Below are 144,179 nucleotides of genomic sequence, written 5' to 3' on the forward strand. Positions count from 1 at the left end.
ATTGTATAAATGTATTTTTGGCTGTTCAAAGGTTATTTTCCTATATTAAGAAGTTTATTAAAACCTTTTATTGCAACTCAGGTTTTGTGTCTCTTAGACACACATTTTTCTTTGCTAGTTTGTTTTGCACAGCTTAAGTTTTGAGGTGGAATAATGCCTGGGCGTAGCAGTCAACTGAACTGCTTGATAGCTAGACTATGGAAGGTACTTGACACATGGGCAAACCACATTGTTTCATAGCTCTCTAAGCCGGGAAATATCAGATGACTTTGTTTTTGAAAAGTCTCTGGAAAAACCAAGATGAGTCTCTCAGGCAGATAAAGAACTTCCCATATTTGCCTAAACATACTATTGGAAAAAATATTATTTTTCAATGCTTGTTTTTCCACTCAGAGGGCACACACTGGTCTCAAACCAGGGAAAGGACAGCTGGCTTAGATCATGACTGCTGAGTGCTGTGAAACTCTTAGGAAACTTTGTTTTGATGTCAGTGTCAACAGATTGCAAGAAATGTATCATATTCCTGCTCCCAAAATTAGATATCTCCTTTGCTTCCCTCCTTTGAAGAGCAAACCTTACTGTGATATGTTTGGAGTAAAGACAAAGGTAATTGACAGGCAAACCGCACTTTTATTGGAAGAGTCAGTTAAGTTCTTTTTGTATTCAGTGAATGCAAGGGAAGGCAGATTGAGAATGTGAAACTGCTTACACGTGAATGAAAGGACACTGTCCAGGGTTGGCAGGAAGAAAGAGTTAGGTCTATTGAATTTCAAAAGGGTAAGGTAAGGTCATTGCAAGGTCACTATAGGTTAGAGCAAAAACCAGAATTTTCTTTTCTACTTAACAGTCATGCAAGAGCACCTTACTGTTGACTGTGTATGAGAAATTCAACTGCAGTCTCATTCTTTTCAGGAAAGAAATATTAAGCATCAGAAAAGTAATTCTGATGGAAGACAGTGGTGGGGTTCCAAGAGGTTTGTAAAGAATTATACAAACACACTACAGACTGGTTTTTTTGAATATTCATGAAATTTATTTTTCACTTTCAAAACTATCAGAATGATGATTTTGTCCTCAGTAATTTATGAGAGATGAAATCTATTTCATTATTTGGTAAATGTTATATGTGTCAAACACATAAGAATTTCTGAGGTCATATTAGCCAGTTAATGAAATATTTCATTCTCATAAATGTCATAAGACAAATTCCTAAGTGGTGACGCAGCTTTGGGTCTATTGACCATACTCTCTGATGGGATCTGGCTTCACTACCATAAGTGCAGTACCTGGGTAACATATCTGCAGTAACCATAGTAATCCTCCCTCAGAACCAGAACTGGGATCTCGTTGCTAAATCTCCAACCTAGCTGATGACAGGTGGCAGGTGAGTGTTCCTTCTGTCCATCCTTTGCTGTCTATGTAGACATTCTGATGTGTGTCAGTGAGCTGAATTCTACACGCTGTATATATTGCATGCATTTCACTGCAATCTACGGACATGCCCTTTGTAGAGCTTTTATGGAAGAATCAAGAAGCCAAGGCAGTTTAGCAAACGAGGCTCAATATTTATAAACCGGGGCCTTTTCTGTCTCTTTGCTAGCCTAGTGGCTGTATACAAACTGGGTGGGAGGGGCAGCAAACACCTCACACATCACATTTAGATTTTCTACTTGGGTGTACTCTAGCCAATTCAAAACAAATTGCTTACTTTAATAATAAAGTTTACCATTTTATATTTAAAAAATCAAACCATGACATGTTTAATTGAACTGGCTGTATTGTAATTAATATTTTGAGATAATTGTGATTTTCAGCTTAAAATTATATATAAAAATTGTCATTTTTGTATGTGTTAAAAAAAAAACCAATGTACCATGATTAACAGTACTTTTTAGTTAAACTACGTATTGGTGTAAATAAAACTGAATGAAGAAACACTTACTACTTTACTAACTTAGATTGTGAATGTACTTCATGGTTTTTTGCCATATGAGACCATAACAACCTTGAAAGCTGTTTAATTTTATGTGCAAAGTCCCACTAACCTGTATTTCAACTTTGCCAAGCCAGTGACTTTGCAAGTGTGATCTGTACTCTCCAGCTGTGTCTTATGTTCTGACACTATGGGTGAAGGGTAGGGTGTGGTCTGGAAGCATCTGCAGATGCGCTTTGTACAGATAATAGCGCTGTGTGGTGTATAGCAGAGCCATTTTTAGGTTCTGTTGTACTCAATTTTTTCAGAATTTAAAAAAGTGTTTTGAATAACATAAAAGTCTATTGTATAAATAATAAAATGTCACCTTATTACATGATGTCTGGTTTACTATAGAAGCAGATTCTGAGCTTAGGAACTGTGACATGGTAAAGATGTGTTTCTTTTTAAAACAAAAACACTGTACCAATAACCAATACCTTAAAAATGTAACTTTTATTATGAACATGAAGCATGTATCTCTATTAGCTCTGATTTTTCCTAATATCCACAAACTCAACCACCTATAAGTTCTCTACCTCCACCCTCTGCACGCTGATACATGCTTTTACTGAACTGGCTACTTTTGACCCAATCACATGACGAACCAGGATGACTGAAAAAGCTGCATTTGATAATTTCAGTGTAAACAACAATGTTAATATTTGGATTTTTATTAAATCAAGCTTGCCTATATCTAACTCCTTTTTAGAAAACTATTGTAAAACTAACAGTCTACTTTTAATCAGACTGTAAGCTGATTTCAGAACCTAGGTTTTGGAAATAATAAGATGTACCATGTTGGAATAAAGGACACTCAAAACATTAAAAAAGTTTTTAAAGTCAAAACCAAAATCCTAAACATAAACATGCACTGACACTGACGACATAGCAAGTCCTATTCTGTACAATGAAAAGTCTGATTTTCTTTTAAATGCCAAAGAATAATATTCTTAGTAAAAGTGTGCTGACTTTACACCTTATATAGTCTTGTTCAGTTCATATTATATGGAAAATAAAAAGATACAAGGGGGGACTCAGATCTATAAAGATGGTTGCTTTATCATTATAAAAGTTCTTACAGTGTCATAAGGGAATGAATTTATTAAACCTTTAAAATCTGTTGCAGTTGATATTATAAATGTTCACATCACTTCACAAGCTGCAGACATTTAGTAGGAATGAATATAATCCAAACACTGACTGTCTAGTTGACACCTGGAATGCAGCAGTCATTGGAGACTGGCTCTGTCCTATCCCAAGTGGCCATGCCCAGAATAAGAAGCCAGCTATACTCAGGCAGGGATTCGATCTCTCAAATACTCCAGCACAGCAGCTGTGCCTTTCATTAATATGGCCGCTCGAGGAACTCGGAATGGATTTCCATCTAGCAGTAGTGTCCTAAACAAAAGAAACAAGAAAATCAAACATTTCCCATTAGTCATTCTTTTTTCATGAAATAAAACTAATGTTTGCAATTTTATAAATAAAATGTATATTTTCTTATGTGTCTTTTACAAGTCCAACTAAGCATCCAAACAGCTGGAATTATGACAATGCCCAAGAGCACAGGCTAACTATCACATGAAAGGCACATTATGGTATTTATATTCATTAGACTTATGGTGTAGGTATCATTAGTATTTCTAATTTAAAGAGAAATACAAATCTGGAGAGACAAAGGCCTATTCAGAATAAACAGCTGCTAAATGGTGAAGCTGTGATTTGAGTCTCCTCTCAATGTGAAACAAATACACACTAGGTAATACAACAGATTTAAGCAAGAGAGTGAACAAACTGACCTCAACCCATGCCAAGAACACTGCAATCATAGCTCACTCCACACCCCAGAAGGTCCTTTCTTTTTAACTTTTTTTTTTCGGTGGATTTATTTTATTTTATTTTTCATTATTTACTTATATTTCAAATGTTGTCCCCCTTCCTGACTCCCTCCACAAGCCCCCACCCCCTCCCCTGTCCTTCCCCTCTAAGAGGGTACTCCCCCATCCACCTGCCTAACCACTCTAGCATATCCCTTCTCTGGGACATCAAGCATTCACAGGACCAAGTATATCCCCTCCCCCCTTTACTGATGCCAGATAAGGCAATCCTCTGCTATATATGTAGTAAGGAGTACTGACTAGCCCATGTATGCTCTTTGATTGGTGGCTTAGTACCTGGGAGTTCTGAGGGGTCCTATTAGTTTATAGCTGTTGTTCTTCCTATGGGGTTGTGATCCCCTTTAACTCCTTCAATCCTTCCCCAAACTTTTCCATTGGAGTTTCTATGCTCAGTCTAATGGTTGGTTTTAAGTATCTGCCCCAGAAGGGCTATTCACACATGTCTGCCCTCCCTCTGTGGACCAGAGGAGACACATACTAAGTCCATTTCCATATTTGGAAATAAGACTCAATTTACAAGTTAAGGCCTGGTTCTTTTGTTTCTATATGGAATTAATTAAATATCTTCAGTCAAAAGGTTTTAATAAGCCAGGCGGTGGTGGTGCACGCCTGTAATCCCAGCACTCTGGGAGGCAGCCTGGTCTACAGAGTGAGTTCCAGGACAGCCAGGGCTATACAGAGAAACCCTGTCTCGAAAAAAACCAAATCCAAAAAACAAACAAACAAATAAAAAAGGCTTTAATAATCTAAATATTTATGTAAAAAAAAATCAAAAGGCTCACAATATTATATGGTTCCCCTATTTCTTCAACTATTCCCATGTTACTTGGGAACTCTTTTATACATTTAACTTTCGTAGCTTCTAGAAAAAAGAAAAAATTACAGTTGACTCTAACTGTACCAAGTTCTGTTATCTGTTAATCTACCCACTCCAAATCTGTCTGTAATCCCAAATCACTGGATTTGCAGTTATGCTGAGAATAGAGAAAAATTGATGTCACTCAAGACTTCATTCCTGTGAAGTCTGATGGAGCATTTGCAACCACATAGCAACCCGGTGTCCTTCCTACAGCTCACTCAGTACATAGTTTACAAGTATTTGTACTTTTTGTTTATAATTTCACTGTTCAAAATGGATCCAAATAGCCAGGGATGAGAGTTTACAATTATAACCGCACTGAGACAAACACTCAAAAAATAACATGCTGCTTTCAAGAATAAAGCATCATTCAGCTGAAATCTCAAGCCTTCACCCCTCTTTCTGTTTAACCAGCACTTGATTTGGTGCTTAGGATGACTGAAGCTTTAGTATAACTTATTTCTGGATTAATAAAAAAAAGTAGAACAGATGTGTCCAAAAGAACAATAGGAGTAATTCCGTATGAAGAAAAGGAAGGCTTCTAAGCTTCCTCTAAGCTGTTCACTACTGAGAGTAGGGTAAGGGCTGAGGGAGAAGCAAGTGGGGAAAGACCACAAGGACTGGGTTTCCAAAGCTGGTGCTCTGTAGTCTGACCTCAGAAATCCCAGACAAAGCTAAGGGTCAGGCCTTCCTGTTCCTCTCCCCAGTGCAATTCTGGATAAGCATATACCAGGAGAAAAATATATGAGAAATGGTGTTTATGCATACTTAATGCTATATAAAGTCAGAAAACATCTAGTGAAAATTAAAAAGAAAAATTAGACGTTTGCTTAACTATTACTGTTACAAGGTATTAAGTCTGTTATTTCAATTTCCTATGTGAAAAAAAGCAATTGACATATCAATTGGAAGCCCCCCAGTAAGGAAGTTACCGTAGCTGCACACAATTTCCAAGCTCTGGGGGAATCTGCAAAAGGTCGTTGTTTTGAAGGTCTAGAGTATTCAGATTTTCCATCAGTTTCATCTTCTGAGGGTCCACAGAGCCAACCTGATTGTTGCTGATCAGAACAGCTTCCAGTGTGGAGATGTGATAAAGAACCGCAGGAAATACTTTGAACCTGTTAAGATGTGAACACAACAACTCCATGTAATGGGCAAGAGTCACACCACTCTTAAAAATGGATAATTTTACTTAAGGGTGCTTTCAGTTCTATATTCAAATTTTCCAAAAAATAAGATACTAATTTTGGAGCACATACTCAGCAGACATAGAAGACACTATTGATTTTAAGAATCAAAATGAGCAAAAGCCGAGGCATAGCTCCTCACTGATGGGCAATACATCCTGGGGTCTCTACAGGCCACCCTCAGGAAGTTACTCTTTCTTGATCTAATTTTGTTTAGGCTTCTAGAACAAGGGCATTTTGTGTTCTTTCAAAGATGCCTGACTATCACAGGCAGGCTTCATTATCCAAACCAACCCATCAGGTGCCGAAGACAGGTGTGCCTGGCTAACATCTGTTTAACTCAAGGCATCTCTTTCTACAACAATCACAACTGGTCAGATGTTTATCTTTCTTCTAGACTATGGGTTTCTTGTAGTGGTAAAACAAACAAATCAGCTAAGCATCAATTATGAGAATTCTAAGCAACACTACATTCAAGTAGAATTTAAATGAAAATAAAAATCTGCTAGTAAAATATGGTAAAAATAAAGGCTTCTAATCTATCTGGCTCCCAGATGTTTCCTTACCTGTTAAAGGAAAGATTGATCATTTGTAGTTTTGTCAGTGATGACATCTCTTCAGGCAAAGAACTTAAAAAATTATTCCTAAGTTGAAAATCAAAACGCAAGTTTGAAAACCTTTACTAGTTAAATCCCGGGAAGAATAAAAAACACACAAATATGTTTGTCAATTCTTATTAATCTAATCTCCTTAGGATGACCCTAGGAAGTGGGGTTGGTAGTAGTTAATAACTCAAGTCTCCTGCAGCCTTTTTCTTGTATGCTCTGTTGTATAATTACTGACTGTACACACTATGCTGCACAATGGCTGGCTGTACACACTATGTTGCACAATGACTATTACACGCTCTGTTGCAGAACTCCCATCTGAACTACTCTTTTTCTTCAGTCTTTCTTCTGTAACACATGAAAGCAGATTTAATCCTTCTATTATAGGTTTCAGGGACAGTTACAGAGAGACATATGCACAAAGCCTAGGGCAAAAAGCAGCAAGCAACAGCCATGGGGTCCTCCCTTCTTTCTGTTCCATCAGCTTTGTGTTCTGCTACCCCAGAAGAAAAAGCTCCATAATCGGAGCAGGCTGATCCTCCTGCCTCATTATACTTTATGCCAACTAAAAGTACCCTAGCTACAACAGGAAGCACTAGGAAAAATTCAGGCACTAGAAAGTTTACAAGTACAATGTTAATGCTGTGACCCTGAGATATATGGTATCACCCTATGAGCTGCTAGCGTCCCACTGCATTTGTTTAATCCTAGCTTGCTAGGATTTCCACACAGCATAGGGCAGGTTCTATCTCTCTGCTCCAGTGAGGGCTCTTGTGCTTAACCTATCTATTGTCCTGGCTGGGAGGCAGCTGTAGAGCTGCTCAGGGGGATAGCTGTGCTGCTTCCTCATTATCCACTTCAGGACAAATGAGATGAAGGAGACAGTTCACATGTACTAACTGTCAGTTTACTTAAGAGCTAAAGAATATGTCGATTAACAACATTTTAGATAATTTTATCTCATCACTTAAATTATAGGCTACTTACAACTGACAGTTAAAATGCCTAAATAATTTTACATTTCCATTAATAGTACATTAAAGACCAAGTTTCATACTCACCAAGAAAATACAACATTAAAAACTCAAAAGACAAATCATAACATTTAAGATGCCAAGTAACTATTATTAAGTACCTTAGATCTAAAAATGTCAATTTCTGAAGCAAGCATAACTCGTGAGATATAAACGAAAGCTTGTTAAAACTTAGGTTGACATCCGACACCATTTCCTTCAGCTCAACAATCCTGAAACAAAAACAATTTTAAATATCAGTACTGACTCAAAATGGTGAGAGGAAGAGCAGCGCCCTTCTGCATGCCATGGCTCCCAGGACCTCACTTCCTCACAACATTTTCAGAAACTGGCTGTGCAACAAAGCTAAACATTTTTTTAAAACAACCTTACCATGATCTGACCAAGGCTTCAATCTGACAATAAATGGATAGTGAAGTTTAATTTTAAAATTCACTGATTATACATTTAATGGAATTATGACACAAAAAAGAAAAATCAGACCTAGGTGGCTACTATAGTATTTCATTTTGGCAGTGAGCTAAATTCACAAAATGCATTGTCAGAATCTGATTATCACAGCATTTTAAACAGCATAATGGAGAGATAGCTAAGATATTAAGAGTACTGGCAAGCGGGTTTTGTCTGCCAGCCCACCGGGCTCAGGCCCGGGTCCTGCCCAGGGAGCTGTGGAAGGAGAGAAGCCCCACGGCCATATTTGCTGCCTGCCTGGACAGAAAAGGATGACTAAGTACTGTATCACCCCAAGCTTTAGATTTCTGGTGGTGCAAACTGCCAGGGGTCTGCCTGCACTCAGGAACTGAGCACATAGGCGGGTTTTATCTGCCAGCCCACCGGGCTCAGGGGCCCATGTCCTGCCCAGGAAGCTGTGGAAGGAGAGAAGCCCCACGGCCATATTTGCTGCCTGCCTGGACAAAAAAGGATCACTAGGTACTGTACCACCCTGAGCTTTAGATGTCTGGTGGTGCAAACCGCCAGGGGTCTGCCTGCACTCAGGAACTGAGCACATAGGCGGTTCATCTGCAAGCCAGTCCATCGCAGAACCTGTGTCCTATGTGAGAATCAACAGAGGGAGTGACCACCCACCACAACATCTTCGCTCCATAATAGAGCAGACAGAGAACACCTGGTTGACCTTGACAACCAAAGTATAACATTGCTTGAGGCAAGACTGAGAAGGGTTCCAAAGGCACAAAAGAGGAAGGCAGCATAACAGTAATCTGTGCCAGAAGAAACCCAGTCATCCAGTGTTGCAGAGATAACCTTAAAGGTCCACAGTAGGGTGAAGCACCTGCCAGTGACAATAAGACCATCTAACACCTGGGAGAACCAGATGGCTAAAGGCAAATGTAGGAACGTTACTACCAGAAACCAAGGCATTATGGCAGCATCTGAACCCAATTCTCCAACATTAGCAAGTCCTGGATACCCCAACACACCAAAAAACAAGATTTGGATTTAAAATCACTGGTCATGATGCTGGTACAGGAACACATGAAGGACATACTTAAAGAAATTCGGGAGAAAATGGATCAAAAATTAGAAGCCCTTACAAGGGAAACACAAAAATCATTGAAAGAAATTCAGGAGAATACAAAAGCCAATAAGGAGGAAACACAAAAATCACTTAAAGAAATACAAGAGAACCTTGATCAACAGGCAGAAGTCATGAAAGAGGAAACACAAAAATCTCTTAAAGAATTAGAGGAAAACACAAACAAGCAAATGACAAAACTGAGCAAAAACTTCCAGGATCCAAAAACAGAAGTAGAAACAACTAAGAAAGCACAAAGGGAGACAACTTTGGAGATAGAAAACCTTGGGAAGAAATCAGGGACCATAGACACAAATATCAACAACAGAATACAAGAGATAGAAGAAAGAATCTCAGATGCCGAAGATACCATAGAAACCATGGACTCAACAGTTAAAGAAAATGCAAAATGCAAAAAGCTTGTAACCCAAAATATCCAGGAAATCCAGGACACAATGAGAAATCCAAATCGAAGGATTATAGGCATTGATGAGAGTGAAGATTTACAACTTAAAGGGCCAGCAAATATCTTCAACAAAATTATGGAAGAAAACTTCCCTAACCTAAAGAGAGAGATGCTCATGAATATACAAGAAGCCTACAGAACTCCAAACAGACTGGATCATAACAGAAATACCTCCCGTCACATAATAATCAAAACCCCAAATGTACTAAACAAAGAAAGAATACTTAGGGCAGTAAGAGAAAAAGGGCAAGTAACATATAAAGGAAGACCTATCAGAATTACACCAGATTTCTCACCAGAGACCATGAAAGCTAGAAGATCCTGGGCGGAGCTCATGCAGACTCTAAGAGAACACAAATGCCAACCGAGACTACTATATCCAGTGAAACTCTCAATTACTATAGATGGAGAAACCAAGATATTCCATGACAAAACCAAATTTACACAATATCTTTCTACAAACCCAGCCCTACAAAGGATAATAGGGGGAAAACACCATTACAACGAGGGAAACTATACCCTGGAAAGAGCAGGATATTAAGCTTCTTTCATCAAACCCAAAGAAGATAACCACACACGTATAAAATTAAAATCAAAAATGATAGGAAGCAATAACCACTACTCATTGATATCTCTTAACATCAATGGACTCAATTCCACAATAAAAAGACATAGACTAACAGACTGGTTACGTAAACAGGACCCTACATTTTGCTGCATACAGGAAACACACCTCAGTGTCAAAGACAAAAACTACCTTAGAGTAAAAGGCTGGAAGACAATTCTACAAGCAAATGGTCCCAGGAAACAAGCCGGAGTTGCCATTCTAATTTCAGATAAAATTGACTTTCAACCTAATGTCATCAAAAAAGTCATGGAAGGTCACTACTTGCTGGTCAAAGGAAAAATCCAACAAGAAGAACTCTCAATCCTGAACATCTATGCCCCAAATACAAGGGCGCCCTCATTCATAAAAGAAACTTTACTAAAGCTCAAAGTCCACATTGCACCTAACACAATAATGGTGGGTGATTTCAACACTCCACTCTCTTCAATGGACTGATCAGGAAAACAGAAACTAAACAGGGAGACAATGAAACTAATTGAAGCTTTGAACCAATTGGAGTTAACAGATATATATAGAACTTTTCATCCCAAAGCAAAAGAATATACCTTTTTCTCAGCACCTCATGGTACCTTCTCCAAAATAGATCATATAGTTGGTCACAAGACAGACCTCAACAAATATAAGATTGAAATAATCCCATGCCTCCTATCAGATCACTGTGGAGTAAAAGTGGTCTTTAGTAACAGTAAAAACAACAGAAAGCCCACATACACATGGAAACTGAACAATACTCTACTCAATGATACCTTGGTCAAGGAAGAAATAAAGAAAGAAATCAAAGATTTCTTAGAATTTAATGAAAATGAAGGCACAACATACACAAATCTATGGGACACAATGAAAGCAGTGCTAAGAGGAAAACTCACAGCTTTGAGTGCCTCCAAAAAGAAATTCGAGAGAGCATACACTAGAAGATTAACGGAACAACTGAAAGCCCTGGAACAAGAAGAAGCTAATTCACCCAGGAGGAGAAGAAGACAGGAAATCATCAAACTCAGGGCTGAAATCAATCAAGTAGAAACCAAGAGAACCATACAAAGGATCAACAAGACCAAAAGCTGGTTCTTTGAAAAAAATCAACAAGATAGATAAACCCTTAGCCAGACTAACCAAAGGGCACAGAGAAAGTATCCAAATTAACAAAATTAGAAATGAAAACGGAGATATTAAAACGGAAACAGAGGAAATTCAAAAAATCATCAGATCCTACTACAAAAACCTGTACTCAACACAACTGGAGAATCTGGAGGAAATAGACATTTTCTTAAACAGATACCAATTACCAAAATTAAACCAGGATTAAATAGACCATCTAAACAGACCCATAACCCCTAAAGAAATAGAAGCGGTCATAGATAGGCTTCCGAGTAAAAAAAGCACAGGACCAGATGGTTTCAGTGCAGAATTCTATCAGACCTTCAAAGAAGACTTAACACCAATACTCTTCAAACTTTTCCACCAAATAGAAACAGAAGGAACACTACCCAACTCCTTCTTCGAAGCCACTATTACGCTGATACCAAAACCACACAAAGATCCAACTAAGAAAGAGAATTTCAGGCCAATTTCCCTTATGAATATCGATGCAAAAATACTCAATAAAATTCTAGCCCACCAAATCCAAGAACACATCAAAATGATCATCCACCATGATCAAGTAGGCTTCATCCCAGGGATGCAGGGATGGTTCAATATAAGGAAATCCATAAATGCTATCCACTACATAAACAAACTGAAAAAAACCACATGATCATTTCATTAGATGCTGAAAAAGCATTTGACAAAATTCAGCATCCTTCCATGCTAAAAGTCTTGGAAAGGACAGGAATTCAAGGCCCATATCTAAACATAGTAAAAGTAATATACAGCAAACCGGTAGCCAACATCAAACTAAATGGAGAGAAACTTGAAGCAATCCCACTAAAATCAGGGACTAGACGAGGCTGCCCCCTCTCTCCATATCTTTTCAATATAGTTCTTGAAGTCCTAGCTAGAGCAATTAGACAACAGAAGGAAGTCAAAGGGATACAAATTGGAAAGGAAGAAGTCAAACTATCACTATTTGCAGATGATATGATCGTATACTTAAGTGACCCTAAAAATTCTACTAGAGAACTCCTACAGCTGATGAACAACTTCAGCAAAGTAGCTGGCTACAAAATCAATGCAAGCAAATCAGTAGCCTTTATATATTCAAAGGATAAGCAGACTGAGAAAGAAATTAGGGAAATGACCCCTTTCACAATAGCTACAAACAGCATAAAGTATCTTGGGGTGACTCTAACCAAACAAGTGAAAGACCTATATGACAAGAACTTCAGATCTCTGAAGAAGGAAATCGAAGAAGATCTCAGAAAATGGAAAAATCTTCCATGCTCATTGATTGGCAGGCTTAATATAGTTAAAATGGCCATCTTGCCAAAGGCAATCTACAGATTCAATGCTATCCCCATAAAAATCCCAACCCAGTTCTTCATAGAGCTAGAAAGAGCAATTCTCAAATTCATCTGGAATAACAAAAAACCCTGGATAGCTAAAACTATTCTCAACAGTAAAAGAACTTCAGGGGGATTCAGTATCCCAGACTTTAAACTCTACTACAGAGCAATAGTGATAAAAACTGCATGGTATTGGTACAATATCAGGCAAGCGGATCAATGGAATAGGATTGAAGACCCAGAAATGAACCAACACACCTATGGTCACTTGGTCTTCGACAAAGGAGCTGAAAGCATCCAGTGGAAAAAAGATAGTCTTTTCAACAAATGGTGCTGGTTCAATTGGAGGTCAGCATGCAGAAGAATGCACATCAATCCATTCTTATCTCCTTGTACCAATCTCAACTCCAAATGGATTAAGGACCTCCACATAAAACCTGACACACTGAAACTAATCGAAAAGAAACTGGGGAAGACTCTGGAAGACATGGGCACAGGGGAAAAGTTCCTGAATAGAACACCAATAGCTTATGCTCTAAGTTCAAGAATTAACAAATGGGACCTCATAAAACTACAAAGTTTCTGTAAGGCAAAGGACACCGTCAAAAGGACAAAACGTCAACCAACAGACTGGGAAAGGATCTTCACCAACCCTAAATCCGACAGGGGGCTAATATCTAATATATAAAAAGAACTCAAGAAAGTAGAACCCAGAGAAACAAATAACCCCATTAAAAAGTGGGGTATGGAGCTAAACAAAGAATTTTCACATGAAGAACTTCGGAGAGCTGAGAAACACCTTAAGAAATGTTCAACATCATTAATCATTAGGGAAATGCAAATCAAAACAACCCTGAGATTTCACCTCACACCAGTCAGAATGGCTAAGGTCAAAAACTCAGGAGACAGCAGGTATTGGCGAGGATGTGGAGAAAGAGGAACACTCCTCCACTGCTGGTGGGATTGCAAGATGGTGCAACCACTTTGGAAATCAGTCTGGCGGTTCCTCAGAAAACGGGGCATGTCGCTCCCTGAGGACCCTGTTATACCACTCCTGGGCATATATCCAGAGGATTCTTCAGCAAGCAATAAGGACACATGCTCCACTATGTTCATAGCAGCCCTATTTGTAGTAGCCAGAAGCTGGAAAGAACCTAGGTGTCCTTCAGCAGAGGAATGGATACAAAAAATGTGGTATATTTATACAATGGAATACTATTCAGCCATTAGAAACAATGAATTCATGAAATTCATAGACAAATGGATGGAGCTGGAGAACATCATACTAAGTGAGGTAACCCAGTCTCAAAAGATCAATCATGGTATGCACTCACTGATAAGTGGATATTAGCCTAGAAACTTTGAATACCCAGGACATAATCCACAAATTAAATGATGTCCAAAAAGAATGGAGGAGTGGTCCCTGGTTCTGGAAAGACTCAGTGCAAGAGTATAGGGGAATTCCAGAACAGGGAAGTGGGAAGGGGTGGATGGAAGAACAGTGGGATGGAAGAGGGCTTATGGGACTTGCGGGGAGTGGGGACCCAGAAAAGGGGAAATCATTTGAAATGTAAATAAAAAATATATCAATTAAAAAAAAAGGAAAAAAAAAAAAGAGTACTGGCTACTGTTCTAGAGGACCCACCCCACTTTTGATTCCCAGTACCCATGTGGCAGCTCACAGCCATCTATAACTCTAGTTTCCAAGACTCCCACACCCTCTTCTGTCCTCCACAATCATCGGACATTTAAGTGATTCACAGATGTATATGCAGACAAACATCCATAACATAAAATACTTTGTAATTTGTATGTATATGTAATACATACAAATATTGTAATTATGTTACATATATAATATATATGTATGTACTGGCTGGTTTTGTGTGTCAACTTGACATAAGCTGGAGTTATCAGAGAAAGGAGCTTCAAATGAGAAAATGCCTTCATGAGATCATTCTCTCAATTAGTGATCAAGGCATTTTCTTAATTAGCGATCAAGGGGGGAGAGCCCATTGAGGGTGGTGCCATCCCTGGGCTGGTAGTCTTGGGTTCTATAAAAAAGCAAGCTAAGCAAGCCAGGAGAAGGACCAGAAAGTAATACCCCTCCATAGCCTCTGCATCAGCTCCTGCTTCCTGCCCTGTGTGAATTCCAGTCCTGACTTCCTTTGATGATGAACAGCAATGTGAATGTGTAAGCTGAATAAACCCTTTCCTCCCCAACTTGCTTCTTGGTCATGTTTGTGCAGGTATAGAAACCCTGACTAAGATAATATATCAGTGATAAGAGTGCGTGCAATGTCCTTGCATTTCATTCAGTCCTTTATGAATACTCACTATGAATTACAAATTTTAGATGTAAGAAAAAGAACATGCTTAGAAATACTCTAAAGCAAAATAATCTGTGCTGTCTTCTTTGACTTTATAAGCTGCTTCTGAAAAACACTGAGCACTGCTGGTAAGAGAATTGCATACTGTGTAAGAATGAGACTGTAGAATAAAATAGTAAGTACACCCTACGTACACAGGAGTTTCCCCTGCAGCTCTCCACCTTGATTCCATTAGTTGGCATGATCCAGGTCTGCCCAAACATACCATGTGCATCTGGGATCAAATCAGACATCTTCCTAGTCCTTCAACAATAGGAACCAAAAGATGGACAGGTCTGTTCTTGTAATGGGCTATCTTGCTTCAAGACCTACGTCCCAAGTGTTCTCTATAAATTTTATAGTTTTATAGTATAGTGACATATTTTATAGTTTGTTCTTTTCAACATTTGAAAATCTGGGCAGTTCTATGAATCAATTCTTTTTTTTTTCTTTTTTCTTTCTGATATAGCAGCCTTTATCACTTCATCAGTTTCCTTGTCTTTTTCTGTCTGCGTTCCTTAGGTGTCCATGTTAAGAAGTATGTCATAGGCGAGGAAGCTAAGAACAGCCTGTCACAGACAAAGAAACAGCACAGTCAGCTGTACTGCTGCGATCCCTCAGCAAGACACGTCCTGTCCTGTAGTCTGTGAATAGTAAGAGGTCATTCATTTGTTAGCATCATTTGGGTGCAGACAGTCAACAAACTCTGTTGAAGTTCAACAATATACTAATTTTCTCCTATAACTTTAAGATATTGCTAGTTAATGCCAACAATGACATACTAAACAGAAGAAAGCACAACATAAATAGCAACTAGTGGCTAGAGTGGAGGGTCATCTGCCGAGAAGATGACACTAGCAGTTCATGTGGCTTTAGTTCTAAACAAGAAAGATCAATCACTCAAGTTTCCCTAGCCTGAGCCCAAAAGTGAAACCACTCTTACCCACTGTGGGCCTGGTACTGGGTGGCCACTCAAAACTCTCCCTGCCATGCTGCGTTACACAAGACGAATAATTTTAGATTTAATAATTCTAACACCCACTTCCCAAGTTCACACATAAAGTTGGAAGTTTTAAGATCCTGTGCATCTCTCAGAACAGTAGGACCACAGTGTGCAGCACCCTCTCACATTAAGAGTTCAGGAAACTAGCATTCAGTTGCCAAAACACAAATGGCAAAAAGAAGGCCCACCTCAACAGTGGATCACTGGCCGATCCTACCTTTGCGGAATCTCACACAGCTGATTTTTGCTGAAGTTGATGGAAGTGACGAGGGTGTTTTTTGTGGCATCAAATATATCATCAGGAATCAAGGTTGCTTGTTTATCACTAAGAGTGGTTAAAAATAAAAGCATTCTCAACATTCCAAAAAGATGTAATCACCATTCTCCACATCTAAAGGCTTTTACAGATTTTACAAAAATGTTCAAGGTGGCTGATAAAGTTATGTGAGATCAGGATGTTCATCCTCAGAAGCAGAAACAAAAACAAGCACTTTGGAAACCCAGAAACTTACAAGAATGCATGGTCCATTTCTCTACCTGCGCTTGGAGCTTAATCTGATTTTATAACTAAGCTTTCCTTAAAATGTGTTCAACCTGTGAGCTTTGGTGACTAAAGAATGGCAGGTACACCATGATACTAAGTTCGTGTAATCACCTATGCTACTTCTCATTCTTCTATTATGTAGAGGTGGAGGACACGCAGTAGGAAAAAGGCTAAACTAACTGTTGGTGCTGCCACACTCTGAGCTTTGTAGCTCTGTAGCTTTGTAGCTTACTTTGGGATTAGAAGCTCAAGAGCAGTCTTTAATAAGTTATTTCATGGCTTTTGCAAATGTAAACATATATAATAATGCCCTATAATTAGAGGATTGAAGAACAGGTACGGAGAATTCAAGCTGTTACTGTGGCTTAGTAACTGTCACACACATTACAGGGTGGCAGCAGGAGGTGAGAACAATGGCAATGGAGATCTTCGCTGCTGAGAGGGTATGTACCAACACTTATGGATGACAGTTTATAGATTCTTTATAGTTATCTTCCTGTAGTCTATATCCCGTCATCTCTCTAACACCATACAGGAAGGAGCATGAGCAAAAATGTTGGCAGCATTGCTCATCCTCACTGTTGCTGCTTCACACATCACTACTGAAGCACCTGACAAATACCTCTGCCTCTGCAGGGTTATCCAACTTCTTTCCCTAATATGATATACGTCCACAATGCATAGTCTTTAGTGCTTTCCCTTATTCTGTACACAGACATTGTCAGTGCTTTAGTGTCACTGTGTTCCCATAATACAGTGTAACTATGAGACACCTCGGTTCTATCACAAACATAATCACTTCTCAAGCTTCCTGTTAGTCAAGTTTTCCACTAACTAAACAACAGTTTCTTATTTAACATACCCTCAAACATGAAATGTTCTCTAAATGCTAGTTAGTGAAATTAAGAGCTTAAAATACCAAACTCTCATTCATAATTCTTATGAATGACTAATTCATTCATTCATTCTTATGACTTAATTACCATAAAAATGTTACCATTAATCCATCTATCTGTTTCTCGCCTATTTTACAATTGATATCGCTTTGTGTCAAATATCCTTGATAAGGGAGGCTAGGCAGGAAGAGAGTGAAAGGACCTATGCAGCCACCTGCTTCCTAGACACTATCCAGATAGATGGAGCACTGCCTTATACCAAAGCCCACCTCATTCCCAAAAGGGTAACTATGTGTCCTTTAATAAAAACCACACAGAACATAGGGCTGAAGAAATGGCTAAGTAGTTAAAGGCGTTGACTGTTCTTCCAGAGGACCCAGGAGTGATTCCCAGAACCCACATGGCGGTTCACAACCTTCTATACCTCCAGTTCTCAAAGCTCTGACATTCTTTTGGCCTCCTCAGGTACTAGACACATATGTGGTACATAGACATACAAGCAGCTAAAACATCCACAAACACAGGAAATAAAGTAGATTCTATTTAAAAAAAAAAAATGCCCAGAGCACAAGTTCTTCCCAATCCTTAATTTCACTGCATTAGTACACCACTCTCTCCTTCCTTCCCATCTTCTATCTCCTTCCAGCAGTACCCCACCCCTCCCCAAATGCCCAGATACTCAGGCACCTCCTTCCCACAACACTTCTCCCTGGATACTCAGGAACTCCACCTCTTTGACTAAGTTCTCTTTTGAGCCCACTTTTAAATTCTGTGACCTGAGGAACCTACAAAGGGGAAATCTGCTCCAATGACTGCCTTTTCCTTACTAGCTATCCTTTATCTGAAGAACTCTTTCTCAAAAGTTTCCCATGGCCCTTGCAATACTGTACAGATGGACTATATATCTGTAGCTAGTAGCTTTAATGTGACTGGCATGAACACTGACTGAATCTTCAATGTCATGCTGTTGGGGTAACTTTTTTACTTTGTAAGATGTATCTCTTTATTTACAATTAATTCTGTACAAGCAGAGAGCTAAATGATGGTGGGATTTTGGTACTGTCATTTCTATGGCCATCACTGGGTTTTCTATTTTGTAAATATTCATCCTTCTTCACCTTCCTAAAGACAATCTAGTGATGTATCAGAGGTTGTCTTGCTGATGATTAGTTGTAATAAATATACGATAGCCAATAGCTAAGGCAGGAAGTTCTAAGGCAGAACTTCCTGGCAAAGGAGGTCATAGGGAGAAGAAAGTAAAAGCAGGAGATTCAGAGAGTGGACAATGGAAAGGACAGACCAAAGCAGAGAAGTATAGAGCTAGCTATGTGGTGGGTTGAAGGCTAGTTGGTGGTTTAAGCTAGATGAGCTAGCTGGAATACGGCCCAAGCAAAAGGCCTAAGCTTCAAACTTCATTAGCAGTCTCTGTCTCATCATACTGCTGGAAAGCCCAAGAAAGTCCTGCTGTACTGTGTAGATGGACAATGTGATGGTTTGAATGAGACTAGCCTCCACAAAGTCACATATTTGAATACTTGGGCCACAGTTGGTGGAACTGTTTGGGGAAGGATTAGGAGGTGTGACCTTGTTGGAAAAAGTATGTTACTGGGGATGTGCTTTGAGGTTTCATAAGCCCACACCACTCTAGCTAGCTGAACAGCATTATGCCTGACTGCTTGCTGGCCTGCTCCCTGCCATGATGGTCATGGACTCTAACTCTCTAAAACCATGAATGTAACTGTCAGCCCCAAATTAAATGCTCTGTTTTAAAAATGTGCTGTTTGGTTACAGCAACAGAACAACTAAAAGACACTGCATACCTATAATCTAGCAGCTTTAGTGTGACTATGGCATGGATATTGACTCTGGCTTCACTTGGTAGTGTCATGGCAGTCTCAGAAGCAGAATCATCTTGATTGGTTCTATCATCTGGAAAAGAAAAGTTATATAAAGTGAATATTAAAATTACACAGCTATCTTTAAATTTTTAATGATATATAAAAGTAATCATGATTTCTAGACAGTACTGATAATACCCAGTCATACATTTTATTCCTAATAACAGAGACATCATTTAAGAAACACAGTAACAGAAAAAAACACCCTGTGATATGGCATATGTGCACATACACACATGTAAGCAGAATACCCATATACATAAAAGAAAAAGAAGAAAAAAAAATTAAACTTTGAGATGATACTTTATAACTGATAGATTTCAACACAAATCTGAAGGACTGTGACATAACATCCACAATCATGAATTCAAGAACTTTTAAAAGAAAGATTCATTTTGTTGTTATATATATATATATATATATATATATATATATATATATATATATATATATATATATATGAGTGTTTTGCCTGCATGAATGCATATGTACCATGTGCCTGCCTGGGGCTGGCAGAAGAAAGCACTGGTTCCCCTAGTGAGCTGCCATGTAGGTGCTGGGAAACAAATCTTTTATAAGAGCAGCAAGTGCTCTTAATCACTGAACCATCTCTTCAGCACTTTTATAAGTGAGAGTCTGCAGGAATATAGAATTAGAACCATAAATGCTAGGCATTCTATCTCTAATAAGCCTATCAAAAGAACATTTAAATTGATGTCCTGTTAACATCGCCACTTTTCATATATTCCTTCAAAATACAGAAGACAACAGAAGTACCTTTGATCTTGCTGCGCAGGTATTTTAGGACTTCTTGAGTTCCTTTCTAAAAGAATAGAGACAGAGCACATTGTTAGCAAGGCACACTTGGAAGTTTTGTGCATCAGCATACATATCTGAATTTTAATTTAAAAATAAGTTGCTAAATACTAATAGTACGTACAGCTATAATTTCTCTTCGAATGGTTCTTAGAGGATTTCCTTCTAGTGCCAGGAATTTCAAATGAAGATTTCCCAATGAACAAGGCAGACTACAGAACAAATTGATTTCAAGGAAACATTACATGTAAGTCTAATTCAATCAAAAGCATGACTACAAAGTAACAAATGAAAACAACATATCAGGCAATAATCTCAAGGAAGAGGCATGAATGTCCTTAAAATATTTTCCTTCTAATGCTAAACATACAAAGATTTCCAACCTCACACTAAAGCTGCTAAAGAACATGCAATATAAAGCTTCTGCTCTATCTGCCTAGTGATCACACTGAAACACTAAAGCCAGCAGCCGTGAACAATCAATCTGCAGTCCTGTAACAAATAAGTTTCACCTTATCACAGAAGGGGACCTCCAAAAACTAGAACAAATTCCGAGCTCTCACTGTGCAAGATTCTAATTCAGTGGTGTCTCACCTTCACTGCTTCTTAAGTGATCCCAAACCCACCTAGGAAACAGCTACCAACCCATTGGTAAATAACATGGAGTTTCAGGCAGGAAAAGTCTCTGGACAAGTGGCTCCAGCAGCAATGAAGAGTCACACAGGAAAGTCTGGAGGACACAAGCAGCTGTAACAGCTGGGAACAGCATCCCCTTTTCCATGCAGCTCAGAGCCTCATGCATGCCCTTATTGTGTAAACCCCAAAGTCTCATCTCCTCAGGACCTGTAGGCAAATCCTTTCTTAACACCGTGCTCTGTAGCTTTCACCAGTCTTTGCTTATCACTCTGCTCTGTCCAACTCTAACAGACAGTTGTCAGCTACTAGAAATTTATCCTGGTTCACCTCTTCACTTCATCCCCTTCTCCCCAACTGCGGCCACATCACCCACTATCAACAAACTCGACAAAGAAATGTTTCTTAGTGACAATTATTACTGAACTAAACTAATAGGTCATTTTTAAAGCCTGCCACCCAAAGCACCATATTTACTGCCATCGAGTGGCTCTTTAATGAACTTACACTCAGGATAGTGACTTTGTAAAATAAAAACTGATTATTTGGCCAAAATTCTTGGACTTTCCTCCTTGAACCCTATTTAGAATTCCCAAAGCTATGTGTGTATTATTTCCTCCTGACATATGGATCCTATATACCAACTTTCACATGGAATTAAACATCCTGGTTCATATATCATATTAGCTGGTTAGACTCAGACTGGGTCCTGAGCACAAGTGTGCTATTAGGTGTGTGTATATCAGGCACTAACCTGATAACTAACTTAATAACTAACTAATCTCAGTCCTGTCTAAGTTCTCTAATCATAAATCTTTTAGTCACTCAAGAACTTCATATTTCAACACAATGTTCATTATCCAAGTCCAATAAATGCCCATGAAGCACTTGCTTTGCCACGGCATGGACAGTAAGAATCTGGAACTGTAGTCATGCATGAAAAAGACACAAAGCAACCCTTAAAGAGTTCTGAAATGTGACTACACATTTGCTTTCATTAATGTATTAACTTGGCAGCCAAGGAGGAAAACTAATTCTTATCCATATACAACATGAGTTCAATATATAATTAATAGTTTTTTAAAAGGACTTACAAAACTAATTCTAATCCAATGCAGACTAAACTCTAATTTCTACCATTTAATCTTTAAACATACCTACTAATATCATTGTTGCTCAGGTCAAGCCTTTCCAAAGACTGCAGCAGCGCCATTTCCTTAGGAACAGACCTCAGCTTGTTGCCCTTTAGGTCCAGCACAAGGATGGCCTGCAGGTGCTGAAGATGCTCTGCCCCTAACTCCTCGATCTGGTTTTCAGCTAGGTGCAATTCCTATGACACCAGGTACAATATATTTCATTCAACTATATACTAAACAATGAAAACAAGTGTGGATACTTTTAGATTTAAATCATTGCAACATATAGAAAAAAAACATTATAATTATGTTATTTAGACACAACCTTTTGTAAAGCTAAAATATGATTAAAATATTTTTCTGACAATCTCAAAATAGTTATTGTTTAACCTTGCAGAAAGTTTTACAAAGCTAAATCAGTGAAACAATTTATTATTTATATTTACAGAAGTAAAAGTATAAATCTACACACAATAGTGATGAAAAACTAGTTTCTTTTTTTTTTTTTTTCCAGAGACAGGGTTTCTCTGTGTAGCCCTGGCTGTCCCTGGAACTCACTCTGTAGACCAGGCTGGCCTCGAACTCAGAAATTCGTCTGCCTCTGCCTCCCATGTGCTGGGATTAAAGGCGTGCGCCACTACTGCCTGGCGAAAAACTAGTTAGTTTCAAAACAAACCCATTCAAAACTATTTTCTGGGAAACAAATATTACATAATACTATTACATACACCAACTTCTTAACAGAATCTATAACCAATAAAAATTTACCATAGTGAATGGAATTTCCTAGCATTTTTAAAAAATCACCGCCACAATTTTATTTAAAAGAAGCTTGCCTGACCCCCCTACCCCCCTCCCAAAAAAAGAAAAACTAAAGCACAGCAAATCTAGGAGGCAGCACTAATGTTACACCTAGAACCATAAGATTAGCTCTGGAAATGTGACGGCAGTCAGGTAATCCTGAGAGGTGGCAACCTAACAAGTCCCCTTCCCCCAGCTGCTAGAGGCCAGACACAGTACAGCTCAGCAGAGCATCTCACCTCACTATAAGGCCCTTCTTTATGGAAAAACTGCTCACTACACAAAATACACAAAACCTATTGCTGAAATGATTATTCCTTTCCATTACCAAGAAAACATCAGTACTCTTAGTAGACTGAAGTTTTGAAAGATATCAACAGAGAAAAATACCATTCATAGATTATACCCAAAAGATTGGCTAGTTTTTAAAAACTTCAATTTCAAAAAAAAAAAAAAAAAAAAAAAAACTTTTAGAAAACATACAGTGGTATAATTATTAACTAAATAGTACCTTTAGTTGCCTACAAGAAGGAAACTCAGGTAAAACACGTAATTTATTCCTCCGCAAATAAAGCAATTCCAGTGATTCCATGCTACCCACATCAAGAGGCACAGTCTCCAGGAGATTGGCATCACAATCCAAATGCTTTAGTCCTACAATACATATTCAGAGACAATTAAAGAATACTTAATTTTTTTATTGTCTAGAAAGACAGAATAATTTATTGCACAAATAAATACAGAAAAATATTAAATCATAATAAACATGTCACAACAAAGACTTCTTAATCTGTTCCTATGAATATGACAATCAAAAATATGCAAACATACACGAACTGAACAAATAAAAATTGACTTTTATATTTAAATAAAGAAATGGTAATCAATATTGAATAATACAAGGCCATCTTTGAAATACAGTTAAGAATAAGTTTTTAGGTACTTTGCTAAACTACTCTGAAGTATATTAACTGTATGAACTGTATAGCTCTCATTTACTCCTCTTTAAAAGAGCTTAGTGTAATTCAAGCATCTGAATGGATGTTATCTGTTAGATGAGGGAATGTGATAGTGGCTTACACATACTATAACACAAGCCTTGGGTTTGTGTGTACTCCTTCCCATTCTTTAATCCATCCATTTTGCCTCTTCCTTTCCTCTCCCTATCTTCTTTTCTATGGTGAATTTTATATATGATATGTATGTGTATGCTTGCATATAGGCACATATGCTTGTGCATGTGAAGAAAAGATGTTGCTGTTCAATATCTTCTTCTATCTTTTCTACCTTGTTTTTTGAAACAGGGTCTCTAAATGACCCAGGACCTCAATGATTAGGCTAGTGAGCGCTGAGACTTTACATGTGTGCCAGGGATCCAAACTCAGATCCTCATACCTGTATATCAGAATTTTACCAACTGAGCCATTTCTCTAGCTCCAACATGCTTTCCTGACACCTAATCTGCTCAACAATGACTTTCATTACAGGATCTTCATCTCCCGGAAATTTCTTCTTCACTTGTTTGGTTCCGGAGACAAAGTATCCCACCCCCTGAGGCCTAAACTGGCCTCAGATCTAGATTCCCGAACCTCTTGCCTCATCCTCTTGGCTGCTGGGATTCCAAAGTATACCACCACTTTTGTCTGATGTGTGCCTTTTCCAGAAAAACAAAACTTGTCTAAATAAAGGTATTCTTTAAGGAGTTAACAAGCAATTTTCTCCCTTAACCATAAAATAGATTCAGATGACTAAAAACATAATTCAAAACTTTCATCCTCAGCCCTCCAATAAACTGGAATAAGAAATATACATTTTGCAGCTTATTTTCCTAACTTCAAGCCTATCAAGTTTAACATAATCCAAAATTGCACTGATATGCCACCTTCAGCTTGATCCTTCTAATACGTAGAGAAACTAGCCACTTTTTTAAAACACATAGTCCTAAGCCAGGCAGTGGTGGCGTATGCCTTTAATCCCAGTACTTGGGAGGCAGAAGCAGACATATTTCTGAGTTTGAGGTCAGCCTGGTCTACAGAGTGAGTTCCAGGACAGTCAAGGCTTACACAGAGAAACCCAGTCTCAGAAAACCAAAAAAAAGAAAAAAGAAAAAAGAAAAAAAAGAAGAAAGAAAGAAAGAAAGAAAGAAAGAAAGAAAGAAAGAAAGAAAGAAAGAAAGAAAGAAAGAAAGAAAGAAAGAAAGAAGTACTAGTTTTAACTTCTAATAAAAGTTTATTTTAGCCGGGCGGTGGTGGCGCACGCCTGTAATCCCAGCACTTGGGAGGCAGAGGCAGGCGGATTTCTGAGTTCGAGGCCAGCCTGGTCTACAGAGTGAGTTCTGGGACAGCCAGGGCTATACAGAGAAACCCTGTCTCGAAAAAACCAAAAAATCCAAAAAACCATAAATAAATAAAAGTTTATTTTTTTAAGTTTAATATTTATTTATTTTATATTGAGTGTTCTGCCTTCCCCAAAGTTTAGATATTACTTGACTAGAATAATGAAGGGGAGAGGGAAGGTGATGAATTGATCCACTCAAATCTGTAAAATTCTATAAACAAAAGCTCATTGTAGGAGCTGGATACCTAACAGGTAATGGCAATGACTGACTGCCCTTTCAGAAGATCCAGCACCCACATAATGACTAGTGATGTACAGCCACCCATAATTCCAGTTCCAGGGGATCTCTCTTCTGATCTCTGCAAATGTGATACACATAAATACATGCAGGCAAAACACACATACATATAAAATAAATAAAGTTTAAAGAAAAAGGCTATTGTAAACTCAGGGGTCGAATCAGGATCATTAGCTGAGGAACAAAGCAGTGGAATATGTGTTCTGGAGTGGGGAGGATAAAAACTCAGCTCTAAATCTGATTTCTAATCCCATAACTATCTATCTTTAAAGTGCGGGGAAATAAATCACTGAATAGAACCACTGTGACTAATACAACAGCAAACTCTCAAGAGAAAGAGCATTCTAGTTACGTAGCATCACTCAAAACAAAAAAAAAAAAGACTAGGCTATGCTCACTAGTAACAAATAACTAGCAAATATTGTATGTGAAGTAGAGGGAAGACGCTGCAGCATGGCTAAGAACAGAGACTCGCATGGTCAAGGAGTCATCAGGCTGCTGTGTGAGCTCAGATGCCCTCTGCTGTTTCAGCATGCTCCAGTTAGGAAAAACAAAAGTCAACCAACCAAATCAAGCCATGCTTCTGGCTGATTCAACTGTACCACTACCTAGCACACACAAGGTTCTAAGTTTGATCTTGGCAGGAAAGGAAGGAAGGAAGACCATGTGCCATACACTGTCCTGATTATATATTATGTTAGTTAAGGGATGTGACATTGAAAATGGTAAAGTCAAGGCCTGCCCAAAATAATTTCATTTAAAGAAGAGTTACAGTAAAAAATAAAAAATTTACAACTTAATTGAAAGTTACCTACAATCAACTATAGAAAAATCATATCTATGACTTCTAAAACTATGAACAGGAGTTGGGAATGGTAACTCAAATGTGTAATCCCAGCACTAGGCAGGTAGAGGCAGAAGACCAAGGCTATCTTCAACTACATAGCAAGTCTGAGGCCAGCCTGAGTGATAGGAAATAGCATAGTTCAAAACTTTTAATTTCTTCGTATATAATTTTAATGTAATTTGTAATTATATTTTTATAAGAAATTATATATTACTAGCCAAAAAAAACTAGCTATGGTAAACAGTATACAACAGGTAGTAGTATAGTCATGAACCCAGAAATACTAAGCATGTTTTCTGCCTTTAAACAAGAAAACCGTTTTACATGCTAAATTTCTTAAGAGCTCTGAGATAGTCATGAGTACAAATACAGACTCACTAGAATGTACCCGTGTCCCTTAGTATTACCTCTGTAAACAATGAACTACTACTGTTCATTATTTCATTATTTTAAAAAACAATTGACAATCTGGGCACTCAGGCAAAACAGGACTCTCACTAGACATCATTACTTCCAAACCAAAGGAAGCTACAGCTGTATCCCCAAGCAAGTGGAGTCAACTGAGAAGGATAGGATGGTGAAAAACTCATGAAGATAGCATGAAACAGAATCTTCATCAACTTCCTGCATGTTTTTTCTACTACTCACCAGTTACAATTTCATTTTGTCATAAGCTAAATGTCTTTTGATAGTCATTTAGGCAGACCCTAGATACAATCGTCTGAAGAAAATCTTACTAAGAAGCATTTGAATTTACAATTTAAGAAATGTATTTTCTTTCTCTATAATTATCTTAACAATTGTTTTCCCAAAAGAAAGTTGCATTAACCTCAAATTCATACAGTATTTACTATTGCAATTTACTTTTCATTCTGCTTATTTCTGCTGGCAAATTCTTCAGCTGGTTATTGGAAAGATTGAGTCGCAGCAGACTGGACAGCAAAGCAAAATCAGCAGGCACAGTTGCAAGACGATTGCTTGAAAGATCCTTTAAAAAGAAAGGACAGAATGAATCTGTAAGTGAGGAAATAACAGTAAACAGATACCCATGAAAGGAATTTCAGAATTATGAAGGAATTTTAAAATAAGAGATGACTTCAGAGGAACAGATATTTTCAACTTCACCCGCTGTCTCACAGACCAGGATTCACTCCTCTTCAACACCTGCAGGTCCACTATCTGTCCATCAAAGTAATGGGCAGAAATTAAAATCAGTTCCTACACTGAAAGTATTTTACATGATGGTGTTTACTAGTCTCAAGTAATACCTCTGCAGTAGAACATGTAATTCAAAAGGAGATAAAAGAATTCTGGAGGTTAAAGGGTTACATGGGAATAGGGCAGAGGGATGGAGAACCAAAGGAAGAGTGTGTGTGTGTGTGTGTGTGTGTGTGTATTTGGGGGGGAAGGGAGGCGGGTAGTAAAAAAATCTATGGTGTATGAAAGTCCTTACAAAAACTCAGTACTAGGTAAGCTAAGTAAAAAATATATAGATAATTAAAGAGGCTGGAGAGATGGTTCAGTGGTTAAGAGTTCATATTCCTCTTGCAGGGGACCTGAGTTTGGTTCCCAGTACCCATGTTAAGCAGCTCACAATCATCTATAATAAAAAAAAATCCAGGGAATCCAAATGTCCTTTTCTGGCCTCTACCATGGGCAACTGTACTTACATGCACATACTCGGGCACACACACATACATATATATACATATAATTAAGAATAAAGCCAGTTGTCTATGAGTGGTGTGTGTGTGTGTGTGTGTGTGTGTGTGTGTAAAGCTTAAAGAAAAAGGAGTTTTAGTACAGGTGCCATTCATTAGTAGACAGCACTGCTTCCAGAAGACATGGGTCATTAAATAAAACTCTCTGTGCCAGGTATAGCTTACCTCCCTATGAGGTATTGGTCAGGGAGTTCCCAACGGCCCCCCAAAGCAACACAAGCTATTTCCATTGCTTTTGGCTGTTGACCATAACTAGATGATAAGACCCTATTGTTGAAGACACCACATACTTTGGTTGCAGGGTAAAGATAATCTGGAATTGAATAGGAAACTTCCTCCATGCTGGCTAGCTTTCAGAATGCCAGAAGTTGCAGCCACTGGGGAAAAAAGATACAATGAGCTTAATACTAGATGCTGCATGCTGTGATACTATCTGCTAAGTAAGATGTACTAACAGTAGTGGCTTGACTGTCACGAGGATGACAACAGTTTTACACTTGGATATGAGGAATGTTCCATGGAAGAGAATTCAAGCTGTCTCTCTAAACTTGGTCAAAAGACCAAGGCTGGAGAGGTCAGGTCATAGGCTATGGGGGTAAGGTAAAGGGATTTACTACTGTTATTCTGCTAAGTGGACAGGCTAATAAACTGCCTTCTAAATGTTTACAATCAAAAATAACTGCTACTCTCAATCTTGACTAGAAAAGCCTCTTAGAGTTGGCAGCAATTACTAGAAAGACAACTGGTCAAAGTGCTGAGAAAACTGAGTGTTTAGGCAGGTGCTGGCAGTACATGCCTTTAATCCCAGCACTTGGGAGGCATAGGCAGGCGGATCTCTGTGAGTTCAAAACCAGCCTACCTAGTCTAGTCTACAGAGCAAGTTCCAAGACAGCCAGTGATACTCAAAGAGAAACCCTGTGTCAAAAAAATAAAATAAAATAAAATAAAATAAAATAAAATAAAATAAAATAAAATAAAATAAAAAACTAAAAATAAAAAACAATAATAATAAATAATAATAACTTTAAAAAATTAATTCTAAACCCTAAATGACACACATATAGCACTCCCCTCAAAGCTCAGGGAACACTGAGGAAGAAGGGGTAGAAAAACTTAAGAGCTGGGAGATGGGCAGGAGTGCTGTGAGATGCTGTTTTCTGGACATAAGATTGACTCATAGAAGCTGTGGCACCAGCACACAATCAAGCCAACAAGGCAAACCAACACGCCAACAAGCAGCACCAATTGGACTCACTGAGTTACAAGAAAACAAACAAAAACAAAAAAAAGGGAAAGAAAGTTAAAATGTGGGGACCTGTGATAGGAGAATCTGGGAAGGAAAAACTGGAGCAGGTATGATCAAGATACAACATACAAAAATTTCAAAGAATAAGTAAGTTATTCTAAAAAATAAAATTAAGTTAATTGAAAGTCAGGATGAAGGGCATTTGGGAGCTCTTTACTGTGTTTTTAAAGCTTTTAGCACAGTCCCAAAATTATTCCAAAATCAACTAATACTGACAATGAAGAGTTCCTAACAAAGAAATTCTGAAACCACATGAAAAGGTCAAATTATTTTAATAAAATCCCTAACTTCTAAACAGTATCAAGACAGTCAAATATTTAATTATGACATCAAATATTTGGGGTTGGAGATATGGCTCGGCAGTTAAGAGCACTTGTTGCTCTTGCAGAGGACACAGGTTCTATTCCTAGCATGGCAGCTCAAATGCCTGGGTTACAGAACCCACTTCTGGTTTCTACAAGGCACCAGGCATACACAAGGTACAAAAACACACATACAGGCAAAACACTATATACATATAACAAAATTTTAAAGCAAATATGATACATAAACTAATCCATATTTATGACATGTCATTCTTTCAATAAACATTTACTTGGTACTCTTGGGCTAAACAAGTTCTATATAATGTCAGGAAATATTAGCATAAATGATTACAAGTATTTATATTTTAATCTGTTTTGATGTATTTTCTACATATATTTTTATTTAGCATTAATTGAATGCTATTGAACTAAAGCATATTGAATCTTTAAGAAAAATTCTTGAGCCAGGCAGTGGTGAAGAACATCTTTAGCCCCAGCATTTGTGAAGCAAAGGAGTTTAAAGTCAGCTTCGTCTACAGAGAGAGTTCCAAGAAAGCCACAACTAAACAGTTCTTTTGGGGGAGGGGGAGCAGAAAGAAGGAAAGGAAGGATGAAAACATCTGAGAACCTGTGAAGAAAGAGAAAACTTCATTTATTGTAAGGCTTAACTTTCACCTCTACATGAAGCTCTTTTCTAGAGAAAAACAAAACAGAAAACAACTTTTGGAACTGGAGAGACAGTTCCACAGTTAAGAGGGCTAGCTGCTCTTCAGAGGACTTAATTTAGTTTCCAAATTCATTTCCATCGCCCACCCACACCAGGCTGCTCACAACCACCTGTAATGTCAGCTTCAAGGGCTCCAATATCATCTTTCAGCACTTGAATGAACATGCCATATAATCAAACAAACATATACTCATAAAACTATACTTAAAGTTTTTTAAATCAATTTTAATATTAACTTACAAAATTAACTTTTTTTAAAAAAAGATTTATTTATTTATAATATGTAAATATACTGTAGCGCTTTTCGGGCACCCCAGAAGAGGGCATCCAATCTTATTACAGATGGTTGTGGTTGCTGGGATTTGAACTCAGAAACTCTGAAAGAGCAATCAAAGCTCTTAACCACTGAGCCAACTCTCCAGCTCTTGAACCTGCAGCCTCTCCAGCCCTGCTCACTGTAGCTGTCTTCAGAAATCCCAGAAGGGGGTATCAAATCTCATTATAGATGGCTGTGAGCCAGCATGTGGTTACTGGAATTTGAACTCTGGACCTTCAGAAGAGCAGTCAGTGCTCTTAGCTGCTGAGCCATCTCACCAGCCCCCAAAATTAACTTTTTTCTATGAAAATCTAATAGCTCCCTCCTTTCTTTTATTTACAATTGCCTTTTACTTTTCAAACCTTACTTCTAATATGATCAGGTTGAAAGACAATTTTTCATTTTAAACACTAGCACAAATGGTAGACATATGAAGGAAGTAGTATATACAGAATAAATACTTAAAACACTCAGAAATAACTTTTCCATTAGTAAGAAATAAAACGTAAGGCTAAAATGAGAAATCAGTTTTCTAAAACATGCCAAGGCCAAAGACAGGGCACAGTATGAAATGGCAGGGCATACTATGTATGAGCTGGAGCCTCTGAGTCAGAGGACTGAAGCCTTTCAGCTGAAACATCTTATGGCAGACTCTCATCCTGTTACAATGGAGAGAACAGGAATGTGCTTTGGAGGCAAACTGACATCTTCAAATGTCTTTTTGTATTTTTTCCCTGAGACAGGGTTTTCTCTGTGTAGCCCTGGCTGTCCTGGAACTCACTCTGTAGACCAGGCTGGCCTCGAACTCAGAAATCCACCTGCCTCTGCCTCCCAAGTGCTGGGATTACTGGCATGTATCACCACTGCCGGCTTTGGTTTTGTTTGGTTTTGGTTTTGGTTTTTGGGGTATTTTTTGTTGTTTTGTTTTTTTATCTTCAAATCTTAATTTCATTTTTTGTCAGCTGTATAACTTAGGACAAATTTCCTGCTGTATAAGCTTCTGTTTCTTACTTCAGTAAGTAAGAGTCAGACATACTTATACTTACCTTGCTATATTATAAAGCCAATGCAAGGTGTCTATGGCTTTTATTCTTAAAATTATTAAAACAATACTGTGCTGATTTATGATTGATTCTGGTTAAGGAAAATAACAGGCAGCATGAAAGTTTTGCCAAAAAAAAGTGTTAAATTTGAAAACCGGGGTAAAGTAACCACTAAGAAATTGGATATGTTGGGCAGTAAGGCCATTGGGTAGAACAGACTATAAAATACAGAGAGGATAGAAAAAAGAACAGATGTACTTTCAAGACCACTTCCCTCTACTCAACTAAGATATAAAAACCTATCAGATAAGAGCTGGACAGATCGCTCAACAGTTCAGAGCACTAGCTCCTCTTAGAGAAGGCCCAGGTTTAATTCCCAGCACCTACATGATGACTCATAATTGTCTATAAGTCCAGTTACACCCTGCTATCCAGAAGAGAGCACTGGACGCTCTGAAACTGAAAGTATGAAAATCTGACGTGCTTTTTAAAAGAAAATAAGAAAAAGAAAAAAGCCTCTGAATAACAAAGGCATGTCCACTGTTTTCTTCTAAACTTTATTCCTGAAGTATAACTTAAAGTTCATTTGATAACATAGAAAAGCCATTTTTACAGTTACTAATTTAGCAATCTAATTAAAATAATTTCTGGTAAGCTCCTCAAAAAATCCTGTGCAAGCACAGTCCCTGCACTGTCCACGTATTGTCCCATCAATGTCTCCTCAATGTCCCGCACGGTTCCCCGCTCTGGAACTGCACTGTCCCCACACTGTCCCGGCACTGTCTCTGCAATGTCCCTGCACAGTCCCCACACTGTGACAGCACAGTCCCCGCACTGTCTTCTCACTGTCCCACTATTGTCTCTGCAATAACCCCGTATTGTCCTGGCACTGTCCCTGCACTGTCCACCACACTGTTCCCACACTGTCCTGGCACTGTGCCCATTCTGTCCCCGCACAGTCCCTGCACTTTCCTAGGACTGTCCCAGCACAGTTCCAGCACTGTCCCCTCATTGCCACACACTGTCCCATATTGTGCCCATACTGTCCTGGCACTGTCCCTGCAATGTCCCAGGAAAATACCCGCACTGTCCCCACACTATCCTGGCACAGTCCGGCACTGACTTGGCACTGCTACAGCAATGTCTCCACAATGTCCCCGGCACTGTCCCTGCACTGTCCTAGCACTGTTGCAGCAATGTCTCCGCAATGTACCTGCACTGTCCCAACACTGTCCTGGAACTGTGCCCATTCTATCCCCGCACTGTCACTGCACTGTCCTAGGATTGTGCCAGCACAGTCCCAGCACTGTCCCCTCACTGTCGCACACTGTTCCATATTGTGCCCATACTGTCCCTGCACTGTCCCTGCAATGTCCCGGGAAAATACCCACACTGACCCTGCACTGTCGTGGCACAGTCCAGCACTGTCCATGCACCGTCCCAGCAATGTCTCCGCAATGTCCCAGCACTGTCCCTGCACTCTTCAGGCACTGTCTCTGCAATGTCCTTGTACAGTCTCCACACTGTCCTCACACTGTCCTGGCACTGTCCCTGCACTGTCCCCGCACTGTTCCAGCACAGTCCCTGCACTGTCTTCGCACCGCCCCAGCAATGTCTCTGCCATATCCCCGTACTGTCCACACAATGTTCCCACACTGTCTCCGCTTTGTCCCCGCACTGTCCAGGCACTGTCTCAAAAATGTCTCCGCACTGTCTTGGCACTGTCCCAGCAATGTCTCAGCAATGTCCCTGCACTGTCCTCACACTGTCCCCACAGTGTCCAGGCACTGTCTCTGAAATATCACTGCACATTCCCCTCACTGTCCCCGCACTGTCCTGGCACTATACTGGCACTGGCCCAGCTATGTACCCTTACTGCCACTGCATTGTCCCCGCACCGTGCCAGCACAGTCCCCACACTGTCCACACACTGTCCCCGCACTGTCCATGCACTGTCCCAGCAATGTCTCCTCAATGTCCCTGCACTGTCCCAACACTGTCTCCGCAATGTCCTTGAACAGTCCCCACACTGTCCTTGTTCTGTTCCCTTGTTAAATTGCAATGTAACTGCAAATTCCACAAATTTCTTCGCGCTGTCCTGCCACAGTCCCCGCACTGTCCCGTCAATGTCCCTACATTGTTCCTATACTGTCCCCGCACAGTATCTGCAAGGTCCAGGTACTGTCCGTGCACTGTCCCGGTACAGCTCCCACACTGTCCCATCACTGTCCTTGCACTGTCCCTGCACTGTGCAAGCACAGTCCCCTCACTGTCCACGCATTGTCCCAGCAATAGGTCCTCAATGTCACACACTGTCCCCGCCCTGTCCCCCCACTGTCCGGGCACTTTCTCCACAATGTCCCTGCACAGTCTCCACACTGTCCTTAGACTGCCTGGTCACTGTCCTGGAACTGTCCCCGCACTGTCCCCTCACTGTCCTCTCACTGTCCCTGCATTGTGGAAGCAAAGTCCCCGCACTGTCCTCACACTTTCCCAGCAATGTCTCCGCAATTACCCCACACTGTCCTGGCACTGTCCCCACACTGTTCCCTCACTGTCCTGGCACTGTGCCCGTTCTGTCCTCGCACTGTCCCTGAACTGTCCTAAGACTGTGCCATCATAGTCCCAGCATTGTCCCCTCCCTGCCACAATCTGTCCCATATTGTGCCCATACTGTCCTGGCACTGTCCACGCAATGTCCTGGGAAAATATCCACACTATACCTGCACTGTCCTGGCACAGTCTGGCACTGCCCACGCACTGTCCCAGCAATGTCTGAGCAATGTCCCCGCACTGTCCCTGCACTGTTCTGGCACTGTCTCCACAATGTCACTGCACAGTCCCCACACTGTCCTCGCACTGTCTTTGCACTGTCCCTGCACTGTCCCGGCACTGTCCCTGCACTGTTCTGGCACTGTCTCCACAATGTCACTGCACAGTCCCCACACTGTCCTCGCACTGTCTTTGCACTGTCCCTGCACTGTCCCCGTACTGTCCTCGCACTGTGCCAGCACATTCCCATCACTGTTCAAGCATTGTCCCAGCAATGTCTCTGCAATGTACCAGCACTGTCCTGACGCTGTCCCGGCACTGTCCACACACTGTCCCAACAATGTCTCCGCAATGTCCTCGTACTTTCCAGGCACTGTCCCACCACTGTTCCGGAACTGTCCCCGTACTGAGCAAGTACAATTCCTGCACTGCCCTCGTACTGTCCCAGCAATGTCTCCGCAATGTCCCTGCACTGTCCACGCACTCTCACCACACTGTCCCTGCTTTTTCCCTGCTCTGTCCCAGCACTGTCTCATCAATGTCAGTACACTATCCTGGCACTGTTCTGCCACTGTCCACGCACTGTCACATCAATGTCTCCACTATGTCCCCGCACTGTCCCTACACATTCCCGGCACTGACTGAAATATACCTGCACAGTCCCCACACTGTCTTTGCACTGTCCTGTCACTGTCCTGTCACTGTCCTGGAACTTTCCCCACACTGTCCCTGCACTGTGCAAACACAGTCCCCTCACTGTACACGCACTGTCCCAGCAATGTCTCCTCAATGTCTCATACTGTCCCCGCTCTGTACATGCACTGTCTCCTCACTGTTTGGGCACTTTCTCTGCAATGTCCCTGAACAGTCCCCACACTGTCCTTGCACTGTCCCATCCCTGTCCCGTCACTATCCTGGAACTGTCCCCGCACTGTCCCCTCACTGCCCCCACACTGTGCAAGCACAGTCCCCACACTGTTCATGCATTGTCCCATCAATGTCTCCTCAATGTCCCACTAGGTCACTGCTCTGTCCCTGCACTGTCCCCACACTGTGCCTGCACTGATCCGGCACTGTCTCCACAATGTCCCTGCACAGTACCCACACTGTCCCTGCACTGTCCCTGTACCGTCTCAGCACTGTCCTAGCACTGTCCCCTCACTGTCCCTTCACTATTCCCGCACTGTGCCAGCACAGTCCCTGCAATGTTCTCGCACTGTCACAGCAATGTCTCCCCAATTACCCCGCACTGCCCTGGCACTGTGCCTGCACTGTCCCCACACTGTCCCCTCACTTTCCTGACACAGTGCCTGTTCTGTCCTCGAACTATACCTGCACTGTCCTAGGAGTATGCCAGCACAGTCCCAGCATTGTCCCCTCCCTGCCACACTGTCCCATATTGCGCCCGTACAGTCCCGGCACTGTCCACGCAATGTCCCTGGAAAAATACCTGCACTGTCTCTGCACTGTCCTGGCACAATCTAGCACTGCCCACGCACTGTCCCAGTAATGTCTCAGCAATGTCCCCATACTGTCCCTGCACTGTTCTGGCACTGTATCCACAATGTCCCTGCACAGTCCCCACACTGTCCTCACACTGTCTTTGCACTGTTCCTGCATTGTCCCCTCACTGTCTCCTCACTGTCCCTGCACTGTCCTCACACTGTGCCAGCACATTCCCATCACTGTTCACGCAGTCCCAGCAATGTGCCTGCACTGATCCCCGCAATGTACTGGTGCTGTCCCGGCATTGTCCATGCACTGTCTCATCAATGTCTCCTCAATGTCTCCGTACTGTCCCGCCACTGTCCTGACACTGTTCTGGAACTGTCCATATGTCCCCCCCCCACTGTCTCCACACTGTCTCCGCACTGAGCCAGCTCACTCCCGGCACTGTCCTCGCCCTGTCCCAGCAATGTCTCTGCAATGTCCCCGCACTGTCAATGCACTGTCACCACACTGTTCCCGCTTTTTCCCCTGCCCTGTCCTGGCACTGTCTCATTAATGTCCGTGCACTGTCCTGGCACTGTCCACGCACTGTCCCAGCAATGTCTCCACACTGTCCCCACACTGTACTCACACTGTCTTTTCACTGTCCTGGCACTGTCCCGGCACTGTCCTGGAACTATCCGCGCACTGTCCCCTCACTGTACTTGCACTGTCCCCGCACTGTGGAAGCAAAGTCCCTGCACTGTCCACTCACTGTCACACACTGTTCCATATTGTGCCCTTACTGTCCCGGCAATGTCCCTGCAATGTCCCAGGAAAATAGGCGCACTGTCCCCACACTGTCCTGGCACAGTCCGGCACTGTCCACGCACTGTCCCAGCAACGTCTCCGCAATGTCCCCGCACTGTCCCTGCACTCTTCTGGCACTGTCTCTGCAATGTCCTTGCACAGTCCCCACACTGTACTCACACTGTCCTGGCACTGTCCCTCCACTGTCCCCACACTGTCCTGGCACTGTCCCGCACTGTTCCAGCACAGTCCCCACACTGTCCCCGCACTGTCCCTGCAATGTCTCTGCAATATCCCCGTACTGTCCACGCACTGTCCCCACTTTGCCCCCGCACTGTCTGGGCACTGTCTCATCAAAGTCTCCACACTGTCCTGGCACTCTCCCAGCACTGTCCCAGCAATGTCCTACATGTCCTACAGTTTAAATCATACATTCAGTTCTCCAGCTAGTGAAAATTCCCAACAGCCCCAAATGGTGCAAAAACCAAAAGTCGTAACTTACTAAATCTTCTAAGCTGGAAAGGTGCTCAAATCCCTCAGGTATGCAAGTCAGTTCATTGTGCTGGAGGTGCAGCGCCTTCAGGTTTTTTAAGCTCGTAATTTCTTCAGGCAGCATTTTCAGTTTGTTATGGCTATTAGTTAATAAAATAAAAGCTGAGTGACTTAGTAGGCTAAGAAGTTGGTTACCAAAGGCTTTTGTCAACCAACCACACAGACGCACCATAACTATCGAATGGTCCCATCCATTCAAGTGTTTATCAAGACCCACATCTCCAAAATATACACCCATTAGCAGAAATTTAAACCAAGTTAGGGTTTGAAAGAAAACCATCTATGAAAATCTTAAGTAGACATAAATAATTTGTAAACTTTTGATTGTTTAACATGTAATATGAAAAGGACTTACTGGACTCTTATTAAATATTTACATTATCCTGAAAAAACTATGTTCACATACACATTTCAATGGTGCTATATATTTTTTATAATATTTATTTTTATGTGTATAGCTGTTTTGCCATATATATGTCTGTCTGGTACACATCAAGGCCAGAAGAGAGCGTTGGATACTCCAAATCTGGAGTTGTAGGGAGATGTGAGCTGCTGTGTAGATTTGGAACTTGAACCCAGATCTTCTGGAAGAGTACACAGTGCTCTTAAATGTTAACCCATCTCTCCTGCCCCTAAAGCTGTGTCTGATATGGAGGCTAGGTTTTCAATTTCATGTTCAAAACAAAAGCATTTATTTCTAGTTTCAGATCTAATAGGTCTGGCAATACTCAATTTGATTCTATACTTGGCCTTATCAACATACTGACATATACTTCCTAGTAATTAAGAGAGGAATGAAGCTTTGGCACCACGGCTTACTTGGTCAAAGCACCTGTCTTATAAACATGAAACCTTTGGTTTGAATCCCACAGGTACTTTTTGTACAGACTGAAGGGTAGTGCACTTTCGTCTGTTTTGAATTGTAGTTAACCTTTACAAATTGCTGGATGTGGTGGCACACAATTTAGTCCTATCATTCAGGGGGCAGAGGGTATCTCTGGAATTTGAGGCCAGCCTGGTCTACAAAGGGAGTTTCAGGAAGTTCAGTTCCAAAGCTGTTATACAGAGAAACCTTGTCTTGGAAAAAAAAAAGTAGTGGTGGTGGGGGTATAAATAAGTTTCAAATGCATCATAACTTAAATATTCAACTATGAAATTTATCCCATTTTTTATTTTAGTTTACATATAAAAGGGGAAAGGAAAGTCAGAGGCTTTTGACTAATATTACATTAAACTAGTGGACCCCAAAGGTGCTTGGACATGTTTAACTACTACTAATACTTAAAAGTCATGCTTCGGCTCAGCTGCTGAACATACAAGGGGTCCTGACCTCCACTAAGCACCACAAAACCCAAAACTCAAGCCAAAAGCAGCAAAAGGGCACAAAACTCTTCTCCATTAATGAAATAATTAGTATTTCTAATCTACTATGTAATAACTAGATTTTCAGGCTAAAAGTGTAAATTAAAACCTGAGATTCTGAGAAAGTTTTCTAAAACAAGAGCCAAAAGTATCTCATAAACAAAATATATTAAAAAAAAAACATCAATTGGCTTTAAATCTATAGAATCAAAGAGGATGTAATAAATTCTAAAAACAAAACACATAGACAAAGTTGCTGTGAAGAGCCCCACAGACTTGTGTGACTAAGGCAAAAGTCCCAAAGCACTTTGGTGTTACACTGGGCCAAACAGCAAGATTTCTCTAAAGAGAAAAAATAAGGAGCTGGAGAGATGGCTCAGAGGTTAAGAGCACTGACTGCTCTTCCGGAGGTCCTGAGTTCAAATCCCAGCAACCACATGGTGGCTCACAACCATCTGTAATGAGACCTGATGCCCTCTTCTGGTGTGTCTGAAGATAGCTATGGTGTATGCACATATAATAATAAATAAATCTTTTAAAAAAAAAAAAAAGAAAGAAAAGAAAAAATAAGCTGGGCAGTGGTGGCGCATGCCCATAATCCCAGCACTCTGGAAGGCAGAGGCAGGTGGATTTCTGAGTTCGAGGCTAGCCTCATCGACAGAGTGAGTTCCAGGACAGCCAGAGCTATACAGTGAAACCCTATCTCGAAAAAACAAAAAAACAAAAAAACAAAACAAAACAAAAAAAACCAAATAACTGAATCATTACATTCTTGTTCTCCCTTAGCCAGTTTCTGGGATGATGCAAAGATCTGGTCCTGTTTTCTCCTCTTGGGGAGAATCCAGCATCTGGCAGGTATTTAACCAACCCTGCTTCCTACTGGGCCACACTGTAGTTCAAGGTTATATTCTATGTGAAGAAAAGAGATTTCAGGTTCATACCACTGTAACTGCAGTCTTAGAAATAGGTTCACACTTTACCTGACATTAAGTTTCTGAAGATTGTCTAGCTCTCTTATAGCTGAAGGGAGAGATGTCAGCTGATTATCATGTATCTAAAATGAATACAAGACAAAGTCAATATTCTTAGACTTATAATTAGCAATATTTGAGCTTTGCCATTGAAAAAATAATTTACTAAACCCCTGTTCTTCATATTAAATGGTAATGTGATGGGTGATTAGTAATTTATTATGTATATACTGGCAAAACTGTTGTTCAAAATTGTAAACAAATAAGTTATTACTAAAATGAAAAGAGACAAACACAGACTTGACCTAAGGAAGATCAGCAGGGTTCTGGTGGTCTCTTAATATCACACACAGAACAGATATGAGCTGGGAGAACAGCTTTACAGTCTCACAAAATCATACTGTCTTAACAGTAGAAAGAACCTTAGAATATGCCAGACTATTGTGTTGTTATTTTACAGACACAAAACAAAACTTCCTCCAAGAATAGCACTGTTTACATCCACCATTTCCACACACGAGTTGAAAGGTTTGGACATTTCCAATTTCACTAAAAGTCTGTAGATTCTAAAAAGTACACTTTTCACACTTATCTCATGGGGCAGATCAACTTTCACTATAATAACAACCCAATTAAAAACACAAAAATTCAGGTAAATAGTTACAGCCAACGAGTCTAAGGGCAAGTTATAAAACAACAGGAACACAAAAGACTCCTAAGTCCTATATTTGCTTTCATGTCTAAAACAAAAGTTAACAAGGGGGAATAAAAAAACAAAAACAAGAAGCCAAGTGCCAGTTCTGTCTACACACACGACTCACTTAATCACAGCATCTACACCTGGTGTGTGGACATTAGAGACATAGAGTCGATCTTCCAAGTCAGTTTCTTATTATCTTGCATTCTGTAAGCTGAGCAAGGAAGGCTTCCTGTTTAGCAAAATCTAAACTTAGCTCTTCAATTTACCTAAATTCAGTCTTTTTTAACTAAGATTCCATAATTATAGTCAACTTACATCAAGAACGGTGAGGGCAGGCAAGAGTCGGAGGTCATCAGAGAGAGACTGAAGTTTATTGCTGGAGAGGATGAGTTTGGTCAGATCTGTCTGTTCCCACCATCGTTCAGTAGAACTGAATGAAAGATTCTGATTAGCCTCTTCAGGAATGTCCACATTTATTCTCCAAACACACTGAGGGACTATCTCCATCACCACCACATCAAAAAGAAAAGGGAAAAAGAAGAATAAAAATGAAGTGAAGACTAAGAGACACGCACTGAATACTTAGCTTACAACGGACCCAAATAACTCCAAGGCCTGAGGGACAGCATGGTGGGTGTATTAGTTACTTTTCTATTGCTGTAATAAAACACCATGACCAAAATAATTTATAAAAGAAAGTGTTTAATTTGGATAATGATTCCGGGGGGATAGAGTTCATGATGGTGTAGTAAATGATCTGCTGAGAGCTTGCACCCTGAGCCACCATGAAGCAGAGAAAGGTACACTGGGGATATATTAGTCTTTTGAAACCTCAAAGCTCACCCTCAGTGACATACCTTTTCTAACAAGGTGATGTCTCCTAATCCTTTCCAAATAGTTCCACCAACTGGAGACCAACTATTCAAACATATGAGCCTACAGAGAGCATGCTCATTTAAACCATCAGTGGGTGAGTGCACTTGCTGTCAAGCCTGGTCACATGAGTTTGTTTGAACCTCAGAACAACACTGGTGGAGAAAACCAACTCCTGCAAGTTGTCCCCTGACTTGCTCATGGGCAGGAAAATAAATGTTTAAAAAGTATTTAAATGCCAATAAACCAAACATCAATAAATTACAACACAATGCATTTTATTGGGGGGAAAAAAACAGACTGTAATGCAAATTTTACATGAGACCCTAAGTTTGATCCCTAGCACTGAAAACACAAAACACAACATTAAACTCTCCTAATAACTGTGAGATGGGTGGTTTTACTATGGCTGTTTTATAGGTGAAAAAAATGAGGCATCAAGAAAATGTATGTCATTCAAATTTACCAGGTTTCTTACCCACCACACAAAACTGTGCTATTCTACTGTAGCAACATCTACAACACAATAGAACAATCACTATGAAGTGGACGCTCCACTAGACTGCTTGCTTCCAGGCAAGGTCCTAGGTTCCATCTCTAATACAGCTCTGAGATAAGCAAAAGTTTGAATCTCTAGGAAGAAGCTTGTCAACAAGCTGAATCAAAACTTCTTCTGTAGCCAACTATGTAAAGAAGAGCCCTTCGCTCCCTGACAAAGGTGTGGCTACAGGAGGGTGACACAGAAATTGGAATGTGACATAAGCCAATCAATCACTAGTTATGCCCTACTCTCATAGTCATTCAAATTCACCAGATACTTCCCAATCGAATGCTGGAATGGAGGCTTGCCACTGTATGAGCCAGTAAAGAAGAGTCAGAATAAGGAAAACAGATTTTAATCCCAAAGAGACAAATAGAAAAAAAGCTTTAGAAATTTAAAAGGGGAAGAAATATAGGAAAAGTGCAGAAAATCAGCTCCTCCTTCTAGGTTCCTGCCCTGACTTACTTCAATGATGCCAAATAAACCCTTCCCTCCCCAACTTGCTTTTGGTCATGGTGTTTCCTCACAGCAATGATAACCCTTACTACAACAACTAGTAATGGTATGTTAGTAAGCAATAAATTATTTTCAATTTATATATTTCTTTATAGTTTGGTGGGTTTGGAGTCACAACAATCTGTTTCTTCCTTGATGGGTGGTATTGGAGACTGAACCTTCAAGAATAGTCTACTCAATATGAAGACACCCTTCAAAATTCTAGACTAGATATACAAACCAACAGATGTGCAAACTGCAACACAGAGCTATAAAAAAAAAATGAAGAAGGAAATATGATCCCTCAAAAATCACAACTAATCTTCACAGAAATAAACAAAATGCCACATGAAACTTTCGAATTTTCAGGTAAGAAATTATTAATACATTAAAAGAGGATACAAACAAGAAGATGGTTTCAACCTAAGCCTCAGAGAAGAAAGTCAGCAAAATGGATGAAAACATCCACAATATGGATGAAAATGTTAAGAATATGGTAGAAAAATTCAGAAACTGAGATCGAGGGAAAAAAAAAATCTTCCTACATCAATTAGCACAGCCAAGACAATTCCCCACAGACCCACCCATAAGCTTATTTGTGCTGACCCTAAAAAAAAAAAAAACACTTTCATATTGTCCCAGTGCTGTGCAAGAGGCTTCTCTACAATGGCGGTTTTATCAATTATAGCTGTCTTTTCAGTACCAGCCTGAATACTCTCCTCCTGAAATTGCCCCTGCCAAATAAACCAGTACATCGTCTTCTCTCAGGTACTCAGGACATGGGTAGAATGAAGCCACTTCTTGGCCACAATAGAATCCAAATGGCTGCTAACCCAGTTCCCAACACAGCCCTTGTTTCCCTGTAAAACTTCAAGAGTCAGGCTTCCAATGTCTATATTTCTGTCAGCATTCTTATTTTCAAACTTCCCATATTAAAAACAAAACAAAACAAACAAACAAACAAAAAAAAAAACGCAGCCCATTATGCTCTGCCCATAACATTCAGTGTTTTTCCTAGACCTACATTCCAGAGTCTTCCACAGTCTAGCCACATAAAATAGTTCAAATTGTCATAGGAACTACTTAGTCAGATTTACCCACTTCCTGGGTACCAATTCCTGTCGTAATCTTCTTTCCGGATGCTGTGGTAAAATACCATAACAAAGCACCTTAGAGAAAAAGTTTATTTTAGCTCATAATTTCATTTGTAGGCCATCAGTCAAGGTGGCAGGAACTTGTAACAGCACTCACAACACAACTACAACCAAGAGCAGAGGGAGAAATGAATCAAGACATGCACACTTTTTTATACAGCTCACCCTTGGATTCAAGACCCAAATCAGGGAATGGTGCAACCCACAGTGGGCTAGATCTTCCTACTTCAATTATCAATCAAGACAGGTCTTCATAGACATGCAAGAGAACATGATCTAGATAATCCCTCATTGAGTGTGTCAACTTGACACAAGTAATCATTACATTCAGTAAGCATACACATAATGTCTTTACTTAGTCAACCTTATAGATAAACAAGTTCACTATTAGAAGTGGAAGATTTTAATCAATGCAAGTAGAGAAAAATATTACAGAAAGAATGCTTCTCAATCCTCTCTTTGTCTCTGTCCTCTCCTATCAAACACATACACTACAAAGGTATTCATTTATACTTAGTAACACGTAGATTTGTCCTTGTTGGTCATTCACAGTTTTCTTAGGATGTCCTCAAATTCATACACTCTGCAGCATTTACTCTGAATTACTACTTAAGATAAGTAGTATGTTTATCATTGGGGTTTTTCTCAACTGGAAAAAAAAAAAAGGTCGTGAAAGAGAAGTATTCTAAGCTCACAGAGGGGAGCTGGTAAAACCAAAATAAAAGGAAGGCGATGGTCAAATCAAATACCTGCCTATCATCTATCTCATAGCTAGTTTACTCCCAAACTACGATGTTTATCCCGCATTCTGTGGACATCTCAGTGAACACTCCGAGTAAGTCATGGCTACAGTCCTAGCAGGGCCACAGAGCTGGCGCGGGTGAGTGCACCGAGGACCAAGAGGCGCGCTGCCTCACCTTCCCCGAGGTTCCTTCCCGCCAAGTTGAGCTGGCCGCTGCTCCTCGCTGCTTTCAGCAGGCCCTGGGGAACAGAGGGGCCTCTGTCCTTGTTCTCCGTGTGGAAACCTGCACGAGGGTCAAACCTAGAGCCTCTCCGCTGGCGCGACATGTTCAAATGCTCAGGCCGGATGCCCCGACCACGGCTGTGACGTTTCAAGATGCCACAGTGGAATAACCCCGCCCCTTCCGCCTCGCAGTAATCCGGGCCTTGCCCTAGCTGCGCGCGCTGATGTCGTCACCGCCAGCTCCCGGGGCCGCAGCACCGACGAGCCCTTCCGTTGCCCTCACCAACCTCGCACTGAGGAGAAATTTCTTTCGGGTAAGTGCGTCTAACGGGCTGAGAGATCCTCGGGGAAAACATGGGCTCCCTACTTAGCGCGGTCGGGCACGCCTGCGCTACCCAACGTCGCATCAGAACGTGGCAGCGTCGAAACCTAAGGCGCGGCCTATGGCCCCGGGCGCCAGGCTTGGGGATTGCTGGGTGCAGCGAGTCGGTGGTCTTGAGTTGATACCGGAATACAGGATGGCGAGTGACACAAAGCTTGGATCTTAATGATGTGTCCCCCTCCTGACAACTAAAAGCTGTGGTGTATTTGGAGCAGCTTGGACTTCGAATCCTACCTGCTTACAGACTAACGTATGCAGTTGACCCCAAACTTACGAAGCTCATTTTTCACCAATTTATGGATAATCCAATATTACGAAGTTTTTTTTTTTTTTTTTGGTTTTTTGGATTTGGTTTTTTTGAGACAGGGTTTCTCTGTATAGCCCTGGCTGTCCTGGAACTCACTCTGTAGACCAGGCTGGCCTCAAACTCAGAAATCTGCCTGCCTCTGCCTCCCAGAGTGCTGGGATTACAGGCGTGCGCCACCACTGCCCGGCTCTTACGGCTCTTACGAAGTTTTAAAAATAATTTCTGATAATGAAAATGTTGATACTGACCTGGCATGGTGGCGCACGCCTTTAATCACAGCACGAGATAGGCAGAGTCAAGTGGATCTCTTGAGTTGGAAGTCAGCAAAAAGAAGAAAGAAAAAAATTTTTAAATGCGTAGCTTTTGTTGGAAATACAAAAAATCAAAATTTTATTTAATAAGTAGCAATTTCCTGCTTAGTTTTTCCTGGAGTTTACAACGTATTGATGTAACGTTGTACTTCCTCAAACAACGTTTGAAGAAGTAGCTAGCCTTTGACTATCCTGGGCTGGGGATGTAGCTCCCCTAATGTGGGGAAGGTCGTGAATCCTGTGTCCAGCTCAGCACCAAATTCTTTGAGATTGATTTTATATTACATTCCTCTTAAGTTTAGTGTTTGTTTCTGTACACATGAATAGGGTTTCACGTGTCCTGGTGCCTCTGGAAACCGGAGAACAACTTGAGGGAGTTGATTATTTTTCCACCAAGCTTGACAGTAACATCTTTACCTGCTGAGCCATCTCACCAGTATGAATGAAATGGTTATGGGTATGGAGGTGTTTAGAGAGCCACTAGAATGCACCTCCCAGCCAACTCAGTCGGGTTTATAAAGGCAAAGAACAAAATTACAATGTGTTTATGTGCAAGCAGAACAAACTTGTTTACAGAAACATCAGTTAAAAAAAAATTATCCTTAACAACCCCTAACATTGGAGGTCTAATCTTGCTTTGTAGTTCTAAGTAGAGATTTTTAACTTTTAAACATAAAGTTAGCTATCACCGAAATGATTTTTTAAATTAATTTATTTTATGTGTATTGGTGCATTTGCCTTTTTGCCTAAGAAAGTATCATATCCTTTGGAACTATAGTTATTTGATGATTGTGAGCATCCTGCCATGTGGGTGCCAGGATCATACTTTGGTGCTCTGAAAAAACATTAAGTGCTCCTAAATGCTGAGCGATCTCTTCAGTTCCAATTTTTCCCCTACTTTTAAATGTAAAGAATATATGCTAGGAGAAGGCTGCATAACTCTTGTCACCCTAATGAGGAGAACAGTATTAGCTGAAAAGTAGAGTTGGTGTGGTCTGACCATTCTGTATCACATGCAGTTTCACTCAAATGTATTTTAGAGTTTTGTTTTAGAGTCTACAGAATCTCACTATGTGGCCCTAGCTAGCTTGAAACTCACTGTGTAGATCACACTGGCCTCCAACTTGAAGAAATCCACTCTATCAAGTGCTAAGATTAAAAATGAGTGCCACCACATCTAGCATATTTCTATATCAATAGATATGAACTGGCATAAGGATTTGGCTAATACAAGTTCATAATATATTGCATTTTATGCTTATGTAGCATGTGGAAAATAAACAAGTTATAGCCAAAATTATTTCTTGCATTTGAGAAAATTATGTATTTATTGCTAATTGATGGAAACTGGAAGCTAATTCATGAATTGAGCTTGTTTATAAAGTATGGCTGTAGTTTTGAGAACTAGTTCTTTATGGTAGTTGAATTACTTTAAGACTAATGCATTTAAAATGAAACATTTTTCAGTAGTGCTATTTTTAAAACATTGTTCAGTATTTGCTATTTTTAAAATTAGACAATATGGGGACAGTTGGAAGGCTCGGTGGTTAAAAGCACCTACTGCTCTTCCTGGGGTCCTGTTTCATTTCACAGCACCTACATCAGACAGCTTACAATTGCCTTTAACTCCATTTCAAAGAATATGGCTTCTACAAACATCTGCACACTTATGGTGCACATAAAAGCTTATACAGGCACACACATATACATAAATAAAAATAAATATTCTTTTAAATTAGACATTCTGCATTATTGAAGTAGAATAAAATAAAATAAAAGATCACATCTTTGGGGATGCAGTTCACTTATAGAACATTTGCATATTTGCAAAGGCTTTAGTTTCTATCACCAGCTCTATGGAATAGTGAAAAGGACCCCTCCTCTGTCCTGTTGAAGATTAGGCATACCTACCTTTTTTTATGGAGGTGTTTGGCTATGGTTTATTATATGCATTTTATTTAGTGTCTCTTGACATTAAGAGAAAAAAAAAACCCAGACACCAAAAACATAAGCAATCAGGTCACCCAGAAAGTGCTAATTTGTTTCATGACAGAAAGTAAGGCTTATTATCAGATAGGGAAATCCGTTCTTAGCACTACAATTTAATAGTACACTTTCAAGCATGGCTGTGTCACTCATGACATTTTGTGTATATATTAGATTTTTTTTTTCATAGTTGAAAGCTAGAGTTGCCTGGCGGTGGTGGCGCGCGCCTTTAATCCCAGCACTTGGGAGGCAGAGGCAGGTGGATTTCTGAGTTCAAGGCCAGTCTGGTCTACAGAGTGAGTTCTAGGACAGCCAGGACTTCACAGAAAAACCCTGTCTCAAAAAAAAAAAAGCAAGAGAGAGAGAGAACGCTAGAGTTGATGGTTGACTTATTAAATAAGTAGTTTCTGTTCTAGTAAGAGAAAAAGAGGTTAATTTGTGCAGAGTTTTCAAGCACACTTGCTTGCAAAATTAGCAGAGAAAACTTGCTTTGCAGACATTTGTGTTTTTATTTGTTTTTTTGTGAAAAGACTGTTTAGCCTGTGTTGAACCAGTATCATTCTTATATTTCAGAATATTGTCTTATCTGTGAAAGCTGATATCTTATGTTAACTGTTATTGAAAGGACATATTTATTTTCTTTAAAATTTTCAGTTTGCAATTCAACTTTTGTCTTTATACCAGATGACTTCTAAAAGCAGTCAGTAACCTTGCTGCCTTTGAAAACAGGGCATATTTAGCATTTATTCCCAATTTTAAATGTAGCTTTGATTTATATTTTGTTATTATTGGAGTTGTGGCTGTTCATCTTGGTCTCAATGGATGAAGAAAAAGTGTTGTATTTGGGGTTGTGTGTTTGTGTTTCATTGCTTCTCTTCATGCTTATGAATGGTGAAGCAATCACACTGCTCTAACATTCATCATGATTCTAATATATGATGTATTATATTCTAGTATATGCCTTCCTACTTTGTGAGATGGTTCTACCATTGATTTAAGTTGATAAAGGAAAGTATAAATAATCTGATAGTTTACTGAAAATCACAGACTGTTAATTTAAGCTTTGGTGATTAGATTTCTGGTTGTTTTGATTTCTTTTGTCATTTCCTTGACCCACAATTTTTTGTCTACCTGTACTGATTTGTTTGCTTTCTCTATTGTTGAAAATATTGCAATGGTATAGCCAGGCTTGGTGCTTGTAACCTTGGGAGACTTAGAGGGAAGGATAATTCAAGTTTGATACTACTTGTCTATAGACTGGACTGCTAAGTGAAAACCTGTCTCCAGAAACCAACCAAGCTAACCCACAGTTAAATGTATTGGCATATAATGGTGAACATTTAAATATAGAAGTGCAAACGTGAGTGGCCCCTGGTTCTGGAAAGACTCGGTGAAACAGTATTCGGCAAAACCAGAATGGGGAAGTGGGAAGGGGTGGGTGGGAAGACAGGGGAAGAGAAGGGGGCTTACGGGACTTTCGGGGAGTGGGGGGCTAGAAAAGGAGAAATCATTTGAAATGTAAATAAATTATATTGAATTAAAAAAAAGAAGTGCAAACTTGTGAACTCTTCTTGAGGTCCATCATCTAGAAATACCTGTTTTTCACTCTACACTCAACTTACTTACCGTTAATACAGATGCTTATTTTCTATCTTAGAGATGTTGGTCTTGCTTTCCTTTCTCCTTACTTCCCACAAACTACTTATTTGATCAATGTCATCAAAATGCTTTAGGCTTTAGCAAAAACATTTCTGTAGGGCCTTTAAAATGAGAAATTCACAAGGCAAATGTCTGGCTCTTTCTGTGTTCTAAAATCTGCAGATTCTGCATGTCTTGCCTTTTTAGTACATGCATTTCTTACATCTTTATGTTTGCTTTTGGAGAGTTTGTCAGAGAACTGCAATTGGAATAGAGTGGGAACATTGGCTGTCTTTTTTTCTGTTTTTCATGTTATGCTATACTTTTACCATCTCAGAAATCCCTAGAAGGTAGTAGAGACATAGTATTTGGAGACGTTTGTGAGTTTGGAGAAGTGGTGAGAAGAGTTTGTTGCCTATTTCCAGATTCTGTATTTCTTTTGCCTTTTCTGGCAAATCTTAAAAATCACTTAAACTGGCATAGATTGGATACACTTGCTGTTTGTCTTAATATTTTCATCACCTGCTCTTAGCTATATTATTTCTGTGAAAGTCATTAACAATGATAAGTATTTCATTGCCTATTCAACTTAGTAGATCTATGGTGATAATCAAAATTATTCAGTTACTTAGATTGACCAGGAAAACAGTAGATTTTTGAAATAAAAATGTATTTAAGCCAATTTTCCTGAAATTTTTGCTTTTTATTTTGGAATGGCTAAATACTTGAAAATATTCATTTAAATAAAATTTCTTTTTGCTAGCCTTTCTGCATCAGACGCCATCAATTCGTGTACTCAGTAAGTCTCACATAAATCAGATTCTGTGGTTAAAATATTTTATCACAGCTTATTCTTTGATTTAACTCTATAACTTTTATTTAAAAAAAAAAAATCAAGCATATAGGAAAATGTAGAATGGACCAAACCCAAGTTTGATCAAGGACCCACATGGTGGAAGGAGAGCACCTCCGAAGGGCACCATGGCACACACATACACAATAAGTAAATGTAATAAAATGGTTTGTTTGAAATGCAAAACAATATTAAAGATATTCATGTACCTTCCACAGCTAATAAATTGATGGTAAATAACACTGAAAATCAAAAGACAAACCTTGAACTCTTTTGTCATTGTGCTCTTTTGTTCTGTCATTGAGTATTGCATGAATAGTGCATTGTATGTACTCCTGATACTAAGAACGTTGAGCTATGAGAATTTGTAATTAGCAGTGAGTGATACCTCTGATTCATCGAGAAACTACTAACACTATCTTGGGAGTGATTGATGAGTGATAGTGTTGGTGTTGTTTTAACTCTGATGAGGCACATTAATCAGCCCCTCCCTTCTGTGCTTAAGAACTAGAACTAAGTCACTGAACTTGTGAGTAGACCTAGCAAGCCAGTTGCATCCTTGTCAGTATTGGCCAAGAGTTACTTGCCAGTGTAGAGATTTGTAACTCTCCGGGTAAAGTGTGAGGTTTTTAGCTTTCAGTAGTTTTGAGTCAAATAAATTAGCGTGGCCTGTGTGATAAATGACTAAAGTAGGTTGGTGTGAGTGTTCGGGTGTTCAGTGCTCACTGGACAGTAACTTTCAGATTTTGTGCTAGGTTCTGCAGTCTGGGGAATACATTTGAATAACAGAAGCAGTGCTGTTACTAGCTGGTGGCAGTGAGATGAGGTGAGGTAACTTCGTGGCTTGTATAAAGGCATGGAGAAGGCCAGCCTGGTCTGCAGAGTTCCAGGACAGCCAGGGCTACACAGAGAAACTCTGTCTTGTGGGGGAAAGGCTTAGAGAAAGTAATTTTGTATCTTTATATTAGAAAACTGGAATAGTTCAGATGAGGCCGAAGAAATAAGGCAGGGGCTTTTGTTTTTGTAGTGAAGAATATGCGTGTTGAAGCAGGTGTATTTCAAACTGCTGACCGTATACTGAAATATATTGAAGAATTGTAAAACTTGTAAAGGTAAGCTAAAATTCAGTGAGCGTACAGAGAGCCAGGGCGTGTTTGTTAAACTGTCTTTGCTGGAGGTTTCAGCGGCTAGGTGGAGGGATTCAGCCAGAAAGTGCTTCTGGTGCTATGTGGAGTAAACAGGAACCATTTCTGAGGTAGCTCAGCTGGGTGGGCGCAGCCGGGACAGTTGCAGGAGCGCGAACTGGACGCGTACTTCCGGGATCCAGACGCATGCGCGGACGGGCGTGTAGAATTGTGGGCCGGCGGCGCTGCGCGAGGTCGGCGGCCGTTTGTGTGCGGCCGGCGGCCAGTGCCGCGCGCTCTCACTCTGTCTTGTGTTTGATGTGTTGAGCAGGAGGCAGCCCGCGCCATGAGCAACACGGCAGTGGTCCCCAGCGCGCCAGGCCCGGGCCCAGGCCCCAGTGGCGGGCCAGGCGGTGGCACCGAGGTGATCCAGGTGACCAACGTGTCCCCGAGCGCCAGCTCAGAGCAGATGCGGACGCTCTTCGGCTTCCTGGGCAAGATCGACGAGCTGCGCCTCTTCCCGCCGGAGTGAGTACTAGGGCACTGCGGGCCCGCGGCCCTTCCGGTGAGGCGAGGCGCGCGGTCCGCCGGAGCCTAGCGTGGAAAATCCGCGGGCCCGCCAGGCCTCAGGCCGGGGTTGAACGCCCGACTGGAGTTTCAGGAATGTTTTTCCTCTTGATGTTGTTTATACCATCATTTTGCTTTGGGCACTTAATGCTTCCATTAAATCCCCCCTTTAAAAGAAAAGCAAATCCAGTGCTTTGTTAGAAAGGAAGTAAAATTGTTGCTGCTATTCATTTGATGTAAATCAGGTTTGCTCTTGTGATTTTGAACTAGGGAAGAGCGTCAAACCCCAACCCTTCGACAGACAACTAAATCAATAGGCCAGAATGCTAAGTTTTTATATTATCCAGAAATTCATCATAGCTGAATCCTGGTGTGCTTAAATAATTTACAGGATGCTTAAAATTGAATTAGGTTTTATGTGAGTTTTGTCGTGTTTTTAAAAATGGTTTCTATTGCAGTAGTATAAAACAAGTGTATTCATTGTAAGGAACAAAGAAGGTATGAAGATAGAAAATACACGTTTGAAATAATTGTATGCCCTCTAGAAAGAATTATAAAGTTTAGTGAAAACATAGTGGTTAATGGTAGTAAAACTACCAACCAAATTTTGGGGGTCTATGCTGTCCCTTAAATTCAGAATAAATGAGAATCATCAGTTTTCTGTTGTGTGTGTAATCACTAATCGTGCTGAAGTTGATATAAGCCTATGTGTTTGTTATTAAATTTCATGACTTCTCTACTTGAAATATTTTATATAACTGTTAGTGCTTAACATTGCTGTATTCTTAATTTTTAGAGGAAAAATGCAGAGGGTAGGTTAACCATTTCTTAGTGTTTTAGGAACAGTTGTTTGGAGAAGAATCTTGACTTTGGAAATAAACAGGGTAACTCCTTATAAGAGCATACAGAAATTGATGCTCTCTGTTTCATCACATCCTACCCTTCAGACTGCTCCAAAACTAATATTAAAACTTCAAAAAAATCATATATTCAACTTAATTGTCATTTAGTCCTGCAGATTACTAAAAGTCTTATTATAGTCACTCACGTTGTTAATTTTCCAAAGCAACTCTATACTGTATTATAAAAGAAAAAAGAAGTGGGTATTGTATTGGTGTTTTTAGTTTTTGTTTGTTTCATTTGTTTTTTTTTTTTTCCCTTGTAGACCTAGCTAGTGGACAATACCTTAAAGGAGGTTGTGATGGACTTGAGCTGGTCTTTTTGTGATGACATGGGTAATTCCATCATAAGCTGAATAGTTGGGGGTTTGTTTATTCCTTGAAATGATATAGGGTACTGTGTGTACTTACCTACAGAATAGGTCGGCCTTCCTGCCTTTCATAGACCAAGATTCTTGAGTTCATCAGCATTCCGTTTTGAAGAATGCATGTACCATACACATCTACTAAAACACATCAGGCCAGGGAAGGGCTTCTCAAGGGGGCAGGGGTCAACATGGGCTATGCTGACCTCCAATCAGGATCTTCCTGCTTTTACTTCCCAAGTGTTGTGATTATAGACATGGTGTTTATTGTATTGTTGTTGAAGTGAATAATAAAGTATTTAGTTTTAAATGAATTTCACAATGGGTGCTTATCTAGGTAGGGATCTCAGTGAAGCATGTCAGTGTTACACTGTACTCAAAGGCTGCTGTGGACAGATACATTCTTCATTTGAAACCTTCATGGACCAAACATGATCGGTGATCATTTTAATGATCTTACCCACTTTTCAAGAAAAATGTACTTTAATGAGTTATTGCATATTTCATTCTATAATTAGGAAGAGGCAAGGTGAAGTCAGTAAAATTGTTTTCAAGTGATTGTTACTCTTGTAAGTCTTCTGCTTGGAAATGGCCAACACAGTACTATGGTAGAGTTAAAAGACTAGTGTGATGGCCTAAATTGAAAATTCCTACATTTGAGTGGCCATGAATAGGGGGGGGTCTTAAGAACGAAGTCCCTCCTGGGAGAGGGATTCTGATTCAATGGGTTCTTGGTAAACACCGGAATTCACAATTTTCTATGTGCTTCTTAGAAGATACTTTGAAATTCTTTCAGCAGCAGAAACATAAGGGAACTGTTTTTCTTATCTTGCTTCTTGATACTTAAGCTTTTGGGTCTTTCTCTCTCTCTCTCTCTCTCTCTCTCTCTCTCTCTCTCTCTCTCTCTCTCTCTCTCTCTCTCTCTCTCTCTCTCTCTCGAGACAGGGTTTCTCTTGTATAGCCCTGGCTGTCCTGGAACTCACTCTGTAGACCAGGCTGGCCTCGAACTCAGAAATCCGCCTGCCTCTGCCTCCCAGAGTGCTAGGGTTACAGGCGTGTGCTATCACCGCCCAGCTAATACTTAAGCTTTTAAATGTGGTCCTTACACAGAATGAAATGTATTGGTAAGTGAGGTATAGTTAACTTGAAGGCGATGTTTTCTGATTTTCTAAAAAACTGTTTTATATATACTTCAAGAATGGTCTCTCTTTTTTAAAGATTCCTTTTCTGTATATGGGTGTTTTGCATGCATGTATGCCTGATGTGGGGCCAGAAGAGTGCACTACATCCCCTCGAACTGGAATTATAGACTGTTGTAAGTGCCCATCTGGGTGCTGGAAATCGAACATGGGTCCTCCACAAGAAGTACTCTTAACCATCTATTCATTCTAAGAACTAGTTTGAGTTTTTTTGTTTTGGGGGGTGGGGGTGTTCACCACAATTTGGACAACAATTACCAGTGTTAAAGAATGCCTATAATTTCCTAAGGTGTTATTCTGTTGGATTTTAAAAACAGAAGGTAACTTCATTTTGAAGAACTTGGTAAATTAAAAAAAAAAAAAGTGTCTAAGTGCTCATGCTAGGACATTCTCTTTACTATTTCTGATTGAAAACTTTTCTCAAATTCTAGACATTTTTTTAAAATGTGTTCATTGAGCCACATGATCTCAGCAGGAAGGTGTAGGCAGAAGGATCAAGAGTCTTGCAAGGCTAGCCTGAACTTACATAACACCGTGTCTTAAAAGAAAGCCATATCCTTTTAGAAGCATTGAGCATTCAGCTTTGTGGATGCAGATGCCTTGTTGCTTGGTTCTGCACCCTAAGCTCACCTAAGCTCATCTTCACGTATCAGGAAGAATTAAAGTAGAAGGAAGGGTTAATGTTGCTGTGCTGTTAGAGAACCTGAATAGGGTTTCCCACAGTCAGTGGCTAAGATTGTTACTGTCCTGGGGAACTGGTCTCTCAAGTAACTTGTGGTCTGGGTCTAGGAGGCAACCCTTTATGCTAGGAATTGACCTGTTATATCTTTTTTAAAACCTATTCTTCACTATCTTCTTTCACTACCATAGCTTGCACTTTATCACTTGTCTATAGAAGCAATGTGCATTTCCTAAAGTATATGGGGAGGAGGTGCTACATAACATGTATAAATGCCTATGTATGTGCTTTTTTTTTCTTTTGTCTGACAATGGCTTTAAACCAGAAAGCCTTGTTTAAAGTGCTTTGGCTCAGTGGTTAAGGGCACTCACTGACCGCTCTTCCACAGGTCCTGAGTTCAATTCTCAGCAACCACATGGTGGCTTACAACTTATCTATAATGGGATCTGATTCCTTTTTCTGATGTGTCTGAAGACAGTGATAGTGTACTCACATATATAAAGACAAGTCTTTTAAAAAGAAGAATACTTATCTTACATCTATAGATGTAGGGTCAAGGTGAATCAGTTTGGTGTTCAAGTCAAGAATGCTCATTGATTATCAAGTAGATGTAACTTTTGGCTTGTTTTGAGACAGGGTTTCAATGTAGCCTATGCTGGTCTGGAATTTACAGTTTCTGTCCCAGCTTCCTGGGAGATGGGGATTATAGGGTTGTGTCATTGTGTCTGCTTAGGATTACTTTCTACCTTTAAAGTTACACTGTGAAGTTACACCTATAATAAAACCTTGCTATGCCAGAACTGTCACTTGTGTTTAAAAACAGTTGGTGTTGGAACTAGGGATGTAGATCAGTGGTTCAGTGTCTACCCTGAGCTCGAGCAGCACAAGCACATGTATGCACAGACACTAAAATGATACAGTTGTCTCTCTGACTTAAATGGTTTTTAAGCTGCTGTGTTACAATTTTAAGTGATTATAGAAGCATGTCTGCATTGCATCTCTGTTAAGTCATCAGGTTATGCAAGACTTTGTCTTTTCAATTGGTTAAATTAAAATGCATCTATGTATTTTTTTTTTACCTGAGCATTGTCCTTTTGGTGATGTATATGTGTTTTAGCCAGTGCTGTTTTTCTAATGATATTTCTTTATCTTTTAGTGACTCACCTTTGCCAGTCTCCTCTCGTGTCTGCTTTGTTAAGTTCCATGATCCAGACTCGGCAGTTGTGGCACAGCATCTGACAAACACTGTGTTCGTTGACAGAGCTTTGATAGTCGTACCATATGCTGAAGGTTTGTGCTTTGTTTCACTACCTATGTGGGCACCCCTGCCTGGCCATTGGCCACAGTGTAGATGTAGAGTAAGCATCACTAGCCTGTCAGATTCCAAATGTTACTTTGAAACCCTTGTTATACTGCACTCCATAATTATTACTTGGAGATTTTTTTTTCCTTATTCTAAAACTGAGGAATAAAGTTTGTTTTATAAGGTAATTAACTTTTTGCTATCTTTAAAATGTTTTTAAGTTTTCTAAACAGAATTCCAAACTCTGATATATTATGTTAAGTATTAAGAAGTCCCAAAGGTAAACATTCATACCATATCATTCTCACACAGAAACCTTCAAATTAGTGCATGATACTTTTGTTCTAAAATCAGTAGCTAAGTCAATTTTATTTTCTTTATTCTCTCACTCCTACCTTAAAATAGAACAAAAACAAAAACCACATGCTGAATTCCAGTATACCAAGGGTTGCAATAATTTTAGTTTTTGTAAAAGTTTAAAATTTCCTATAGTTTAGGTGCCAGATGGGCACTGGGTGTTTGTTTTATGGCAGATTTTCTTGTTCTTGTTATATTTTCTAGAATATCTCAAAATAATAAACTCTTCTCTCTGTTGTGTGTGTGACTTTTGTAGTGGAGAAGGCACATGCAAAACCCTCCCAGATGGCTGGACACAGTGGGTGCTCTGCAGCTGCAGGCTCTAGACACTAACTAAACCAGCGAGCACTCGAGCCCCCAAGTGTTTCCTGCTGTCACCATTTGTTAACTGCATTTTCTCTCTTTTTACGTTTTAGGCTGTTAAAGTAATTTGACAGAAAAAAAATGAGCAGGTTTTTGGATCTAAAAGCCACTGTGACAGGACAGCACTATTTTAATGCCATTTTGTAAAAACTTTTCTAAGGCATACTTTACAATTAGCTTGTTCCCAGTAAACTGCTGCTTGGTTTGCTTTTGGTAACTATAAATCTTTATTTGAGGAAATCATTGACGTGATATACGTACTGAACTTTAACTTAATAACTTAATATACTGGCCATGATCTACATGCTTTCCCTTTCCTTTAATAAACTGGTTAGTGGAAGCTGTATCTTGTAATTGTTGCTTTTTAGATGCTTCTTAGATAATTGAAGACAAATGTGAAGATTTGCCACCATACTTTGTGAAAGTTGGAAATGTCTAATCATAGAGAATTGCCTCTGGTTTTTCTAAAGAAATTATATTTGGAGATGAGTTAAGGCATGCTATTTTGGTAACAGTGTATTAAAATTAGAGATGTGAGGCCAGTAACAATGTTTCTATGAAAGAAAGGTCAGAAGTTGATTTAGTGTATTTTGGATAAGCAATTCCTTTTATTTCAGTGTGCCTAAGATAAGACTTAACCACCACCTTACACCAACAGAGAACTTTACAGAACTCAATTCAGGATGAGTAAAGTAGACTGTAGGTCTTGAGACGGTCATGTGAGTAATTTGCAGAGTGCTTCAGTTAGCCATAATACAATGAGCTTGGGATGGAATATACGGTATATCATATATCTGGGTCTTTATAATTATTTTAAGCCATAGTAATTTTTGTAGATGTTTTCGAAAGTGAGGTTTTGGGAAGTATATTAGAGCTTTAGAAATACTCAGTTCAGGAATATGTTTTCGCTGCATTTAATTTGTGGTATGATGTGCTGTATTAATGTTACCTCCACAAGTAAACTGATATATTCAATCCCCTTGTCACCATTCACTTGGTTTTAGCCCTTAACACTTGGTGTTGGCTCTTGGTCAGTGTGTTAGAACAATAGACCAAAAGTATACGGTAAGAATAGCCTCACTTGGTAAAACATAGAGATAGATAGCTGGATGTGGAAGGTGCTCTTAATAGTAATGGATTTGGGGACATCTAGGTTCCTTGGTTAATGTTTGTTTCTTTTGTCTGTTTCTTTTTCTTTCATTTCTACACATTCATGCAGTATTTCATGGTTCTATCAAAGCAGCAGTAAAAAAAAAATACTCTTGACGCATGAAAATTAACTGGTGAGGGGCCTCATTGCTATTTTTAAATTGTAGTTTTGTTTTTAGTCCTTTTTTAATCAGAGGATCAGATGCATGACTTTTTTTAATGGATGCAGATCTTCTCTCAGGTGTCTCACAATAAATTCAAGAGGATTTTAGCTTGCCAGAAATGTTGGAGATGCACTTAATTTGAGTAATATATTGATACTTAATATATCCTCTTGAGACATAATTTTGCATGCAAAATTATCCCTTTATCTTTGTAGGTTTGTTAATATTGATGCATTAATGCCCTGTATCCAAATGATCATCTCCCCTTCCCTCCATAACTCTCGGTATCTAAATTGATGACAGCTCTGACACAAGCAAGATAGCAGTGCTGTGTAGTATACATTTGTTTATATTATCGGCACTTCTCAGTGTAGGTGGAAGGAACCATTACCTTTATTTAACAGTGGTTTTTCTTTTTTGTTGTTGTGTTTTACAGTTCTTTTCCCTGGTTCAGCCTGAACTATATACCAGGCCCTGCTGAAAATACCACCCAACAGTTTTCTTCTGCAGCTTATCCAGTTTCTCTTAAGTGCCCTGTACATATTGTATGTTTTATGATGAGATGCAGTTTCTTAATATGTATTACAGAAATACTACTGGTATTTGCAAATATGTAGTTTAATTGTATTATTGAACTCTCATTTTGGGGGCTTGGGCACATTAACAGATTAATCCATCTGTATAGGGCTTTTGCTGTTGGATAGAATTTAAATTGTCTACATAAATAATTTGTCTTAGGACCTTTAGATTTTATCTGAATACACAGATTAGGCTTTAAAAGTAGGCATACATGTGGTTTTGGGCTTAAGGAGTTTTGAACAAGTTAGATATTGAACTGACACTATATAGCAACATTTTTTGATACGGTTAGCATGGCACATATTGGAACCTAAAGCATTTTACTGTACAGGTAAGGAATGTGCCATGTTTTACCTATTCTCTCTCTCTCTCTCTCTCTCTCTCTCTCTCTCTCTCTCTCTCTCTCTCTCTCTCCCCTTCCTCTTCCCTTCCTTTCTCCATCCCCTTCTTTTTCTCCCTCCCTCTCCCTCCCTTTCCCCATCACTCCCCTACACACATTTCCCCTGTGTATTCAGAGACCTTCAGAAACATTCATATTCATGAGTCAGCAAAAGCCCTACTCTTGATTCCAACAGAATATTTCCTTTACATACTTTCCTTCTTTTAATTTTTACAAAATTTGTATGGTAGGTGTAAAGAAAATCATAGTAACTGTACCATATTATTAACCCCTAAATCAAACTTTTTTTGTCTTGTGTATCTTGATTTTTCTGTGTGCTTTATAGTGAAGCAGCCGACACGAGTCGTTGTTCATAAAACAGCTTTTGAAAGTTGAGAGCACACCCCTGGAGAACCGACTGTGCTTGCTTACGTTTGGTTCATGACTTAAAAATCGAGTACAGGTGATGAAATCTTGGCAGTGTTAACAAAACAGTAGTGTGTATTGTGCTATTTTTTTACTCTAGAAACTTAACCATTGTAGAGAAAAAGGAAACAAATTTTCACACATTGAAGTTTCATTCTGACATAAAATTAATGATAAATAATCATAGAGATCAAACTTTATATTTTAGCGAACATAAGTACTTTCAACAAACTCAGGTGGTGTATCAGGGAGACATTTTCTGGGTGTTTTTGTGTGTTTTCTGTCTTCAAAGAGGGTGTGTTCTCATGCAAGGATGTTTCCCTGCAGGAGTTATTCCTGATGAGACTAAGGCTTTGTCTCTATTGGCACCAGCTAATGCAGTGGCAGGTCTTCTGCCTGGTGGTGGACTCCTGCCTACGCCCAACCCACTTACCCAGGTACTTACACCATTGAATTCAGAAAAGGTTTATTTGGTGTTTGAGGTAGTATTTGACAATAGATGACTTCAGCTCATAAATGGAAAGTATGACTGCCTCTGTAAAACATTGCATGTTTGTGTTAATTTGTGGTTTAACTAAAACTTCTGTCAGGAAGAAGACAGGATCTTGGCAATGTAAATCAGAAACAAGGGATGATTAGGGGAAAAGAGGTGGAGGTTACCATACATCTAATAAGTAAATAGCGGTCCTGTGAAGAACAGTGCTGCAGAACAAGAGCACAAACATTTTGACCAGAGGACTTAGTACTGAGATTTCTACTTTCAAAGTGTGACTGAGTGGTTTTGGGAGAAAGTCTGCTCTCAAAGATAGTACCGGGTGGACAGGATACAATGGCTTCCAAAAGAAGCCTTTACCTTAATATCTAAACAATAATCATTAGACAGCATTATCTAAACAATAATCATTAGACAGCATGCATACATGACAGTAGCCAGAAGAAAAGTACTTAGGGTCCTGTCATCATAGCACAGAGCTGGGTTTTCATTGAGGATGCAATGAGTACTTAAGGTTATTCTGAGAGGGCCATTTTTCTTATAAATCTTAGAGGAGTAATGTTTTATAACAAAAAGGTTGACCATTAGATGGACAAGTGTGAGGAACTACAAACCACAACCTTTGTTTCTGTTGATATACTTTTACTGGGACATAGTTATGTCTAGTTCTTAGATATTTTGTACAGCAGAATTTGAGCCATGCAGTAATGATTTTATACCATTTAGCTGTTATGACACTATACACATAGCCTACATAAATGGGAAAGTTCGTGTCTAACCCAATACTGAAAGTCAAAGATGTTTTATATAAAAGACCCTTAACTGTTGCAGATTGGCGCTGTTCCCCTGGCTGCGTTGGGAGCTCCAGCTCTTGATCCTGCCCTTGCTGCACTTGGGCTTCCAGGAACAAACTTAAACTCTCAGGTATATCTCACCTACCTTTCATTTATAAACTTGTATTTGTAGGGTATTATTTCATTAAACTTGCATTTCAAAGCAAGGATTAGCTGCTTGTGTTGTAGTAATCTTTTTATTCTGTTAACTCATTTGAAATAGATTTTAAATAGCCACTGAATCAGTCATTAATCCTTAACACATTAGAGAATGTTTTGTTTCTCAGTTCTTACTTTATAGAGATGTTCTGTTACTCTTAAGGAGTTTCAGATTTTCTAAGTCTTTGGAATAAACAAGAGCTGATCCTATAAACACAGACTACTCAGACTTATTCTTGAAAAGTTGCTTCCACCCTTTTCTGTACCCTTAGTGACAAAGTCGCCCATTGTTAGGATTCGTAATTTGCATTTTACCTTTTTGCCATGGATGTACACAGAGCATTGTACTTTATAGGTTGCCAGTTTGTCCTGGAACTTTTCAACAAACTTAAGAAAATAAAATAGCAGTCACTTCAGTCATCACAGTGTGCTCATGGTCTCTCTCTCTTTTTTTTTTTTTTTAGTCCCTTGCTGCAGACCAGCTGTTGAAACTTATGAGTACTGTTGATCCCAAGTAAGCTTTTTCCTTTGTCCCTGTTTGGTGTAACTGTCAATATGTCTCACTGTGTAATATAGTTTTGCCATATTTTCACTATGTGGTCAAGCCTGAACTCAAACTCCTGTTCAAGTGGTGGGGTTCCAGGCATAGACACCACACCAAGTTGAGAACAGTTACTCTGTTATATAGCATTGTAGAACAGTTACTGTTAATAGAAAAAAAATTAGCTATTCCTAGGACATGCTTATTACATCATTATGTATTATATTGTAGAAACAAGAAAGGGAATCCAAAATTAAGCCCAACTGTTATGAGTTTTCTTTTGAGGGTTTCCTAATAATTGTGAGTGGTTTGTTACAGAGTGATAGCATGAAAGTGGTATTTTGATGATTTATACAAAATACACATTAGAGTCTAGGCATGGTGGCACAAACCTTTAATCTCATCATTTAGGGGACAGAGGCAGGTAGATCTCTGTAAGTTTGGGGCCAGCCTCGTCTATATAGTGTAGACTGGCTACATAGTGAGACCCTGACTTTTAAAAAAATCAATAAAGTACACAAAGCATTTTCTGTAATTAGTATTAAACATTCATTGTGGCAAAGTATGTGCGTTGAAATGGGAAACGTGCTGGGGTGGTGGTGCTTGGGAGGCAGAGGCAGGCAGATTTCTGAGTTTGAGGCCAGCCTACTCTACAGAGTTAGTTCCAGGATAGTCAGACCAAACAGAGAAACCCTGTCTCGGAAAATGAAAAAAAAAAGAAGAAGAAGAAGAAAAGAAAGAAATGGGAAATGTATAGAAGTGCCAGGAGAAGGGACCACAAAGAAAAACATCTTGGCTTTTAGATCAGAGTCTGAGCCCTGGGGGAGGTGGGAATTGGAGAAGGAAGTACATGTTCGGGGACTAACACTACAGAGGTACTCTTACCCCAGTGCTTAGAATTCTTTCCTCCTTGATAGATAACAGATTCGTGGGACTTTTTCCAATGTAGACTAAGTTGGAGTTTTATTTCATGTCTCCTGGAGTTAGTTAACATCATCACTATTCGTAAGTAGGAGAACATGGCAGGAGAAAGGACGTGGTTTAGTAGGTTACTATCCCCACAGACCAGCAAATTAGTAGCACCCGTGCATTATGTATGCCCACTCTCCTACCCTTGTCTGGCCTGAAACTTGCTGTATAGATCAGACTATCATAGAGATCTGCTTGCTTCTGCCTCTTGTTGGTAGGATTAATGAGTGGGCCACCACACCCAGCACTCTTTGGAAAAACAAACAAACAAAAAACTTGTTTTTCCTTTAAAAAAAAAAATACGTTTAGTGAGGTGCTATGCGTGCATACAGGCTACAGTGTGTGTTGAGGTTAGGACAGTTTTAAGGAGTTGGTTCGGTCATTAGGCTTGACATCAAGAGCACTTGCCTGCTGAGTCATCTCAAGGGCCATTTGTGCCTGTTCTTGATGACATTCTTCTCCAACGATAAATGAGGTTGTTTAGTTTGTTGGATTTGTTTTTGTTTTTTTTTCCTTGCATGTGTAAGCACTTGAAGGCAGATCATTTGTGAGCTATTGAACACTGCCTTAGTTTCTCCCCATCTGTATAGTCTAAAAGGTAATGCTTTCCCCCTACATTGTTGGGTTTTTTGTTTGTTTGCTTTTTGGCTTTTTGAGACAGGGTTTCTCTGTGTAGCCCTGGCTGTCCTGGAACTCAACTCGGTAGACCAGGATGGCCTCTTACTCAGAAATTTGCCTGCCTCTGCCTCCCAAGTGCTGGGATTACAGGCATGTGCCACCACTGCCCGGCTGCTCCCCTAAGAATTTCTAAATCCTTTGATGAAAGGTTAACTTTAGCATCAATATGTTCTCTTATACTAGCATTTACCAAAATTAATAAGTATTTTCTTACTCCAGATCTCTGAAAGTAGCACTTCACTGAATGCTTCTTATTAAAATGGTGGTCCCGGTATTTTGCTCTCAAGTATTATTTACAAAGATGATGTGTGAAATATACCTGTTTACTTGAAATGGAAGCTTAAATTTTAAACTATTTCTTGTTTTAGATTGAATCATGTAGCAGCTGGTCTTGTTTCACCAAGTCTGAAGTCAGACACCTCTAGTAAAGAAATAGAGGAAGCCATGAAGAGAGTACGTGAAGCCCAGTCCCTGATTTCTGCCGCTATTGAGCCAGGTAAAATGCTCATACACATTTTCCTTGAATGTTAAATTTTAGTTCTTGGTAAAGCTGGTAATGGCCTACATGTAGAAGTTGTTGAATAACATTCTTGTCGTTTTTTGTTTTGTTTTTAAGACTTTCTGTATTCTGAGACACAAAAATCATGTAGTAGAGTGCCAATCAGATACTTTTGGGTGGTGGTAGGAGTTGCCGAGAGGGAACCTGGAGGCTTGTGGATGCTAAGCAGGTATAACCACCACTAAACGAGCTCTGGACAGATTGTCTTTTTGAGGTTGATTAGATGAATTGTCCCAGTGTATGTGTGTTACGTATATGTAAATCTCGTAATGAAGCACATTTTCTTAAATAATGTTTGATTCATTTTTTTTAAACTCCTATTCCTTAGTAAGTGGAAATGTTATTACTTGGGAAGTAATTTTGAAGTATAAATAATAAACTGATAGCAAATGCTATAAGCATATCATCTGATAAGGTGTCAAGTAAGTAATAGGGGTCTTAGAAGTACAGCTGGATTTGTACTGCTATAGAAGGTCTAACTGCTTCTGTTAAAAACCGAGACTGAAATGACTGGTTTACCTATAATGAATTCTATGGTTGTATGGCTTTACTTTAACATACCTATCAATAAAGGCATATGAATGAAATAACCAAATAAATTAGTGGCATCATTTGGTAATAGTGAGCATGTGAACAGGGCAATGGATTTAGTTGCCTCTTAGATCCTGAGTTAAAGAAACTTGATATGTTGGAAATGAGGCAGTTTTGTTCTACATGTACAGTTGAGAATGGGCATGTATTAGGAAAAAGCTGGCTTACTAACATCAGTCAGATTCTGTCACTAAGGTACAGGGACAGGAGAATAAGTCATGGTTTTGGCTTTAAATTTTGATATAAGTTATACTTAGGTACTAGAGAAAGGCCGTGTTCTTGATATTTTTTATGTATACATGCACAGCTGTGTATGGTGTGAACATTTCATTGGATCAGAATTTGAAATGTTTATATTAGCGCCTGAATAGTAGGTATATTTGTGGACTACCCTCAGTAGAGACTTATAAAGAACAAAGGAGAAAGCCACAGAGTTGCCTTGAGCCCTCAAAAGCATTTCAGATTAGATAGCAAATGAAACCTCAGTTAGCAATTACAAATTGCCATAGGATTTACTGAAAGCTGAGGAATCCTTTCTCTGAAACCTCCTAGAGTGGAAACATGCATTTATAGCATTTGAGGGTGTCTTATAAAGGTTGAAATAAAGACAAAATATTCTTTGAAGGCCAGCATATTGTCTCATTGGTTACATGTGTGCTTCTGGACAGCTGGAGGGCTGGACTTTGATTCCTGAATCTCACACATGTGCCTCTTGTTAAGCATTTCTTAATACAGTTTTGTTGTTTTTGTTTTTTTTAAATCAGACAAGAAGGAAGAAAAGAGAAGGCATTCAAGATCAAGATCACGCTCGAGGAGGAGGAGGACCCCCTCATCCTCCAGACACAGGTTAGCTCTCTTGACCATCAGCTAGCTGTGCCTTGAAGACCACCTCCTTGGTAAAGTGGGTCTAATCATTAGTCATTGCTGCTCATGGAGTCCTAAAGGGGTGTTCCTTGAGCATTTTAGGAGAAAGGTGAACAGGTAATTCCTACTTAAAACCAAAGCAGTGTTATGTCCTTTCACTGACAGGAAACCCCCTCATCCTCCAGACACAGGTTAGCTCTCTTGACCATCAGCTAGCTGTGCCTTGAAGACCACCTCCTTGGTAAAGTGGGTCTAATTATTAGTCATTGCTGCTCATGGAGTCCTAAAGGGGTGTTCCTTGAGCATTTTAGGAGAAAGGTGAACAGGTAATTCCTACTTAAAACCAAAGCAGTGTTATGTCCTTTCACTGACAGGAAACACTAAAATGTTACAGTTTTGTCAAAAAGAGCAAGTAACTTGAAACTTCTCCCTGTGTTCTAGATCTAAACTCTACTACCCAAAGTCAAATCTAGACCTGTGTAGTGAATTTGTTCTCATCTCCCACAATGATTATACCCTTTTATAAATATGTAAGGTTTTGTTTTCTGTAACAGAGTGGGTCCCCCTCCAAACTTAGGAGTCTTTGCTTTCACACTCTAAAAAAATAAAGTCAATGTACTTTAGCATGTGGGTTATATCTAACCATATTAAACATTATGAAAGTCATAATGGCTAATCCATATCATTTTACATAGCATACAATATAACCTACCACCCAAAATAAGAGTTTGTTGTATTTCACCAATCTAAAGTTTTAACTTAGTAGAAGAAATAGGATTTTACATTCAAATTTTACACTACTTTTGTTTACTTTTGCTGTTTTCTCTGGGGGATTTGTTTTGAGATAGTCTCAGTATGTAGCCTTGGCTGTCCTAGAACTCAGTATGTACACCGGGCTACTCACATAGAGATGAACTTGTTTCTCGAGGTGCTGAAGTTAATGATCATATCATCATGCTTGGCTCACATATTTAATATAATATTTTTATTCTTTAGAAATTACATAGTTTATTTTGATCATAGTCATGTTTGCATATTTTAAAACCTAGCCTCTGGACCAGCACTTAGAAAAGAGTTTTCATATTTTCGGGAGGTTATAATTACTGCTTGATAAATTATCCAAATTTGGCGTGATTTTTGGTTGCTACCCAACACTATGCACTGGCATTTAATGATATCTCAGACTTCGTCAGAAAACCAACAAATCAAACTCATACTTTAAATTTTCACGTTTTTATTTCCCTTGGAAGGCAGATTTTATTATTGACGGCAGATTAGTTTTCCTTAAAGGGATAATATGCTTTGTTTATTTTTAAGAAATCATCCTTCACATGCTCAGTTCAAAATACCTATGTCTGTTGGTTCCTGGGAGATTATATTTTGTCATGGAATCTTCTGGCATCAACTTGTAGCGTATACATGTATTAGACTATCAGTTGTATACCCAAGCACAAGTGAGTGCACATCATGAACACACATCAGTAATTTCTGAGGTGAGGTCTAGAAGATAACTGGGCTAAATGATGATCGCAGCTGAAAAGAGAAATTTTCTCTGGTGCTTGATACGTATAGCTCTTATCTGAAATGGGTTCCGTGTACATTTTATATCTATGCATAAGAATTACTGATTTACACTTTTAGGCGGTCACGAAGCCGGTCAAGGAGGCGGTCACACTCCAAATCCAGGAGTAGGAGGAGATCCAAAAGTCCAAGACGGAGACGATCTCATTCCCGAGAGAGGGGTAGAAGGTCAAGGAGCACATCCAAAGCCAGGTACATTTGTCCAAAACAGAAGCAGCAGCCACAGTTCCTGAAACCCCAGTGCCGTGCTTCTTTGTTACAGAATTGGTGAGGTATGGGGAGGAGACAGGATGGAAAAGAAACATGGCTTGAGGATGCTGCTCTTGGTTTTCTTGTCTCCTGCCATCCTGAAGGTGTAATATATCTTTTTTTCTTAATTCTTTTTGCCATCTTAAAAAAAATTATGTGTTTGAGTGTTTTGCCTATATGGGTGTCTATACCACATGCATACCTGACGCACAGAGTCTAAGAATCAGATTCCCTAGAACTAGAGTTACAGTGGTTGTGAGCTGCCATATAGGTAGTGGGAATTGATCCTGAGTCCTCTTAATTGCTGAGCCATCTCTTTAGCTGCTCTAACACTTCTTAGTTACCTACCTGTTGGCTCTCCTCTTTTCCATTTAGTCACTGCTATGAGTGTGGGTTTAGGACTCCTAGACATTCTTTGTGTGCCAAGGAACTCTAAGCAAGCAGCTAGCTGTGTTCATTTATCTTCATGTCATCATCAGTAGTTGGAAACACTCTTGAAAGATCATTTATGGTCTAGACATATAGCCATCCATATTAGAGAAAGTCTGTAATATGACTAATAAAGTTAAATTGAGGATTCATAAGATGAAAAAATAAGTGGTAATTTTTTCTCCACTTAAAAATGCCTTTTTAAGACTAGTCTTGGGGCTGGAAAGATGACTTTTAACAATTAGAATACATGCTGCTCTTATAGATGACCTGGGTTTAGTTCCTGGAACTAACACCAGATTCTTACATCTACTTGTAACTCCAGGTCTAGTGCATCCAACATTCTCTTCTGGCTTCTAGGCACTTATATACACATGGTACACATAAATTCATACAGAAACATACATGCAAGTTTAAAAATATATCCTTTAAAATTGAGTCCATCTTTTCATTCAGAGAAAAATTCTTTTAAGTCAATGGTCTAGTTTTGAATAACTAAAAATAATAATAGTTTCTGTTTTCCTTACCCTTCAACCATTTTTCATTGGTGATGAACATGTACCTTAACTAATCAGAAGGAACTGTTTACATACACAGAGAAGGAATCCTGGTATTCTTTTTCTTAAGACCTTTCAATTGAGAACAAGGAAGTCACACAAGAAGGATCCATGTTCAGTGATAGCTGTACAAATTCAGGTATATTGATCAGTTGCTGAAGGGAGAATATAATGGTATATATAGCACACACTTGTGCCTTGAAAGACCAATAGAGTGCATGGTGTACTTGAGAAGGTATACTGGAGCCTGTTGGGAGATTTGGTAATAAAGGCTGTCTGACAAGAGAAGATGACTGCTGGAGGACAAGGACGAGAGTAGGAAGGAGTCAAGGTAGAGTGTATACTGTGGGATTAAATAGAAATGAATTGGGAAAGATCTGTAAAGAACTTTGGAACTGAGTGTAGTGTGGTACCTATCCATTGTAGTGGAGTCAGATGTCACCCACTAGCCCAGAGTATGCAGTAACAGAAAAAGGAAGCAGGTTTGGCTTAGTCTGAGATTGGCATTTTCCTCAGTATGTGTACACTGAAGGAAACCGGTGATAGAGCAAATGATTGGCTGTGGTCCTTTATTGGATTCTTACATGGTTACAGAGTTCAGGAACTTGTCAACAAGTGAAAAGGACTCAGCAACAGTGATTAAGACCATTGAACTCAATACCAAACACAGGAAACTAGCCAACATCTTAAATACTTTTCTCAGCACATAGGCCACTTTTCTGTTGGAGATAAGTTCTAGGTGAACTGTCACGAAAAATGGAAGCTTAGAAAAATTTTATTACAAATATGCCATTTGTCATAAGGGTGAGATTACATTGAATGACTTGTTGGTCATCATACTTTTATTAAATTTTGTTAGAGACAAAAAGAAAGAAGATAAAGAAAAGAAACGTTCCAAAACTCCACCAAAAAGCTACAGCACAGCCAGACGCTCTCGGAGTGCAAGCAGGTAAGGCAACAGCACCTGAGGCCTGGGGGGCATGACTGTTTTCAACAGGCCACAAGAAGTCCAGAATCAAACAAATACCTCAGTGTTGAGAAAATGAGGCTTAGACAGCCAAGCCTTGATGACTAAGGTGTCCTGATTTCAGGGGTAGCTTCATTATGATATGTTAACTATAGTCACGAGTTATGCTCAAGAATGTTTACTTTCCCAGATAATAATTTGGTAAAAAATTAATGGGAGGAATTTTAAGGGCTGACTGTCATTTTAAGGCTCTAGTAACTATATATAAATTTTTAGTCAGGATAGAAGTAACGGGATGTGGCAAACTTTATAGAAAGCATTCTTAATGTTCAACTCCATTTCAATCAGATGTTCACAAATTCTTGGGTACAGCATTTACCAGAAGTTTGTGCCATGTTTTTCAAAAACTTGAAAAGTTGGATCAAAGACTTGAAAGGCAATTCTATAAAATTTTTAGAAGAAAACTAAAATAAGCTTTGGTGTCCTTGAAGATAGAATGCCAGTTCAAGGCTAACTTAAACTGTATGTGACCCTGTCTCAAAAAATATCATCAAGAAAGTAAAAATACTCCAGAGGGCTAACTACAGGGCACATTTTTACATTATATATGATAAAGAATTCCTTCCAGATCTATGCATCACAATAGTCTTTTCTTAAGCTTGAGATTGTTATTGCCTAAAACAGTATTGTGAGGCAGGTCTTAGGCTGTGGAAGCTCCTAATGGAGCTGGTGAGACCACACTATATTTTAAAGCCTAGTTTGCACATTTGTGATTCTAGAGAGAGAAGACGACGGCGAAGTAGGAGTGGTACAAGATCCCCTAAAAAGCCCAGGTCTCCTAAAAGAAAGCTGTCCCGCTCACCATCCCCAAGGAGGTAGGGGTATCATTTATATCTGTGATTTATAATATTTGGGACTCATGTTTTTTAAATTAGATTGTGTGTGTGTGTGTGTGTGTGTGTGTGTGTGTGTGTGTGTGTGTGTGTGTGTGTGTGCAATAATTTTCTTTGGGTGCAATTTAATGCATTGTTCTCTTTGAGATTTTTGGAGGTAATTAGCACTTTAGGGCTCTATCAGGTTTAAATTCTTTCTTTGATCACCCAGTGTTTCAAACTGGGCTCTTTGCATTCTTTCTAGACAGCTTGATTAAGCTCATCATCTTAAGACCTATTGATCACTTAGGAATGAAACTGCCAAAAGTTCTACAAAGCAACTTTATAAACACATCTAACTATTCTTTCTAGACATAAAAAAGAGAAGAAGAAAGATAAGGACAAAGAAAGAAGCAGAGATGAAAGGGAACGATCAACAAGTAAAAAGAAGAGGAGCAAAGACAAGGAGAAGGAGCGAGAAAGGAAGTCTGAGAGTGACAAAGACGTCAAAGTAAGTACACAGACTGGGGTGCTAACACCATGGTGCTGCTGCTGTTTTATCAAGAAGTGTTTTCCTTTGAAGAAGCTTATTTTCCCATTCTCCTTGGCAAAGCAGGTGACTCGGGATTATGATGAAGAGGAACAAGGCTATGACAGTGAGAAGGAAAAGAAAGAGGAGAAGAGACCAACAGAGGCAGTGTCCCCTAAAACAAAGGAGTGCTCTGTGGAGAAGGGAGTGGGTGATCTTCGGGAGTCCAAAGTGAACGGGGATGATCACCATGAAGAAGACATGGATATGAGTGACTAAGCCCAAGTCTGGCTGCAGATGGGCCTCAGTGTCATTCCTTGTGATCCCTAATGCTGTGTGTGTTCATCTCACCTAGGTGTATACAGCTGCACATTACCAATGGCTTCAGAACACCTGATCATGACCTCTAGCGCTTTATAGCAAAAGCTATAAAGTGGTACCCGGGTGACCAGCATTGCCATGGTTACATCCATTTGCGTGATCAAGCAGCTGTGCAACTGCTGCTTCTAACACAGATGAACAGCTGCATGCATCTCCAGCAGGCATGGATTGTCTCTGTCTCTGATCCTCAGTGCGTTCACTTAGAATATTTCTAGAGTTTGAGTCCTTGCCGTGATAGAGCCATGTAGGGAATGCACTGATTGCATGTTACCCCAAACGTCATGAAACTTTCTGACACAGTGACCTATTTAATGGTCTTGTTTGTTGACATGACAAATTAACATTCTTAGAGTTACATCTGGAAAAAAGCATTTGTGATAGATAAGCCTTTTGAGCCTTGTGGCTAAATTTTTGTGGCTTTGTTTAACTTTCAAAGGTTATATATGCACTAACCTTTTTTTGATGGCTAAGTAGGCTTTAAATTACAGTAAAAGTTTTTCAAATAAAGCTGGCTGTAAAATATGATGTTTTGAATTAGAGTTGTTCACTTTTTCATAGCTACTTATGTTTTTTTTCCCCAATAATTTATTTCACATCTCTACCAGTGAACGCAGCCCATCACTAGAAAATGACCTTGTCCTGATTTTCAGTTTTCAACTTTATTAGTTTTAAACCTCACTGTTGAACAAGAAGTGGTGGTGCATTTTAAATTGACCTTCATGTGCTTTTAAAATATGACAGCTCTCCTTGATAATGTACTTTTATTTGATCTCAAGTTGTATAAAACCAATAAATTTGTGTTACTTTGATTGCAGTAGTATCTTATGCACAGTGATTCCATGTTATATGCAGACTAGTTAGGCAACTGTTTTCTTAGTTACAAGCTTCACTTTTGTGCAGTTAAAAAACAAAAGTAGGCTACAGTCTGTGCCATGTTGATGTACAGTTTCTGAAATTGTTTTACAAGACTTTGATAATAAAACCCTTAAACTCATAAGTCATGTTTCTACAGAGCTGCATTGTGTTTATTCACGCATTGAACATATGTCAGTTACATCATTCCCTGTCTACATGTTCAAACAATAACTGGAGTCCATCCCCTCAGTAGAGATGCCAACAGAATTGTCTACCTTCTGTCTAAATTATGGTTTAACCTGTGTTTTAGATATAGGACTGAGGTCATACAACAGTGTCTTGGGAATATATCACCTATACCTAGCAAATTTATATTTTCATTGAAATTACAGAAATTTGCCTTTCTGAAATCATATGTTGTTAGCCACATGTTTGTGCTGTATTGCAGTATTAAAAAGGTAAATGGCTATTGTTGGGTGACTTAGAGGAAGATTGAGATGGGTTTGTAGTCTAAAAGATTTGAATATAAATTACTAAAAACTGAATTCTGTATTTAAAAGCATTTTTTTTAGTTTTGAGTAACTTTTTAAAGATGGTATAAAACTTTAAATTTGGTTTATGACAAATGCATAACTATTTAGTCTGAGTAACCACTAAATTTTTAAAACAAAGCTGAGTGAAGGTGACATTTACTTAAAACCTTAGCAGATACAAGAACCATGTGGCAACATGGCAAATTCTGTACAAAACAAGTAGAATACTGGCAGTTCCCAGGACAAATCAAAATCCAAAGTTCATCCTGTTACCTGTAACCTCTTCATGCAGACATTCACTTTTGTACAGTTCCAGTTCTAAACTAGTGCCACGGACTTAATTAAGGTAAAGATGTTGCCAGGAAGGCAGATTTAGACACTTCTTTGAAGTCTGCACAAAGGTAGTGCCATGCATTCTAGCTGATAAGTAGTTGTATGTAAGTTATCACTGCCACCACACCCAAGTTTCTGTCAGTATTTGATGATAAAACCAGTTTTGTTAGAAAAATGGTTTGTTTGGGTTTTTTTTTGTTTTTTGGTTGGTTGGTTGGTTGGTTGGTTAGTTTTATTCACTTTGTAGACCAGGCTGGCCTCAAACTCAGAAATCCACCTGCCTCTGCCTCCCAAGTGCTGGGATTAAAGGCATGCGCCACCACTGCCTTGCTAAAATGTTTCTTATTTTGCTGAGTTTTTAAGTCACGAGAAAATTGAGGCTGTACAGTTGGTGTTCAGGCTTACCTGATGGTAAGCCTGAATGAGTTGGGAGGCAAGCTCATGCACTGTAGAAGCCATCACCTTGCTAAGATAAGGTATGCCTGGGTTGGTGGGCAGCAGCTATTTAAAACTAATCAGTAACTGGGAGGAGTGCCAGAAGCAATCAGCATTAGGTTCTCTTGGGTACCTGTGCCTTATGGGAAGATGAGTTCCGGGAAAGTAGAACCACCAAATTCTCTCACTTGTGCCTCTGCCCCAGTGGCCTGGCTGGCAGTGGCCAACCTGTCCCGACCCGCAGAACAGTCATCATGGTTCCTGGAACAACCTAAGGAGAAGGCTTGGGGGGGGGGGGGGAGGGCAAGAAACACAACGAGGCAGACAGCAAGTCAGTATTCTGATCAAGCTGTCAAACTTTAATTTTCACACAAGGCATTATAAAGGCAAGCAAGCAGGTGTGGGGAGGGGTGAAGGGGGAAAAGTCATTGTATTCGGGGAACAATCTCAGGGGGCTAGAATGATGTTTCTCATTCCTGAAGATTTGGCAGATACAGTAGGAACTTGGCATCATATTTCGATCATGAGGAGGTGAAGTGGAAAGGAGTTGCTATGTCAACCTAACCACAGGTGAGCTTTGTTTCTTCGAGCCCACTCGGGTGAGCTCTGTATGTACTGACCATCTAGCTTACTTGGCTAATCTTTAAACTAGTACAAAGGCAGTCTAGAGAAAGCAGGCTGGAAATGGCTGAGAGGAGGGGGTTTTGAGATCCCTATGAGAACGGCACCAACCTGTTTTTATGTCACGGAGATTCTGACTCTAAATTTCAGTCTTTTCTCCCAGCTTGCTAGGTTCCCATTGGTGAGTCGCTACCAAGCTAATCCTGTGCTTCAAATACCCTATGGCCTTTGTGGAGCACCTTAGGCAAACCCACGCTTGGCCACCATACCTTTTGCTCTTGAACCCAGAGAAGTCGCCACATGAAAATGCAAAATTTAGTTCAGAAACAATGGTAACTCTTCTGAGCACAACAAAAACTAATCTTGTAAGCCTTATTAAAATCTGAGCCCTCCAGTGGCAGATCCTTGCAGAATCTAGGAATACTAGGAAACTCTAGCAGCTAAATCTTTTTTTTTTTTTTTTTTTTTTTTTTTGGCTTTTTGGAGTTTTTTTCAAGACAGGGTTCCTCTGAATAGCCCTGGCTGTCCTGGAACTCACTCTATAGACCAGGCTGGCTTCAAACTCAGAAATCTGCCTGCCTCTGCCTCCCAGAGTGCTAGGATTACAGGCATGTGCCACCACTACCCAGCTAGCAGCTAAATCTTAACTCTCTGCTGTCCTGGGCCCAATTCCAAAGAGAATTAACTCTCTCCTGCTTCCTTTCTTCCTCTGTCCAACCGGAAGTCCTGCCTACTGGCCCAGTGATTGGCTCCTTTATTCATTAGAGGATTAGTTCACAAGAATAGCACCAGGCCCATCCACAATACTTTCCCTTTTCTGTCCTAATTAAAAAAAAAAAAAAAAAAAAACCTTTCGATATAGAGCACAACTATATCATTTTGTAATTTACAAGGTATAGATAAATCTAACACCCAGTCCATCAATTTTATTATTAAGATAGAACTTTGTCATCTATCCTAAAGTAAAAGACCATTCTACACCTGACTCATGTCCTAGGTTTAGATTGCAAGCCATCTGAAAACCAGCCTCTCAAATCTTTATCATCTTTTCTTAGTGCTAAACAGCTTGGGTTGACTATGAGACTACCAGCCTTCAACCCCATCAGAAATCCAAAAACAACTGATATTAACTGAAAATATATAGGAAGCCTAACACAGCTTCCGAAACTTAGCCAATTTATAGAGACCTTTGATCACCTGGACAGTCATTTACTTCAAAACATTGGAGCATCGGTCTTCAGCCTTCTGGCCAGGATCATTTGACAGACCTTAGTAATACAGGAATATTAAGGACTAGCCTATTCTGTCTCAGCAGAACCAAGCTCTCCTAAACCTGTAATTGTGTCCTTTCTTTGGACAGTATTATGTCTGTAGATGAAAAGAAGCAATTCTTGCCTAGTGGCTGTCTTGCCACAACTGGAGTAACACATAGATGCTCAATTTCTTCTTTGAATCCAAGACAGGGAAAACTGTCAGGAGCAGACTAGTCTCAACAACAAATGAATAAATAGCATTAAATACCATATTCTGTGGATTTCTGACGTTTTTGAAAACCAACTATGTAATCTGGACTGCTGTCCATTAACTACTCTCAGCTATTTCTAATTAAAATCTTGAAAACACCTTAACAATAAACTCAGAGCCATGACTTTGCTATTTGCTCCTAAACTAACAGGCTTAAACATCTCAGATCAGATTAAAATAATAGTTATAGAAGGACTGGGTCTAATTCTCATACTTGCAAAAATTGGTATCAATAGAAGAAATACCAATGAAACCCTTGGTTTTGCATCAAAATAAATTATGTACCATTTAAGAAATCATGACCTCAGCATAGTAATAAAAGATTTCTACTAAATGAGATTATGGCTATGCAATCAACTCTAGCTATTCCTCCCTGTTCCTATATTACCATTTCTACATTCCCTAGAAAGGCTATCTATTAATAACCCTCTCCAGCCCCACAGCCCATGAAACTGGGTCAATGACTCTTCATAACATCTTCAAGCTAAATATGGGCATTGAGATACTTTTAAGGGGAGAAAGGGTAGGGAGAATAGAGTTGGTTGGCCTTAAGAAGACAGCACCAATGACTGACTTAGTCTCTGATGTCTGTGTCTTGACTGGTTCCGGCTGAAAGCTCAAGACATCTGGAGTTCAAGGGGAGACTCACCAAGGCTGTCTATTCTATAATATACAAATCTCGAAATAGTTTTTTAGTATCAAGACAACTGTTTTTGTTTGATTCTCTGGAATCTAGTTCTTCAGGGGGTCTCCCTCTATCAAATATGATCCATGTAATTCTGGAAGGTGTAAATACCTTAATCACCTTTTCCAGAAACACACAAAGACAAAATCTTTTTCCCAAACCTTGAGCCAGTAACCAGAAAAACCTTCATTTTGAAAAACTCAACATCACACCCATTTTGAAAATTAAAACAATCTAAAACAAATTGAGTAAACTAGGATTCTGTATATGCTTATACTAGGCCTTTTCTGCCTTGCCAAGCAGACTCAAGATTCTTCTGGAGTTCATGATAGAAGAATATGAGCTTCCTATGGCTGCTTAAACAATCTATACCATTTTTTTCATTTGGCTGTCTGCCCAGAGCCACGGACATATTTTATTAATATCTGTATAATATCTGTCTGTTGAACTCTAACTGGAGCCACAGTTATAGATAATACCTGTTCAAAGCAGGCAATGATAATCACTGCACTCTCTACTCTGGAGTCAGTTGACTAATATTCCCTATCCTAGTTCAAATACAAAACAAATGAAATAAACTAAAATACTGTATGTGCCTATACTTAGGCCTTTCCTATGTTGCCAAGAGGCTATAAAACCCAATATTCCTGTGAAGCCACATTACACTGAATATGAGTATCCTGCAAGGCAAGTGAAGTAATCTTATACCATCTTATGGTTCAGCTCTCTGCTTAGAGCAGCCAACTTGTTATACCATCTATCTGTTCATCTCTTTTTTACCTCTGTGTAAGAACTGCAGGAACAGACAGGAGACCCTGGAGCACAACTGTCTGTGAGGTAGTTTTTGGGCAGACACAGTGAACTAATAAGGACATCTAGATCTGAGGCTGTGTTCACTTCCACTTCTCCTTTGCCACCTACCCTGTCTAAGTAAGCCAGACAGGGTCTCCAGACTGCTTGCTTATGCTTCGGGTTGCCTGAGATCAGCACACAAGCACATGCTGCCAGCTGCAACCCATACAGGGACACAGACAACTCGGTCTTTCTACACTCAGCCCCTCCCTGTGAATAAAGAATTGGGAGACAAAAGCACAAAGGGCTCTGAAACTGGTGATTCATTGATGTAAAGAGAGAGATTATATAACCTTTTGATACTTAAAGATGAGAAACACAATATCTTTTTGGCTTTATGTGATGATATTTTGAATGGTTTGGCAGTGACAGATTTAGAGAAAATAGACACCTTATCATTTACCAGTATTGCAACATTTATTCTCTTGATTTACTATGTCTTCTCAAAAGACAGGGTCCTAGATTTAAAAAAAAAAAAAATCCTTGTCTTGAAAAGAGATTACAAGTAACACTAGAACTAAAGGTTCAGGATTTTATTGGTCAAAATTAGCAACAGAAAGAGTAGAATAAAGGTTGGAGGCAGAAGCTGGAAGAGATGCTAGAACAGACATTTCTGAAGTTCATAGATGAGTCTGAGCAATAGAGAAATAAGCTTAAGACATGGCAACATAGCTTACAGGAAACACTAGAACTAAAGGTTCAGAATTTCATAGGTCAAAATAAGCAACAGGGAGAGGAGAATGAAGGTTGGAGACAGGAGCTGAAAGAGACACAAGAAAAAAAGAATTCAACAATTCAAAGATTAGACTGAACTGCAAGGAGATAGAGATAAAATTTGGAAGCAAAGTCTAGAGGATAATTTACTAAAACTAGCAAATAAGGCAGATGCTGCAATATTAGAATGATGACATAAAGATTATGGAAGTAGATCTTAGAACAGAAGATACAGGAAATTAAAGAGCAGCATGAACAACAGAAAGAGAAATTTAGGACTTGACAACATGACTTATAGGAAACACTAGAATTGAAGACCCAGGTAGGGCAGTAGTGGTGCACCCCTTTAATACCAGCACTTGGGAGGCAGAGGCAGGCAGATTTCTGAGTTTGAGGCCAGCCTAGTCTACAGAGTGAGTTCCAGGACAGCCAGGACTACACAGAGAAACCCTGACTCAGAAAAAAAAAAAAAAAAAAAAAAAAGACCAAGGAAATTATATATCAGAATAAAAGACAGAAAGATGAAGGTGGGAGACAGGAGCTAGAAAAGATGCCAGAACAAAGGATACAGCAGCTCACAGATCAAACTGAGCAGCAGAGAGAAAATGAGGATTGGAAGCAAGACTTGGAGAATAACCTTTTTAAATTAATCAATCAAAATAAATATCAGAATATTACAGCAGGATATCAGAATTTCAATACAAAGAAAAATATCAAAATGTGGAGGCAGAACCTTGAACAAAGAGTACAACAACTCAAGGAACGGGAAGAACAAAAAAGGAGAGACCTTAAGGGAGGAATTTAAATTTTCAATTAAGGAAAATGCTCAGGTAGAGACAGAAGATAAAATTAGAGAAAGCCAACCAAAGGTTATAAGAAAACAAACTTTAGTCTATTCAGTTAATATACAACAAAGACCTCCAGACGATGATTATCCATAGGGTTATCAGGAATTTGAATGGCAACCCGTAGATGTGTTATAGCTGAAAAAAATTTGGGATGCATTCACTTGCCATTTGTAAAACAAATCCTGACATCTTGGACTGTTAAAATTAGAAAACCCCCAAGACTGGAAAGATATGGCAAGAGCAATACTAGAACCAGCTGCATATTTACAATAGTTTGCATGGTGGAGAGATGAGGTGAGGGAGATAGTATGACAAACTAGAGCCAGGGGTGGCTAGATTTCCACAGACCAACTGCTTAGTAAAGGTCGTTTTGCTGAGTTGGAGGTACAGGCTGTATATGATGAAGAAAATCTGGCATTGTATCAAACGCCAGCCTTAAAGGCCTCGGACAAAGTCGCAGAATCAGGGAAAAGACTTGAACCATTTATTCAAGTCATACAAGGTACAAAAGAAACCTTCCCTGACTTTTTACAAAAGCTAACCTCAGCTGTGAAAAAGAAGTATCTTAGATTCAGCAGCAAGAAAGGCGATAATTGAGTCTTTAGCCTTTGAAAATGCAAATGCTGAATGCAAGGAAGTAATTATACCGCTGAGGGCAAGGTCAGCAACAATAGATGAGTGGATTAGATATACAGCTGATGTTGAATCTCACTCACCTGATATGACTGTAATAGGAGAAACTGCTACTAGACACCTTGAGATGACCCAATATTTCAAATGTTTTCATTGTGGTGAATAGAGTCATCTCACAGATGACTTCAGGAAAAACCAAAGTAATACCAAAAGGGAACCTATGCCTTCTGGAATATGTCACACACAGGGCAAAAGCTGACATTTGACTAGGGAATGTAGAGCAACAGCAAATGGGGCAATACCCTGTTAAAAAAAAAAAAAAAAAACTCCCAGGGGGATCTTTACCTGGGAGCCAGGCAGTTTCACAGTTCTCTGTGCATGGCCTGCCAGGAGAGAGCTTTCACTTCTCGGCTCTAAGTGAGATCTCCACTTTCTCTCCAATAACTAACTGTCCAGAGGGAAACGGCTAGGAGCACACAGGGCATACAATCAATGGAGCAGCTGGGATAGGATCCTTCAGGTTACCATCTGCACCCAGGAGCTGGGTGGTTCCAGTCATCTGCACACAAATCCTGCCAGAAGAGAGCACTGGTCTCCTAGGAGTGCTGACACAGGCTTACAGGCCCACAGCAGGGACAAGCTCCATCCAGAAACAGCAAGACCAACTAACACCAGAGATAACCAAGAAACCTACCAACAGAACCCTACCAACAGAAACCAAGGTACTCGGGCAACATCAAAACTCAGTTCTCCCACCACAGCAAGTCCTGGATACACCAACACACCAGAAAAGCAAGCATTGGATTTAAAATCCCTTCATGATGCTGATAGAGGAATATAAGGACATAAATAATTTCCTTGAAGATATACAGGAAAACACAACCAAACAGGTGAAGGAATTTAATAAATTCCTTTGAGGAACTAGACCATCGAGGATCTAAAATGGAAGTTGAAACAAAGAAGAAATCACAAAGTGAGACAACTCTGAAGATAGAAAACCTGGGAAAGAGATCAGGAGTCATAGATGCAAGCATCACTAACAGAATACAAGAGATAGAAGAACGAATCTTAGGTGCAGAAGATATCATAGAAAACATTGACAAAACAGTCAGAGAAAGTGCAAAATGCAAAAAGCTCCTGACCCAAAACATCCAGGAAATCTAGGACACAATGAGAAGACCAAACCTATGGATAATAGGTGTAGAAGAGAGCAAAGACTCCCAATTTAAAGGGCAAGTAAATATCTTCAACAAAATTATAGAAGAAAACTTCCCTAACCTAAAGAAAGAGATACCCATGGACGTACAAGAAGCCTACAGAACTCCAAATAGATTGGACCAGAAAAGAAAATCCTCTCGTCACATAAGAATCAAAACACCAAATGCACAAAACAAAGAAAGAATACTAAAAGCAGTAAGGGGGGAAAAAAGAAGGGAAAAAGGTCAAGTAACATATAAAGGCAGACCTTTGAGATTTACACCAGACTTCTCACCATAAACTATGAAAGCTAGAAGAAGATCCTGGGCAGATATCATACACACCCAAAAAAGAACACAAATGCCAGCACAGGATACTATATCCAGCAAAATTCTCAATAACCATTGGTGGAGAAACCATGATATTCCATGGCAAAAACAAATTTACACAATATCTTTCCACAAATCCAATCTTTCAAAGCATAATAAATGGAAAACTCCAATACAAGGAGGGAAACTACACCCTAGAAAAAGCAAGAAAATAATCTTCCATTAACAAACCAATAAGAAGATAACCACATCGTGGAGCATGTATCCTTATTCCATGCTGGGGAATCCTCTGGGTATATGCCCAGGAGTGGTATAGCAGGATCGTCCGGAAGTGAGGTGCCCAGTTTTCTGAGGAACCACCAGACTGATTTCCAGAGTGGTTGTACCAATTTGCAACCCCACCAGCAGTGGAGAAGTGTCCCTCTTTCTCCACATCCTCGCTAACACCTGCTGTAATCTTAGTCATTTGACTGGTGTAAGGTGAAATCTCAGGGTTGTTTTGATTTGCATTTCCCTAATGACTAATGAAGTTGAGCATTTTTTAAGATGCTTCTCAGCCAGCCCTATTTATAATAACCAGAAGCTGGAAGGAACCCAGGTATCCCTCAACAGAAGAATGGATGCAAAAAATGTGGTATATATACACAATGGAGTACTATTCAGCCAGTAGAAACAATGAATTCATGAAATTCTTAGACAAATGGATGGAGCTGGAGAACATCATACTAAGTGAGGTAACCCAGTCTCAAAAGGATCAATCATGGCTCTGATATTGTGGTATGAAAAGCATTGATTAAGTCAAGAAGTTTTTACAATGCCGGGCGGTGGTGGCACACGCCTGTAATCCCAGCACTCTGGGAGGCAGAAGCAGGCGGATTTCTGAGTTCAAGGCCAGCCTGGTCTACAGAGTGAGCTCCAGGACAGCCAGGGCTATACAGAGAAACCCTGTTTTTTTTTGGGGGGGGGGAGAAACAAAGAAGTTTTTACAAGGTAAAAGCTAAATGTTAGATAAGAATTACTCACAGAAACTCATTAAGACCCAGGGGGTATAAGAAACTTTAAACTCTTTTGAAGGTTTGCTGTTAACTACAAGATACTCTATTCTAATCAGAAAGATTGCTGTTATCTGTAAATTGATCCTCTAAATCTGTTACATGGAAAACATTATACCTGATTGATTTTGCATTCCCTTGTGCCAAATGGTTAAGATAATAGTGCCTGCTTCACTGGATACATCTTTTGAAATCGTAATACTGACTTTTCATGTATAAAAATCCTTACTTGAGAAGTCCTAAATACATTCAGATTCAAACTGACTCTGTGGTTGTTTCTGTTTGCCACTCACTGAATATGTGCCTCTCCTGAAAACCAAAGCCCTTCCCTCTGTCTAAATCCCCCCACCCCCCCACCCCCGCTGGGATGGTCCGTGGCACAGAGTTCTATTAGACCTTCAAAAAAGACATAATACCAATACTCTCCAAATTATTTCACAAAATAGAAACAGAAGGAACACTACACAACCCATTCTATGAAGACACAATTACTCTGATACCTAAACCACACAAAGACCATACAAAGAAGAACTTCAGGCCAATTTCCTTTATGAATATTGATACAAAAATACTCAAATTCTCTCAAACTGAAGCCAAGAACACATCAAAATGATCATCCATCGTGATCAAGTAGGCTTTATCCCAGGGATGCAGGGATAGTTCAATATAAGGAAATCCATCAATATAATCAACTATATAAAAAAAACTCAAAGAAAAAAAGCCACATGATCATTTCATTAGATGCTGAGAAAGTATTTGACAAAATCCAATGCCTCTTTATGATAAAAGTCTTGGAAAAATCAGGAATTCAAGGCCCATACTTAATCATAGTAAAATACATATACAGCAAACCAGTAGCCAACATGAAACTGAATGGAGAAAAACTTGAAGCAATCCCACTAAAATCAGGGACTAGACAAGGCTGCCCACTCTCTCTCTACCTATTCAATATAGTACTCAAAGTTCTAGCCAGAGCAATTAGACTATAAAAAGAGGACAAAGGGATACAAATTTGAAAGTAAGAAGTCAAAATATCACTATTTGCAGATGATATGATAGTATACTTGTGACCCCAAAAATTCCACCAGAGAACTCATAAACCTTATAAATAACTTCAGCAAAGTGGCTGGCTATAAAATTAACTCAAACAAATCAGTGTCCTTCCTCTACTCCAAGAAAAAAAAAGGCTGAGAAAGAAATTAGAGATACAACTCCCTTTACAATAGTCACAAATAATATAAAATATCTTGGTGTGACTCCAACTAAACAAGTGAAACATCTGTATGACAAGAACTTCAAGTCTCTGAAGAAAGAAATTGAAGATCTCAGAAGGTGGAAAGATTTCCCATGCTCACAGATTGGCAGGATTAATATAGTAAACATGGCCATCTTGCCAAAAGCAATCTACAAATTCAATACAATCCCCATCAAATTCCAACTCAATTTTTCATAGACCTAGAAAGAGCAATTTGAAAATTAATCTGGAATAACAAAAAATCCAGGGCAGTGAAAATTATGCTCAACAATAAAAGAACTTCTGGCAGAATCTCCATCCCTGACCTCAAGCTCTACTACAGAGCATTCATGATGAAAACTGCATGGTATTGGTACAGTGACAGGCAGGTAGATCAATGGAATAGAATTAAAGAAATGAACCCACATACCTATGGTCACTTGATTTTTGATAAAGGAGCTAAAACTATTCAGTAGAAAAAAGACAGCATTTTCAACAAATGGTGCTGGTTCAACTGGCAGTAAGCATATAGAAGAATGCAAATTGATCCATTGTTATCCGTTTGTACAAAGCTCAAGTCCAAGTGGATCAAGGATGTCCACATAAAACCAGATACACTGAATCTAATAGAAAAGAAAGTGGGCAAGACCCTTGAGCACATGGACACAGAGGAAATTTTTCTGAACAGAACACCAATAGCTTATGCTCTAAGATCAAGAATTGGCAAATGGAACCTCATAAAATTACAAAGTTTCTGTAAGGCAAAGGACACTGTCAAAAGGACAAACAATGACCAACAGATTGGGAAAAGATCTTCACCAACCCTACATCTGACAGAGGACTAATATCCAATATATACAAAGAACTCAAGAAGTTAAGACTCCATAGAATCAAATAACCCTATTGAAAATTGTGGTACAGCTCTAGCATAGCATGGCATACCCAAGTGGTGCAGGGAGAGAGAGCTTAACCACCCAGGAATGCAGAGAAACTGGTTTGCACTGGTAAAACCAAGCCTCCTGATCAGAGGTTAATGCCCAGGAACCTCTTGCAGAAGCCCTCCAGGTTTCTGTCTCCAGCTTGGGTCCATCTTCTGCCACCATGTACCATATCTAAGTGACACACGGAGGTAGGTAACCATTCAGGAGTGCAGAGAGGCCAGGCAGCACAGGTAGGACCACCCCTGCTGCTCAGAGGAAACAGCCAGAAACCCTGAGGACACAAGAGCCTAGGAACAGCCTGGGACAGGAGTCTTCCGATTACCAACTGCACCCAGAGTTGATTGGGGCCACAGAGCAACATTCCCAAATACAACCACAAGAGAGCAAGTCTCGCAGGAGTACCTCCAAACCGGTGTACACACAGAGAATGGGTCTCCCAGGAGCACAGGTGCAGAGGCTTGCATGACAGATAAGCCACATGCAGAAACAGCAACACCAGCTAACACCAGAGATAACCAGATGGCAAAAGGCAAAAGCAAGATCATCACCAACATGGCACTATCTTAACCAAGTTCTCCAACAACAGCAAGTCCTGGATACCCTAACACCCAGAAAAGCAAGACCTGGATTTAAAATCATGTCTCATGATGCTGATACAGGATTTCAAGGACATAAATAACTCCCTTAAAGAAGTACAAGAGAACATGAGTCAACAGCTAGAAGCCCTCAAAAAGAAAACACAAAAATCGTTTAAAGAAATACAGGAGAACATGGGCCAACAGGCAGAAGTCCTGAAAGAAGAAACACAAAACTCCCTTAAAGAATTACAGGAAAACACAAACAAACAAGTGAAGGGACTGAACAAAACCATTCAGGATCTAAAAACAGAAGTAGAAAGAACTAGAAATCACAAAGGGAGACAACATTAGAGATAGAAACCTTGGAAAGAAATCAGGAGTCATAGATGCAAACATCAACAACAGAATACAAGAGATAGAAGAAAGAATCTCAGGTGCTGAAGATACCACAGAGAGCATTGACTTAACAGTCAAAGAAAATGCAAAATGCAAAAAGCTTGTAACCCAAAACATCCAGGAAATCCAGGACACAATGATAAGACCAAATATAAGGATTACAGGTATAGAAGAGAGTGAAGATTTACAATGTAAAGGGCTAGTAAATATCTTCAACAAAATTATAGAAAACTTCCCTAGCCTAAAGAGAGAGATTCCCATGAACATACAAGAAGCCTACAGAACTCCAAACAGACTGGACCAGAACAGAAATACTTCCAATCACATAATAATCAAAACACCAAATGTACTAAACAAAGAAAGAATATTAAAAGCAGTAAGAGAAAAAGGCCAAGTAACATATAAAAGAAGACCTATCAGAATTACACCAGACTTCTCACCAGAGACCATGAAAGCTAGAAGATCCTGGGCAAATCTCATACAGACTCTAAGAGAACACAAATGCCAGTCCAGACTACTATACCCAGCAAAACTCTCAATCACCTTAGATGGAGAAACCAATATATTCCATGATAAAACCAAATTTACACAGCATCTTTCCACAAATTCAGTCCTACAAAGGATAATAGATGGAAAATGCCAAAATAAGGAGGGCAACTACACCGTAGAAAAAGCAAGATAGCAATCTTCTTTCAACAAACCTAAAAGAAGATAACCACTCAAACATAAAAAAAACATAAAAAATAACAGGAAGTGACAATCCCTATTCCTTAATATCTCTTAACATCGATGGACTCAATTCCCCAATAAAAAGACATAGACTAACAGACTGGATACGTAAACAGGACCCAGCATTTTGCTGCATACAGGAAATGCACCTCAGTGTCAAAAACAAACACTACCTCAGATCAAAAGGCTGGAAAACAATTTTCCAAGCAAATGCTCCCAGGAAACAAGTCAGAGTAGCCATTCTAATATCAGATAAAATTGACTTTCAACCAAAAGTCATCAAAAAAGATACAGAAGGATACTTTATATTCATCAAAGGAAAAATCCACCAAGAACAACTCTCAATTCTGAACATCTATGCTTCCAATTCAAGGGCACCCTCATTCGTTTAAAAAAAAAAAAACTTTACTAAAGCACTAAACACATATTGCACCTCACACAATAATTGTGGGGCACTTCAACACTCCACTCTCCTCAATGGACTGATCAAGGAAACAAACTAAACAGAGGCACAGTGAAACTAATTGAAGTTTTGGACCAAATGGATTTATATATATATAACATTCTATCTTGAGCCAGGCGGTGGTGGCGAACGCCTTTAATCCCAGCACTTGGGAGGCAGAGGCAGGCGGATTTCTGAGTTCGAGGCCAGCCTGGTCTACAGAGTGAGTTCCAGGACAGCCAGGGCTATACAGAGAAACCCTGTCTCGAAAAATCAAAAAACCAAAAAACCAAAAAACAAAAAACAAAGCCAAAAACCAAAAAACAAACCCAAAACATTCCATCCTAAATCAAAAGAATATACCTTCTTTTGAGCACCTCATGGAACCTTCTCCAAAATCCACCATATAATTGGTCACAAAACAGAACATAAACAGATATAAGAAGATCGAACTAATCCCATATCTCCTATCAGATCACTATGGAGTAAGGGTGGTCTTCAATAGCAGCAAAAACAATAGAAAGCCCACATACACATGGAAGCTGAAGAATGCTCTACTCAATAATATCTTGGTCAAGGAAGAAATAAGGAAAAAAATTAAAGACTTTTTAGAATTTAAGGAAAATGAAGACACAACATACCCAAACTTATGGGACACAAAAAGCAGTGCTAAGAGAAAAACTCATACCCCTGAGTACCTCCAAAAAGAAACTGGAGTGAGCATACACTAGCAGCTTAACAGCATACCTGAAAGCTCTAGAACCGAAAGAAGCTAATACACCCAAGAGGAGTAGAAGGCAGGAAATCATCAAACTCAGGGCTGAAATCAATCAAGTAGAAACAACAACAACAAAAAAAGAAAACCATACAAAGAATCAACAGGAGCTGGTTCTTTGATAAAATCAACAAGATAGACAAACCCTTAGCCAGACTAACCAGAGGGCACAGAGACAGTATCCAAACAACACAATCAGAAATGAAAATGGAGATATAACAACAGAAACTAAGGAAATTCAAAAAATCATCAGATCCTACTACAAAAGCCTATACTCAACACAACTGAAAATTTGGAGGAAATGGACAATTTCCTAGACATATACCAAATATCAAAATTAAATCAGGATCAAATAGACCATCTAAACAGTCCCATAAACCCTAAATAAAAGCGGTCATTGAAAGTCTACCAGCCAAAAAAAGCACAGGACCAGATGGTTTTAGTGCAGAATTCTATCAGACTTTCAAAGAAGACCTAACATCAATACACTCTTCAAACTATTCCACAAAATAGAAGGAACACTACTCAACTCGTTCTATGAAGCCACAATTACACTGATAGCAAAACCACACAAAGATCCAACAAAGAAAGAGAACTTCAGACCAATTTCCCTTATGAATATCGATGCAAAAATACTCAATAAAATCCTTGCCAGTCGAATCCAAGAACACATCAAAACAATCATTCACCATGATCAAATAAGCTTCATCCCAGGGATGCAGGGATGGTTCAATATACAGAAATCCATCAATGTAATCCACTATATAAACAAACTCAAAGAAAAAAACCACATGGTCATTTCATTAGATGCTAAAAAAGACGTTGACAAAATTCAGCATCCCTTCATGCTAAAAGTCTTGGACACATCAGGAGTTCAAGGCCTATATATAAACATAGTAAAAGCAATATACAGCAAAGCAGTATCTAACATCAAACTAAATGGAGAGAAACTTGAAGCAATCCTACTAAAATCAGGGACTAGACAAGGCTGCCCTCTCTCTCCATTTATATTCAATATAGTACTTGAAGTTCTAGCTAGAGCAATTAGACAAGAAAAGGAAAGCCGGGTGGTGGTGGTGGTGCATGCCTTTAATCCCAGTACTTGGGAGGCAGAGGCAGGCAGATTTCTGAGTTCGAGGCCAGCCTGGTCTACAGAGTGAGTTCCAGGACAACCAGGGCTATACAGAGAAACCCGGTCTCAAAAATCAAAAAAAAAAACCAAACAAAAACAAAAACAAAAACAAAAAAACAACAAAAAAAAACCAAAAAAAACCCAACCACAACAACAACATCAAAAAAACAGACAAACAAACAAAAAGACAAGAAAAGGAGATCAAAGGGATACAAATTGAAAAGGAAGAAGTCAAATGATCACTATTTGCAGATGATATGATAGTATACTTAAGTGACCCAAAAACTCCACCAGAGAACTCCTACAGCTGATAAACAACTTCAGCAAAGTGGCAGGATATAAAATTAACTCAAACAAATCAGTAGCCTTCCTATACACAAAGGATAAACAGGCTGAGAATGAAACTAGGGAAACAACACCCTTCAAAATAGTCACAAACAATATAAAGTATCTTTTTTGTTGTTATTTTTGTTTTGTTTTGTTTTGGTTTCTTTCGAGACAGGATTTCTCTGCATAGCCCTGGCTGTCCTGGAATTCACTCTGTAGACCAGGCTGGCCTCAAACTCAGAAATCCGCCTGCCTCTGCCTCCCAGACTGCTGGGATTACAGGTGTGTGCCACCACTTCCCACAATATAAAGTATCTTGATGTGACTCTAACCAAACAAGAACATCTGTATGACAAGAACTTCAAGTCTCTGGAGAAAGAAATCAAAGAAGACCTCAGAAGATGGAAAGATCTCCCATGCTAATGGATTGGCAGAATTAATATAGTAAAAATTGCCATCTTGCCAAAAGCAATTTTCAGATTCAATGCAATCTCCTTCAAAATCCCAACTCAATTCTTCATAGAGTTTGAAAAAGCAATTCTCAAATTCATCTGGAATAACAAAAAAACCAGGGTAGCGAAAACTATCCTCAACAGTAAAAGAACTTCTGTGGGAATCAGTATCCCAGACCTCAAGCAGTATTACAGAACAATAGTGTTAAAAACTATATGGTATTGGTAGAGTGACAGGCAGGTAGATCAACTGAATAGAATTAAAGATCCAGAAATGAACCCACACACAAATGGTCACTTGATCTTTGACAAAAGAACTACAACCATCCAGTGGAAAAAGGATAGCCTTTTCCACAAATGGTGCTGGCTCAACTGAGAGCTAGCATGCAGAAGAATGCAAATCAATCCATTCTTATCTCCTTGTGCTAAGCTCAAGTCCAAGTGGATCAAGGACCTCCACATAAAACCAGACACACTGAAACTAATAGAAAAGAAACTGGGGAAGAGCTTTGAGCACATGGGCACAGGGGAAATTTTCCTGAACAGAACACCAATAGCTTATGCTCTAAGATCAAGAATTGACAAATGGAACCTCATAAAATGACAAAGTTTCTGTAAGGGAAAGGACACTGTCAATAGGACAAAATGGCAACCAACAAATAGGGAAAAGATCTTTACCAACCCTACATCTGACAGAGGGCTAATATCCAATATATACAGAGAACTCAAGAAGTTAGACTCCAGAGAGCCAAATAACCCTATTAAAAAATGGGGTTCAGAACTAAACAAAGAATTTTCATCTGAGGAATAGCAAATGGCTGAGAAGCACCTAAAGAAATGTTCAACATCCTTAGTCATCAGAGACATGCAAATCAAAACAACCCTGAGATTTCACCTCACACCAGTCAGAATGGCTAAGATTGAAAACTCAGGAGGCAGCAGGTGCTGGCGAAGATGTGGAGAAAGAGGAACACTCCTCTACTGCTGGTGGGATTGCAAGCTGGTATAACCACTCTGGACATAGGTTTGGTGGTTCCTCAGAAAACTGGGCATAATACAACCAGAGGACCCTGCTATACCACTCCTGGGCAACCCAGAGGATTCTCCAGCATGTAATAAAGACACATACTCCATTATTTTCATAGCAGCCCTATTTATAATAGCCAGAAGCTGCAAAGAACCCAGATGTCCCTCAACAGAGGAATGGATACAGAAAATGTGGTATATATACACAATGGAGTTCTATTCAGCCACTAAAAACAATGAATTCATGAAATTCTTAGACAAATGGATGGAACTGGAAAATATCATCCTGAATGAGGTAACCCAATCACAAAAGAACACAAATGGTATGCACTCACTGATAAGTGGATATTAGCCCAGAATCGTGGAATACCCACATACCAAATGATGCCCAAGAAGGAGGAAGAACAAAGTATGGATATTTGGGTCCTTTGTAGAAGGGGGAACAAAATACCCACAGAAGGAGATACAGAGACAAATGGTAGAGCAGAGTCTGAGAAAAAAACCATCCGGAGACTACCCCACCTAGGGATCCATCCCATATACAGTTACAAAACCCAGACACTATTATCGATGCCCACAAGTGCTTGCTGACTTGAGCTGGATATAGCTGTCACCTGGGAGGCTCTGCTAATGCATGAGAAATACAGAGGGGGCCACTCTCAGCCAGCCATTGAACTGAGCACAGGGTCCCCAATGAGGAGCTAGAGAAAGGACCCAAGGAACTGAAGGGGTTTGCAGTGCCACAGGAGGAACAACAATATGAGTCACTCAGTACTCCCAGAGCTCCCAGGGATAAAAACATCAACCAAAGAGTACACATGATGTTACCCAGATACATAGGCAGCAGAGGATGGTCTTGTTAAACAACAAAGGGAGGAGAAGCACTTGGTTCTGGAAAGACTTGATGCCGTGGTGTAGAGGAATACCAGGACAGGGAAGTAAGGAGGGTTGGTTGGGTAAGGGGAGATGGTTTATGGGATTTTGGGGGGAGGGGGACCAGGAAAGGGGACAACGTTTGAAATGTGAATAAAGAATATATTTAATTTAAAAAAAGATGGAGAAAAAAAACCTACACCAAAGATCTAAAAAGAAGACAGGGGGAACCTTATCCACTGAACAAAAGGGAAAAAATGGTTTACAGAGTTAAACAAAGAATTTTCAACTGAGGAATACCGAATGGCTGAGAAACACCTAAAGAAATGTTCAACATCTTTAGTCATCAGGGAAAGGAAAATCACAACAACCTTGAGATTCCACCTCACATCAGTCAGAATGGCTAAGATCAAAAACTCAGGAGACAGCAGATGCTGGTGAGGATGTGGAGAAAGAGTAACACTCCTCCACTGCTGGTGGGATTGCAAGCTGGTACAACCACTCTGGAAATCAGTCTGTCAGTTCCTCAGGAAATTTGAACATAGTACTACTAGAGGACCCAGCTATACCACTCCTGGGCATATACCCAAAAGATGCTCCAACATGTAATAAGGACATATGCTCCACTATGTTCACAGAAGCCTTATTTATAATAGCCAGAAGCTGGTAACAGCCCAGATATCCCTCAATGGAGGAATGGATACAGAAAATGTGGTACATTCACACAATGGAATACTACTCAGCTATTAAAAACAATGAATTAACAAAATTCCTAGGCAAATGGATGAAACTGGAAAATATTATCCTGAGTGAGGTAACCCAATCACAAAAGAACCCAAATCACATGGTATGCACTCACTAATAAGTGGATATTAGCCCAGAAGCTGGAAATACCCAAGATATAATTCACAGAACACATGAAGCTCAAGAAGGAAGACCAATGTGTGGATACTTTGGCCCTTAGAAGGAGTACAAAATACCCATGGAAGGAAATACAGAGACAAAATGAGGAGCAGAGACTGAAGGTGTGACCCTCCAGAGACTGCCCAACCTGGGGATCCATCCTATATAGTTACCAAACCCAGACACTACTAGAGATACCAACAAATGCTTGCTGACAGGAACCTGCTATAGTTCCACCTTCCTTTCTTCTGGCCAATCACTGGCTCTAGCCTTTATTTTACTAATTAAGATGGGAAGAAAGTTTACAGGAAGTCACCTGACCGCTGACCCATTCCTTATTAGAAGCCCCTCACCTGAGAACAGAATTAGCATCAAAATACAAGTAGCCTCAGGGCTATCTGCAACACTTTCTTTCCTCCTCTCTATCCTTCCTTCCTTAGGCAAAAAGGAAAGGGGTGGGAAAGAAAGGGGGGAATAGAGTAATATCACAGAAATTATAAAAATAGACAAATAAGGATAGGTTAGCAAATTTACTCTTAAACAAACCATCACATAGCTATATTTTACATTGGTACAGAATTTATTTGATACAAATTTAAAGTTTTCATTGGTATGAATTTTTATTGATGCAAAAATGGGATTAATGTGTTACTCTTATACAGAAGTTGTGCCTATATAACACATTAAGAATACCCAGTCCTTCTATAACTGCTATTATAAACTGCTTTTAGATAATTAAGCAATTTGATTTAAGGGCCAGATAGAAAACTCATGGTCCTGAGTTAACTAAAAGGGTGTTTCTGAGATATTTCAATTCGAAAATGGCTAAGAGTAGGCAAGGCTTAATAGTTCAAAAATGCTTAAGGTAGATAGTGTTGGTTTTTCTACGCAGGTCCGTCTGACTACATCGCAGCACAGGTCACCTGTCTACCCGCCCCGTGGGCCAAGGGGATGCGGTGGAGACATGGGCCGCAATGAGATACACCAGGCCAAACAGTTCCACGTGGGACTTTAAGATGGGGAAAGGGGTAGAAGAAAGGGAAGAAGAAAGGAAAGAAAAAAAGAGTGTGTGTGTGTGTGTGGGAGAAACGCTACCCAGTTATATACGGGTGATGACTAAATTACAGGTAAAGGTGGGCCATTGAATTCTGGGTATATGGCGGCTGTTGCCTTGGCAACAGGCCTATAGTTCTAATTGTCGCCTATATGATGTCACAGGCCTAGCAGGTCTCGGTACCAACAGATAGTCTTTAATGGTGTCAGAAGTCCACAGAATGTTTATGGACATCTCTTTATTAAAGATCAATTGACTATAGACCTGCCTGCTCCTGACAGCACCCCTTTCTTGGATTCAAAGAAGAAATTGAGCATAAATGGAGTTGCTCCCATTTTGGTGAGACAGCACCTAGGCAAGAATTGCCTCACTTCATCTACAGACAAAATACTGTCCAGAAAAAGGACACACTATGCAGAATAGTCTCTGATAATCTCTGCCAAGACATGGTAATCAGCCTTTCAAAATTCTGCATTACAAAGGTCATATGATTCTGGGCCAGAAGGCTGAAGACCAATGCTCCAACCTTTTGAAGTGTAAGGGGCTGTCCAGGTGATTAGCAGTCACTATAAATTGGCTAAGTTTTGGAAGCTCTATTTTGTGCTTATTATAATTCCAGGTAATATTAGTTGTTCTTGGATTTCTGATGGGGCTGAAGACTGGTAGTCTTATAGCCAACCCAAGCTGATTAGCATTGAGAAAGATGATACAGATTTGAAATGATGGTTTTCAGATGGCATACAATCTAAATCCAAGCCATGAGTCAGGTGTAGAATTATAAGTCTTTTGAGATAGAAGAAATGACAAAGGTTTTATTTAATTGACAAAAATTATGTCTGGGTGTTAGGACTATCTTGTACTTTATAAGTTACAAAATAGTAATAGTTGTGTTCAATTTATATCTGAGATAAAAAAATCTTTTAATTGGACAGAAGGGGGGGAAGTTTTGAGAGAGAGAAGGGAGAGAGGACAACGCAGGAGGTGGAAGGAAAGTGAAAGAAGCACATGGCCTGCAGAAACCAACCGCAAGTTATAAGGGGTCTTGTAGATGGTAGTGTACTGGTAGATCTGCCCAGTCTAGGCGTGCAGCTGGATTCACATTAATTGAATTGTGTTTTCTTTGCCCAGGTTTATTTGGATTGGAGATTTACTGCAACAAAAGATGAGTTCTGACTACACCCACCCTGTTTCTATGAGAAGTGACAACTGCTGTTTTCAAATACACAGCTTATTACTATAGTGAGAATTTTTCATTTCTTTAAAAAAAAGTATTTTAAGAATACGTTTTTGTTTTAATCCCAGGTGTGAAATATGGGGGTACTTGAGATTGTCCACAGCTGCAGACTATGATTTGCCTCTAGCAGGGGCTATTTTGCTAGTTGCAGATAGTTCTGTGTGCCACATTTGGTATTCTGGGTACATTTCAGAGGGTATATAAATACTATAGCCCCCATGGTGGGGTGGGTGGGAGTCGTTAGATGCTGTTGGTTAGTTGTTCTCAGAAGAAATCAAATAACCTGACAGCAAAGAGCAAGCCCTAAGGAACTTGACACTCCTAATGAGCAGGAAGTAGTCTCTTTCCCAACCTCTATCTTTTTTTTTTCTCTATCTAGTATTAGAGGGTTATAGTGGAGAAGAATGGAAGAACCCAGAAAGCAGCCAGCTGTATTTTACTAATTTTGTAGAATATGCCACTAAACTGAGAATGGTGCCTCTTTACTAGTATACTTTTTTTTTCATGAGAAATTGAAGGTTAAAGGTCACAAAAAAGCAGGTCTCAAGTGGAGTCCTGCAAATCTTTGATCAGGATGTTATTCCAAGATGGAATTTTTACTTTTCCAGTAGATACAAACGATTTAGCTTTCTGACAGTAAATGTATGTTTTTTTAAAAACTCTTTTTAAATTTGTAGGAAGCATCCAAATTAATATCTTATTACATAGAATCAGTGCAATAGTAGTTATCAGAAAAGCAGTTTTGGTTTTTAGAAAGCAGTTTTTTTTTTAAATTATTTATTTATTTAATGTGTATGAGTACACTGTAGCTGTACTAATAGTTGTGAGCCATGGTTACTGGTTCAGGTTCATGGTTGCATGGTTCAGGACCTCTGCTTGCTTTGGTCGGCCCCACTCCCTATGTATTATTATATCTAGGTACACTGTAGCTGTCTTCAGACATTCCAGAAGAGGGAGTCAGATCTCTTTATGGATGGTTGTGAGCCACCATGTGGTTGTTGGGATTTGAATACAGGACCTTCAGAAGAGCAGTCAGTGCTCTTTACCGATGAGCCATCTCTCCAGGCCGCAATTTGATTCTTAATGACTGAGTTTTGTAACTGGTAGAAGAGTTACAAAGGTAGAACCAGGCAGTGGAAGCAGGGACCCAACACCTGCAATAGGACCCAACACTTGCATCTGACAGAGCAAGTGGCTCATGTCTCGTTGCTTGTGACTTTGGAGGCATGGGTGTCATGCTGAGGGAGAACTTGTGAGCTGAAGATACCTAGATCAGAAGTCTTGAGCTGCTGCTCACAAAAGGATGAACAAAATTGACCTTTGAATTGATCTTAAGACTTCCACCACCCAGTCAAAGTCATCCTTTAGATAAATGGAATTACACTGTTGATATATACCTAGAGCCGGGTGGTGGTGGGGCATGCCTGTAATCCCAGCACTTGGGAGGCAGAGGCAGGCGGATTTCTGAGTTCGAGGCCAGTCTGGTCTACAGAGTGAGTTCCAGGACAGCCAGGGCTATACAGAGAAACCCTGTCTCGAAAAACCAAATCCAAAAAACCAAAAAGATATATACTTAGGCTTTAAAGTCATATTCACTTGAAAAACAGTAAAACCTGAATGACTGGCAAATAGCTGACTTGACTATGAATTCAAGTGCCGAGGGTGTGGCAAAGAGGTTAGAAGTGCAGTTCAGAAGGCGGGTGGTGGTGGCGCATGCCTGTAATCCCAGCACTTGGGAGGCAGAGGCAGGCAGATTTCTGAGTTTGAGCTACACAGAGAAACCCTGTCTCGAAAAAGCCAAAAAAACCAAAAAAAACAAAACAACAACAGAAGTGCAGTTCAGAGCAAGCTGGAAGGAGCAGCTTTTTTTGTTTTTACCTAAAGCTAGCCACTTGGGTGGAGTGAGATCTAGAACTTGCTGGCTTAATGTGAAACTTGTAGGTGGCAGCTAATGCTGCCTGTTTCTGTCATGAAATGTTTTTATAAACCTACAGCTTCACAGTTTACCAAGACATGGCTTTTCTACTGTCCATTTCTCTCTGTGGGCAAATTTCACTGTTGTCTGCAAAATGGGACCATCTTCTGCCCTGGACTCCCTATTCAAAGAACCAGATCTCTGTCTGCTGTAGACTTGGTGGAAAGTAGAAAGATTGATTATAGCATCTCATACAAGGCAAGCATGCAGCCAAAATGTTACATCTCTAACCACTATTTACCTAGTTTAACACAGGGTCTCTCTCAACTGTCTTCTGGACCCTGCTGCATCAGCCTCCAAGAGAGCTGCCATACAGTGAGTGCTACTATGCCTGACTTGAAAGCCCAATTTTATTCCTGTGAATCTGTAGTTTTGTGTTCAGCTGCTTGCTATTAGCTAATAATCAAGCTCTCAAACCCTCAACATACTTTTAACCAGCCATGACACCTGCTATACACTCCTTTTATGAACTGCAACTCCTTTGCTCAAGAATGTCTACAGAGGACAAGTCTTATGTTTTCTTGGAGATGGGAACCATATCTACAGAGGTCACATGAGTGATGAAGTACTGCACACCTTTCTGAATGGGACCCCTACTACCAGTTTAAACTTTAAGATTTACTATACAGATTTTTACATTATCTACATTTCAAAACAGTGATATGCATGTAAGAGTATACAAAAATACTGATGTTCTTAACAGGATTAATAGGCACATCATGAAAAGTCTAATATTGTGAAAAGTTTATTTGCATTAATTAACTCCTTTTTTTTCCACCATCATAAGAGATACACTTGTTCTTTGTGATCAGAGAAAAAACATTTTGGAATGGACAATCTGATTCTACTACTCATTAAAGAAAAATTGAAATCTTAAAACAATCCAGTGCAACAATTTTCAGTAGTACAATCCAGTGCAACAATTTTCAGTAGTACAATCCAGTGCAACAATTTTCAATAGTCCTATCTCCAGTGTTACCCAGCAAAATATTCACATGTTTAAGAAATTCTAAGTCCCAAGCTGCAAATTTATCATTTTTTTTTCCTATATGTTCAAGCCAATGAGCCTGAAGCAACAGTGGTCACTGCCTTTCAAAACCTTGGATATCATGATTGGCAACAGAATTAAGTAGTTAAGTCACTGGATCAGCCACTGTCTGCCTCCATTTCATCTTGCTAGCTTTGGGCGTCTCAGTTCTTAAAATTAAACAGATCATTTACTGGAGTGATTAGGGCTTTGATTTTTTTAACTCAATTATTTTTCGTATAAAAAGTAAAATGTCAACATATGCCAGGTGGTATCACTATGTGAGATGCAACTGTAAAGAGATAACTATCTTATGGCTGACACTTTGGATTTTTAAATAAGTCATCTTTCAATAAAAGTCTTGGTAAAAGTTTAAACTACTAGTCACGATATAACAACCTGACAGGTGCACCCTTGACGCGTCTCATCAGGACACAAACATTTAGCTAAGTCTTTAATACAACATGATACCATTATGATTTGAACATTATTCTCCCTAATTTATTTTCATTCTTGGATTTTTAAACCATCTTTTAATAAATATGAAATATGAAAAGGTTTAGGTGCAAAAATAAGTAATGCATGATTTTAACACTTTGGAGTCAAATCAATTCTTGTGACTTAAGAAGAAAAAAAATGAACTTTCAATCTTTTGTTTCTGGACTTTTAGTCTATAACAAATATATTGTTGCATATAAAATATTTTTGCCTTATTCTGAAAGCATTACATACATAATTGTCCAAAATACGTATTTTTTTTAAAATTGACACCAATGCATCCATATTCCATTAAAAATAATCTGACTTACGTGCACTTACTAAGAAGCAAGTTTAAAAATTTGGAATTTGTTTAAAGTGCTGATACTTAGGAGAGGGCTAGCTGTAAGCATGTTACCGTACCTATCAACAGAACAAGGACCTTTAAACTCAAGTTTAGGAAAAAAAAAATAGAGGTTCTATGAAAGGAAGATCAGTAACAAACAGTTTCCACTGAAAAAGGATTCAGGTGAAACGAAGAGCACCACGATGAGCTGCACAAAGGTGCTGGGGCACCACAGCATTCCCTGCAGGGAGCACTCCCTTGGAATGCACTGCAGCTGTAAATGCAACTGTTATCAAGGTGCTGGGGGCGGGTGGGGGCGCACCACATTCCCTGCAGGGAGCGTTCCCTCGGAATGTATTGCAACAGGCTATAAGTGAGACTGTTTGATGGTTACCATTGCTCTGTTCACCTCAGAAAACTGCATTCCTTCTAGTTGATTAAACATTCAATTACAGAACTATACATAATGATGAAAACAAAGTTTAAAGGAACATTTATACATGCCACCCTGAATAGAGGTGACGCATTTCAAAGGGTTTCATATCTCTTAAGACACAGAATTTACGTTAATGGTCCAGGAGTGTTTTAGATATAGCTATAGATATATTTATATGATATATATTTCAACAAGAAGTGTAAAAATCTTTAAAAACAAATCACAGCACTCACAGCTGCTTTACATAGGAAGGTCTCGGGGTCACTGGGTGTCAAACTATTACAGACAGGAAGTGACTTTAAAAAGATGAATGAATGGCACGTCAGGAAGCTGTGGATGTTTTATTAGAGGTCAGTTTTTCATCACATCACTGATGTGTTGACTCTCTGCTTAAAAAAGCTCTGTCCTTGCCACTTGGAGCCTCTTGCTCTTCTGGATCAGTTAAAGGTCAGGAAAACGACTTGGATCTTCCTTATAGTCTTCAGGGATGGCAAAGATGGATCCATCAAACTCATCACATCGGAACTCCTGAAAAGTCACAGTGGCTGTGATTGTAGGAAACACGGGTATATCTGGGGAACAAACAGTGAAATGTAACAAAAGGTGAGATGTAGTCAGATATCCCATCTTTGATAGCCCACTGGAGTCAGCCATCTTCCATCACACAACTATGTCCACAACAACCCAATTTGTGCCTGCCCCAGCCGGTGCAGTGGGCTCCAAGGCTCTGGGCCTAGGGCTGTGCAGCTGCTCCCTAGGCTGCTCTGTACAGGTGCATCCTCCCAATTTCTTAAATCTTGACTTCAACCTTTAACCTTTGACTTAAACCTTTGCTTCAAGAAACACCTTGATAACACCATATTGCTTCAGCATAACAGGCATATAGAAGAATTTCTGGCCCAAAGTGAATGTGGAGATGGAAAATATCACCAGTCTGCTCTGATCATTTGATTCTTAGTTCCTGGAAACAGCCCACACAGAAGCTGGTCTGATTCCTAATCTACTTTACTCAGGAGCCTCAGATTTCATCTGTGAACAGTCTCTGTAGTGGGTCTATGGAAGCCAAGCCAAGAGCCTATCCACAGTGAGAAACAGTAAAGTTGCTGTTATAAACCTAGTTTGTTTATAGAAATAGTCTCATGCTAGAAAAGGGGGGAAAGGATGCTTCCAGCTTTCACTGATGCCTATTGTTGGAGAGACAGTCTCCCAGGAGCCAACAAACTCGGCCTTTTTTTTCCCTCTTTTTTTTTTGGTGGGGGGGGGGGGGGCGTTGCACGCCCAACCACCATTGTACAGGGTGGTGTATGCCTTATAGCCTTGGCTGGAACTTACTGTGTGGACCAGGCTGGTCTTGAACTCAGTGATCCATCAGCCTCTGCCTTGAAAAGTGCTGGGATCACTTTCACCATGTGGTAAAAAACTTTTCTGCACTAAAATGTATGTGCCTCTGTCGGACCACAAGTGTGTTAAAAGCTTCTGGTCCCTCTGCTCATGTGCATAAATGCACCACATGTGTGCGGTGCTGGAGACATGGAATTAGGATCAACCCACAGGGAATAACTGCTAATACATTATGATTCTTTGTCAAAATAGTTCAGCTGTTATGATCCAAGTCTGCCCTCTCAGGGTCTCTTAGGTACGTCAACCTAAGAATCATTATTACGTAGTCCCAGCCCTGAGAAAGATGAATCCAGAAACTGAATGCCACTTTTCAGCATATGGAAAGCTGCTGAAACTCAAGGTACCCCATGACAGTGCTGATCTGATACTCCAGCTCCAGTGTGTTCTTGCTGAAGGCATTCTATAGCAGCTGTTAAGGAGGACTCTAGTAAACTATGAAGGATTATACTTCATAACTTCCCATGTGAATACTGAATGATCTGTTTCCTGAAATTTGGTTTGTTTGCTTTTTTGTATTTGTGTTTTTGAGACAGGGTTTCTCTGTGTAGTCCTGGCTGTCCTGGAACTCACTCTGTAGACCAGGCTGGCCTCGAACTCAGAAATCCGCCTGCCTCTGCCTCCCAAGTGCTGGGATTACAGGCATGCGCCATCATGCCCGGCTTCTGTTTCCTGAAATTTGGATGGGAGCTAGTATGCCAACTGTCCCTCTGCACAGCTTTCTTAAACTTCCACTGTTGCTCTGCAGTCTACACAATTCAAGTCTTGATACTTTTGCTTTGTTATCTTTCTGAGTCTTTTAGTAACTTGAAATGTTCACACATACTCTCCTGCAGGAATTGCTCCTGTGATCTTTATATATATTTCATTTAAATCATATAGCAACCAAGCCTACATTAGGTACTGTTATTTCTCAGGCATTTCATACATATAACAAAACAGAAGCACCAATGCGCTTAAATAAAAGACTTACTAAAAGCGAAGTCATTTGTTTATTTGTTGCCTTTTAAAATATACACCTTGCTTAATTCCATATTTTTTTTTTGTCTTACCTAATTTTACAGGAAAGCCTGGAGGAAGCTTCATTTGAACAAATTCTCTAAGCTTGTTAAAGTGCTTGAAGGGTGCTATTACTTCTAGAACATTCAACAATCTGAAAAATAAAGAACAATGTTCCCATGGTTCATGTCTGTAATGATTTCTTGAACTAAGTGGCTCAAACCTCACAGATTAACTTCCCAGTTACTGAGGAGAAAAGATTCCAGTGGAGCGCTACAGAGTGCTGCTCTCAGCTCCCTGAAGACACTTTCTTTTTTTTTTTTTTTTTTGGTTTTTTCGAGACAGGGTTTCTCTGTATAGCCCTGGCTGTCCTGGAACTCACTCTGTAGACCAGGCTGGCCTTGAACTCAGAAATCCGCCTGCCTCTGCCTCCCAGAGTGCTGGGATTACAGGCGTGTGCCACTACCGCCCGGCAACACTTTCTTAAAGCCCACAGGTTACTCAGTCATTCTGGGAGGCAAGGCTGAAGTGAACTTCTGTTTTCGTGACTAAGCTTCATTGTTGGGTTATGAAGGATCAATCTTAGTACTTACGATCCTGGCTCACATAAATTTCAGGTCATACAGAATCCTCTGTAGATTCCAGGATCCTTCTGTGTCTTAAGATTACAGTCACATGACAACTCCTTTGGTCCTCTGGTTGGCTTATTCTATATTATTATTCTCTCAACAAGGCATATTTTCCAGCGCCTTGCTATAAGCAACAGCTACACACATCAGATCACTGCTTTCCTTTACTGAGTAATCAACAGCTGGATGCACATAGTAATACTATTTTCCTCTACCTTTTCCCCCAGGATCCCATGCATTATGCTAGGCCAGCACTTACCACTGAGCTTAATACCAGCACTTTTTTTTCATTTTTACTTAAAAAAACTTGAGACATACAATCCCACTAACTTTTCTAGGCTGGTCTTGCACTCTGTAACCCAGGCAAGTCTTAAAGTTCTCCTCCAACCTCAAGCCTCCCAAATAGATGATTGTGGGCCTGAGCATAATTTATCCTTTCCTATGGGTGGGTAACTTTTATGCTTTTGCCCAAATACCTTAGATTTGTTTCTTAGTAACTGAGGGATAGGCTACAAATAGAGGCTACAAGTAAAATTCACCCAATATGAGCGGTGATCCTAGGTTCAATCTGCAGTACTAAAATAAAACAAATTCCAAAGAAACAAAACCTAGAAGTTTATCTGAACCAGACGGAGTAGCTCACATCTGTAGTCATGTGACCTAAAAACTTGGAAGCTTGAAGCATGAAGACTAGAACAGTCCCAGGAAAGCCTGGGCTATAGTGAAGTCCAATCAAAGCGAAGAAACCCTTCACTCTAACAGTAATTTTTGATGGTGACAACTGTGTACCCATTTTGGAATCAAATGTTATCTCACAGACTCTGTCCTTTCCTATAGAGACAGTTCTTCTGTTGGATCTCAAATATTAGCTCAGCCCCAGTTGGAGACTAGTAATTGGCTCTTACATCAAGGCAGTTCTATTCTCAGTCATGTCTTTAACCTATTATCTGCAGTCCAAATTTAATTTCAGCCACATCTAATCTCATCAACTGTGTCAGATATATTTGTTTTTTGATATTGCTGTTCACTGCTACAGTTAATATTCTCTTTTTCATTTCATTCTGCCTTCTTCAACTCAGGAGGATCTAGTCATACAGATTTTATGTTCTTGATGTTTTTTTCTATAGCAGTTACAGGAAATCTCTTCTGCTGTAGAATGGATTCTTGTCTACCTTCTGTATCCAGGATTCCTTAATTTCTCCTTTTCCTATGACAATGGTTACAATCATCACATATACTAATTTATCTATTGCTCATGTATTAAGATCTCTGGAGTTAACTACAAACACTCCATAAAAATCAGCTGCATTCCTTTATTAGGAATTAGAGTCAGAAAGACCCCCCCAGAAATCCTGTGTTCTAACTCCTTTCTCACAGTGCCTCAAGACTCTCCCCATATGTGACCTCTAGCTTATGTAGAGGCTCTACACAACAGCCTATCTACCCCTCTAAAGCTTGAGGGTTGCATAGTCAGAGATTCCGAACATACTTTGTTGAAAAGTATAGACCCTGCTGCCTTCTCTAGAGGAAAAAAGACACCAAGTTGGGCCAGGTTAAAAGGGGGAATGAATTAGGGAAAAATAATAACCAGATCCTTCAACTCCTCCCCAGCTACATTTTTATAAGGAGCTGAGATCACATCCCATCAAGAGTGAGATCCAGTACCCACCTCCCATATGATCATTTCTCCAAACTAAATGTTTCTAAAGGAGTGTCTGGTGTAGATGGGCCTGGAGAGATCTATGTAAGATGTGCACTGCAAGCTGGGCGATGGTGGCACACGTCTGTAATCCCAGCACTCTGGGAGGCAGAGGCAGGCGGATTTCTGAGTTCGAGGACAGCCTGGTCTACAAAGTGAGTTCCAGGACAGCCAGGGGTACACAGAGAAACCCTGTCTCGGAAAAAAAAACAATCCAAAAAAAAAAAAAAAAAAAAAAGGCGTGCACTGCAGTACAGTTTTCAATAGGGACAGACTGAAAACAGAATGTTTATCAGTGAAAGAACAACAAAACAAAGAGGAAGAGGTCAGCAGGGAGACAAATATGATTATTGTTGGAATCTAAGACACCCAGGGGACTGGAGAGATGGCTCAGCGGTTAAGAGCACTGACTGCTCTTCCAAAGGTCCCGAGTTCAAATCCCAGCAACCACATGGTGGCTCACAACCATCCTTAATGAGATCTGACGCCCTCTTCTGGTGTGTCTGAAGACAGCTACAGTGTACTTTGATATAATAAATCTTGGGCCCGGAGCGAGCAGGGCCAGAGCGAGCTGAATTCAACTCCCAGCAATCTGGCGCCCTTTAATCCCAGCACTTGGGAGGCAGAGGCAGGTATACAGAGTGAGTTGTGAGTTCCAGAACAGCCAGGGCTACACAGAGAAACCCTATCTTGAAAGACCAAAAAAACAAAACAAAACAAAACAAAAAAGACACCCTGGCTCAAAACACCAAAACTTACATGGCAAAATGCAGACTATTTCCCGGCTCTGCATTCAGTAGTCAGTAAGACAGTCTAACTTATGTGCTAAAAAGACACAAATTTTATTTTTATTCCACAAATTTCTGTTTTGAGGATTTCTTTTTTGTAATCATGTGTTGCTTTAATAATTTTCTTTAGACTATCCAAAATTTATCTATAGAAAGTGATACTTCTGTAAACCAGAAAATTTATGGGTGTGTGTATACTTTCTTGAGCCTGTCTGCCTTTTTTTTTTTTATTTTAACACCTCAGATCCAAGTACTGATGCCTGCCAGAGTCTCTTAGAACCTTTCATAATCAAAAGAACACTTACGACTCAATTCCCAGGGGAAATTCCTGGCTCATGGCTACAGTGGCTTTAAATGTTTTCTTGCTCTCTTTGCACACCAGTTCTCTGCCCAGGTGTGGTGCCCTACAACAGAAAGAACACTGTTAAGGGGGCCTTGTTACGAACTCATCAATGCTCACCAATACTTCCACTTTTCTTATCCTGTCTATAGAAATAATATTATGCTAAAATCAAGATATCTATAAAACACAAGACAAAAGAAACAGTTTAAAAGTTCAGAAAATAACATGAATACTCAAGAAATTTCATACTGAATATAACTTAATTTTAATAATAATTACCATTTTAGGAACAAAATAAAAATCATTTAATTCAATCTCTTTCACTGTCTACTAGAGTTTCAGCATTCAACAATTAAAAAGCACTGTGATTAAAAATTCTGTACATATGCACTGTTAAAATTGTAACAAATTTAAAACATTTCCTTTTTGGTTATGTGCCTACAATGAGGCAAAAACATAGAATAAGCTGAGGAGACAGGTTGAGTTGAAGAACGCAGAAATTATTTCAAAACCATTTCCCTCACAGAATTAACATAGAAGGGACATGCCTTATTCCACTGAGTTTTTCTGGGTTTTCCTGCCTAATTTCAAAGTTCTGTTGAATTATCTGGCACATGCCACAAGTAACTACATGACAGTTTCCTCTGACCTGCTGGATCATCTAACAAAGGCTAGTCAAATAGTCACTCAGACAAAGACAAGGTCCAATACTCCAAGACAAAAACCAGCAAACCTGCAAACATAGCATGCCTTTCAATAAGAAAAAAACACAAGGCAGCTTCTTCTTGAGCATAGTGGGGTAGATACAAGGGGAGGCATTTTATTCTCCACCAAAGAGGAACATTGGTGAGCCAAGATAAACATATTTTCATCCAAAACAACCTTTATTCATTCACCTCTCATCAACTCAATATATGCTTAAGGAATAGCAATGATGTGCCTAGCTCCTCTTCAAGAGTTAGTGACACAGAAGTAAGTAAAGGTTTATGAAGAATGCCAAGAAGTCAATGAAATGAATGACAGGACCCAACTTGAGAAGGCAGAGAGGAAACAAACTGGAATGGCATAACAAGAAGTGCTTAAGGCATCAACATAAGTATGAACAGAGTCTGACAGACAAGGAAGGTCGAACAAGTCCTGCAGGCTTCTTGCTTGTTGGTTGGCATGTGTGATTGGCAAAAGGGATATAAAAAGAAGGCTCTAGACTCACAGTGCACACATAATTTGGGAGGTTTCTTTCTTATGCTTGCTTTATATTTCTTAATTAGAATATAGAGTTAGAATATCTTCAGTTAAAAATATACCAATAATATTCAGAACTCTTGTATCTAAAAGCACGGTTTTAACAAATCTTTCTTCCTAAAAATTCAAAGAAAATATAAACAACAACAACAAAAAAACCCAAAACACCTACTTTCCATTTTCAGCAGATATGTATTCTTCCCACGTAATAGTGTTCTGAGGAGGAGGGGTAAGGGACTGTCTTCTAACCGGCTGCCAATAAGAGAAAGAGACAAGGAGAGTGTAGAATGCGGGTGAAGAATATCACATTTTAAAATGTAAAGTTAAAACACACTGAGGCAGGAAAGATAAGGGAAGCTTAGCAACCCAGGACTCCTCTTCACTTAAGTTACATGCACCCATTTTCTAACCATGCACTTAGCAAGCTAGGACCTGCACCAGTGTCAAGGTGAAGGTACACCCCACTCCAAACAATAGAGAGTTGGCTTGTCCCTAGCAATCCTTCCATAACATCCACTTTTCCACTCAAACATGTCCGAGGACATATCCAGCTGGACAATGCACAGTAAAGCAGACTGTCATCTTGAATAAATTTCTTTATAAAAACCGTATTTACCATCTGATGGCAATATATGATTAGGCTTGCATATGATTAACATCAGATGCATTATGGTAAAGGACATAAATGATGAAAAGAACTTAGGTCAATCAAGCCTGTCAATCAAGACAGATAACCATCATAATCCTCCTCTAGCAACCACTAGGAAGCCCCAAACACTATCTGTGGCTCTTGGGTGTTCTATCTAGCTCCTCAGGTAGGCCACTGTTCCTTTTCAGTCTCCTATTGCTCTCTCTAAAACACCTTGTACTTTGCTATTTGAATGCTTTCTCTATTGAGTAAGATGTCAAAAGCTTGAACACATAGGGTCCAGACAAAACTGCCTCACAAGACAGTAAATGGGTTGGGGTGTTTAATGAGATCAGCATGCCAGCACACCCCACAAACAGCAAGCCTTTAAGTGCTGGTTCATTTAACCTCTTCAAGACACATTCAATGGGGCTAATCCCACAGTAGTCCCCTGCAGCTTAAGCATTAAGACAGCCTCTTCAGGGCTGGAGAGGTAGCTCAGCAGGTAAGAGCACTGACTGCTCTTCCGAAGGTCCTGAGTTCAAATCCCAGCAATCTCGTGATGGCTCACATTCATCTGTACCAAGATCTGATGCCCTCTTCTGGTGTGTTTGAAGACAGCTACAGTGTACTTACATATAATAAATCTTAAAAAAAAAAAAAAGATTACTGCACTGTTTCAATTATCTAAAATCCTCTAGACATTATGTTAGATACACAAGCACAGACAAATGCAAGGTTACTGGCTTGAAAAAACTTAAAAGCAACAAAAGAAAACTATGTCAATGAGCAGTGCAGCAGGAAAAAAATTTAAGCGTCATGGTCACTGGAAATGGCATAGGTGCCTGCAATCCCAGTGCCTGGGAAATGGAAGCAAGAGAATCAAAGTCAGTTTCTACCACACATTAGGTTCAAAGTCAGCCTGGACTACACATGACTGCCCCCTACCAACCCCCCCCCCCCAAAAAAAAACCAAACTTACGTGGGTCTATTAATACTGCCCAGGTGAGGGCACGGGGCTGACATTTACTGCAGGTTTCTTACAACCCCAAACTCCTGGGATCAAAAGAGCCTCCAGCAACACAAGTACACAACAGTGTATCTGGCTTAAAAATAATACAGGCCAAATGAAGCCACAGTAAGCAGCTCTAAAGACTCATGGAGGCTTCCACCTTTTTGTCTTTTTGTTTGTTTGTTTGTTTTTTTTGAGACAGGGTCTCTCAAAGTAGCCCTGTCCTAAAACTCACTATGTAGACCAGGCTGGCCTTGAACTTGCAGAGATCTGCCTGCCTCTGCCTGGTAAGCAGAGTCTCCAATCCTGAATAGACTACAATATTTTTAAAATAGGGAGAATTAATTACAGATGAAGAATATGAATTGATGTATTGATTTCAACTACAGTAAGAAACAGCAAAGGAGAGATCAATAACACAGCTAACCTGTTAGCTGTTTTTAAGGTCAGTCAGAATTCAATGTCTGTTAAACATGAGTTTAGATCACTGTAGGAAGAGCCAGCAATAGGAACTAAACTAGGGAGAGGCAGCACAAACTAAAAACTGCTAGGAAGAAATAAGGTGAATAACAGCCAACAGTAACATCACACCCTGCTCAGAGAAAAGAAGGGTTTTGTTCTGGATTTTTTTAAAGATAGTCTCAGGAAGTCCAAGCTGAACTCAAGTTCACTATCCACCCAAGATAACCTTGAACCCCAGATCCTTCTGCCTTCACCTCTCAAGAGCTAGGACTGCATGCATGTGCCACCTGGCCCATCTTTTTTTTCTCCATCTTTCTCTTACTAGTATGTCCCTACTTAGTCAAAGGGAGATACCTAGAAAGAAATGTGATTGGTAAACTGTGGCTTATTTCAACAGGCTGTTACAAGTACCTGGAAAGGCCACAACCCTTGTTCCAAAACAGAAGTGGTTGTGCAGAAGAGAAATTGGCTTTGAATACTAAGCAATACAGAAGAGATCCATCCTTCATGACAGCCTATAGCAAATAGGAGCTGACACTGAGGAGCTGGATAACAGAAAACGGCCTGATAACTAGGGTTTGCCAAGACCCAAGTTCTAGACTCAGCAATATATAATGTACACAGACAGACACATACACACACTCAAGCCAAATTTTATGTAGCAATGGATTTATCTATAAATTCAAGCCATAATCATCAATCATATATTAGAAACTGACAAATTAAAACTAAAGATTCTCCAAGAATCACAAGGTTCATAACTGGGTTTACTGTTCACAGCCACAAGGCTGAGGCAGGATGATCAGAAGTCTGAGGCCTTTTAAAGAGAATCATAAGACACTGTCTCAAAAAAACAAAAACAAAGTCTTTTTCCTGTCCTAGAATGATCTGTGATGAACAGCGTCAAAAAAGGAATTCCCAGCACCAGAAACTACGCCAAAAGTTGACCCAACAAACCAGAGCCAAAATAAGCCTATAGTTCTCAAGCTGATTTCTGAAAAGCACAATCTCAAAAAGCTTACGTACAACGGGCGATGGTGGCACATGCCTGTAATCCCAGCACTCTGGGAGGCAGAGGAAGGTGGATTTCTGAGCTCCAGGACAGCCAGGGCTACACAGAGAAACCCTGTCTCGAAAAAACCAAATCCAAAAAAAAAAAAAAAAAAAAAGCTTATGTATGTCATATATATTAGTCTGTTCTATTCCATAGCTACAGCCAGTAAAATATATTTTAATTTCAATTTGAAAAATTACACCTGTGTAACATGTCATTTTAAGAGCCCTTTAGCAATCCAAATAATTAGATTATAATTCATGTAACTTGATCAAGTTGCCTACTTTAAGTTCGAACAGGCATCATTTAGGCCTATAGACTTAGATTTAACCCCTAAGTTGTTTGTATATATATATATGTATATGTGAATTTCTTCCATTTGATACAGTGTCCTATACATTTATCACCAATGTTAAACAAGCATGGTGACAGGCACCATCACAACAAAATCTATTTTTAAAAGAAGCCTTTAATAATATGCAAATGACAACACAGTCAAGAAGGCCCATAAAGAAAGCAGCAGTTCTGCCAGGCTATATGTACTGAGATTCCCTGTCTAGTTAGTTGCTTTTGCTGTGTCTTTTATTGCCTATTGACCAAGAATTAGTGATTATATAAAGACTAACAGGGTTCTGATTCTGGGCAAGAAAAAAACGGAGAAACATAAACAGGATGGCAAGAAGAGGATGCTAACACACTAACTTCTTGCCCTACCCAGCTTTTTTTTTTTTTTTTTTTTTTTTTAAAGGCAGGGTTTCTCTGTGTAGCTCTGGCTGTCCTGGAACTCACTCTGTAGACCAGGCTGGCCTAGAACTCAGAAATCCGCCTGCCTCTGCCTCCCAAGTGCTGGGATTAAAGGCGTGAGCCACTACTGCCCAGCTGCCCTACCCAGTTTTAACTGAAATATTTCTGTATTGTGGTCACTTCAAATATGGCTGATATGCTTAATCCCCTGAACACACACACACACACACACACACACACACACACACACACACACACCCCATAGATTGTTGAGAATCTGTCACACTATTCTAAGGAAATATAGCCATTTTGCTGTAGATCAAGTACCCAAACCTCCTGTCCTTAGCTCCCAATCTTTCTGACTATAGCCGTAGTGCTCAAAACATATATACATGCTTACAAACATATCACCCTAAAACTGCTGCTTCACAGAGTAGCAATGACTACATTATGTGAGATGTGCTTTTTGGTTGTTTTATCAGATACTAATTTAAAAAGAAAGTGGTCATCTGGGAGTCTTGATAGAGGATATGTCTGAAACAAAACAAGAAACTAGAAGAGATGGTTCAGTGGTCAAAAAGATTACAACCAGCTATAACTCTAGTCCCAGAAGATCTGACACACTTATGGCCTCTGTGGGCACCTTACCTCACATGATGTGCATGCATATTATATATATGTATAAAATACATTTTAAACAGCAATAAAGCAGTATCTGGTTCATATTAGAAATGAGATAGTAAAACAATCCTCATTTTTCATGTATCTTCTTACTTCCTGCATTCTTTTTCCCACCCCTTCTGAACCCCATAATCATCTCACACAGTGTTTCAATAGCAGAGACTCAATATACAGTTCCCAGGTTGTATAGTCTAGAGAATGCCTAGAAAGTGGGTGAACCTTCAGCTGGGTCTTTAAGGCAGCAGGCAACAGGACATGGAATAAAATTAACACCATGATTCATGCTTACAAAATGACTTCAAAGACAAGCTTTCCCCCATCCTCTTTTCTATTCTTCAGAAATAAAGAAAACAGATTTACAGGTAGACAGATATAATGAAACGTGTACCTCAAAGTTCTGCTCTGTCAGGCTCCCACCTTTGCTCAGACTCTCCATGATGGCCTTATTCCGCAGAATGTCCTCCTCACTGAGGTGCTCTCTTCTTTTCCTTGATTCTAGAACAAGTCCATTCACCAGATAAAAGTCTGCCAAAAAGTTTCCTACTCTTTCCTAAAACAAAAATCAAATATTCCAAAATGACAGTTTAAAGGAAGGTTGATCTCAGATTTTAAACAAGTGTTGAGATCATAAATTTCTCTATAAACATATACCATGTAGGTGAAAATAAACATTCTGATATTTAAAGTCACCAAATTATTTTCATAAGCTAAAAATATAATCATTTCCAAACTACAAAGGAAAATGTATACAAAAAATATATGCTAGTTAACCTGCAAATTAGGTAGTCTAAACAGAAGAACATTGGTGTTCTTTCACTACCAAGTAGCACAAGGCAATCTTACAAGTTCACTAAACATACAATTTCAAATAACAAGGAGGGGTCAGGGGTAACACTGTTCCCATTTTATAGATAGAAAAGCAGAATTAAAATCCATGATTCATGCCACACTGGACCCTCTCTGATCTCTGACTGGATAAAACTTCATGTTACTTACTGCTGCTCGCTGCTTTGAAAAGAAGCAAATAAGAGTAGCCTTGCTTACTAACACATGTAAAGTGTTTAAATTATAGATGCAGGCAGATAAAAAGGCATCAAGAAGAGAGCAAACAGTTCTTTCCAGGGACGCCTCATTAATCATCTGACTGACCCACACTTTTAACATCCACATAATCCCATGTAAAATTATCTACTTATTAAGAACTTCACTTGACCCAGCTTCCATTTCCACCTATATCCACGTTGCTTACTCCACCTTGCTATACACATACACTATACATATAGTGTCCAAAACTATGTGTATAATACATCTCTTAAAAGTCACCAGGAAGGTAAACATTGTGCACTAGTTTCTACCTACAAAATGGGAACCATGGCATACTGACTCCCTCCTTACCTGTCAACGACTTAAGGAGGTCACCTAGCCGCTCCTCAAGAGCTTTTGGCTGCTTAGTGGTAACACTAGGTGGACAGCAGTTTCAATTTTTATCTTCTCTTGAAGTGATCCATCTAATGCTGCCCAGAAGAACAGAGTACAGACAAGTAAGACTTCAAAGCAACAAATGCACTGCAATGCTGACCATAGCCTGGTCCTAAGTGCCACTTGTTGCCAAATAGGCTTTGAGGGCTCTGGGGTCAAAGTTAAGTGTGGTTAGGAGGTGGTTAACAGGTCTTGTGACCATATAAAGGAGCAGCACTTATCAAACAAAAGCTATCCTGTCAAGTATGTGCTGCTTATGATCCGGCCACTTTATTTCTTGTTGCCTGTACTGTGCACTGCAAAGCCATGTGGAAGGGAGATAAATTCAGTTACAACGGAGGAAACAGCAGCAATGTAAGCTATTCATCCATGTATCTAACACTATGGCTTCAGGTAAGTACTGAAGCACCTTCACTATGTCACGTGTAAGCTGGTAATGGGTGTAATCAGCACTTAAGTGAGAAGTAGAGGTTCCACACCACACACCATCAACAGTCAATTACAAAGCCTTTGACAGCACTGTATTAAAGAGTATCAGTACAAAGCACGACACATTATTTACAGATACATTTATGTGTGAAAAACACTAAAAAGGTCTGCAGGGGTTCCAGTATGATAGACAGTGACCACTAGAGTTTTCTGACTTCATATGTAAAGCTGTATGATATTTAATCTTGTGATGGTCAATATGCTGCTATGATGGCATCTTTAATACAATTAATACTGAATTAACAAACTCTGGAAAAGCAGATTTCCCTCTATAAACTGTGTGGGTCTTATCCAATCCTCTGAGCCTTAATGGCAAACACTAAGAATTCTAGAAGAAAATGTAATTCTGCTTCAAAACTGCAACACAAAAACCCTGACATTCTAGCAACAGATTTTTAACTCCAGACAATCCCAACTCTCCCCTTAATGTCTAGCCTACTACTATACACAGTTCAGATATGCAAAGTCCCATAAGCACACAAGTCAACTTCCCTTAAAGCAAGAAAGGTCTACCTCACAACCCTCTCAGTTTTCGTCCCTTTTCTCCCATAGCTCACCTCACTCATTCTCTACACCCTTCATTTCTATCAATACAAGGCTTGTTTTTTTTTCTAATATGAAAACATTTACTTATTATGATCAATAATATGTAATTTTAAAAAAAGTTAAATCTCGTCCTTTACCTGATGTGGCTCTTATTGTTAAATTTGTATTATTTAATTTTATGAATTTATAAAATCAATTTATTTATTAAAATGTTTCAATATCCATTTCATTCAAAATTATACCATGTATTTAATATATATTGGTGTTTTAATACATACATGCATGCAATTCAGACCAATTTCAAACCTGAACACTCCTTGATCAATATTGCATACAAAGCATGCCAGGTGAAAGAGTCTTAGCATATTTTTAGGTGATCTCATATTCTCCTGCTGACAGATGTGATGGGAATTATAGAAACTTCCACTAACATTTAAATTTGCTGTCTTATAGAAATGTAAGCTTAATATGAACAGACAAGATAAAAGAGCTCTAAAGTAAGAGGAAAAGACAAAGCAAAAACAAAGTATAGACATCTCTTCACAAGCCTCTTAAACATAAAGCACTAGAAAAAGAATGGAGCCATGTGCAAACTCTTTCTTCTAAGGTAAGGCAGACAAGAGTTCAAGTAAACTACACATTCTTTGGGCTTTTCCAAGAATACAAGCGAACTCCATAACTATGCATTGTTAACTACTTATGTGGATTAAAAAAAAAGGGGGGGGGGACAATCTGCCTAACTAAATACAATTTCTATATTCCCATTATTATTTTGGTGATATTAGATAACAATTTTTAAGTTCTAAAATATCTATATTTTTACATACTGTTTTATCTTCCCGAAAAAGCCATCCAGTTTGGGCACGTGTGAAAGAAATTGATTTGGTTGATAAAGTTGCAGAATAAATATCGCTGCTCATTAAAATATCAACTTCTTCTTCTGTTTCCATCTCTGACTCCTAGAGTGGGGGGCAAAACTTAAAATAAGAATCTGGGTTTTCTTCAAAGATGTTATCAATTTCAAAAGACAAAAATACATAGTTTCTAAGTAACTTGATGTTATTTATTCTAAAACCAGAAGTTTAAATTTTGTGTCTAATATCTTTAATAACTCAGAATTATGACTAATTATGAATCTTTAAAAGCAGGGCACAAAAAGAATGGCACTTTCACACTTCTATATAAATAAATATAATAAACCCACTGTTACTCACTACAGAATTATATGGTCTGTAGAACAATTTTTCCTTTGATGAGTATGAAGTGTCTTTCCCTGTCTCTTTTGATTAATTTTGGTTGAAAGTCTATTTTTTAGATATTAAGATGATACTCCAGCTTGCTTCTTCGGTCCATTTTCTTGGAAAACTTTTTTCCAGCCCTTTAGTCTGAGGTAATGTGTATCTTTATTGCTGAGGTGTGCAGCAGTATGATGGATCCTGTTTTTGTATCTATTCTGTTAGCCTGTGTCTTTTTATTGGAATTGAGTCCATTTGTGTTGAGAGATATTAATGAACAGTGATTGTTATTTCCTGCTATTTTGATGGTGATGGTGGCGGTAGTGGTGTGTATAGGTGTATGTCTGTGTTCGTATGTCCTGTGCTGAAGGTGCAAGAGTTTGAGCAGTGATGCTCAGGAGTAATATATGAAGGGGTCTATGTTCACAGTGCCAAAGATGCAAGGAAATCAGATTTTGAGCAGCAGTCTTGAACAGGAAGGAATACAGTAGGCTCTCATACTTGCTGACCACTGGGTTGTTCATGCTGTCTGAAGTAGTATAGTTAAGTCATATGAGGATGTGTGCATGCTATGTGTAAACATTATGCCATTGTGTGCCTCTGAAACTGGAACATGTCAGATTTTGGTACCTCTGGAGAGTGCCGGAATCAAACTCTTGTAGATACTAAAAGAGGATAATAGTTGTTTATTGTCATATGCAAACATGGCAATAATTGCTCACTAACTGCTTGTTGAAGGAATATAATTAACAGCACATCAGCAAATTCAGTTAGCAGTCAAGAGATGGTCCTTGATTTATAGATGGATTTATGTTCCTAAAGCTTGTCTGAACTAAAAAGATCTTACAGTGTTCAGTTCCCAAGCTGACCTATATAAAATCTGAAATGTAGTATTTATCATCTCTTCCTATTACAACCAAAATATTTCTTTAGAAAACTTTGTTCAGTATTTGTGTTACCCAGGAATCTAGTCTCTCCCATTATTCATTGGCACTGTCAGGATTTTGTACCCTTTGTTTGTGATGGTAGCGAGGAAGGTACTGTTATAATTTCGGGTTATCACTGATGACTGCTGTAGACTCAGTTGTAGCCACAAGCTTTTCTACTCAGCCTCTTTGTTCCCAGAATAACAAGACTTAATTATTTATGAGTACCTAGGTCATAAGCTTCTCACATGATTTCCTTGCCTCCAATTGCTCTCTAATTCATTTTGGACCCTAAGACAGCTCCAGGCTGTCACCTAACCTATTATAAAACAGTAATCTATAAAACAGAGATAGTAATTTTCATAAGTTATTTTTATTTGCAGCTTAAAAAGCCATAAAGCACTTAGATTTTAACCCTAATATTAAGGATCAACAGACTCCAGTGACTGCCCACAGCACCTGGCATCTCCTAGCAGCTATGGCATGTGTAATGGTGAAAGGGCAGGAGGGAAGGCAACTCCGTGTGGGTGATGGCAAAAGAAAAAAAAAAGAGTAAAATCACCAAAAGCTGGTCAAACCGATACCTTATTCAAAAATCTGTGACCCTCTGTTGCTGACTGCAGCAGACTGTAAGGTGACTTTTCTGGCTTTTAAGGTGCTTACACTTTTTCTCACTATAGTCAGACCTTTTTCCCAAATGGCCTGTCCTTACTCTTCCTTTCCTTACTTCATTCACCTGGCTTCTCTCCAAGAATACCCTTGCTTCTTTTCTCTTGTAAATCTATATTTTTTGGTATGAATTAGAAAACTATTTCATTAGTTTTATAGTTTAACATACAATGATAACTATAAAAGTCCAATCTAAGACAATAAGCAAGGCCAGGTGTTGGTGGCGCACGCCTTTAATCCCGGCACTTGGGAGGCAGAGGCAGGTGGATTTCTGAGTTCGAGGCCAGCCTGGTCTACAGAGTGAGTTCCAGGATAGCCAGGGCTACACAGAGAAACCCTGTCTTGAAAAAAACCCAAAACAAAAAAACAGACAGTGAGGAAGAAACACCATAATGTGGGAATGAACAAGACAAAGTAAACACAAAGGAAGGAACTTTAAAAATCATCTGCAGAACACTGAGGAGGCTGAGGCAGGGGAAGTACTTGAGTTCAGGAGTTCTCCCCACATCAAAATAAAAACACAGGAACTATCTGCATGGCTCCTGGTGACATGTGGATGCTGAGAGACCTCTGGTTTGCAGCAGGAAAAAGGAATGGATGAGGTGTAATTCAGCATACAGCAGAACCAAAAGGGAGAAGAGGTGGAGGTAAAGGAGCCCAAGGTGTAAAGCGGAGCTTCTGTTTGGGGACTGTGCGGGCATCGGTGACAGTAGCAGCTCAGTTAGTCAGGCAAGATGGCAAAGGGGTCTCTTTGTTAGCAGAGACTCAACATAAGAGCCAGTGAAAACTAGAAGCCAAAGCCGCTGGCCTTGGGATCACCTGAACTCTATTAGATAAACCAAAAACTAGGGGGTGGGTAGTTGCAAGAAAGAAACTGAAGCTTTTCAAATTAACCATATTAATTACACTTTATGCTTTAAATAAACCAATTATACAGAGGCTTTGCTAAATACATAGACAATTTCAACTCTTTAGGGAAATACTAATAAGACATGCTCACCTCGTGGTGTATTCGCTGATAAACTTTTTGTTCATTGTCTAACACTACAAAAGACTCAGAGGGTGCAGCATCCCCATTGAAGATGAAGCTTAGATCCCCTCGTTGGCACTTCATGTCAGTAAAGTCTATGAGAGTTGTGTCAAGCCTGTAAAAGATGGGCAGGTAATAACTGACAGAATTTAATAAAACTTTATTAATAATACATGAGCTTTGTGTCTCTTAAGCTCTAACATGCCAATATCACAGGTCCAATTTAGAATTTATAGATAAAAACTAAATTTAAAATATTATTGAAAATAGCATCTAAATACATACCCTATTATCTGTATTTCCTGTTTCTGAATACTTAAGCAAACAAGAAAGAAAAGGCCCCATGGTGATACTACCCTTCCTGTACCACTGCTTCCTCATTCCCTCTGTTGTACTTCCATAGGGAAGGCAGAAAGGGAAAGATTTCTTCAGGTTCCTATCACTAGCTCAACACAGTAGTCAAGATAGGCACAGATGTATTGGGCCATAGTCTTAAATTGAGAATACCATTCTGATTTATAATCATCTCTAATACCTAAAATCACCTATGTATACCTTAGTCTGCTCTTCAGCCTTACCAATCACGTCAACCTACTGCAAAACTGTGAAGCTTTCTCCTGGGCTTTCTCGATTTAGCCAACGACCATCTATTTAAACAACATTCCCGCCAGGTGAGGTGGCACACACCTTTAATCCCAGCAAAGGGCCGGGCAGTGGTGGTGCATGCCTTTAATCCCAGCACTTGGGAGGTAGAGGCGGGCAGATTTCTGAGTTTGAGGCTACACAGAGAAAAGGTCTACACAGAGAAACCCTGTCTTGAAAAAATAAAACAAACAAACAAAAAAAAAGGGGGGGGGGAAATAAGCCCAGCAAAGGTAAGTGGATCTCTGAGTTTCAGGCCTACCTAGTCCACAAAGTGAGTCCAGGACACCAAGTGAGAGCTGTCTTGAAAAACCCTGTCTAGCTGGGCAGTGGTGGCGCACATCTTTAATCCTAGCACTTGGGAGGCAGAGGCAGGCAGATTTCTGAGCTCGAGACCAGCCTGGTCTACAGAGTGAGTTCCAAGACAGCCAGAGCTACACAGAAAAACCCTGTCTCAAAAAACCAAAACCAAAACCAAAACACAGCAAAACCCTGTCTTGACAAAACAAACAAACCCAAAGCATCAAAACAAACAACTAAAAAACAAGCAAGCAAGCAAACACCCAATGTTTCCATTGTCTGAAAGCCTCATAGATTATAATCAGTCTTAGTTGTCAACCAGATATAATCTAGAATCATCTGGAAAGAACTATCTAGATCAGGTTGGCCTCTGATAATGTCAGCAGGAGACAGTCTTGACTATTTTAATTGATAGAGAAGAACCATCCAGAAAGTAGGAGACACCATTTCCTGGTTCTGGGCTCTCAACTGTCTTTAGAGTAGAAAAGGTAAGCTGAATCCTAAGCATGAGTATTTTTACTTCTCTCTGCTCTGGACTAGAGATGGTATATGACTTACTGCTTCAAGATTTGGCCCCTGGGACTTCCCTGCAATGACAAACTGTTCCCTGGAATTATAAACTCTTCCTAAGTTGTTTTTGTTATGATATTTTATGTCTTAATAAAGTTTTATTTATTTTTATTATTTTAAATTACATGTGTGGATATGTGCACCTGAGTTTAGGTGTTCAGAAGCCAAGCATGTTGAATGCCCCTGGAGCTAGAGTTATAGGTGATTGTGAGCCACTTGATGTGGGTATTGGGAATTGAACTCTTCAGTATGTATCCTTGAATACTGAGCCATCAATCCAGCTCCAGTCAGGATATTTTTATCACAGTAACAGATAGCAAGCTAGGATAGAAATCAATTTCTACCACACATTTATAAGCCTATATATCTATATGTTTACTGATTCCACAAATAACCTGGACCTGCTGTGGTCTAGCTGAATGGTGTGGTCGCAGACATTCCACACATCACTAGTTGAAACTGGGAAAATACTGGGATTAAAAAGTTTACCACTACCCTTGAATTACTCAGTCTTATATTAAGGTTTATATTATAGTTTACTATTCCAGGTTCACTTAGTAGTTGCTCAACATAGTCTTTAATCTCAGAAACTGCTTAGCACAGCTATCAAGAAAGCATCATCATACTCTCTGAGTGTCACTGTGCAAGATATAAATCAGTTTTTAATGCAACTGTAAGAATTTATTATTTTGTTGACCTGTCAAGTTTTATCACCGATTAAAGCAAAAGGGTAAATCAAAATTAAAGCCAATAAATCAAGGACCTGCTTTCTTGATTTCGTTGCACAGGAAAAACCTCAACTATGAACCCTAGCTCACATGACATATCAATAATAACTAGGGCTATATGTAATTTAACATCAAAAACTAACAACTTTTAAGGACAAAAATATTATACTATTAACAATTTCATCTGCTAGCCAGTGGTGGCGCATACCTTTAATCCCAGCACTTGGGAGGCAGAGGCAGGCGGATTTCTGAGTTCCAGGCCAGCCTGGTCTACAGAGTAAGTTCTAGGACAGCCAGGGCTACACAGAGAAACCCAGTCTCGAAGAAGAAAAAAAAAAAAAACACCCAAAACAACAATTTCATCAAGAGAATGGGGTGAACTTAAACAAAGAACCAAGTATGGGCTCTACATGCATGGTATACACATACCACAAAGAAGTGAGTATGAGGGCTTAATCAGTGATTAAGAGCGCTAGCTGCTCTTATAGAGAACCTGGGTTCATTTCTCAGCTCCTGACCATCCGTAACTCTAGTTTGAGGGATCTGGCACCTTCTTCTGGACTCCAGGTATAACAGGCACACAAGTGGTACACAGACACAATTCCCATATACATAACTTTAAAAAATAAAAATGTAAGGTATGGTGACACACACCTTCAATCCAAGCATTTGGAAAGCAGAAGCATCTCTGAGTTCAAACTTAGTCTACAGATTAAGTACCAGAACTGCCAGGGCTACACAGAGAAACTGTCTTGAAAAATCAAATCACTAAAGAAAAAAAAGTAAGTATAGTCCCCATGTGACCAGCACACACTGTATAAAAAAACTGGGTGTGGTCTCTTAAGTGTACAACAAAGATACCATTAAGAAGTGCAAAGAGGCCGGGCGGTCGTGGCGCAAGCCTGTAATCCCAGCACTCTGGGAGGCAGAGGCAGGCAGATTTTTGAGTTTGAGGCCAGCCTGGTCTACAGAGTGAGCTCCAGGACAGCCAGGGCTATACAGAGAAACCCTGTCTTAAAAAAAACCCAAATCCAAATCCAAAAAAAAAAAAAAAGAAGTGCAAAGAGTCTCCATGTGCATGGTACATAGACCATCATGAACCAAGTATGGACACAATCCCTGTTGAGACATGGAGCCACCCACACATCTTCAAAAATTTTGACCCAGAATTGCTCCTGTCTAAAGGAAATGCAGAACAAAAATGGAGAAGAGACTGAAGGAAAGGCTGTCCAGTGTCTGACCCAACTTGGAATCCGTCCCATGCGGAGGCACCAAACACTGACACTATCATTGATGCCATGTTGTGCTGGCAGACAGGAGCCTAGCATGGCTGTGCTCAGAGGCTCTACCAGCAGCTGAGACAGATGCAGATACTTACAGCCAACCACTGGACTGAGGTTGGGGTCCCCTATGAAAGAGTTAGGGGAAGGACTGAAGGAGCTGAAGGAAATTGCAACCCCATAAGAACAACAATATCAACTAACTCGGACCCCTCAAAGTTCCCAGGGACTAAGCCGCCAATCAAAGAGCATACATGTGTTGGTTTGTGGCCCCTAGCACATATGTAGCAGAGGACTGCCTTGTCTGGCCTCAGTGGGGAAGGATCCACTTAATCCTGTAGAAACTTGATGCACCATGGGAAGAAGGATATGAGGTGGGAGGGTGGGTGGGTGGGATACCCTCTCAGAAGCAAAAGGGGAGGGAGGATGTGGTGAAGAACTTGGGGAGGAGGGACTTGGAAGGGGGCAACATTTGGAATGTCACTGGTGTACATGTGGCCCAAGGAAAAAAACAGAGTCAGTAGTCATGTCAGAAGTTCACTCAACACCCAAAGGAAATCTTACATCCAAGTAAATGATTAAACTATTAGGCTCCATGCTTCAGCCACTTGGGAATTCTAGACTACACAAAAGGTGGCAGAAAACAGTCCTTTGTCTCCATTTCTGTCCCTACCATCCTGAGAATTATAATGGGGGCTTCTAGGATGAGAATGAGAAAGAAGAGGCAAGGACATAGGGATGTTTGAAATCTCAACAGGTTTAACCTACTTGGGAGCTAAGGCACAATAGTCACAAATCTAAGGCTGAAGTTAGAAGAGCTTAGATCCAGCAATAAACTTACACAAGTCAAAAACCCCCCAACTACATTAAATTTAATGTCAATTTTTAATTCTATGTGTTTCTATCATTGTAACTAAAGTGCGATATAAATATTTATACATATAAAATGTCACACACATACATATACATACATCATATAAATATACACACATACATATGTTTGTATGATACTCTTTAATGTTTAATACTCTTTAAAATTTTTACCTTAGGTGTTGGAGTGTTTTTTCTGCATTTGTGTATGTAGGTGGACTTTATGCATGCAGTGTCTGTGGAGGTCCTTAGAGGACATTGGATCTCCTGGAACTGAAGTTACGAATGGTTTTGAGTTGCAATGTGGGTGCTCAAAACCAAACCCATGTCCTCTGAATTGCTGAGCCATCTCTCCAGCACCCTCCCTCTTGAGCCAAGGCTCTTTACTAGGTAGCCCAGGCTAGCCTAGAACGCAATATAAGACCCAGGCTGACCTGGAATCCATGATGCACTTATGCACCTCCCAAATGCTGGAATTACAAGTACAATGTGCATCATCATGCCTTGCTTTATTATATAAATTAATCCAATAATGATGCTCAATCTCTCCTTTGCCTACTAAAGTACAGATTCTTTTTTAACCTTACTTCCAGTGATTACTTGACTTATACAAGATCCTAGAGATCCTCAGTTATATTTTATAATTTAGCTTGCTCTGAAGTTATACTTAAAGGGGTTGTCTTAAGACATTTATAAACATAATTTGTAGTAATGTTAATTTACTTTTTTAAATAGAATTTAATATCTAGGGAAAAAACATTTGCCACACACCCTCCAATCCAGTCTCTGCACTGTTCTGGGCCATTTCTTCTTCACCCTGAAGTTGAAAGAAGTCCCTAGGTCTTACATGAGCACAAACCTGAATATGTATGTTAACAGTATTTTAAGTTACTAAACACAAGTAACTATGAAAAGTTGCCTCCAGAACTTAACTTTCTTTTACTCAGAACACAAAGCACCATCATCTCACCTGATGTTGATACCTTGCTTGTATATTTTACAGGCATCAGAAGGCAGAATTCGGGAAAGCAAAGGCACTGTAATTTCAAAAGCAAAAGGTTAAAAAGCAACTAAAATCTAAGAGATTTGTACATTTTTAAAAAGCAGCACAGTAAACATTTTAGTAATTTACCAAATATTGATGACTGTCTTTAAGATAGTTATCTTCCTCTCAAAATCTTGCTCAACTGCAGTGTCAATGTACTTTACTATGCGCTTATCTCCACCTACTTCCAAAAGTAACAACTAACTCCATTTCAGACTGCTGTGTGATACTGATGAGAAAACACTACCTAGGGTCACTAAACACATCTTCGTACTAAACAGGAAACCCTGGGTCTAATAAATCCCTTAAATATCATTTGGAAAAACAGTAGAAAAGTAACACATTAAGAGACATCTTTGAGGCAGCTGCATTTAAATCTGAGTCCTAAATATATATCCTTGTTACTTAGGGCTCACTGTGCCTCAGTTTCAAAGTCTATACAAGAAAAACCATACCGTTTACCCACCAACTTCTATCCTCTTAGGTGTGCACACATAGGTCAGAGATTAATGGTGTCTTGTTCTATCGAACCCACTTGAGAGAGGGTCTCTCACTGAACTGGGAGCTTATCAATTTGGCTAGAATGGCAATCCCTGGACCCCTTGCCTCGGCTTCTGTGCACAGGATTGTAGGCATGCACTGCTGCATCCAGCATTTTACATGGGTATAAAGTATCAGAACTCATGCTTGAACAGAAAGCACTTTACCAGCTGAACATCTATCTCCCTAGGCCCTAAAGTGTGAGTGTGCACACCCAATGCATTCTGAAAGTGTGACTTCCAAATTATATACAATTATATAAAATGGAATATACTTCACATTTTTGTCAATATTTGGTTTCAATACCTATTTTAAAGATAAATACTTCTAATCATTTAAATTACTTTATATCAAAATTTAATCAAATGCTGGTAAAAATATGTTTATTGCATATAAATGTATTAAATCTTTAATAAAAATAAAATTAAGCTGGGTATGGTGGTACATGATTTTAATCCCAGCACTCAAGAGGTAGATGGATCTCTGTGAGTTTGAGTCCAGACTGGTCTACAGAGCAAGTTTCAGGACAGCCAGGGCTGTTACACAGAGAAGTCCTATCTTGAAAAACCAAATAAATAAATAATAAAAATAAAATTTAGTTTTTCAATTAGTTTAAAAAAAAGTACAGGTCATTTTCATGAAACTTTGTTTTTGGACATTAAGTTTTCTCTGAGCAGATTCACATCTGATAAATTAATGTGATAAATTAATAAATGGGTGCAAAATCAAAACCTTTTATAAATAACAAGTTCTATGCTGACAGTGGCCATGAAGTACTTAAGGGGCAAAATGACTGAAAGATGATAAAAAGAATTTTAAGCAAAGTCTTAGAAAAAATAATCTCATAATTTTTTATTTTTTGAAGTTCTTTTTTTTTTTTTTTTTTGACTTGTTTTTTTTTTTTGAGACAGGGTTTTTCTGTATAGCCCTCGAACTCAGAAATTCGCCTGCCTCTGCCTCCCAGAGTGCTGGGATTACAGGCATGCGCCACCACCACCCAGCTTTTTTTGAAGTTCTTAACATTAAATTCTATTTGTAAACCTTTATGTTATTTTTTGTTCTATGTGTTTGTTCATGTAAGCCTGAGTATGCATGCTATTATCTACAGAGACCAAAAGAGGGAATTCAATCCCCTGAACTGGAGGTACAGGCATTTTGTGAGCTGCCTGATGTGGGTGCTGGGAACTGAACCTGGGTTCTCTGCAAGAGCAGAACTGCTCATAATGATTGAACCCCAGTATTCTTTTTAAAAAGGTCTCATGCTGTAGTACTCTAACTAAGCATGGCATGGAACCTGTGGCTACAATTTTGCCTCAGCTCCCATGGTACTGGGATTGCAGATATAAGATGTAAGACTAAATTACTATAGTTTTGAAGCTTTTTTGCTGTTACAAAAAATATTTTTAGGTAGTTTTTACTTTAAAAACTAAAATTTTGAGAACTGCCTCTCTAGCTGGGAATGAAATATTACTAGTAGGTTTTACAACGATCATGCTAAATACAAGGAAGACAAGTATCAAATGTGTCATGTTATATGTCTATAATTTCGCTTTTTATAATAAAACATAGCACACTCTTACCCCAGCTTTGAAAATCCCAGTGAAGTTCTAGGTAAAAGTCACCTAACTGAGAAATAAAATAAGAAAAATTACTAAATGTTCTTTAGTTATAAGCTCTGATACTTACAATGTTGCTCCTGTTCCCACCCCTACCCCCCCAATCATTAAAGATCTAAAGACAAGAGTAATAAGAAATTATTTTTATATTTCTTATGTTTAGATTTGAAAAAACACAATTATCAAAATACTTTCTTGTTACACCAACATCAGGAAGATGTGGCCAACAACTATGGCACCATAATGCACCTCTTCTAGAGTACCATTCTAATTTATTAGATGTTAATAACATCTTCCCAGTTCAAAGAAAATATGCTTCTACCAAAAATTCACATTACAACCCCAGAATTTTATTTCAATTACTTAATTTAAAAATAACTTTCACCATTTATTAAAACTGGTGATAATTTAACTTCATTTTAAAAGACTGCTTAAGGGGCTGGAGAGAGGTTCAGCGGTTAAGCGCACCTGCTGCTCTTGCAAAAGACCAAATTTGGTCCCAAGCACCAACGTTGGCCAGCTCACAGCTGCCCCTAATTCCAGCTCCAGTGCCCAAACTCCTTAGGCACCCTACCTACCTATATACACCAACACAGCTACATACATACTCCCCTACACACCACCCACACACACACACACACACACACACAGAGTTTTAAATGCCTTTTAAAATTATACTTATAATTTATTTATCTTAGTAAAGAATCAGGCAAAGAAGCCCACTTACCTCTTTTAGGGCTTTTAACAACCTAGGTCGTTTTTCTCCGACACTCTCCCTAGATTGCTGCTTGAGTTTCCTTAGAAGAGCTGTGACTAGAATTTAAAAGAAACAACTGACTTGTAATTTTCTTTATTTTTTTTCTATGATTGTTTCTAAAATGAATGTCATTGCTTTTTAAATTTGTATTACATTACTGGGTGTGTATGTGTGTGCATATATGGGTATAAAATGTGTGTGAAGAAATCATAGGCAATTCTGTGAAGTTGATCTGCTTCTTCCACCTTTATATCAGTTCAGTGTATTAAACTTGGGTCCGCAGGCTTGAGTTGTTATGTAGCAATTGCCATTACACACTAAGGTATCCTGCTGATCCCTGTTCCTTTTCTTAAGAAATAAAAGTTGTTAAATTTTAAAAACTTAGGGTAGTAATAAAAGTCCCCAATAAAAACTTTTTTAAAAGAGATATCTTTATGTATATATATGTGTATATGTGTGTGTGTGTATATATGGGGGCGTGTTATGTGTGTCCTGTGTGTGAGTGTGGTATGTATGTTTATGTATGTGTCCTGTGTGTGTGCGTGTATACTGTCTGTGTGTGTATTCTCTGTGTGCCCTGTACACAGGAGTCAGAGGGGAGTGTTAGTGTTTGATCACCCAGAATTGGTGATCAGACATGTGAGTCACTCCTTTCCCTCTGAGGGCTGGAAACACTTCAGTCCTCTAAAAGAGCAGCAAGCGCTCCTAATTGCTGAGATCTCTCTCCAGCCCACTAATATAAAACTTTTAAGAAAAATTGGACAAGTGAAAAGAAATTCTAATATAGTAGTCTAAATTTATTTTTGCAATTTTTAGTCATCTATTAATGAATTCACTGAGTATTTTTAGCAGAGATAAAAATCTGAAAATATACATATGATTTGAGATCTCACAAAGCTGTATAAATAAGGAAGATCGCTGGATAATTAATTCAAACTGTACTAAATAAACTGGATCACTTTGAAAATGTGTCTCAGGCACCTCTTTTAAAATGTGTGTGTGTGTGTGTGTGTGTGTGTTTGTGTGTGCTTGTATGAGGCCTAAATGAAGAAGACTGCCAGGTCTAGACAGATAGCAAATCAACAGGCTCTGGTGTGCCAAAAATTAGACAGTGCCCAACAGAATTTTCAAAACTACCATACAGTCATATGCCATGACATAAACCGACACAAACAAACAATAAACAGGCCCTGGATAATCCTGAGTGAGCAAAAAGCCATAGCTGTCTATGGAAATCACAGGAAATGCTGGAAATTATGGAAAAGAGATAATTAAAGTTATATCCATTTTCTCTCCTATGTGCTTAAGCCATTATTACTCATCGGGTAAACATTTTAAGGCAGAATACCAATATAACATTAAAATCTGAAATTGAAACTAAATAGTCCTTGAGAAATAGTTTAGCATTTTCTATTTTTTTTTTTCTTTTTTCTTTTTCAGAGACCACCTCGCCTGTATCCTGGGCTGGCCTAGAACTATGTAACAGAAGAAGGCCTCAACTTCTGATCCTTCTGCCTCTACCTTCCCAGTGCTCACATGCCCAATTTTACATAGTGTTGGAGAACAAACTCAGGGATTTATAAATATATGTATTCTACCAACTGAGCTACATTACCAGCCCTGACTGCTTATTCTATAGCACAAAACAGTAACAAAATTAGCAGAAATTAAACAAAAAGACATGTAGCTCACAATGCTTTTGCTAATAATTTTCTGATTCATCAAAAAAGTCTACGCCATAGAAAATTTCACAGTGGCACAGCAAAAAGACTTAAAAGCCATTTCCTTAAACACCATCACAAATACAATTTTACATTTACATTCCTAAATACATATCATTGGTTCAGTTAATGCTCCTGTCAGAGTTCAAGGAGAGTTCTTTTTGTTGTTTGCTTTTTTTTTTTTATAAGGCAGGGTATGATGAATAGCCCAGGCTAGCTTGGAACTCCCAACTTCCTGCCTCTATCTTCAAATGCTAGGACTATTAGAAGTTAAATGGTTCTCTTATGTGATAGACTGTAGTCAAATATAAAACTGAGTAACTACAGATCTATCTGTAGTTGGTTTTCCATGAGAATTGATTTCTGGCTTTCCTCATAGATGGTAAATTCAAAATGACAAAGACTCATGCCTTATTCTCTTCGCTTTACTACACAAACGGGTTTTACACATTCTTTTACTGTGAATACAAAATCCTTGGAAGTTCCACAGTCCTCACTACTTTTCCCCTCACTCTGCTAACTGGTTAGAAAAATGAAAGAAAGGGCTTCAGACAAGCTGCTACTCTATTCTCAGTGTCTTCAATATGTATATTTCAACTTTCCCCTGAAATAATTAAATGAATAGAACTATTTCTTGCTCTCATATGGATTTCTGATAACAGCTGTCCACAAGGAAAACTGTTGATATCTTATAAAAAGTTCAAATGCCAATTCATCTGTAAAACTACTATAGTATTAACATCATATATTATGTTTTACAGTCAAATACAGCCTCATCATTCATTCAATATAGTCCAAGAAAATCAGGCAATCTACACATGGAATATGTGGATTACATACAGAACTGAATCCTAAGAAAGAATTCAGAAAAATCCAAAACCTAGCACAAAAGACTGAGCCCACATAGTAGCCTGAAAATAGTCAATGCTACATAATTCTTCTTCAGTAACCATGACATTTTTTTCTATTTAGCTATTCTTCATTGATTTTTTTTCCTACTGAACTATGAAATAATTAATAGAAGCAGGGATATGATGCTTCCTTTCAAACTAACAGATTCACTTGATAAAAATAGATCTTTGTATCAAGTGTGATATTTTTTTTTGGTTTTTCAAGACAGGGTTTCTCTGTATAGCTCTGGCTATCCTGGAACTCACTCTGTAGACCAGGCTGGCCTCAAACTCAGAAATAGGCCTGCCTCTGCCTTTGCCTCCCAAGTGCTGGGATTAAAGGCGTGGGACACCATTCCCTGGCTTAAGAGTTATTTTTTTTTAAACAGGAAGTTCAGAGATTAAAACATTCCATTCTGCAGAAAGCACCTTAAGCAAGAATTGAAACTGACCAGATTCACTAGGACCCTTTGTGTCAGAGTTAGTAATGAAAGCTGAAGAGAACCTCTCACATGAAGTTAAGCCAAGCTGCAAAGAAGACTAATGGGACAAGACCAGCTGCCTAGAAGAAACAGAAACCAGCTAATTTGTCTGGGAAAGGTTTAGAATAACTGAAGCAGGTGGATTTCTGAGTTTGAGGCCAGCCTGGTCTACAGAGTAAGTTCCAGGACAGCCAGGGCTATAAAGAGAAACCCTTTGGGGAGCAGGGGTGGAATGGGGGGGGGGGGTTGGGGGTGGGAATGGGAAGAATAACTGAGGCACCTGGAAAGGACACTGACTTCAGGCTGTGCAGTGTGCTACAGGTTCCCAGTTTTGTGAGCTGGGGTAAACTTTGGTGATATAGTTGGTCTTTGAGTCATTTCTGCTCCTGTAAATAAGCCTTCACAGTAAATAATAACAATAAAACTCACTGATTCACCAAGTTGGGCTTTGGTGGTATCTGTACCTAAGGAAAAAATAGATAAAAGCCAAATTGTGTGCTAAGGAGATTCTAGAAGGCTTTAAAGTCTAAGTGGTAGTTTACATAGAACAATACAAGTAAAGATTATCAAGCCTGACTCATAATTGGTGGATAATTATGCCCCAAGCAAAAGGTTATGCCAGTAGTGGAGATAGTTTGCCAGAGCTCCACACCCACACCCCCAACAGCCACTGTGCCAACCCAGAGCTCTTCTGACCCAGGGCGCCAGCAGGTGCAACAGGGAAAAGCAAGGCCACATTCAACTTTAGCCCTGAGTAGATCTGAGAAGATTAAGTCTGTCCCTGAGTATATCAAGTATAGAGAAATGTAGGGAGGCCCCGTGTAAGATCTCCAGGATAAGGAAACAAAATGGCTCAATTAAACAGAAATAATAATTTGCAAGAAAAAAAACAATGAATCTTGACTTCAAACGTTTTAGTACCAATAACACTGAATGCTGGAAGGATGAAATATGGAGGCTTTCGATGTGACTCAACTGTTCTGCTGCTCAATGCTAGAGTTCCCAAGTCATGGATAATTCATGTTTAAGTTTGCAGATTTCTGAGTAGAAGTCACACCACAAGAAAACTATCTCAATACATCAATTTGTATTTTTAAAGTACTGCTTACTCATCTGTCTGTCTCCATAGCTGATGGCTTCCGCAAGAGGGCTCCATCCCTGAGCATTTTTCACCTTTACTGGAGCATTATGAGCCAACAGTAAATGTGCACATTCTGCAACATAAAATAGTAGTAACAATCAGATACACAATTTCTAGAATCTTTAAATATGAGTGTTATGCAAAAGAAAGCAGATTACTACATATGTGAAATGCTGTTCTATGTATAATTAATTTATAAACTCTCATGTGTATAATGTTGTATAAGATCCCCAGAGTCAAAGGAACTCAATCTGCCTAAAAGTAAATTGGATACTCTCAAAAGTATTGCTTCCTATCTCCAAAGAATATTTAAAGTGTTTACATGAACTAAAGATAACCTATGAACCTTAAGAATATAATTTATACAAATATCTACAGTTCAGCTAAACATGGTGGTGCATGCTTTTAATTTAAGCACTTGCAAAGCAGAGGCAGGTGGATTTCTGAGTTATTTGGAGGGTACCTTGGTCTGCACCTTGAGTTCCAGACAAACCAGGGCAAAGTGGTAAAACCATGTCTCAAGAAAAAAAATCTATTAAAAAAAAAAAAAAAAGCCAGGCAGTAGTGGCACACGCCTTTATTCCCTGCCCTAGGGAGGCAGAGGCAGGTGGATTTCTGAGTTTGAGGGCAGCCTGGTCTACAGAGTGAGTTCCAGGACAGCCAGGGCTACACAGAGAAATCTTGTCTCGAAAAACCAGGGGGGAAAAAAAAAGGAAAAAAAAAAAAAAAAAGAAAAAAACCTACAACCCAAAAAGACCCAAAGGAGAATCTGCCTATCTGCTATGTCAATAAAGTGCTAATAATTTATTTCAGGAAGTAAAAAATGACTTTTAAGGGAACTATACTGGATACCCTAGCCTGTATTTTGAGCTTGCCTATCTCAGTCAATTTATAACAGTACTTTCCCCCCTGACCCTTCTCAGATAATTTTTTTAATGATTTATGTTATGCATGTGAATACACTGTAGTTGTCTTCAAACACACCGAGAAGAGGGCATCAGATCCCATTACAGATGGTTGTGAGCCACCATGTGGATGTGGCTACTGGGAATGGAACTCAGTCAGTGCTCTTAACTGCTGAGTCATCTCGCCAGCCCTCAGATAATCTTTAGAACCTACCTTTATGAAGGTATCACTTGTCCTTTACAAAGAGTTTCTAGGTAGTCAGATCTTAAGCTTTGCTGTGCACACAGGACTGAGTTAATTAGCAGGAAATTTTTGTTTCAAATTGTACTATGCTTAAACATGCCTAAAACCAGGTACTCCAGGTCAGACCAATACCAGCTGAGTCATGCCGAACTGAACAACCTTCTTATTTTTCACTGCTTTGCTGGCCACAGTTGCAGAGAACTCCGCCCCGATACAGAAGACTGTCTTTGCAGGGCATGGTGGCTTACCCCTTTAATCCCAACACCACTCGAAGATAAGGTAGATGGATGAAGTTTTTGAGTACCAGGCCAGCTTGATCTACCATAGTGAAGCCAGCCAGGGTTACACAATGAGTACAAATTAGCAAACCACATGTTCACCATGGGTGGGAAAACACAGTGTCATGCACAGTGCTAGAGGACTATATGGTTAACAAAAAGAAGCACTACAGCAAGGGACAGGAGCAAGGGGAATGGTCAGTCACTGACCAAACTAAGAAACTGAATAAGCAGTTGGCACACTTGTAAGTAAAGGGAGAGCTCTTTCCAGAAAAATGACAAAATGTCCATTCACATGCAGTAGAATGTATGAAGTCACATGCATACACACAAATATGATGTTTAAGTGACAACTATGAATGAAGTTAAACATTAAAATATTTACTAACCTTTATTTCCTAACATCACAGCAAGATGTAAAGGAGTGTTTCCTAAAATTAAAAACAAAATTACATTAGAAGTCATAACAACAGAAGAAATTTAACTTAAATGTGGTTTCAGCTCCTTTATGATTTTTATTGACAAATTTTAAGCAAAAATAACACTTCTGTTTTCTGTGACAAATTCAGAAGGGGGCAAAAAGTACAGCCCAGAGTGCCTTCTCTGACCTGCCCAAAAGCAACCAGCAGGACATTTACTCTCTGAGATGTTCCCAAAGACTTCAGATTCCTTCTGGTGCTCATCACACTAGTCTTTGTGGGGACATATCAACTCATGTGGGGACAGAAAACAATAAAAATCATTCTTAGTCCTCAAGCAGCACAGAAGTCTTTCAACTGTATGAGACAGACTTTTTAATAACTGTTAAACACTAAGTTAGGGAGCTGCAGAGATGGGTCAGCAGTTAAGAGCACTGACTGCTCTTCCAGAGGACGCAGGTTCAGTTCTCAGCACCTGCATGGAAGCTCACTACCACTGGTAACTCCTGTTCTAGGGGATCTAATGCCCTCTTTAGGTCTGTGTGGGCACTGCATACATGTGGCACATATGTAAATATGAAGACAAACACTCATATGCATAAAATAAAAATAAAAATACATGAAAATAAAAACATGGCCAGGCGGTGGTGGCACACGCCTGTAATCCCAGCACTCTGGAAGGCAGAGGCAGGCGGATTTCTGAGTTCGAAGCCAGCCAGGTCTACATAGAGAGTTCCAGGACAGCCAGGGCTATACAGAGAAACCCTGTCTCGAAAAAACCAAATCCAAAAAGCCAAATAAATAAATAAATAAATAAATAAATAAATCATAAAACTAAAAATAAAAGGAACTAATTTCAATAAAAAGTAGTATGAATATGCCCACTACCCTGTAGGGAAATGCTACTATGTATATGGAAATACTACTGAGTTGCTTGAGGACTAAGACTGATTCTCATTGTTTTCTGTCCCCACATGAGTTGATATGTCCCCACAAAGACTGGTATGATGCGCACCAGAAGGAATCTGAAGTCTTTGGGAACATCTCAGAGAGTAAATGTCCTGCTGGTTTCTTTTGGACAGGTCAGAGAAGGCACTCTGGGCTGTACTTTTTGCCCCCTTCTGAATTTGTCACAGAAAATAGAAGGCAAACTGTGAGATAGCTTCAGCTCCTTTCACAATTCTGTATATAATCATTCCTCAGTATCAGAGGGTCAGTTCCAGGACTGCTCACTCTGGACAACCTCCTATAAAATGATCAGTATCTGCCTATGATCCACATGTGGCTTTTGCATTCCTTACACCTGAAGACGGTAGATCTAAAGACCATAAAGACCACACATGGTAGCTATGCTAATTGTTTGAAGAAGTGACAAAAAGGAAAAACTCTGCCAGCAACCAGAGAAGGTTTGTAGGTTCTCTGGACTATTCTTCCAACTTTTCTATGGGTATGAAATATTTCTAAATAAATTTCAAGTTTAATTTTTTAAAAAGTTCACAAAAAAAAAAAAAAGAAAAAAAAATGTTTTTTGGGATGGCTCAGTGGATAAAGGTGTTTGCTACCAAACATGAAAACCTGGATTTGAATCCCAGGGGCAGATATGCTAGAAGGAGAAAACTGAATCCTGCCAAGTTGTCCTTTGACCGTACATGTACACAGTGAAAATAAATGTTTTAAAAGAAAATCTCTTTTCAGTACTTTTCCCTAAAAAAGACAAGATATTTCTGTCTTTGGGATCACATCTAACTTTAGATCAACAGGGATTCCCTGCAGATGTGGTAAGGCATGCCTGGAGTCACAGCAACAGTGAAGCAGAGACAAGAGGATTATGAATGAGTTCAAGGTCAGTGTGAGTTTAATGCAACTTTGTCTCAAAAGAGGGGGGAATCCTTTATATCTTTAAATAGTTCTCTAATCCAATTGCTCTTATTTTCATTTTCAAGTAAAATGTTTACACTATATACTATATTTATATCTTGCATCTCTTCAATTTACTGCAATTCTATATTACTTTTAGTACAGTTAATATATCATTCAATTTTCTATAGGGTCAAGATACTGACAAGTAAATTTGTTTGACTTTTATTTTTAAATTTCCTGTTTCTTTGTATACTGATTCATTTTCTTCGGTTTTAGAGAAGTAATCCTTGTAAATGGATTAATGAAAAATCAAGCAGTTATTACCCAAATCTTCTGTTTCTCTCAGTATTATTATTAACATCTTCTGTGAGAATAACCTTTTCTCTTATAATGAATATCTTTTAGAGATATCCCAAATGGACTTTATTTTCTTTTCACCCATCCTGCAATAAAGAATTCTCGGAAGAGAAAGGAAAAGCACTACTCTGTTTCTCCTCTATTGGTTCAAGGGGTGAGCATCCTAAACCCCTCTAAGCACTCATGACAGCTGATAATCATAGCACTTTCCTGTGATACTCTCTTCAACAGAGCATTCAAGGAACTGGAAAAGTGAGGTTTGCTAAACAGAGTGAAAGACAAAATAGTATAAAATAAACCCTGAAAAGTATGAAACCCCCATTAACTTAAGGACCTAAATACAACAAAACCACTAAATTTACTGACCAGTTTAAATGAAGTAAGAACAAGCTGGGTGGTGGCGGCGCACACCTTTAATCCCAGCACTTGGGAGGCAGAGGCAGGCAGATTTCTGAGTTCGAGGCCAGCCTGGTCTACAGAGTGAGTTCCAGGACAGCCTGAGCTACACAGAGAAACCCTGTCTCGAAAACAAACAACAACAACAACAACAACAACAACAAAATGTAGTAAGAACAAAGCATTAGCTGGTCAAACACTGGCTTTTTGCCCAACCCCACCCACCCCACACCCCAAACAGGGTTTCTGTGCAGCCCTTCCTGTCTTTGAACTCATCTACCTGCTTCTGCCTCAGAGTGCTTGGATTAATTAAAGGTGTAGTACCACCATGCCTGGCAGACCAGACACATTTTTAGGGTTTCAGAGTGGACAAAGTAGTAGGTAACACCAACTCACAGGCAGGGGCAAAATGGTAAAGGAGGAAGCCCCTTGAATGTGGGAATTCCCCTGTGTTCTGCTTCCTGGTTCAAGATGTGAGACAACAGCAAGGTATACTTCTGCTTGCCACAGTTGTGAGCATCCCCAGCATGGACACAAAACAACCGTTTCCCTCAATTTGTTTACCAGGTACTTGATCACATGAAAAGTAAATAACACACCACCAATACTACTAGGTTGGCAAAGTGAAAGCAATCTCCATGAAAATACCCAGTAATTTTTCTCATGAATTGAAAGCTGGTGTTAAAATTTGTATGAGAATATCTAGGAACCCAGAACATCATCAACTCAGTGTTGGCAAATGGCAAAGCTTTCCAGCTTCAAGCTCATGTCTTCTGAATATGGTTTGTGGCTGCTCTGGGAACAGCCAATAGGATTGCTAAAGTTAGTGCCCTGAACCAGGTGTTTACAGACCTGTTCTAAACAGCTGCCTACATTTGGCTTCCAGGACAGAGTACTTTCTAGTCACCACTCAACTTTCTAAAGGCAATCACATTACACTGCTGTTTAAATGTCCTCTTATAGTCAACATAATTCTGGCATTACTGTATTTTACAATGTCAGGTTCATTTAAAAAAACAAAAAAACAAAAAAACAAAACCAAGACTAAACACCGTATGATCAACCAATCTCACTCTGGGGTACAGTGGTTGTCATCTCATTGGTTAAGGTCCCTTTGGATTTGGATGATCCTTTCACCGCAGTTGCATGTCAGATATTTACATTATGATTCCTAACAGCAGCAAAATAAGTTATGAAGTGGCAACAAAACTATAGTTGGAGGCTACCACAACATGAGGAACTGTATTAAAGGGTTGTGCAACACTACCATTCTGTCAGAAATGCCTGCATGTGTGTGCAGTGAGGACACAATCAATCAAGCATATACAGAAATAGATGGGACTTTTAAAATGAGCACACACAATGGAATATTACTGACCATAAATGCTTTACTCTTTTCTGGCAAGGTGGATAGAAGTGGAAGACATCGCATTAAAGGAAGGGAGATAAGCTGGGAGCATCAAGACAAATACTGCTGTTCTTACACTTGGTGAAGGTAAAAAAAAAAAAAAGCCAGTTGCAATGCACAGAAAGACAAACCCTGCTGGTGTCACTTATCTGTAGAAGCTACAGGAGCTAAACCAGTAGACACTGAGTGCAGAATGGACAACAGCACCAATTGTCTGGCACAATAAGGCAACAACAGCCTTCAGTTATGATTCAGAGTAACTGGAGTTTAGAGTTTGAGGGCTCCCAATACACAGAAAATAAAAACATCTAAGGAAGTAGAAATGCTAATTATGCTGATTTGGTCATTAAACAATGAACACATGTATCAAATTACAGTAATTTATCCCATAATTATGTGGAAATAGTGTGTCAATGAAAAAAATGCTGCTTCTTACAAAATTAGGACTTCAGAAAACAATGTGCCTTGTCCACAAGAGCAGCTTAAGACGTTTTAATTAAAACTATAAACTTTTAGTGTATGCCACTCTAAAATGGAGCATATTTTAAAGTTTGTTTCTGCATTTAATTAGAACTAAAACATTTTACCTACCCTGGATTAAATTACCACTATTGAAAATAAAAGTTCTGAAGTATAAGAAGAATATCTACTTTTACAAAGACTCACTGTTATAAATGGAAAGAGTTTTTCAGAGCCTTTCAGATAGCTGAGGGAATTCTGGACACTATACCAAAACTCATCAAGTAATGATTTTCTCAAAGGTATTAATGAATCACGAAGTAATGATTTTCTCAAAGGTATTTGCAATGGGGAATCCAAACTCTATCAGGGTCTGTTACACTGAAACACACTGGCTTCTCTTGCACTGGGCACGTGCCACACACACGCACACAAAACGCTCAAGTGTTGCAAAGGACTAAACTCAGAGCTTCTACATTAGAACTAAAACATTTTACCTACCCTGGATTAAATTACCACTATTGAAAATAAAAGTTCTGAAGTATAAGAAGAATATCTACTTTTACAAAGACTCACTGTTATAAATGGAAAGAGTTTTTCAGAGCCTTTCAGATAGCTGAGGGAATTCTGGACACTATACCAAAACTCATCAAGTAATGATTTTCTCAAAGGTATTAATGAATCACGAAGTAATGATTTTCTCAAAGGTATTTGCAATGGGGAATCCAAACTCTATCAGGGTCTACCCAGTACTCTACCTCTTAGCTACACTCCCAGCCTAAGACATGATTACATAATACATATCATCAGAGCTGAAATATCACTATCACAGTTTATGGCCATCCAGGTACTGATACATTCCAATAGATATTATCAAAACAGCATGCTGGATGTGATCAGAGAAATAGTTTTAAGAAGTAGGAACCTGGTAAGGTTAAAATGACAGAATTAAGTTTTCAACATTCTAACTTGCCTTTTGTTTAGTTGGTTGTTGTTTGTTTTTGAGACTTCATTTCTCGGTGTAGCCATGCCTATAATGGAAGAACTTGATCTGTAAACCAGGCTGGCCTTAACTCACAAAGATCTACCTGCCTCTGGTGGAATAAAAGCATGGGCCACCACAGCTCAGCTAAGCCTTATCCTTTTAATTGAAAGAATACTCTCAATTAAACCTTACTCTTTTAATCGGCAGGAAATACAGTTTTGTGCCATATGGGATCAAGTTTGTCCCATTTACTTTCCAGAGAAAAATCTGCCAAATACCTAATTTGTCTATAAACTACTTGCCCTCCCCCAAGAAGAAATGTTGTTCTGTGAAGAAATGGTATGTAGTTCACCTGTAGCCCCCTTCAGAAATGTGTTTCCCTTACTGCCCTCAGCATACATAAGAGCATTGTACATAGTGCCTACATGGCATCAAGAAGACCGAGAGGCAAGCGTTCAGCAGGGTTTCTGTGCTCAGTGAACAGGCCAGCAGAGACGGCAAGCAGTGACTTGTGTTATGAGACAGTTTTGACCTACACACCCATTAGGCAAAGCAAAAATTCCACATACCAGACCCAGTACAGCTCCAAGTTCTCCTGATACATCTAAGCTCTATCCAGACAAGGAGGAAGAAATTCTCGCTCAAAAATGCTACTACTGTAGTAAATGTACAGAACACTCTGGAAGCTTTTTGATAGAAACTCAGTAAGAGCCTTTAAGAAAATCATTTGACAAAGGCCATTTAAAAAGTAAAAATACAGTGCTGGATTCAACTGGTAAAATGCCTGCTAAACAACCTTGAGTACCTGAGATTGAGTCCTTGATATGAAAGTTGGATATGAGGGCTGGAGAGATTGCTCAGCAGTTGAGAGAACTAACTGTACTGATGAAGCTTCCAAAGGATCCAGGTTCAATTCCCAGCACCCACATGGCAGCCCACAATTATCTGTTACTGTAAGATCTGACATCCTCGCACAGACATGAAGGCAGAACACTAATACATGTAAAAAAATAAAACAAAATAAAATAAAATAATTTTTAAGCTGGGCAGTAATGGTGCACTGCTTTAATCCCAGCACTTGGGAGGCAGAGGCAGGCGGATTTCTGAGTTCGAGGCCAGCCTGGTCTACAGAGTTGAGTTCCAGGACAGCCAGGGCTATACAGAGAAACCCTGTCTCGGAAAACCAAAATAAAATACATAAATACATAAATAAATAATTAAAAAAAAAGTTGGAAGTGGTAGTAAATGCTTGAAATCCCAGAGTTGTAGAAACAAACAAAAAAGGTACATAAAATAAACACAATTCTAAAAGAAAAAAACTAATAGCTAGGCTGAGGAAGGAGGAGGCAGCTAGAGTAAAAGTTACACTGCAGTAATGGAACAGAATAAAGTCAAGACAGCTCTGTAGGTACTGACACCCCCAAGCCAGACAACCTGAGTTCAATTCAATCCCAGGACCTACACAATGAAGGAGAGATTAATTCTCCACAAGTTGGATCTCCACATACAGGCATACAGAAATAAAATTGGTTAAAAAAAAATTACTGATCTTAAGAACAGGGACATTATGAAACTATAGGAGAGCACAGCAGTGCTGCTTCCCTGAGTGCCAGAAAGAGGCATGGTTGAACTTTTTACAGGACAGGGCCCATAGCTGCTTTGACCATAAGTGATATAAAGGCAGCTAAGTACTTCATTCAAAAAGTGAATTTTGGTGGGTAAAGGACAGTAGTATCCGTTAAGGATTTATATAGAATTTTAATGACTCTGAAAAGAATTTAGCTTTTTTTTTTTGTTTTTTTCAAGACAGGGTTTCTCTGTGTAGCCCTGGCTGTCCTGGAACTCAATCGGTAGACCACGCAGGGCTCACACTCAGAAATCCGCCTGCCTCTACCTCTGCCTCCCAAGTGTTGGGATTAAAGACGTGACCCACCACCAACTGGCTAGAATTTAGCTTTTAAAAAAATGCTAAACATATAGCTAGAAGCCCAACAATCAGCAATTCTGAAATTTCAGTACTTCCCATGACATCTACTCATCTCTTAAAGAACATTAACTTACAAAGGGAATGTTTTGACCATTTTCAAAGCGACTTTAAGTCATGTAACTAAGTTCTAAAGGCAAAGATAAACACAGCTACTACTAGACTAGGTCTAAATAACATCCTACTAACCAATACACTAGAGCTACAATTCAATTGTTTAAGTCAGGATCTAATTCTCTGTAGCAGTCAAATGTGCTTCTTACAACAGCAAAGTAAAATAAACTAAAAGTAGAGATGAGAACTTGGAGACAGCTTCAGAATGTTTTTGTATTTGATTTATGATAAATAATAGGTGGTGGCATTATGACTATTGATAGTATTACAAATTCAGAAGACAATGACAGATTCAAGAGACAATTATTCATTTGTTTTCTATTTTTGTTGTAATTTTAGATAAGAAACCTAAAAACCAATGAAATTCAGGAAGCTTATTTTCACAGGTGGTATTGCATTAATGTGCAAAACCATTTTGTGCACTAATGTACAATACCTTCTTGAGCAGTTTACCTAATGTATAATTGTCAGGTTAAAAACAGCTGCCAACAGGCCGGGCCACCACCGCCCGGCGAAAAATATTTTTCAACAATTACGATTACACAAGGCCTAACATACAATCCACAGCACCACGGGGGGAAAAGGATGCAAATAAATCTTAAAAAACAAAAACAAAAAAAACTTGTTGCTTAAAGGGGGCGGGAGGGGGGTGACCATCTGACAAGATGCGGCCAACAGTAAATACTGATAACCGTTCACTACCAAATATACCATGCTTTCTCAAACATGTGGCTAAGACTTTATAATGAAAGCTATAGTATGTCTTTATAGTCTCAGTCAAGATGAAACATTGTTCCTAGTGTGGAAAGGGCAACAAAAAGAAACAGCTACTGTGAAGTCTCTTCAACTGCTTTAGGAAATTAAATGAGGACACATTTCTGTATGGCTTTCAAAAACCAGTGTTAATAGCACGAGGACAGTGACAGAGAAAACATCTAGCTGCACTTGGGCTCCGTAACTGGGTGATGAAGACCGGCAATATGCATGTTCAAAGTTAAAACTCCAAGAAGGAATGGAGGAGAAAGAAAACGTTCCCTACAGCCAAGAAGACCAAGAAGATAGCCCGACATTTTGGCACACGGAAAGGCTGCCGCAGAGACAAGACAACTTGTCCCTAGATGCTCAGGTGGACAAGAAGAAAACATCCTTTCTGCACCCAAAAGACCCAAACTCCTGACACCTGGCACGCTGAGCCTGAAAGACTCGGGGGCTTTCCGCCAGAGGAAAACACTGTGCGGGAGAAGGGGCCCCGAGCCCGAAGGCAGACAGCCGGTCACCCCACGAGGGGACGGAAATCGGGCAAAGCACGCAAAGCTCACCATGATTATCTTTCTGTCCGATATTGTGCGTGCGGATGAGCGAGGACAGTCTCCTCACGTCCCCCTTAAAGACGCACTCGTGAACCGGGTAGAGCGAGGGGCAGCTGCCTCCGTCAGCGACCAAAGCGGGGTTGCTGCCCAGGCAGGCCGGGGCCGGGCAGGTGGCAGTCACTGCGTTGTGCTGCGGCGGGGCCGGGACGCCGGGGCCGGGCGCGGCGGGCGCCTTCAGCTGCAGCCGGTGGTGGTGGCTGAAGATCTTATGGCAGGCCTTGCCGCCCTTGCCGCTGCCGCCGGGTCCGCTTCTGCCCCCGGTGAAAGCGCCGCCGAGCGCGGCCGTCGCCTCCTCCTCGCAGGGCTCCAGCACGTCCCCGTCCTCTTTGCTGGGCTTGTGGTCCCTCCGCAGGGAGCGAATCTTCTCCCCGGTCATCGCCGCCGCGGCGCGCGGGACAGGCTCCGGGAGGCTCACCGCGGGCCGAGCCGGCGCGGCGGCGGCGCCGGGCGATTAGAGCGGCGGCCGCGAGCCTAGCACGCAGCATGAACTCCCGGGGCGACCGCGGGCCCGCGACACGCGCATCTCCCGAAGGCGGCGGCCCTCGTCTCGGACGAGGAAAGCCGCAGCTCAAGAACCCACGACCACACGACGCCGGACGCCGCCGCCGCCGCCGCCGCCGCCGCCGCCACCTCCTCACTCGGAAAGACCCGGCGCAGCCATCTTTCCCCGGCTCCTCTCGCGAGAGCTCCGGAGGAAAAGCCGCGGAGAATCAACGGGCTGCTCCTGCGCTTGGGTGTGTGTCCGGGCAGCGCCCGCGCTACCCTTGCACAGGGTTCCACCCTGGGCCGGGCCCTGCGGCTACCCAGACTCGGAGCTCTGACTTGGTGTTCTGGGCCTTTGCAAAGGAGGCCAGCGACAATTACAAACTCTAGCTTAAAGGCCGAAACCCTGTTTGTGAACCTCCCTCATGCCGGATGTGACGTCACTCAGCTGCGCTGGGCATTCCGTAAACACTCGCGAAGAAGCTGCTTGGTTCCCTGATTTGTGATGGTACTTGCCCAGACTGGCAAGGCTGTAGGGGAGGGAAGATGGCCAGGTAACACAGGAGGAGAAGTAAATTTAGTGTTGAAGGATCTGAAAAGTGATCTTGGAGGGATTTAAGGCCTGACTTTGGAATTTAAAAACTGTTTATTGCATCATGAGAGGAGGATTTTCAAACAGTTGTTAGTTGAGTGTATTTGGGACAAACGTCAGAGTTAAAGTATGTGGAGGATGCTTACTTGAGGAAGTGGAATAAATGTTTTAAATAAGTGGGCAGTAAGCCAGTTGAAAGATGATGAAAGCATGTGCCAGGATGCAGTGACTCCGGAAAAGGCCTAAGACTCTTTAAAAATGAGTTCAAATTTAGCATATTGAGTTGAAGGTCCTTGGTGTTTTCCCACAAGGTGTTATACATTTTGGAAATTTGGACATAAATTCTTAGGAAGTAGAAAAGGGAGCTTAGATCAGATTCAAGAATAACACAGTAACCCAGAACTGGCTAGGTGCTCCCAAATAAGAGTGAGAAATAAAATCATATAGAACAAAAGTGTTGTATAGAATGAATAGTCGAGGTGGTCAAAGCACTGTGTGTATGTGTGTGTGAGTGATGAAATTGTGAACATTTAGAAAACTAAACTGAACATTGTGACTCACAGCAGTAAATTCCAGCACTCCGGAAACTGAGGCTGGGCAAAAGGATTGCATGGATTCAAGGCTAGCCTGAGCTACAGAATGAATTCTGTCCCAAAATTAAGAGATAGGCCAGTGAGATGACTTGCCACCAACCATTCAATCCCTGGGACCCACATGGTGAAAGAAGAGAACTCACTCCAACAAATTGTCCTCTGGTGCATACACACACACATACACTCACAAAAATAAGTCTGAAAAAAATCAGTAAATAGTAGGTAGACAGCAAGAGTCCTGTACCTAATTACTGGTTGCTACTTTCTGATGGATGTAAAAACTCCATCAGTGAAGTTGCAGGAAGGTCGAAGCAAGTGACTCTTGTCAAAAAACAAACATATTCATCCCTTTAAACCTTAAGGTTTAAGGCTTATAGTATGTAATGGGTAGTGACATAAAATATGAGTAATATCAAAAATATTTAGTACAAGAAAAATGTAAATTCTGAGATTCTGTAGCATCCCAATCAATATAACATAAGAAGGAAAATTATTAGTTTGAATTGACACAAATCAAATTTCAGAAAGTCTTTGTGGAGGGCCTGGAGAAGAGGATCAGCAGTTGAGAGGAGTGGCTGCTCCAGTGGACCTGAGATTCGGCTCCCAGCACCCACATTTCACTGCACAATGGTTTTTATCAACTTGGAATAAAATTTTGGGTCAGGAAATTACATGGATCTTCATGCTAACATGAAATTTAATATCTCCTTTTATTCTGAGTGTCAGTCACATACCACAATTGTATAAAAAATAACAGCACCCATTCTTTTTTTAAAGATGTATTTATTTATTATATGTAAGTACACTGTAGATGTCTTCAGACATACCAGAAGAGGGCATCAGATCTCATTAGAGATGGTTGTTGCTGGGATCTGAACTCAGGACCTTCAGAAGAGCAGTCAGTGCTCTTAACCGCTGAGCCATCTCAGAGTATCCATTCTTTGCAACCAGATGAAATGAGCAATTTTTTTTTAGAATTCTATTACACTTGTTGCAGACAACAATATTTAATACTCATTACTGGCTAAAAATTAGGTCTACTACTAGATCTTGTTTCTTAAAGACTTGATAAAGATGAATACAGGTTAGGTTTTTATAAAATTCTGAAATAATTTAGATATTCTTAGCTGGGCAGTGGTGGCACATGCCTCTAATCCCAGCACTTGGGAGGCAGAGGCAGCCAGATTTCTGAGTTCGAGGCCAGCCTGGTCTACAGAGTGAGTTCCAGGACAGCCAGGGCTACACAGAGAAACCCTGTCTTGAAAAAACCCAAAACAAACCAAAAAACAATTTAGATATTCTTTATGATTCATATTATGCTCTCAGAAAAATCTATCCCAAAAATTATTGATAAGAGTTTTCTGTGGTATTGAAGAAGTCTATGGCAGGAAAGGACATTAGGATCCTTGTTAGAAATCACCTCTCCTAGCAGCAACCCAACCTTCTGAATTATGTTTCATCCCTGTCCTTCCTCTTCATTCTCCATTACAATTTCCATGTGCCTCCTTCATATTCTTGTCCTTTAAGTTCTGTGAGTAGGGTGCCATACTTAGCATTGCAGTGCCAGGGACCAGACACAGAGCTCCGGTGCTGGCACCTGCAGCACCCTCCGGTGTGCTTTGAAAAGACCTCTGCTCTCCTAAAACCAGACCAGCCAGTTAATGCAGAATTTGGATTTACTAAGAAGAGTCAAACATGCCGGGTGGTGATGGTGCACGCCTTTAATCCCAGCACTTGGGAGGCAGGGGCAGGCAGATTTCTGAGTTTGAGGCTAGCCTGGTCTACAGAGTGAGTTCCAGGACAGCCAGGGCTATACAGAGAAACCCTGTCTCGAAAACAAAAACCAAAAATAAAAATAAAAATAAAATAAAAATAATAAAAGAAAATAAATAAAAGAAAAGAAAATAAAAAAATAAAATAAAAGAAGAGTCAAAACATGTTTAAGAGTCAAAACATCTATCACATTTAAGTATCTTAGCAGTCAGCTAATTGTGGTCATTCCTAAATTTACAGCATTGAAAGGGTTTCCATGAACTAACTCACTCTTCCTCCCCTCTGTCTTAACCATCTAGTGGTTCCTGGGATACTTTGGCTAGATAAAGGAGAAGAGCCATCCTGTCCTCTGCCTGTCTCAAATCCTAGCTTGGTTTGATACTATTTAACCTTATTTGAAATACCTCTATAACATATTCTCTCTGGGAAACCTTATTAGTAAATTCAATCAGTTGTACTGGGATCGATTCTTGACTCTTAGATGTTGGGAGGCTCCAGAGTGAAGGACCCCTTCAATTAAAACTGCCTTGAAAGCATGTAATAACTTACATAACATACTTAGACCAGTTCTCACGAGTAGCCCTTCAAGTCCTGTGTTGGTATCCTTCCCGATGAACCCCTCAGCAAGTCCCAGCCCTGGATGGACTCTTCAGGTCAGTCTCCAGCAAGGACTTGGGTGGAAGGAAGCAGTAGCACACTCAGCTTCCTGGGTGGGTAAGTGGGTGACCTAATTAGTGTTGGCCAATTGGACTAATCTCTGAATAGAAAGTGTGGGCAAGAAAGTGTGGGGAATAGTACGACTATTTCACAAAGGGGATTAGCTCTGAGAGATATAGAGACAAACTCCAAGAATCACCAGCAGACTTTAACACCCAGACATGGAGGAGGAAAGGAAGGGACTCCTGGGATAAGAAGAGAAGGAAGGAGGGATACAATTAGTATAGTGTTTTGCTTTCAGTTGAATATGATCTTTAAAATAGCTAGGTGTGAACTGAACTACTTACTTCTCAAAAATTTTTACTTTTCAGTCAAATATTGATGATAGATGATCCAACACATAACTCCATAACTCAAACACTGAACGTACTACACAAAATCATCTCTCTCTCTCTCTCTTTTTATTTCAGAGTAGCACCTCTTAATTTCTAGTGTGGTTAAGAATCCTAATTGTGGGCCAGTGAGATGACTCAGCAGATAAAGGCACTTGCCACTACGGCTTGTGAACTGAGTTCAAAACCACACACAAAGGTTTTGCTTATCGTTCTCTCCTCCACCCCCCCCCCCCCCCAGCACAAATAAAAGGAGCGAGTTCTCCTCTTCCATCAGGTGTGTTCCAGGGATCAAACTGAGGTCACCAAGCTTAGAAGCATGCATTGTTACTTGTTGAGCCATCTCACCAGCCCTCTATCAACTATTTTTAAATAAAGTTTTGCTAAATGCCTTATATGTTCACAGACACACAGACTAGACCAGATAAATCTTATTCTAAAAACAAGTATTCTGCCTTTTATGAGAAATGTATGTAATGTAAATGCATAATGTTAATCGCACAAATGAAAGGAGAAAGACCACAGATCCAAATTACCAGGGCGAGCAATTAATTAAAGCAAGCTTTGCCGGGCGCTTTAATCTCAGCACTTTGGGAAGCAGAGGCAGGAGAATTTCTGAGTTCCAGGCCAGCCTGGTCTACAGAGTGAGTTCCAGGACAGTCAGGGCTATACAGAGAAACCCTGTCTCGAAAAAACAAATCCAAAAAACCAAAAACACAAAACAAAAAAAAGCAAGCTTTTTAAAATTTGTGTTCCTTGGATGTCTTCCCCAAAGGTGAG

The 144,179-nt window shown here is 39.6% G+C and overlaps 3 protein-coding genes and 1 long non-coding RNA gene across 11 annotated transcripts; 2 read left to right on the forward strand and 2 right to left on the reverse strand.

The window, feature by feature from the left end:
- Positions 1-2,409: 2,409 nt before the first annotated feature.
- Lrrc40 (leucine rich repeat containing 40) lies at positions 2,410-44,385 on the reverse strand. 4 transcript variants are annotated; one of them, XM_052178845.1, is made up of 15 exons: positions 44,199-44,385; positions 40,534-40,715; positions 39,528-39,601; positions 37,136-37,265; positions 27,070-27,193; positions 23,235-23,377; positions 21,944-22,116; positions 20,278-20,365; positions 20,115-20,160; positions 19,260-19,368; positions 16,217-16,324; positions 7,663-7,773; positions 6,486-6,563; positions 5,665-5,850; positions 2,410-3,373 (listed from the first exon to the last, which is right to left on the reverse strand). In XM_052178845.1, the coding sequence occupies exons 1-15, from the start codon at positions 44,347-44,349 to the stop codon at positions 3,268-3,270; spliced, it is 1,809 nt and encodes a 602-aa protein (XP_052034805.1). In that variant the 5' UTR covers positions 44,350-44,385; the 3' UTR covers positions 2,410-3,267. The 4 variants fall into 4 exon arrangements, with proteins under 4 accessions (XP_052034805.1, XP_052034808.1, XP_052034807.1 ...); XM_052178848.1 differs by having other exon boundaries at positions 40,534-40,648; positions 44,199-44,281; XM_052178847.1 differs by lacking the exon at positions 44,199-44,385 and adding an exon at positions 43,225-43,252.
- A 56-nt stretch (positions 44,386-44,441) lies between these two features.
- Positions 44,442-71,524, forward strand: Srsf11 (serine and arginine rich splicing factor 11). 4 transcript variants are annotated; one of them, XM_052178849.1, is made up of 13 exons: positions 44,442-44,559; positions 51,178-51,374; positions 55,712-55,845; positions 59,603-59,712; positions 60,600-60,692; positions 61,225-61,274; positions 63,317-63,444; positions 64,863-64,944; positions 66,604-66,735; positions 68,638-68,727; positions 69,504-69,620; positions 69,990-70,128; positions 70,231-71,524. In XM_052178849.1, the coding sequence occupies exons 1-13, from the start codon at positions 44,470-44,472 to the stop codon at positions 70,423-70,425; spliced, it is 1,557 nt and encodes a 518-aa protein (XP_052034809.1). In that variant the 5' UTR covers positions 44,442-44,469; the 3' UTR covers positions 70,426-71,524. The 4 variants fall into 4 exon arrangements, with proteins under 4 accessions (XP_052034809.1, XP_052034810.1, XP_052034811.1 ...); XM_052178850.1 differs by having other exon boundaries at positions 70,234-71,524; XM_052178851.1 differs by having other exon boundaries at positions 69,525-69,620.
- On the forward strand, positions 55,852-58,871 carry LOC127682527 (uncharacterized). Its single transcript, XR_007977378.1, has 2 exons — positions 55,852-57,861; positions 58,328-58,871. It is a non-coding gene; the product is annotated as an uncharacterized LOC127682527 (long non-coding RNA).
- Positions 71,525-95,931: 24,407 nt separating the features above from the next.
- On the reverse strand, positions 95,932-139,346 carry Ankrd13c (ankyrin repeat domain 13C). 2 transcript variants are annotated; one of them, XM_052178854.1, is made up of 13 exons: positions 138,859-139,346; positions 129,947-129,988; positions 128,099-128,203; positions 123,867-123,952; positions 123,104-123,149; positions 120,909-120,975; positions 115,519-115,663; positions 112,516-112,647; positions 109,563-109,724; positions 104,766-104,845; positions 103,314-103,412; positions 99,946-100,046; positions 95,932-98,067 (listed from the first exon to the last, which is right to left on the reverse strand). In XM_052178854.1, the coding sequence occupies exons 1-13, from the start codon at positions 139,283-139,285 to the stop codon at positions 97,937-97,939; spliced, it is 1,623 nt and encodes a 540-aa protein (XP_052034814.1). In that variant the 5' UTR covers positions 139,286-139,346; the 3' UTR covers positions 95,932-97,936. The 2 variants fall into 2 exon arrangements, with proteins under 2 accessions (XP_052034814.1, XP_052034815.1); XM_052178855.1 differs by lacking the exon at positions 99,946-100,046 and having other exon boundaries at positions 97,822-98,067.
- Between the last annotated feature and the right edge of the window lie 4,833 nt (positions 139,347-144,179).

Source organism: Apodemus sylvaticus, chromosome 4 (assembly GCF_947179515.1).
Source record: "Apodemus sylvaticus chromosome 4, mApoSyl1.1, whole genome shotgun sequence".
In the NCBI taxonomy this organism is placed as follows: Eukaryota; Metazoa; Chordata; class Mammalia; order Rodentia; family Muridae; genus Apodemus; species Apodemus sylvaticus.

Excerpts from the sequence above, each read along its gene's own strand:
- Srsf11 (XM_052178849.1), top strand. The coding sequence starts at position 44,470 with ATGTCGTCACCGCCAGCTCCCGGGGCCGCAGCACCGACGAGCCCTTCC. Across the intron at positions 60,693-61,224 it reads GAACAAACTTAAACTCTCAG|TCCCTTGCTGCAGACCAGCT; the intron begins GTATATCTCACC and ends TTTTTTTTTTAG. Across the intron at positions 69,621-69,989 it reads CGCTCACCATCCCCAAGGAG|ACATAAAAAAGAGAAGAAGA; the intron begins GTAGGGGTATCA and ends TATTCTTTCTAG.
- Ankrd13c (XM_052178854.1), bottom strand. The coding sequence starts at position 139,285 with ATGACCGGGGAGAAGATTCGCTCCCTGCGGAGGGACCACAAGCCCAGC. Across the intron at positions 103,413-104,765 it reads ATATCTGCTGAAAATGGAAA|GGCACCACACCTGGGCAGAG; the intron begins GTAGGTGTTTTG and ends TTTCTGTTGTAG. Across the intron at positions 98,068-99,945 it reads AGGCTTTCCTGTAAAATTAG|ATATACCCGTGTTTCCTACA; the intron begins GTAAGACAAAAA and ends TTTGTTCCCCAG.
- Lrrc40 (XM_052178845.1), bottom strand. The coding sequence starts at position 44,349 with ATGTCGCGCCAGCGGAGAGGCTCTAGGTTTGACCCTCGTGCAGGTTTC. Across the intron at positions 40,716-44,198 it reads GGGAAGGAACCTCGGGGAAG|TCCCTCAGTGTGTTTGGAGA; the intron begins GTGAGGCAGCGC and ends TGATGGAGATAG. Across the intron at positions 37,266-39,527 it reads CTTCAGAAACTTAATGTCAG|CCATAACAAACTGAAAATGC; the intron begins GTAAAGTGTGAA and ends ATTAACTAATAG.